General features: G+C 44.7%; 5 protein-coding genes across 9 annotated transcripts; 1 reads left to right on the plus strand and 4 right to left on the minus strand.

The window, feature by feature from the left end:
- Window positions 1-1,620: 1,620 nt before the first annotated feature.
- LOC120055006 (elongation factor 1-delta-like) lies at window positions 1,621-19,859 on the minus strand. 2 transcript variants are annotated; one of them, XM_039002833.1, is made up of 8 exons: window positions 19,739-19,859; window positions 10,754-10,874; window positions 10,555-10,629; window positions 3,177-3,261; window positions 2,972-3,081; window positions 2,458-2,661; window positions 2,071-2,265; window positions 1,621-1,866 (listed from the first exon to the last, which is right to left on the minus strand). In XM_039002833.1, exons 2-8 carry the CDS (start codon window positions 10,868-10,870, stop codon window positions 1,828-1,830), a joined length of 825 nt encoding a protein of 274 aa, XP_038858761.1. In that variant the 5' UTR covers window positions 10,871-10,874; window positions 19,739-19,859; the 3' UTR covers window positions 1,621-1,827. The 2 variants fall into 2 exon arrangements, with proteins under 2 accessions (XP_038858761.1, XP_038858762.1); XM_039002834.1 differs by lacking the exon at window positions 19,739-19,859 and adding an exon at window positions 14,726-16,539.
- A 90-nt stretch (window positions 19,860-19,949) lies between these two features.
- On the minus strand, window positions 19,950-28,672 carry pycr3 (pyrroline-5-carboxylate reductase 3). 4 transcript variants are annotated; one of them, XM_039002832.1, is made up of 7 exons: window positions 28,571-28,672; window positions 26,136-26,244; window positions 25,696-25,760; window positions 25,245-25,424; window positions 24,713-24,925; window positions 21,024-21,116; window positions 19,950-20,926 (listed from the first exon to the last, which is right to left on the minus strand). In XM_039002832.1, exons 2-7 carry the CDS (start codon window positions 26,212-26,214, stop codon window positions 20,714-20,716), a joined length of 843 nt encoding a protein of 280 aa, XP_038858760.1. In that variant the 5' UTR covers window positions 26,215-26,244; window positions 28,571-28,672; the 3' UTR covers window positions 19,950-20,713. The 4 variants fall into 4 exon arrangements, with proteins under 4 accessions (XP_038858760.1, XP_038858759.1, XP_038858757.1 ...); XM_039002831.1 differs by having other exon boundaries at window positions 25,696-25,775; XM_039002829.1 differs by lacking the exon at window positions 28,571-28,672 and adding an exon at window positions 26,764-27,308 and having other exon boundaries at window positions 25,696-25,775.
- Window positions 28,673-29,536: 864 nt separating this feature from the next.
- On the plus strand, window positions 29,537-39,733 carry bmb (brambleberry). The gene is made up of 12 exons (XM_039002008.1): window positions 29,537-29,783; window positions 30,170-30,298; window positions 30,730-30,915; window positions 31,074-31,296; window positions 32,028-32,144; window positions 34,555-34,734; window positions 34,943-35,149; window positions 35,306-35,441; window positions 35,668-35,729; window positions 35,840-35,967; window positions 37,407-37,504; window positions 38,247-39,733. Exons 1-12 carry the CDS (start codon window positions 29,547-29,549, stop codon window positions 38,374-38,376), a joined length of 1,833 nt encoding a protein of 610 aa, XP_038857936.1. The 5' UTR covers window positions 29,537-29,546; the 3' UTR covers window positions 38,377-39,733.
- A 3,442-nt stretch (window positions 39,734-43,175) lies between these two features.
- Window positions 43,176-51,711, minus strand: LOC120054561 (GDP-L-fucose synthase-like). Its single transcript, XM_039002009.1, has 10 exons — window positions 51,291-51,711; window positions 46,861-47,021; window positions 46,537-46,651; window positions 46,028-46,156; window positions 45,789-45,862; window positions 45,392-45,525; window positions 45,017-45,148; window positions 44,816-44,895; window positions 44,592-44,691; window positions 43,176-44,398 (listed from the first exon to the last, which is right to left on the minus strand). The coding sequence occupies exons 2-10, from the start codon at window positions 47,007-47,009 to the stop codon at window positions 44,343-44,345; spliced, it is 969 nt and encodes a 322-aa protein (XP_038857937.1). The 5' UTR covers window positions 47,010-47,021; window positions 51,291-51,711; the 3' UTR covers window positions 43,176-44,342.
- A 7,380-nt stretch (window positions 51,712-59,091) lies between these two features.
- Window positions 59,092-100,382, minus strand: LOC120054333 (rho GTPase-activating protein 39-like; the record flags this gene model as incomplete). Its single annotated transcript, XM_039001745.1, has 14 exons — window positions 59,092-59,371; window positions 59,513-59,682; window positions 61,032-61,123; window positions 61,886-62,085; window positions 80,587-80,660; window positions 82,590-82,730; window positions 82,957-83,029; window positions 83,621-83,806; window positions 84,032-84,196; window positions 87,090-87,854; window positions 88,021-88,287; window positions 88,538-88,907; window positions 97,216-97,640; window positions 100,374-100,382. Coding segments are annotated over 14 exons (3,132 nt in total), but the record flags the coding sequence as incomplete, so codon positions are not given.
- Window positions 100,383-144,179: the final 43,797 nt, after the last annotated feature.

Genomic DNA, 144,179 nt, shown 5'->3' on the forward strand with positions numbered 1-144,179 from the left:
GTCTCTCATCAGTGGGACATGATGGTAGTCACATTCTGTAACCAAGATTTGGTATTTATTCAGATCCACATTAGCCGCTGCAAAAGCATCAGCTACTCTTCCTGGGGTCCACATGAAACATGACATACTGCATAGTACAGAGCATTATTAGTCAAGGACTGAAATACATTTAAAATGTATCACACAGCCTACATATCAGTACATACACACAATATCTAGGTCTAATACAGGGTACTGTGCAAATTACAATACAAGATATATAAAATGGCTGTCTCTCCGCAGTCCACTTTTCTGCAGTAAGATGTTATTGTACACTGCATTCAGAAAGTATTCAGACCCCTTGACTTTTTCCACATTTTGTTATGCTACAGCCTTATTCTAAAATTGATTAAATTGTTTTATTCCCTCAATCTACACACAATACCCCATAATGACAAACAATTTGGGGGGCAAATGTATAAAACAGTACCTCAGACTGGGGTGAAGGTTTACCTTCCAACAGGAAGAGGAAAGAGGGCCTTCTACTGGCCCTCCAACACCACTTCCAGCAGCATCTGTTCTCCCATCTAAGGACTGACCAGGACCAACACTGCTTAGCTTCAAAAGCAAGCAGTGTTGCAGGAGTCCGAGAAATTCCAGTGATCTTACATTTTCCACATTCCTATAGCTATAATCTTTCTCCTAGCGCATGCCATTTGCTGTCAACTTCCAAAATAATTCACCAATAAAAACATTCTACAGGTCAATGAATCTATTGTGCTTGTTTTCATAAGCCAATACATCATGTAAAAATGGTGTATTGCATATCAATGGCTCTGATATACACAGAGTGTACAAAACATTAGGAACACCATCCTAATAAGGCGTTGCACCCTCTTTTGCTCTTAGAACAGCCTCAATTAATCAGGGCATGGACGACAAGGTCTTGAAAGCATTCCACAGGGATGCTGGGCCATGTTTACTCCAATGCTTCACACAGTTGTGTCAAGTTGGCTGGTTGTCCTTTGGGTAGTGGACCATTCTTGATACACACGGGAAACTGTTGAGCTTGAAAAACTTGGCAGCGTTGCAGTTCTTGACAATCAAACTGGTGCACCTGGCCAGCCTCATTATTGCAATAATTAAATCGATATTAAATAAAGATGATTGTTTGAAGCAATGACCAAATGTCTCTCAGTACTGAATTCCCACGACATACTACCATACCCCATTCAAAAGCACTTTAATCTTTTGTCTTGCCCATACAACCTCTGAATGGCACACACACACAATCCATCTCAATGGTCTTAAAAATCCTTCTTTAACCTGTCTCTTCCCCTTCATCTACACAGATTGCATTTGATTTTACCGGTGACATCAATAAATAAAGGGAGCATAGCTTTCATCTATATTCACCTGGTTAGTCTGTCATGACAGAGCAAGTGTTCCTAATGCTTTGTACACTCCAATGTATCTTGTAGGAGAATGCTGCTACCTCATCTAGGGATGGATTTGACCCTTTTATTAACACATGACAAACCAAACTTTGTCCATGAATTTCACAATAAATGGTAATTTACAGTGGTTCCTAACCCTTACATGTGTGAATACCCAGAGAGAGAGAAAAGAGAGGAGTTCAAGTGCACCAAAAGCTCTTTATTATTAACCATGTGACACAAACAGCAGCGATGAATGGACAGGGAACATGGCCAAGTCCCAAATGACACTATTCCCTATATAGTGCACTACTTTTGACCAGGGCCTATAGAGTTCTCATCAATAGTTATGCACAATATAGAGAATAGGGTGCCATGTGGGACGGGCCCAATGACGTGGAAGAGGGTTGAATCAAATCTTGTTGAAAGCTGCTACGTCGACACTCTGGACCTGTAGAACAAAAGAATAGAGAACATTCATCAAGATAAACTACATAACAGTTTCCAACCGTCTCTCATTTGGTTAAGATAACCGTACAAGGTCATACAGTATAGTATATTGTCAAAGAGAGGTGTGTGTGTGTGTGTGTGTGTGTGTGTGTGTGTGTGTGTGTGTGTGTGTGTGTGTGTGTCTGAGAATCATGCCTGCACTCACGTAGTCCTCAAACTTGGTGATCTCCTCCTCTAGCAGGTCTGTCCCCACCTTGTTGTCCTCAACAACACACTGGATCTGTAGCTTCCTGATACCATAACCCACTGGAACCAGCTTAGACTGACCCCACAGCAGACCGTCAGCAACAACAGACCTCACACACTCCTCCAGCTTAGCCATGTCTGTTTCATCATCCCACTGAGAGAGCAAAAGGGAGAGCAGAGAGAGGGGAAGGTGGAGAAAAAGGGGAATAACATAACCGGAAGACATGAAGAAAGATTTGAATGTCATGAAAACACACTGGAACAAATATACCATCATAAATATTTATAAAATACTGTCTACTGATGGAGAGAGCGTTAGGAAGAGTGGGTGGGGACTGTGACGTACAGGCTTGACGTCTAATAGGATAGAAGACTTTGCGATGAGGATAGGTTTCTTAGCCTTCTTCTCTGCGTACTCTTTCAGCCTCTGCTCTTTGATTCGCTCGGCCTCCGCATCCTCCTCCTCATCACTGCCAAACAGGTCCATATCATCATCATCATCCTCCTCCTCAACTGGAGCACTGGTCGTCTTCTGCTTGACAGATGTGGCCTGAGGAGGTGAGGAGCAGACCAATAATATGAGAAAAATATATGCCAGTTAACATTGTGTCCTGCCAGAAAGTACAACAACTCAGTCTGCACTAATAATAGTCCATAGCTACTCGTCTCCTTAAAATGATGCCATCTGTCGGAAGACAATGGCCACTAAGCATATGCTTCTATCCAAAGCAATTTACACAAAAATGTGTGATTGATTACATGCATGTGATCCTTGCGGAAAATGAACCCACAACCTTGTTTTTGCTAGCGCCATGCTCTTCCTAACTCAGCCACACAGGACCAGCGTGAGAGGGACTTACATTTGTACAGGGGGCTGCAGGGACTGGGGCTGGGGCTGGCGATGGGAATTTCTCCAGGACCGATACCCGACACTCCAACTTAGACAGAGCTGACCGCAGGTCCTCCACCACTGACAGAGACACACACGGGAAAGAGAGTCAGTAAGATCACATGGAAGGAAGCACACGCGTACCTTTGAGTAAGATACACAGATGCCACACACACCTTGGTGCAGACTGTGGTTCTCTAGCTCCAGGATCTTGATCTGTGTGACGAGTTCCCCTTGATCTCCTGTCCCATTAGCTGCACTCTGAACACAAAACACACACACACACACACACGAAAGTCAACATGTTACTGTAAGCAGATCACCAGCAACCTCTACTGGCCAAACTCAGGTAACATGATCAGTTAAATCGAAGACACAATAGGGTAAACAACAGATCTGTCACATGTTGTGTTCATAAATAAATACAGCTGTTGGCAGAGAGCGAATAGACAATGAATGACAGCTACAATTACAGCTAATGCAACGCTCCTCCCACTCAGGAAGAAAGAGTGTGGAAAGGATGGGCATTAGCAATTTTTTAACTATTCGAATAATATAAAACAACATTTGGATATCCAGATAGTCAACATTTAAAATTAAAATACTACTCGACCAATTAGAAAGACAGAAAATGCCACAAAAGCAGACAATGTGCTGTTTTCAGACTTCTCTTCAACTGTTGCCGTTAGCCTAGGATGATGTTCACCATCATGGAACTGATTCAGTTTTCACAAAAAGTTCTGGTGAGTGTTTTGCATTGATCTGTGTAAGGTCTTGTGGAAACTCCGTTGGTGCGTGCCTGTAGGGTAAATCACCAATTGAAGTGGGGAAAACAGCATACCATTGTCAGGGCTGACCGGGGGGCTAAAAGCACCATGATAGTAAAATGTATTTTCCTGTAAAACCCAACAAGATAGAAAATGAGCTTGAAAATACTTTTAGATAAAGCTTCTTCATTATTTTTAGCTTTTTCATAGGCCTAAAATTTTTGGGGACAAATGAATACGCTCACAAGTGTTAGAATACAAACGTCAGTTCGGATATCCGATTAACATTGCCCATCCCGAGTCTAAGGTCTTGGTGATGATCAGAGGAGCTTTCAGTAGTAAAGAAAGGCATTGATGTTTATGGTTAGGTACAGTCGTGCAACGATTGTGCTTTTTTTGCAAATGCGCTTTTGTTAAATCATCCCCCGTTTGGCGAAGTTGGTTCAGGCAGAGGTATACCCAGGACTGGTCTACAGGAGGGATCAGGCAGAGGTATACCCAGGACTGGTCTACAGGAGGGTTCAGGCAGAGGTATACCCAGGACTGGTCTACAGGAGGGATCAGGCAGAGGTATACCCAGGACTGGTCTACAGGAGGGATCAGGCAGAGGTATACCCAGGACTGGTCTACAGGAGGGATCAGGCAGAGGTATACCCAGGACTGGTCTACAGGAGGGTTCAGGCAGAGGTATACCCAGGACTGGTCTACAGGAGGGATCAGGCAGAGGTATACCCAGGACTGGTCTACAGGAGGGATCAGGCAGAGGTATACCCAGGACTGGTCTACAGGAGGGTTCAGGCAGAGGTATACCCAGGACTGGTCTACAGGAGGGATCAGGCAGAGGTATACCCAGGACTGGTCTACAGGAGGGATCAGGCAGAGGTATACCCAGGACTGGTCTACAGGAGGGATCAGGCAGAGGAATGAAGGGTTAAGTCAGTCACGCAAGAAATCATACAAACAGAAGTCTTGCCTCAGCAGGTTATACCTGCATAAACCCACACACACCCCTGAGGCTTAAACCAGCGTTACGAGCCACAACATGCTACTGAAACATGCAGGAATGGCTAGGGCTGAAATGAACCATAGACAAAAACACTTGATGGCTCGTGAAATCACACTTTTGGATTTCATGTTAGCTAAACCAGAGCATGAAAATCAAAAACACACCTGTTTGTTCTCTAAGTGCAAGTGATAGGCCTGGGTTGTATTCACTGGAAACAAAAAGGAAGAAAACCAACTGAAATGTGGCACGATTACCTTAACTTGTCCAATAAGAAACTTGTTTTCATTGCAAAACTATTTCCATTGCATGCACTAATGACTACAACCCAGGGTATTAAAGGTTCTTGTCAGCAGCTCAGGGTCAACATAAACACAACTAGCTGCAGTCAAAACAGAATGTTGCTGTGAAACAGTCTTAGCTGGGTGGATATGGCCAGTTCAGTAAAGATATATCTCCACACACACACACACACACACACACACACACACACACACACACACACACACACACACACACACACAACCAGTCAAAAGTTTGAACACACCTACTTGTTCAAGGATTTTTCTTTATTTTCTACATTGTGGAATGATAGTGAAAACATCAAAACTATGAAATAACACATATGCTTCAAGGTGGGAACCATATACACGGAGATCATCCGTTCACCTACTCTGCATCTCACAAAGACAGTGGTTGGAACCAAAAATCAGAAATTTAGACTCAGACCAAAAGGACAGATTTCCATTGCTCGTGTTTCTTGGCCCAAGCAAGTCTCTTCTTCCTATTGGTGTCCTTTAGTAGTGGTTTCTTTGCAGCAATTCGACCATGAAGGCCTGATTCACGCAGTCTCCTCTGAACAGTTGATGTTGAGATGTGTCTGTTACTTGAACTCTGTGAAGCATTTATTTGGGCTGAAATCTGAAGTGCAGTTAACTCTAATGAACTTATCCTCTGCAGCAGAGGTAACTCTGGGTCTTCCTTTCCTGTGGCGGTCCTCATGAGAGCCAGTTTCATCATAGCGCTGGATGGTTTTTGCGACTGCACTTGAAGAAACTTTCAAAGTTCTTGACATTTTCTGTATTGACTGACCTTCATGGTTTAAAGTAATGTTGAACTGTAATTTCTCTTTGCTTTTTTGAAGTGTTCTTGCCATAATATGGACTTGGTCTTTTACCAAATAGGGCTATCTTCTGTATACCACCCCTACCTTGTCACAACACAACTGATTGGCTCAAACGCATTAAGGAAAGAAATTCCACAAATGAACTTTTAACAAGGCACACCTGTTAATTGAAATGCATTCCAGGTGACTACCTCATGAAGCTGGTTGAGAGAATGAGTGTGCAAAGCTGTCAGTTTTTGGTTACTACAAGATTCCATATGTGTTATTACATAGTTTTGATGTCTTCACTAGTATTCTACAATGTAGAAAATAGTACAAATACAAACCCTTGAACGAGTAGGTGTACAAACCTTTGACTGGTTCTGTGTGTGTAATATATATATATATACACTGCTCAAAAAAATAAAGGGAACACTAAAATAACACATCCTAGATCTGAATGAATGAAATATTCTTATTAAATACTTTTTTCTTTACATAGTTGAATGTGCTGACAACAAAATCACACAAAAATTATCAATGGAAATCAAATTTATCAACCCATGGAGGTCTGGATTTGGAGTCACACTCAAAATTAAAGTGGAAAACCACACTACAGGCTGATCCAACTTTGATGTAATGTCCTTAAAACAAGTCAAAATGAGGCTCAGTAGTGTGTGTGGCCTCCACGTGCCTGTATGACCTCCCTACAACGCCTGGGCATGCTCCTGATGAGGTGGCGGATGGTCTCCTGAGGGATCTCCTCCCAGACCTGGACTAAAGCATCCGCCAACTCCTGGACAGTCTGTGGTGCAACGTGGCGTTGGTGGATGGAGCGAGACATGATGTCCCAGATGTGCTCAATTGGATTCAGGTCTGGGGAACGGGCGGGCCAGTCCATAGCATCAATGCCTTCCTCTTGCAGGAACTGCTGACACACTCCAGCCACATGAGGTCTAGCATTGTCTTGCATTAGGAGGAACCCAGGGCCAACCGCACCAGCATATGGTCTCACAAGGGGTCTGAGGATCTCATCTCGGTACCTAATGGCAGTCAGGCTACCTCTGGTGAGCACATGGAGGGCTGTGCGGCCCCCCAAAGAAATGCCACCCCACACCATGACTGACCCACCGCCAAACCGGTCATGCTGGAGGATGTTGCAGGCAGCAGAACGTTCTCCACGGCGTCTCCAGACTCTGTCACGTCTGTCACATGTGCTCAGTGTGAACCTGCTTTCATCTGTGAAGAGCACAGGGCGCCAGTGGCGAATTTGCCAATCTTGGTGTTCTCTGGCAAATGCCAAACGTCCTGCACGGTGTTGGGCTGTAAGCACAACCCCCACCTGTGGACGTCGGGCCCTCATACCACCCTCATGGAGTCTGTTTCTGACCGTTTGAGCAGACACATGCACATTTGTGGCCTGCTGGAGGTCCTTTTGCAGGGCTCTGGCAGTGCTCCTCCTGCTCCTCCTTGCACAAAGGCGGAGGTAGCGGTCCTGCTGCTGGGTTGTTGCCCTCCTACGGCCTCCTCCACGTCTCCTGATGTACTGGCCTGTCTCCTGGTAGCGCCTCCATGCTCTGGACACTACGCTGACAGACACAGCAAACCTTCTTGCCACAGCTCGCATTGATGTGCCATCCTGGATGAGCTGCACTACCTGAGCCACTTGTGTGGGTTGTAGACTCCGTCTCATGCTACCACTAGAGTGAAAGCACCGCCAGCATTCAAAAGTGACCAAAACATCAGCCAGGAAGCATAGGAACTGAGAAGTGGTCTGTCGTCACCACCTGCAGAACCACTCCTTTATTGGGGGTGTCTTGCTAATTGCCTATAATTTCCACCTGTTGTCTATTCCATTTGCACAACAGCATGTGAAATTTATTGTCAATCAGTGTTGCTTCCTAAGTGGACAGTTTGATTTCACAGAAGTGTGATTGACTTGGAGTTACATTGTGTTGTTTAAGTGTTCCCTTTATTTTTTTGAGCAGTGTATATATATATGGATATTTCAGCCAAACCCGTTGGGTGACAGGTGTATAAAATAGAGCACAGCCATGCAATCTCCATAGACAAATATTAGCAGTAGAATGGCCTTACTGAAGAGCTCAATGACTTTCAACGTGGCACCGTCATAGGATGCCAGCCACCCTTCAACAAGTCAGTTATTCACATTTCTGCCCTGCTAGAGCTGCCGCGGTTAAGTGTAAGTGCTTTTATTGTGAAGTGGAAATGTCTAGGAGCAACAAGCTCACTGAACAGGACCGCTTTAGAAAAATTGTCTGTCCTCGGTTGCAACACTCACTACAGAGTTTCAAACTACCTCTGGAAACAACTGTTCGTTGGGAGCTTCATGAAATGGGTTTCCATGGCCAAGCAGCAGCACACAAGCCAAAGATCACCATGTGCAATGCCAAGTGTCGGCTGAAGTGGGGTAAAACTCACTGCCATTGGACTCTGGAGCAGTGGAAACGCATTCTCTGGAGTGATGAATCACGCTTCATCTGGCAGTCTGATGGACGTATCTGGGTTTGGCAGATGCCAGGAGAACGCTACGTGCCCCAATGCATAGTGGCAACTTTGTTGGTTTTTATTTTACACTTCATTTAGTAAATATTTAATATTGAACTGCATTGTTGGTTAAGTGCTTATATGTAAGAATTTTACAGTAAAGTCTACACCTGTTGTATTCGGCGCATGTGGCAAATACAATTTGATTTGAACTGTAACGTTTGGTGGAGGAGGAATAATGGTCTGGGGTTGTTTTTCATGGTTCGGGCCCCTTAGTTCCAGTGAAGGGAAATCTTAATGCTACAGCATACAATGACATTCTAGATGATTCTGTGCTTCCAACTTTGTGGCAACAGTTTAGGGAAGGCACTTTCCTGTTTCAGCATTACAATGCCCCCATGCACAAAGCGAGATCCATGCAGAAATGGTTTGTTGAGATTGGGATGTAAGAACTTGACTGGCCTGCACAGAGTCCTGACCTCAAACCTATCAAACACCTTTGGGATGAATTGGAACGTTGACTGCGAGCCAGGTCTAATCGCCCAACATCAGTGCCCAACCTCACTAATGCTCTGGTGGTTGATTGGAAGCAAGTCCCAGCAGCAATGTTACAACATCTAGTGGAAAGCCTTCCCAGAAGAGTGGAGGCTGTTTTAGCAGCCAGCAAAGACGGGACCAACTCCATATTAATGCCCATGATTTTGGAATGAGATGTTAGACGAGCAGGTGTTCACATACATTTGAACATGTGTGTGGGTGGGGTCTTGGACCAGGTAACACACTACAAAATATGATCTACAGTACCATGCAAACGTTTTAGGCAGGAGTGAAAAAATGCTGTAAAGTAAGAATGCTTTCAAAAATAGACATTAATAGTTTATATTTATCAATTAACAAAATGCAAAGTGAATGAACAGAACAAAAATCTACATCAAACCAATATTTGGTGTGAGCACCGTTTGCCTTCAAAACAGCATAATTTCTTCTAGGTACACTTGCACACAGTTTTTGAAGGAACTCGGCAGGTAGGTTGGCCCAAACATCTTGGAGAACTAACCACAGTTCTTCTGTGGATTTAGACAGCCTCGGGTGCTCCTCTCTCTTCATGTAATCCCAGACAGACTCGATGATGTTGAGATCAGGGCTCTGTGGGAGCCGTACTATCACTTCCAGGACTCCTTTTACACTGAAGATAATTCTTAATGACTTTCGCTGTATGTTTGGGGTCGTTGTCATGCTGCAGAATAAATTTGGGGCCAATCAGATGCCTCCCTGATGGTATTGCATGACGGATAAGTATCTACCTGTAATTGAGGAGACCATTAATTCTGACCAAATCCCCAACTCCATTTGCAGAAATGAAGCCCCAAATTTGCAAAGAACCTCCACCATGCTTCACTGTTGCCTGCAGACACTCATTCGTGTACCTCTATCAGCCCTTCGGCGAACAAGCTACCTTCTGCTACAGCCAAATATTTCACATTTTGACATCAGTCCAGAGCACCTGCTGCCATACGGTCCTCAATGTTGCCTGTTTCTTTGTGCTTCTTCAAAAGAGCTTGGACAGCACATCTGGAAACCCCTGTCTGCCTTGAAATTTCTGCCTGGGAGAGACCTTGCTGATGCAATATAACTACCTTGTGTCTTGTTGCTGTGCTCTGTCTTGCGATGGTGTATGACTTTTGACAGTAAACTGTCTTCAGCAAACTCACCTTGTTAGCTGAGCTTGGCTGGTCCTCCCCCAGTTTTATTCCTCCAACACAGCTGTTTCTGTTAATGATTGTGTTTCAACCTACATATTGAATTGATTAGCACATGTTTGGTATAATTGTTCAATCTTACACCTATGCCTACAAATGACTTTGTGCAAGTGTACCTACAAGAATTGATGCTGTTTTGAAGGCAAAGGGTGGTCACACCAAATATGGATTTGATTGAGATGTTTCTTCTGTTCACTCACTTTGCATTTAGTTAATTGATACATATAATATATTAACATGTCTATTTTTGAAAGCATTCTTACTTTCCAACATTTTTACACACATGCCTAAAACTTTTGCACAGTACTGTATATTAAAAAGGTGATGATCTTACTTTCAGTGCAGCTTTAAAGCAGATAGTGGGAGAGATGGGGTGTGTGAAGGCTCAGATGTGTATTACATTACACTCACTCCTGCTAGAGACTTCTGGATGTTTTCCCTGGCCCGGGCTATGTCCTGCAGGATGCTGTTGGCTCCCACCAGCTCCTATAGGGTAAAGTACAGGGACCAGGTCAAACACTGATGTACACACACACCAGAGAGGTGGAGACACGTGTGAGGAAGAGGCGATTCTCTCTCACACACACAGAGAGAGAGAGAAACAACCTACTTGTGCTGGGTGTGAGGTGCCGTTCATGCGTTCGTAGAAATATCTCTCTGCCTCATCGTAGTGAGGTTTATCAAACCAGATCTTCTCCTGAGCTAGGTAGTCTAATGCTGCACTCATGGTGCTACAGAGAGGGAGAGGAAGCAGATATGAGAAGAGAGAGGGACAGAAGAGGGAGGAGAAAGGGATCTAATGTTTAGTAATTCAGTGAGTCCATTAGACTGTTTGTATCCCTCTGTTTTAACCATATGTGTCCCACTACAGACAATCCTTAGAAGTAAGATAAATTAGGGGCACGACTTTCACTGGGTACTGCATATTTGTCCCCCCAGTTTTATCATTGGATTGTGATACAAAAAGCAGCATCGTTGTGCTTTAGGACCATGCGGATGCCTCAGAGCGGTCAGGTAGGCTGTTTGGTGGTTTCAGACGGCTGGATTTAAGACTCTGCAGACACCACAGAGCATGCAAACAGAGGCAGCTGTTGTCTGTGTGTGCTGTGCTTTTTCTCTGGAGTGATAAAACCAAGCAGAGCAGAAATGTGCTACTCTTTATTTGATTGATGTAGCTGGCAAAGTAAGTGCTGTTTGACTTAACAAAAAATATGTTTTCCCAGTGCTGAGCTAGTAGTGTAACTGACATGTAATGTTAGCTAATGTTTCATTCCATCTTGACTTAAGATCTGTCTGGAGAGAATGAACTAACATAAGCTAGCTAGTAGCTACCACAGCCAGTTCAACACAAGCCATCTGTCAGGTACAATGGCTTGCGAAAGTATTCACCCCTCTGGCATTTTTTCTATTTTGTTGCCTTACAACCTGGAATTAAACTAGATTTTTTAGGGGTTTGTATCACTTGATTTACACAACATGCCTACCACTTTGAAAATGCTAAATATTTTTGGGGGTGAAACCAACAAGAAATAACAATTTTTTTATTTTAATTTTTTTTAAACAGCGGTGCATAACTATTCACCCCCCACCCAAAGTCAATACTTTGTAGAGACACCTTTTTGCAGCAATTACAGCTGCAAATCTCCTGGGGTATGTCTCTATAAGCTTGACACATCTAGCCACTGGGATTTTTGCCCATTCTTCAAGGCAAAACTGCTCCAGCTCCTTCAAGTTGGATGGGTTCCGCTGATGTACAGCAATCTTTAAGTCATACCACAGATTCTCAACTGGATTGAGGTCTGGGCTTTGACTAGGCCATTCCAAGATATTTAAACGTTTCCCCTTAAACCACTCGAGTGTTGCTTTAGCAGTATGCTTAGGGTCATTGTCCTGCTGGAAGGTGAACCTCCATCCCAGTCTCAAATCTCTGGAAGACAAACAGGTTTCCCTCAAGAATTTCCCTGTATTTAGCGCCATCCATCATTCCTTCAATTCTGACCAGTTTCCCAGTCCCTGCCGATGAAAAACATCCCCACAGCATGATGCTGCCACCACCATGCTTCACTGTGGGGATGGTGTTCTCAGCGTGATAGGTGTTGGGTTTGCGCCAGACACAGCATTTTCCTTGATGGCCAAAAAGCTACATTTTAGTCTCATCTGACCAGAGTACCTTCTTCCATATGTTTGGGGAGTCTCCCACATGCCTTTTGGCGAACACCAAATGTTTTTGCTTATTTTTTTAATTTAAGCAATGGCTTTTTTCTGGCCACTCTTCCGTAAAGCCCAGCTCTGTACGGCTAAAATTGGTCCTATGGACAGATTTCCACTGTGGAGCTTTGCAGCTCTTTGGTCTCTTTGTTGCCTCTCTGATGAATGCCCTCCTTGCCTGCTCCGTGAGATTTGGTGGGTGGCCCTCTCTTGGCAGGTTTGTTGTGATGCCATATTCTTTCAATTTTTTTATAATGGATTTAATGGTGCTCTGTGGGATGTTCAAAGTTTTGGATATTTTTTTATAACCCACCCCTAATCTGTACTTCTTCACAACTTTGACCCTGACCTGTTTGGAGAGCTCCTTGGTGCCACTTGCTTGGTGTTGTTGCAGACACTGGGGCCTTCCAGAACAGGTGTATATATATACACTGAGATCATGTGACACTTAAAGTCCACCTGTGTGCAATCTAACTAATTATGTGACTTCTGAAGGCAATTGGTTGCACCAGATCTTATTTAGGGGCTTCATAGCAAAGGGGGTGAATACATATGCAAGCACCACTTTTCCGTTTTTAATTTGTTGAAACAAGTTATTTTTTCCCTTTCACTTCACCAAGTTCGACTATTTTGTGTGTGTCCATTACATGAAATCCAAATAAAAATCCATTTAAATTACAGGTTGTAACGCAACAAAATAGGAAAAACGTCAAGGGGGATGAATACTTTTGCAAGGCACTGTAGTATCTAACAGCTGTTGTGTGTATGGAAATGTTTTGTAGCCTAAGTTTTGTCCTGTTTCAACAGAAGTAAATGAACTTGGCTTGTTTTCACCTGTTGATGTACCATTACAGCTAGTCAAAAGTTGGCTAACGTTAGATATTATTTTTGCTCCAATCACAGTCAGTACAGCAATAACATTATTCATCTGCCAGTTTCCCTAGCCAATTCCCTACTTTTCACACTGACACTGTATAATCAGCTCTACAGGCTTTACTGTCATGATGCAGTCAGTACACAACACTATGCTCATCATGTCTTAGCAGGATCAGATGGTGACAGGGGTCTCAGCAGAGTCAGGCAACCAGGGAAGACCAGTCTGACAGCGCTGAGGTGAACTTTTGCAGATGCAACACTTTGTTCTCTATGTGCAGCAAACACTGGACAAGCCTGAAGCTGCAAAGACAAACTATTTTAAGGCAGTCTGACAAACCTCTAAAGTTGATTTCCAAACTGTGTTAAGGGTTGATAGAGGCTTTTCCTGATGACACAAAACATGTTAAACAAAAATGTGAGGAAGACCTGGGAGACAGTACTGATGAATGGATACAGATATGTTAGAATGCCCAGTCATGTTCATATCATCTCAGACATAAATTATAGCCATTTAAGACCGTCCATAAAACATACTATATGCCAGTGTAACTGAATACCAGGCACTCAGAAATTTTATTCCTCTGCTGGAGGTGTAAAACACAAAAGGGGACATATTTCAATATATTATGCTCTTGAGATGGCTGGAAAAGAGTATGTTATTTTATCTCAGCATGTGTACAGATTCTCCCTGTTTTTGTTTGCTTGGAAATGTTGACACTGGAGACTTATCAGAAGAAACTGTGTAACCTAGCATTCATAGTGGCTAAGAAATGCATTGCCATTAATTGGAAGGTTGGGGAACCGTTTAGAAATTACAACACTTGTTGTGCATAGTTTCCCCCCCACATTTGGTCCCACATTCATAGAGTTCAATGACTATATCAAGCTTGTGACGCTACAAATTTGTTGGATGCATTTGCTGTTTGTTTTGGTTGTGTTTCAGATTTTGTGCCCAATAGAAATGAATGGTAAATAATGTATCGTGTCATTTGATTCACTTTTATTATAAATAAAAACAAACGCTTTCAAGCACTTCTACATTAATGTGGATGCTACCAAGATTACAGCCAACACTGAAAGAATTGTGAATAATGACATGTCAGAAAGTTACAGATGCACAAATATATCATGCTAACCATTACAATGACAGGGGAGGTTAGCATTTGTGTGGGGGGGTATGATATTCATGATTTATTCAGAATGATCCATAATCATGGTAGCATCCACATTAATGTAGAAGTGTTTAGAAACATTCTATTCTTATTTATGCCCCCCCCCACACCCACACTTATAAAACCAAAGTTGTGCCTTTGGGATAAATCTCTGAAGACCACCAACATTGAGTAAAAGAAATAATCATGCAAGTCAAAAAATGAAAAGGGTAAAGCAAAAAAAAAAGTGACAAATGAGCAAATAAAAACAGAAAACAATGAAAAGGATATCATCAAATGAAGCTGGTTTTGTTTGTGGAGGTCAAGACTCCTGGAATGGGTCATACTTGTCCCTCAGAGGGCCGTTGCATGCGACCGGTGATGCTGGCGATGACATTGCGGACGCCGCAGTATCTTCTTCCCCAAGAGCCCCCTCCTCTCTGTTGGTTACTGTTGACTCCACAGGTACATTCTGGTAATAACCGTAGAAACATCTCTCTGCGTCCTCGTAGCGTCCCCGGTCTAGCCACACCCTCTCACTGTCCGGATGAAGGAAGTAACAGACTCCTCCCACTGACATGGCCACACCTTCCTCATCTGTGACGTCAGCAGGCTCCTCCTCCTCCTGAATGGTGAGCAGAGAGTGATAGACTTCGGCCTTCCCCTGTGAGACCATGGCTGCTTCTTCTAACACTTCCTCCTCTTCCATAAGACTCTGTGGGTGGTCTCCAATACCCCTGGAGTTTGAGTGAGCGTTAGGGTTGGTACGTGAGGTGGAGGTTCCACCATCCAGGTTGTTGCAGGTATGAGAGCGGTTGTTGCCGTAGAGGTTCTGGTAGAAGGCGGCCTCGGCCCGGTCGTAAAGAGGCTTCTGCAGCCACACGTGCCTCAGCAGCTCCACGGGGAGACAGGGCAGACCGTTCATCAGCTGGCCAGGGGCCTGGGCCGAGGTCAATGGGGATGCCGCCTGGGGGGTCTGGGCCAGGGACAGGTACCCCTCGTCTGGTGTGGCGGCGCTGTTTGCGGGGAGGGCCAGGAAATCTGGGGCTGCTGGCTGCAGCAGGGGCTCTGCAAAAACACAATGCTCTTCAGATACTATGGTTGGAGGGATGATTGGGTGGTTCGGGCCAGGGGGTGAGGGTGAGGGTTGAGGCGAGGTGGGGTGGTTGTCAGCAACCAGGGCAGAGAGCGAGGGTGAGCTGCTTGGCCATGTCTTCGCACCGTTGGCAGAGCGTGCCAACCAGCACTGATACAGACTCTCAGCCTGCTCATACACACCGCGGTCAAACCACACAGATTCACACTCAGACCGCATGCCGAGCAGGACCATGCTGGGGGAGTCAAGGACAGGGGCGTGGCTACTGTCCCCCTGGCCAGGTGGTGAAGGCGGATGCATCTCCACGGCAATGGATGCTGGGTGGTTGTCGGGTTGAGCGGAGCGTTTCCGACGGCGACGGCTCTTCCCACTGCGTTTCCGGTTGCCATCTCCATTCATGCTGCTGCTCTCTGGGGAGGACAAAGAGACACCACCCCTGTTCCTCTGACCCCCCTCTGCCACCTCATTGGTACAGTCCACCTGGCAGTGGTTGGGAGGGAGATCAGGATCAGACTGATCCATTGCTGAACACGGGGGGTTCCACTGAGACAGCATCTTTGATCCGAAGCAGAGAAAGAGGGAGAAAGGGACAGGCTAGAGGGTTAGTTACACAGAGGAGAGAAGTTTAGAGAGACAGATAAATTGATCCATTGGACTCTGCCATTTTTGCTTTGTAATGGATCAATCCCAGAATGCATTGAGGCATGCAGGAAGAGAAAGGAAAAGAACAGACAAAGAGCCAGATCCAGCAGACCAAGGTCGGATGAATGATGAACTGAACGATGTTCACTTCACCGGTTGTGTTCGAAGAGCACAAACAGGAGAAAACATCTTCAAAGTGTTCACCAAGGAGTACAGGCTAGTGCCTCCGTTTCACAAGTTTTACTCCTATTTCATGCCTTCTGAACACAACCCCTCATGTCCAATGTTATATTCTGGAGTTCTTAGAATTCTCATACGTCGGAGGGTAGCCAATAGTAGATGTCTCTGGATAAACAGCCTCTATTCAGGTCCACTTATATTCTTTATATGGCAACCAATAGATGCCATCATGGCCAACTAAATAACTTGAATCACAAGCAAATGCCAATATACACTGCTCAAAAAAATAAAGGGAACTCCAAGTCAATCACACTTCTGTGAAATCAAACTGTCCACTTAGGAAGCAACACTGATTGACAATAAATTTCACATGCTGTTGTGCAAATGGAATAGACAACAGGTGGAAATTATAGGCAATTAGCAAGACACCCCCAATAAAGGAGTGGTTCTGCAGGTGGTGACCACAGACCACTTCTCAGTTCCTATGCTTCCTGGCTGATGTTTTGGTCACTTTTGAATGCTGGCGGTGCTTTCACTCTAGTGGTAGCATGAGACGGAGTCTACAACCCACACAAGTGGCTCAGGTAGTGCAGCTCATCCAGGATGGCACATCAATGCGAGCTGTGGCAAGAAGGTTTGCTGTGTCTGTCAGCGTAGTGTCCAGAGCATGGAGGCGCTACCAGGAGACAGGCCAGTACATCAGGAGACGTGGAGGAGGCCGTAGGAGGGCAACAACACAGCAGCAGGACCGCTACCTCCGCCTTTGTGCAAGAAGGAGCAGGAGGAGCACTGCCAGAGGCCTGCAAAATGACCTCCAGCAGGCCACAAATGTGCATGTGTCTGCTCAAACGGTCAGAAACAGACTCCATGAGGGTGGTATGAGGGCCCGACGTCCACAGGTGGGGGTTGTGCTTACAGCCCAACACCGTGCAGGACGTTTGGCATTTGCCAGAGAACACCAAGATTGGCAAATTCGCCACTGGCGCCCTGTGCTCTTCACAGATGAAAGCAGGTTCACACTGAGCACATGTGACAGACGTGACAGAGTCTGGAGACGCCGTGGAGAACATTCTGCTGCCTGCAACATCCTCCAGCATGACCAGTTTGGCGGTGGGTCAGTCATGGTGTGGGGTGGCATTTCTTTGGGGGGCCGCACAGCCCTCCATGTGCTCGCCAGAGGTAGCCTGACTGCCATTAGGTACCGAGATGAGATCCTCAGACCCCTTGTGAGACCATATGCTGGTGCGATTGGCCCTGGGTTCCTCCTAATGCAAGACAATGCTAGACCTCATGTGGCGTGTGGAGTGTGTCAGTAGTTCCTGCAAGAGGAAGGCATTGATGCTATGGACTGGCCCGCCCGTTCCCCAGACCTGAATCCAATTGAGCACATCTGGGACATCATGTCTCGCTCCATCCACCAACGCCACGTTGCACCACAGACTGTCCAGGAGTTGGCGGATGCTTTAGTCCAGGTCTGAGAGGAGATCCCTCAGGAGACCATCCGCCACCTCATCAGGAACATGCCCAGGCGTTGTAGGGAGGTCATACAGGCACGTGGAGGCCACACACACTACTGAGCCTCATTTTGACTTGTTTTAAGGACATTACATCAAAGTTGGATCAGCCTGTAGTGTGGTTTTCCACTTTAATTTTGAGTGTGACTCCAAATCCAGACCTCCATGGGTTGATAAATTTGATTTCCATTGATAATTTTTGTGTGATTTTGTTGTCAGCACATTCAACTATGTAAAGAAAAAAGTAGTTAATAAGAATAGTTCATTCATTCAGATCTAGGATGTGTTATTTTAGTGTTCCCTTTATTTTTTTGAGCAGTATATATATATATATATATCTCAAAATATGCATATTCTGCATGCAAACTGAAAAAGTTGCTCCATAACCTTAAAGGGCAGAAAATAAAATATGATCACTCAGCAAGTTTGCTGGGGGGGCGTTGTTGAATGAATGACGTGATAACAGGAACAGCACTGGAATGATAAATCAGATCTAATGCAGGTAGGACCAACCTCACAATGTTGAGCATCCCGAGTTGCACCCTATTCCCTTTATAGTGCATTAAGGCTCTGGTCAAAAGTAGTGTACTATAAAGGGAATAGGGTGCAATTTGGGACACATTCTGCATGTACTGTGTACACATCATATAATCCTAGATTCTATACAGTAGACTACACAACATAAACTGCCACAGCAAAGACTTGAGTTATTAGCAGTCCAGGATGAAGCTGTGGTTTTGATGGCGGGCAAATCATGCATAATTCATACCATAGTGAAAAAGGAAACACATTTCCTTATAGCCATCTAGATGTGTTTTTTTCCCCCAATCGTTTTTTAGTACTACTAATAGAAACAACTTGGCTGTAGTTGGCTGTAGTCCTATTAACAATATATATTAGAGATTATTTTGATTGTTAAAATTATTCACATCTTGATAGTTTGGCCGTTAAGAAAATGATTTCCTGCATGATATGCATGTAAAACACCTTATAGTTGGCCTATATATCAAATAAAATAAACGAATGTAACTCACCTTCCTTGGTGAGTGTGTGAGACCAAACAACTTTCGTGATTAGAATGCGCAACACGTTATTTTCATCCATTCCGCCGCGAGCCATGAACTAAGCAAACAAACATTATAATACTGCATACCGGCCTACCGGGAAATCAACACCTTGGGAATAGGCTACAGCATAGGCGTGTACAGAAGGCCTAAATATAAAAGTGTGACAGCCTCAAGAATTGGCTAAACGTGCCTTTGGTTCCTCGTGGCACATACGGATTGGGGCCGGGGGACTATTTTAAGACTGCGTGATTGCAAAGAAAAAAATATAAACGTTGTGTCACTCAATTAATAATCAATAACCTAAACCACATTTTACTAAACGTATGACAAAGAAAGACTAATGTAATAGGCTACTCACTTCTCCAATTCTTGAGAGCATATAACAAGGGGACAGAGACATAAGAGGTTGTTATTTGAGACAGTGTTAAAAAACACATTGAAACATTGTATCAACAGCGGTGTTATTCCTTTGATGGCCATGTTACAATGTAACAATTTAACGTCACCGGCTAACTGTCACTGATATAACATACGTCATGTCGACATCTTCCGTCGCTCTCAAGACATTGAGGCAGGTGGTGCCACTTCCAAATTGAAGCATTTGTAAACTAAAACGTCATAGCCACCCGTCTAGATTCATTAGCAATGAATTTCTGAAAAATTACGTATTTTCTGATGTCTGAATATCGCAGCTTCTGTTGATATTCATATTTAGCCGGTCGGGCCCGACTTGGACGCTCATGGCTGTCCCAACATTTATTTTCTTGACCGTTTACATTAGCTCTCCCTTACACCAAACAATTTGACTAGCGGCTACCATGTTCATTACCCGGTTGGAAAAGCGAGCTGTCAGTTACTTACTGTTCTGTATTTCGATAGTTAACGGGTCCGGTGTTCCTCGTGTGCTTGTTCAGTTAGGAGCCTAGAACAGAAAGGGAGAACAGAATAAGCGTCCACCGAAGGGGTGTGGGGACAAGGGGGAAGGGCCCTGTTTTTTAAACGCCCGGTTGATTCACATATATCCTACTGAAAATATTTTAGGATTATAATATTATTAAAGTCTGGAACAGTGTGTAGTCAATTTAGCTTTTATTAATTTGTTCAATCAGTTTCCCAGGATTGGTATACTCCCATTCAACACGCACTGCGCTTGCACATGACAGAATAAGGAACTGTTTAATAAAACGTAATTTCTTCCGCCAGCAGGGGTCACTTGATTTCAGAGACTGGGACCGCTCAAAATCATGTCACATTGATTTTTTTGTTTGTCTGGAATAAAAAAATGTTGGGATAGTTTTCAAAGTAAATAAATAACAAATGCAGAAAACCTAAGGAAGGTGAATTGTATGTAACATCTGTAACTTGATAGGCCACACTTTAGAAGAATGGAAATGTACTTTTAGTACATTAATGTACAGTACCACTCAAATACATTGTAAGTAATTTCCAATATCATACTATGTGCAGGCTCTATAAGGACCATCTGAATTAACAAAGTGTGAATGTACAGCACCTGTTCATAGCCATCCATTTGGACCAGATAGGTACAACATTCTTTTAATAACAAAAACTGAAAATACCAATGAATTCACTTTAATATTTCAAATGAACATTGATAAATTATGAAGATAACTGGATTAGCGCTGATTTGACGCATCTTGCTGTATTCTTCACAATCACTATGTGTCCTTGAACAACTCCTCCAGTCAGATTTGTAGTTAGATTAGGCTCCAACCGTAACAAAGTTGAAGACTGAAGTGGTTTCTGTGGGCGTTGGGCAGAGACCAACCAAAAATTCTACATTTCCTGAATCAGTTACTATGGGCCAAAACGACTTCACTTCCTATTTTCTGTGGCCGTAGGCGCCGACTTCCTGCCCAGCTCCCTGGCCCTCTCAGTTGCAGTCTCCACAGCGGTCATGGTGGCGGCCCTCACACCCCCCTGCTCCATGGCATGAAGCCCGAAGATAGTGGTGCCTCCTGGTGTACACACCTCCGAACGCAGTTGGGCTGGATGCTTCCCTGAGTCCCTCAACAACTGGCCTGCCCCCTAGAACAGAGAAGAACATTACACATGAACAGAGATACAGAAGTACCTATGCTAATATAATACAAATGAGGGCTGTTTTATGAAACCAAAAACTCACCAATACAGTCTGAGCTGCGATGCTATGGGCCAGAGCACTGGGCATGCCCATCTTCACCGCTCCCTCAGCCAGCGCCTCTGCAAACAGATACACCTGCAGGGCCAAGGACTCTCTGTTATAACCAGAACAACGTTACCCCTTCCAGTTTTGTCTTCTCCATCCCATCCCTCTCCCTCCCTCCATCTCTCCTTTCTTCACCTCCATCCCTCTATCCAACTACTTCTCTGATAGAGTTCAGTGTGTCAAATCGGAGGGCCTGTTGTCCGGACCTCTGGCAGTCTCTATGGGGGTTCCACAGGGTTCAATTCTCGGGCCGACTCTCTTCTCTGTATACATCAATGATGTCGCTCTTGCTGCTGGTGATTCTCTGATCCACCTCTACGCAGACGACACCATTCTGTATACATCTGGCCCTTCCTTGGACACTGTGTTAACTAACCTCCAGATGAGCTTCAATGCCATACAACTCTCCTTCCGTGGCCTCCAACTGCTCTTAAACACAAGTAAAACTAAATGCATGCTCTTCAACCGATCGCTGACCTCACCTTCCCACCCGTCCAGCATCACTACTCTGGACGGTTCTGACTTAGAATATGTGGACAACTACAAATACCTAGGTGTCTGGCTAGACTGGAAATTCTCCTTCCAGACTCACATTAAGCATCTCCAACCCAAAATTAAATTTAGAATTGGCTTCCTATTTCCCAACAAAGCATCCTTCACTCATGCTGCCAAACATACCATCGTAAAACTGACCATCCTACCGATCCTCGACTTCGGCAATGTCATTTACAAAATAGCCTCCAACACTCAGACTGCATCCAATTTGTTGAGTTATCACAGTGCCATCCATTTTGTCACCAAAGCCCAATATATTACCCACCACTGCGACCTGTACGCTCTCGTTGGCTGGCCCTTGCTTCATACTCGTCGCCAAACCCACTGGCTCCATGTCATCTACAAGTCTTTCCTAGGTAAAGCCCAGCCTCATCTTAGCTCACTGGTCACCATAGCAGCACCCACCTGTAGCACGCGCTCCAGCAGGTATATCTCACTGGTCACCCCCAAAGCCAATTCCTCCTTTGGGCGCCTTTGCTTCCAGTTCTCTGCTGCCAATGATTGGAATGAACTGCAAAAATCACTGAAGCTGGAGACTCATATCTCCCTCACTAACTTTAAGCACCAGCTGGCAGAGCAGCTCACAGATCACTGCACCTGTACATAACCCATCTGTAAATAGTCCAGTCAACTACCTCATCCTCATACTGTATTTATTTATCTTGTTCCTTTGCACCCCAGTATCTCTACTTGCACATTCATCTTCCGCACATCTATCACTCCAGTGTTTAATTGGTATATTGTAATTACTTCGCCACCATGGCCTATTTATTGCCTTACCTCCCTTATCTTACCTCATTTGCACACACTGTATATAGACTTGTTCTACTGTATGTTTGTTTATTCCATGTGTAACTCTGTGTTGTTGTATGTGTCGAACTGCTTTGCTTTATCTTGGCCAGGTCACAGTTGTAAATGAGAACTTGTTCTCAACTAGCCTACCTGGTTAAATAAAGTAAAATAAAAAAAATCCCTACCTTCCCTCCATCCTTCTCTTTCCTCCTTGATCCAATTCACATTTACATTTCAGTAGACACTCTTATCCATAGCGACTTACAATGAGTGAAAATTCAATAGATTAGGCTCTTCAAACTCAACTCTGGACCTTGAAGCCAGTTCCACTGCACTTTTTCAATTGTTGCCCTCCAGTCAGGGACTGACTTAGACCTAGAACTAGAGGTCGACCGATTATGATTTTTCAACGCAGATACCGATACCGATTATTGGAGGACCAAAAAGGCAGATACCGATTAATTGGACGATTTTTAAAATGTATTTGTAATAATGACAATTACAACAATACTGAATGAACACTTATTTTAACTTAATATAATACATCAATAAAATCAATTTAGCCTCAAATAAATCATGAAACATGTTCAATTTGGTTTAAATAATGCAAAAACAAAGTGTTGGAGAAGAAAGTAAAAGTGCAATATGTGCCATGTAAGAAAGCGAACGTTTAAGTTCCTTGCTCAGAACATAAGAACATATGAAAGCTGGTGGTTCCTTTTAACATGAGTCTTCAATATTCCCAGGTAAGAAGTTTTAGGTTGTAGTTATTATAGGAATTATAGGACTATTTCTCTCTATACGATTTGTATTTCATATACCTTTGACTATTGGATGTTCTTATAGGCACTTTAGTATTACCAGTGTAACAGTATAGCTTCCGTCCCTCTCCTCGCTCCTACCTGAGCTCGAACCAGGAACACATCGACAACAGCCACCCTCGAAGCAGCGTTACCCATGCAGAGCAAGGGGAACAACTACTCCAAGTCTCAGAGCGAGTGACGTTTGAAACGCTATTAGCGCTGACCCCGCTAACTAGCTAGCCATTTCACGTCGGTTACACCAGCCTAATCTCGGGAGTTGATAGGCTTGAAGTCATAAAGCATTGCGAAGAGCTGCTGGCAAAACGCACGAAAGTGCTGTTTGAATGAATGCTTACGAGCCTGTTGGTGCCTACCATCGCTCAGTCAGACTGCTCTATCAAATCATAGACTTAATTATAACATAATAACACACAGAAATACGAGCCTTAGGTCATTAATATGGTTGAATCCGGAAACTATCATTTCGAAAACAAAACGTTTATTCTTTCAGTGAAATACGGAACTGTTCCGTATTTTATCTAACGGATGGCATCCCTAAGTCTAAATATTGCTGTTACATTGCACAACCTTCAATGTTATGTCATAATTGCGTAGAATTCTGGCAAATTAGTTCGCAATGAGCCAGGCGGCCCAAACTGTTGCATATACCCTGACTCTGCGTGCAATAAACGCAAGAGAAGTGACACAATTTCACCTGGTTAATATTGCCTGCTAACCTGGATTTCTATTAGCTAAATATGCAGGTTTAAAAATATATACTTCTGTGTATTGATTTTAAGAAAGGCATTGATGTTTATGGTTAGGTACACGGAGCAACGACAGTACTTTTTCGCGGATGCGCACCGCATCGATTATATGCAACGCGGGACACGCTAGATAAACTAGTAATATCATCAACCATGTGTAGTTATAACTAGTGATTATGATTGATTGATTGATTGTTTTTATAAGATAAGTTTAATGCTAGCTAGCAACTTACCTTGGCTTCTTACTGCATTCGCGTAACAGGCAGGCTCCTCGTGAGGCAGGTGGTTAGAGCGTTGGACTAGTTAACCGTAAGGTTGCAAGATTGAATCCCTGAGCTGACAAGGTAAAAATCTGTCGTTCTGCCACTGAACAAGGCAGTTAACCCACCGTTCCTAGGCCGTCATTGAAAATAAGAATGTGTTCTTAACTGACTTGCCTAGTTAAATAAAGGTGTAAAAAAAAAATATATATATATATATAGTTTTTTTAAATCGGCAAAATCGGCGTCCAAAATTACCGATTTCCGATTGTTATGAAAACTTGAAATCGGCACTAATTAATCGACCATTCCAATTAATCGGTCGGCCTCTACCTAGGACACCAAGTGTGTGCAATTAATTATCAGGTAGAACAGAAAACCAGCAGGCTCTGGAACTCGTAGGGTAAGAGTTGAATATCCTTGGTTAGGCCATCCCTCCTCCCACTCACAAAGGCCACCCCGCTGCCACTGAGCCCAGTGTGGATGTCTATCCAGGCCTCGGGCCCCTCCTCCACCAGGCCACAGTGTTGAAGCAGCGAGCGGAGCAGATCCCCATCCTCCTGCCGCGCCCGCGTCCCCCGCGAGAACAATAGTGCCCCTTGCTGGACCAGACAGGGAAGGTTAGGCATCAGTCTCAAAACCACCGTGTCAAATGGCAGGAGCTGGAGGAGAGGGGGGAGGGAGATGAAAGAAGGAGGGCGAGAGGGGAGGGACATGAGAGAAGGAGGGCGAGAGGGACAGCGGTGTTCGGATGGATGGAGGAGGAAGAAGAAGAGAAGAAAGAGGGCATGTGACAGAGACCAAAAGACAAATGTATACAATTATGGTCTTTTGCTTTATTGCTAAAAATGTTCTTGTCTTTTTCTTGTCTGCAAAGAAAATCGCCAGGAATGTCTATCAGATATCTGATCAACCAATCAAGCAACTCATGTTACTCAGGTTACTAAGCAATAGTTTAAAAACTCTCTCATCTGGACTCACCCCCTGAAGCGTTGCCAAGGTTACACCTGCTGCCACGGAGACGATGATGTGTTTCGGGGTGACGTGGTCTGTAATCTCACTGAGAATGCTTGTGACGAGGTGTGGTTTGACCGCCACGAACACCAAGTCACAGCTACTGACCAGCTCTGCATTGGAGTGGGTGACAGCCACCCCCAACTCCTGAAATAAAATGAAAACAGAGGTGAATGGTAACTCTGCGCACTGTGCATAACACACACACACACACACACACACACACACACACACACACACACACACACACACACACACACACACACACACACACACACACACACACACACACACACACACACACACACACACACACGTAGAGCAATAGATTCATCAATGCAAATACAGTGATTGACATCAGCTGACGGGGGTGGAGAGAAAAGAAGTGTGTGTGGAAAAAAAGAGGAGATATGTGTACCTGAAAGCGACCAAAGTTCCTTGCGGAGGGTGCGCTCACTTTAACATTGGTGGGAGGGACATCTCCTGCAATTAAACATCCTGCAAGTTTTTGGGGGCAAGTAAAGAGTCACACACACACCAGGGTTGGGGTCAATTCGAATTGAAGGCAGTCAATTCTAATTGAAGGCAGTTAATTCAGGAAGTAAACTGAAATTCCAATTCAATATTTGAAAAAAGGGCATCTACTTTCAATGACTTCTCAATTAACTGAAAAGGAGAAGCTATTTATGTAAGAAGTTTTTACAGATTGGAATTTTATATTCAAATCACTTCCTGAATTGACCGACTTCAATTCTAATATACCCCAACCCTGACACACACACTAGATTACCTTGGCTATCCTATAGGCCATGTTACCCAGATGAAGACACACACACTATATTCTCCCTGTTGACCTACCAGACTGCAGGACTCCCTTGGCTATCCCGTAGGCCATGTTGCCTGCCCCGATGAAGCCGATTCTCAGGTTAGAGTCCATCTCAGGAGGCGTCTCTGGGTCTGTCTTGATCTGCATGGAGGGCAAAGATAAATCCCTAGTCATACCAATGAACCATAACAGGGGCATCAATGATTATAATGACATGGTCGCTTGCGTCTCAAATGGCACACTATAAAGTGTACTACTTTAGATATGGGCTCATAGTGGGGCGGCAGGTAGCCTAGTGGTTAAAGTGTTGGGACAGTAAGGTTGCTTGTTTGAATGCCTGAGCCGGCAAAGTGGAAAAATCTGCCATTCTGCCCTTGAGCAAGGCAGTTAACCCCCACAACAAATGCTCCCCGGGTGCTGATGACGTCGATTAAGGCAGCTCCCGCACCTCTCTGATTCAGAGGGGTTGGGTTAAATGCGGAAGACACATTTCGGGTTAAATGCATTCAGTTGTGCAGCTGACTAGGTATCCCCCTTTCCCTTAGGGTTCGGGTCAAAAGTAGTGCACTGTATAGGGAATACAGTGCCAGGGCACAGACAAAATAATCATGGGCTTGACATCTGGGAAATGGTAAGAAATCAAATTAGTCCATTGCCTACAATGACATCCACAGTAGAATGATCATGCAACGATTGAGCAGCAGTTGCTTCTTCTTCGGAATCTTCTGTCTCTTCGTCATGCACTATAAACTTATGCCTATTCCGAATACGAACAGGGCCGCTGTTGGTGCCATGCGAGCGGCTCCATGTTTCAGATTCATCCATGATTGATTGCATCGTGGTTGCATATTGTGGGAAACGGGTAAGTTTCACTGTTTGCTGGTTGTTATTCCAGCTATAATACGATGTCTTGAGAACTTTCCATCGGTGCCGTATCTGGTCAATTGATCTGTGATACCCGGCCTGTTTCATTCTCTTCTCTGCTACCTTGAACAACTTCAGGTTTCGAACCTTTCGACCGTCCAAGTGCTTCGCTATGTCCAGCTCCCTTAAAACTTTTAACATGTATTCAGTCTCCTCCGAGTCCCAGAAGTATTTTTTCATGGCAGCCATTTTTTACTCTGAGTTTTTTAGGCTGTGATATGTAGTGATCAAATTATAATATTGATCTGTCCGAATATTCCGAATGGATCTCGATCGGATGCTTTGCTGGTGTCGTCACTAGTTACCAAAGCCACAAAGTCATAAACCCCGCCTATTTCGAAAATGTATCTTCTTAAAATCTGATTTTAAACCTAACCCTAATCTTAAACACACTGCTAACCTTATGCCCAATCCTAACCTTAAATTAAGACCAAAAATTAAATTTTTGTTTAAATTAATATTAAAGATATAGGCTGTTGACTTTGTGGCTGTGGTAACTAGTGGAAACACTTTACTGCCGGAACAATAACAAATTAACTTCCGGTTTTAGCCTTCATAATAAAAGCCCTCATATAGGCCATAAACCATTATTTTATTAAACGTTTCAATAACACGTTAAGAAAACTGATTTGATAAATACCTATTGGTCAATATGTTACGATATTGGTATAATAAGAAAAATTGAACAATGTTAACACAAAAAAAAATGTATATATTTTTAGACATCCCTCATTCAGACCTCTTGGTGTAAGAGCTAATCTCCTGACAAATGTATGGCCACATTAGAGATACATATTTCCCACAGATCACACAGACCCACAAAGAATGTGAAAACAACTCAAGCATTGATAAACTCCCATATCTGTTAGGCGAAATACCGCAGTGTGAAATCACAGCAGCAAGATTTGTGGCCACGAAAAAGGGCAACCAGAGAAGCACAAACCAATATTTATCTTCCCCTACTATTCGTGCTACAACTATTTCCACATTGTAAAAACATGTACATAGCTGATAATACAACTCTTGAAATGTCTAAAACATTTACGAGTGCAATATTTAAGCAATAAGGCACGAGGGTGTGTGGTATATGGCCAAAAAATATACCATGGCTAAGGGCTGTTCTTAGGCAATACGCAATTCAGGGCTCGAACCACCCAGTTAATAATTACTGTTAAACTATAATAGTTTTTTGTTGTTGTTGCTGATTTGTGTTCTCACTTTTGTTTGTTTATTTCACTCGCTTTGGCAACGTAAACACGTTTCCCATGCCAATAAAGCCCCTTTGAATTCAATTGCTAACTAGGTGTTGGACTGACAGACACAGGGGCCGTGGTTTTGAGTCCCAGTCACTTCTGACAGTACTAACACAAATCGTCGGGCTCACACACGCGTGCTTTTACAACTAGAACCACAACCACATCAAGCTGATAGCTACTACAGCTCAACATTTTAACTAACTAGGTAGCTAGCTAGCCTATGATTCAAATTGACGTCACTTTATTTGAGATATATATGCATTATACAGTTGCCTAGTTATGGTTACCTTCAATCAAATCCAGGGATTTTGTAGAGGCTTTGAGCTCAGCTGACTCACGAGTTTTCCTGTCTGAGCACGTTGCTGCACATTATCTGATCTGTATATCATCTCAACCTCAGTCCTATGTACCATAAAGGACACATATGATGGAAAGATCTACGAATCTGCCAAACTCAAAGGGACAATTGGCCAATCATCAAACAAGAAGTCAACCTGTTCCTGGTTGTGTATCTCGCGAGATCCAGAAAGACGCTGATCCGATTGGCTGTTTCATGTACCATTTAAAACAGATGAATGTGGCTGTAAGAATTGAAAGGGTTCTCATTCAAATCAGCTGGGTTTGGCTCATCAGAATCAACGAAGGATTGTACCCGCGGAAATCCGACGAAAGAACAGAAGTACTAATACATTTTGAGGTAATTTAGCATAACTTTTGAATTTGGTAGTCTGTTATTACGATTTTGCTTTGCTTCAATGGTTGTTTTTAAGCAAATAGTTTATTTTCATTAACTTCTGACTTTTTAAAATGGAAAATAAAACATGCACACGGTAGTATCGCCTGTTTAGTTCAATGCAATGATTCCAAATAATATTTTACCCTTTGCAAGTCCGGCCACACCGCCTGTCACCTGTGCAGTGCAGGTTCAGAGAGGGCGTTGCATCTGACATTTACATTTGTTTGAGTCGAAGTCGGTCCATAGTGAATTGAATAACATATGCCCCTCATAATAAAAAGCAGTGGGCTTTAATTCCCGGTTGTCTACGCTAGTTTCTCGCTGAGCTAAAGCTCAGGCATTTTAATGGAGAGTTAATGCACGTCTTCAGCTGTTAGGTCAAGTCAACCAAGTCAATCAACCAAGCGTGTTTTACCCAACCACCATTGCTCAACTTGTCTGTCACTGACATTGCAAGTTTGAATGTACACATTCAAACTTCATGTGTACATATCCTCCCTGTGTAGCCTACTTTCTCCAGCACTCAGATGGCTCGGCTGATGATGGGCCTTATACTGCTGTTGGCCTCCCGGTGTGGTCCAGTGAGCGGTTTATTTGACTGGTTGAAGCAGACGCAGCCAGGGGCTCCAGCCCTCGCCCCTTCACTGGTCCCTGGACTACCTGAGGGAGATGCCCAACCGTTCGAGATGACGGTAGCCGATGAAAAGTTCCTAGCAGAGGCAAAAAATATGGAGCTCAGCCTGTTGGACAGCTGTCATTACCGGGTAATGTGATGGACAGTATTATTCTCTACACAACATTAATCAGGTCTTCTCGCTTAGATAACAGAATCTGTTTCAACCATTATGAATATGGTCTATGAACCCTTGGCTGAGCAGTAATGCATGATGATGCATCCTACTGTTATTCTTTCCCAAAGAGAGCTTGGGCTATATGTCCACCTAACAACTATTATTTATTTATTTATTTCACCAGGCAGTGACACTGAAGCATAATGGCTTTATAGGCATGTTCATGGGCATCACAGCACCTTGGAGAAGATGCAGGGCAGATCCACTCATCAGTTTAATGCATGTCTTTAAAACAAACTGACTTCATATTGATTATCTCCTATCATCAGCCAGTAGAAAGTCTGTCCCTCTCCCTCCAGGTGGTTGCCCAGCTGAAGTCGACCTGCGCTAGCCTATCAGAGGAGCAGCTGGCCAAACTGGGCGTTGTCCTGTTCAACTGCCAGGCAGAGGTGGAGGGGCGTAGGACGTACCCCTGCACTGAGGACATGGTACGCTCTGAGATGTATAATTTGTTCCAGCTAAAAGATATCTAGAAACTATTTTTTTTTTTTTAATCAAATGTTTTGGGAGGCAAGTTGTTTGAATATTAGAATGTTAATACAGTTCTGTCCTAATCACTGATGTTAGAGGACTTGATGGGTTGAAGGCAGAATTGTTAGTGAGTGACATATTTTCATATTGGAAGGCTCTGTCCTCTTCCCCAGTCTGAATCTGGGTCATTTGTATTAGGGCATACTGCAAAAAATAGTTTTTAAATTATTTGTAACGGGAAAAACAGTTTATTGGAGAACTTCAGGTAGTGTCTCCCGCTTCACTTGGTTCTGTTTCATTTTGTACCTGAGCTCGACCCAGTTTGCATGCACAGCACTGAAGCTGATTTCAGTGTCTCTACAGTATGTTCACCCTCTTCTCCTGCCAGTCCCTAAAGCAGTGCACAGCAGACATGGACTCGGACACGTGGAATGCTTACCACATAGTCAGCAACCGGGCACGCTCAGTGTGTTACGCCACCCGTCAGCAGCACTTCCGCCGCAGGGCCGAGCTCACCGTCAACGCGCTGATCTCTACAGCAACAAGCCAACTGGACGCCATGAAGGACCTGAAGGTAAGTTGTCTTTTTGTCAATCTCTCCCTTGTTCTGTCCCCCCCTTCTCGCTCTCACTCTTTTTTCCCCTTCTATTTCAAAGGGAGAGGTGTGTTTTTCTTTCTCTGTTTTCTGTCATAATATGGGGACTTGAATGGCTCTGCTGTGTTATACAACAGGAGGGTCAGCTGGAGCTGAAGGATCTGACTTCGGCCTCCCTGGAGAGGCTGCTGGAGGGTCACAGTGCCCTGGTGGCCCAGCAGGGGGCTCTGTGGGAGGGCCAGGAGCAGCTGGAGACCTCGCTCTCGTCTAACCTGGAGCGTCTGGGCCAGGAGAAGGCCCTCATTGCCTCAGGACAGGAACTGGTGGCCCAGCTCATCCAGGGAATCACACACAGGATGGGTAAGAGGAGATGCATGCACAAATACACACACTGTTTATTCTCTATTTCACAGCCTTAATCCACGATAATACCAATTATTTTTTATAACTAAACCAAGATAGACCACAGCCTGTCGTTTCCAGTGGAAACAAATGAGTCATAGTGGGCAGAACAAGCAGGTGAGCAGAGCCAAGCACGAGCTAGCGAGATCCTATTAGCGCATTCTAGCATGCATCTGCATATTTCCGTTAGGGAATGCCTACTCTGAAGTGCGTGTGTGCAATAACTAAATTTGTCTTTGCCCTCCTAAACAAGGTGATTTTAAAAGAAATAACTTTTGCAAAGGGTAAAGTCTACAAACCTTAGTCCACTCTGTTCATAACAGATTGTAGGTTTGCAAACAGAACTGTATTGAGAATGTTTAATCTATGAGAAAATGTGGAGAATGTCGGCCAAAATCCAGCTTGTTCCATCTTCTCCCGCTGCTAGCAAGCACTCACTACCATATTTGGTAGTGAGTGGAAAAGCCAAGCGGGTGCTTCATTTATACATCCAGTGAAATATCTGTCATTGTTCTATCTGTGATGATAACACTTGTTCACTCCTAGCACTTTCTCTCTCACATGCTCTTATGTGACGTTGCTCTCTTTCTCAACACTGTTTGGTCTCTTTTTGCTCTGTGCGCTCACTGACTCCTTACAAAAATGCTTGTGAGATCATGTTCACTTCATGTCCCCTATCTCCCTTCTAGAGAATGTTAGTGAGCAGCTAAAGGATCAAGGGTCAGAGGTGCAGGAGGGTCACAAGGCCATTCTGAATGACCTTGCTGAGGTCAGTGGGCACGCAAAGGACATCTATAGCAAAATAGGTAAGATGCGCATGCACACACCATGCAAAAGCAATGTGTATGTTCATCACACTAACTTGTAATTTGGGATAAATCTACTGATTCTAGATAAATGCAATGAATGATCTGTATTTGTTTGCAAATGCTACTTATTAATTTAATTACATGTGTTTGACAGCTTGAGATGCATCGCAAGATACATTATCTAAGTTTTGAGGTCTTTGGGACAATTTTATTAATTTGTTAAATACTTTAAACTGCATTCTAATGTTGACTGCTTAAAGAAAACATCAAGCGAAGTGCTTTATGCATGCTCTGTTTTTGGGTCTCGGGGGCTGCCTGAGTGGAAATTTGAAATGGAAGTTATGGAACTCCCTACGTGGTTCCTTTTATGGGGAAAAGTCCTCAATGAAACTGACATTAGGCTAAATGTGGAGAATTATACGTTTGCCTCTGTTGGCCATCAAGTAGTCTATTAATGTATATGCCATTGTAGGCTGCCATTTGATACAATAATTATGTTGAAATGACTATCACTGGAGTCATTGCAAATAAATTTGTGCCACTTGTGTAGCCTATCTGGAGCTGGCAAACAATTTAATAAATGGCCTAAAACTTCAGTTTATTGTTGTAGCCTTGTGGTGTTTTGAACGTATTAGATTGACAGTAAATCAGATTAGGCTACAGGTAAAATAAACACTGGCTGCTGTTGACATTCATATACATATTATTCATTTTTAATTGAGTGACTGTAATAATGACCACATCCTCAGTAGCCTATTCCAGCAGGCTATTGGGGAACACAAGCACTTCTTATTGTGAAATCGCCTTGTATTTCATGTTGAATAAATTAGTCTGGTCATTTGAACTAGGCATTCTGCTAAATCGTTCAGTTTACATCTTGTCTAGGCTACTGTAGACTAAAAAATGAGACGTAGGCCTATCGGGCTATAGGCTCCATGTCTTTATCTAAGCAAACTATGACAATGTAATTGCAGTCAAAAAAACAAATTTTAGTCTGTAGCCTGTCAATTGAAATAAGTCAATCTCGCAAATGGGCCACTTTTATAACGGATTGTAGTCTTAACATCTGGCACATAATAACGGCACAATTGCCAGATAATAGCCTAATATGAGTTGTATTTTATTTTATGTTCATCCAAGTGTTTCTTGCTGAGAGATTTCGAGATCCTCTATCCAACTTGCATCACTCAAACTCTCCAATCATATTTATCTATAGTTATGCACAAAGGGGATTTATTTACAACTATTAACCTGGTTCGAGCCCTGAATGCTGGTTGTCAGAAAGCCGTGGTATATCAGACCAAATACCACGGGTATGACAACATTACACCGTTCTAATTACGTTGGTAACCAGTTTTATAATAGCAATAAGGCACCCCGGGGGTTTATGATATATGGCCAATGTACCACGGCTAACGGCTGTATCCAGGCACATTGCATTTAACATTGGCCATATACCGTGCCTTATTGCTTAATCATGGCAAATGAGTTAAATCAACATCCATTGATAGAAAAATCTTTCGAGTTTAGTAAGACTGAATTATTTTCTCTTGCCACATTCAAATTCCTTTGTCATAGTTTGCTATTATTATTTTGAGGTAACCCGAATTTAGCTTTTAACGTCGTTACTATGATATTCCTTCATTTGCTTGATATTGTTATAGAAAAAGGGTTTATTGTATAGATATGGTAACTCAATTATTGTAAACGATAAAGTTAAGCCTTTTGGGCAGGATTTGAGTGGTTGTTGGGCTATACATTTTAGCTTGGCCTGGCAACCCTGGATCCCGTAGATTATATTAGTATTCTATGAGTGATCCACTGTTCAGTGTGGGAGTCTTGTGCTTCTTGATTTTTCTCCATGCACTGCTAGTCTGATTTTGATTGAATGGTGCTTCTTCCAACTTTCAAGTCACCTGCTTGTTGCGGTGAAATCAGGGTGTCCAAGTTCCTGGGCTAGTTGAGTGGCCATCTCCCTGAGCAGTGGAACGCTCACCGGTACCCCTGGATTCTTGGTTTGGTTGTACCACGGTAGCAGAGCCGCTTCCACATCCCCTGCTTTCTCTATTCTCATTGAGGTCAAGATGGAGAATGTGACTGAATATTTACTGCACTTAACCTAAATTGCCATTTTCTGTAGTCGCGTAAATAATGATTCTGGCGAGTGTCAACAGGAGCTGTCAAATTGTACTTTTGGTTTCAGGGTCTGCATTCAAAATACCAAGAAACGCTGTTGAAGTTATTTATGCAGGTTTAAATGACATGATACACTATTTGACAGTTTAATTGTTTATATTATAGCTAATTTGACATTGTTTATCATTGATGTAGTAAAATTCTGGTATTTTTAATTGTGTGGATCTGATAATTTGTTTTTCTCCTTGTCTCCATGGTAATGTAATCTCAGACCACAGTATGTCTGGGTTCCTGCAGTATCAGAAACTGACAGCTCAGTACTACATGGATCTCATGGGAAAACTGGAACGCATGAATGGAACCCTGGGAACCATGCTGTGTTACCTTGACAACATGCAGCGTTGTCTAGAAGAGAGGCTTCATATTATCCAGGGTTACCTGGGCTGGGCAGGTAGTGTGTGTGTAATATATATATATATATACGACTCCTTTTTTAGAATCAGACCAGGTACACACAACTTTAGACCACCAGATGCATTTTTATTGTTAAGGTCAACAGATATCATCTTTTGCAGTGAGAAGGAACATTTAATCTTAGTTCCTTCATCAGTTACACACATTTTTCAGTAAATTTCCCTCCCTGTGTTCCTGTCCAACAGGTCTAAGCCTGGCTGCGGTGTGGACGTGTGTGGTGCATGCTGGGTACTTCCTGCTGTGTGCGGTGGTACTGACGTTCCTGCGCTGTCCGTCCTTCTCCCGAGCCATGCTGCTCTTCACGGTCCCGCTCAACGCTGTGGCTGAGGTCAACCAACAGCCTGCCCTGGACCTGCCCAGTCTCAGCATGCTGCTGCTCACACTGTCACTCGGTACGGGCAGGGTTTTGTGTGTGTTGCTGCCCCTCTCACTGGAAACCACAAATGGGTGTGTTTTCTCACCCTGTCACTCATGACTGACTGGGATATTAATAATTAGCCCTATTATGGGTGATGTGGACTATTGTGATGTCATTACCCTCTCCTCAGGCTACTGGTTGGCAACGCAGGTGTTGTGGGCGTGTTCTCAGATGAGAGGAAAGAAGATCCCCAATCAGAAGACCCTGGAACCAGAAAGCCACCACTACCCCCACTCCTGCGGCCCATCCTCCTCCACCCCCCAGAGGTGAGTGACAGTAGGGTAGCTCCAGAATTGAATTACATTTGACTTCAGATTTGCTAATAAAACATGCATCACAAGATGTGCATTTACCAGAGGAAAGCGTAAATGAAAGTACTTATTTTCTAAGTGGCCCTCGACAGTAAAGGGTGGGTACTGCTAGTTATGTGAACTGACTAAGTTTGATATAATGTAGCTGATACTTCTCTCTCTCTCTCCTCCATACTCTCAGAGATGAGCTGGATGGTCTCATGGAGCCAGGAGACCTGCTGGACCAGGACAGCTTCATGACTGGTGTGTAACACACACTACAAATGGACCATGTTCTCTAAAGAATTCCTCTCAAAATGAATGGAAAACACTTTACTCTTGGCTCTGTTATTTATTTTTCTAATCTTTTCCAGGTGACCCCTGCATAGCAGCATTTTCTTCTTCCCATGCCCACTACATGGCTGAGGCCAGGTTTGTGCCTGTTATGGGCTCAATGAACCACTCTACTCCCAGGTTCAAGTGTCGGCCTAGTCTCTCTGCGGTGAGCATGAATATAGCAGATGAATGTCCTTAAGGGAGATGGAGGGTATTAGTGTCATACTCTGATGGACCTAGTTAGTTATAAACCAGTAGGTTTATGTAGATTACTTACTAAATGTAATTAGGTTACTAGTTACTTGGCCAAAAATCTAATCACTAACATTTGTATTACTCATTGATTACTTTCAGTTACTTTTAGGTGACTTTCCCCATAAGAGGCACAGGTTAGTAGCTGGCACAGCAACAGTCATAAAATCTTTCTTTTTTTTTTTACCTAACCTTAACCACACTGCTAACCCTAATAGTTAGGCATTAGGGTATATACACGTGTGGTTAGGGTTAGCTACACATCAGTGGCGGTCAGTGGCATTTAAAATAAATAAAAATCCCCCCCATGAGCATGGCCTTATTTCTATTACAGCATATTGGTTGACTTTCTTTCACCCAGTTCAATGTAACATCGGTAGGTTTAGGCTAGTACATGATACTCACATTTTCCCTATACCCATCATGAGGTTGCTACAACCTAGCCTATGAATGACAGTTTACAATGTAGGTGCACACAGGTTGAGATACATTTGAGGTAACATCATACTCCGCATGGCTAATAGAACTAGAGCGTTAGTAAACCCACTACAATCATGCAGTAACGTTAGTGTACAGTCAGTAAGCAGTTACACCGGTGGCAATAAATTAGTCAAACCAAAAGCTTACCTTGACTTGGAAGAGTTCCATTGTTGGAAAGTCATAGCCAGCTAGCTAACATAACATCCTTCTGTTTGAGCAGGGTGTTTCAGTAGGATAAACTAGCTATCTGCATTTACTAGCTAAGTAAGTGAAAAAGACACTTGCTACTTCATTTTGGTAGAAATTAATTTGTTATACTGTTCTACTGTCTTTCTCTCTTTGTCAACTACTCATCACATTTTTATGCTCTGCAGTGCTAGCTAGCTGTAGCTTATGCTTTCAGTACTAGATACATTTTTGGATCCTTTGATTGGGTGGCCAACATGTTAGTTCATGGTGCAAGAACTCTGATAGGTTGGAGGATGTCCTACGGAAGTTGTCATAATTACTGTGTAAGTCTATGGAAGGGGTGAGAACCATGAGCCTCCTAGGTTTTGTATTGAAGTCAATGTACCCAGAGGAGGACAGAAGCTAGCTGTCCTCCGGCTACACCATGGTGCTACCCTAGAGGGCTGTTGAGGCTACTGTAGACCTTTTCAAAATAGTGTTTTAATCAATTATTTGGTGATATGATTTATATTTAGTATAATCTAAAAAGGATAACTTTTTTTGTATATTTATGAAATTCACTGAGGATGGTCCTCTGAGGAGCCTCAACTGCTACACATACAGATTATTATTGGCTCTGTCATCATTGACATACTGTTTTTAGATTGGTAGGCTATTCTTGACATTTTGTGTTCTGATTGGCAGGCTGTCCTAGGTCTGCCCCAAAGGAACCTGGGAGTAATGATGGATGCAGTGAGCAAATCACGGAACGCCAGCCCCAACCAATCCCTGGCCAGCAACAGGTTAGCATTCTAACCAACCTGATACGTTTAGCAGGTTCAAGCATCAACTCTGTATGCAATGTTTGACCTTTATACAGTGTGTGCCTTAGTAAAAACCAACAATGATACGCCGTGTGACATTTTTGCTATGTCATACCTGTACTGTATGTGTATAGCTAGGTGCGTGTGCTCATAGTTTTTATAGGTGTGAGAAGTTGACCTTTTGTATCAATTATACTGCCTGGCTTATCTTGCTACAACTAAAGATGATTGTGTCATATCAGATCACATTATGCCACACCTATGTGATGTGTTTAGCGGGACCAGGGATTACTTGTGTGCATTGTGAGAATTACGTTCACTGCCTGATTTATTTTAGTACAACCAATGACATATATAATGACTTTATGCCACACCTCATACAATGTTTATAGAGGAAGAAATGATTACTACTGTGGCGTTAGTCTTGTACAGCCAGTAGATGGGTTTGATCAGAGGTATTTGATACAAGTTGGACTAGTTCTGTAGGTCAATCAACTCCATAGTTCTCACCATTGTGACCAGGACAGACGGTGTGTTTTCAGACTACATTGCAGTTGGGCTGTGCAGAATCCCTGATCTACAAATCACCTTGTATCTGAAATAACTATTAATTATGTGACCAGGATGAGTTCTGCACCTCGCCTTGCTCAAACTGATCCCCCTCAAAAGTGTAGATTTATTTTCCTCCCTTCCCCCTCTCTCTCCGCTGGTCCCCTGGCAGCTCTGTGTCTGGTCGTCAGCTGTGTAATGGCACTACCAGGATGGGACATCAATGTAAGAAGAGGGCGGTGCTGGGACAGGAGTACTGCCACGTCCATGAGGGTGGCTATACATCCTACAACTGCCTCTGAACAACACCCTGCCTGTGTTCCAAATGGTACCCTATTCCCAATATAGTGCACTACTTTTGACCAGGGCTATAGGGCTCTTCTCAAAAGTAGAGCATTATGTAGGGAATAGCCGGCCATTTGAATGCACACCCTGCTTCCCCCCTCTCTGCTACCCCCACCCCTTCCTACATCCACCAGGGGCAAGTTCAGTAGGAGAAAACGTTTTGAAATGAGAAATCGTACCAGTAAGAACAGATTTTTGTTGCAAAATGTTTTGCTAGTGTACCCAACTGAACACCCTCCCAGAATGACCAGGAAGTAATTGGGCTATTCTCCTTTTCTTTTCACGTTTGTTTAATCATGCGGTTACCATGGTTTCTCTTATCATCAGGGTATCTCTAGTGTCTAAAGCAATGACCAGTTGTCATGTGTGGTAATTTTTTTTTTAATGTCTGTGTGGATGAAAGTGCGTGCCTGTGATATCCTGTAGTAGGATACTCCCTGGCTGTAAATGTGAAAGTAATGTGATAAAGCTGATGTTACTGAATTCTACAAGGGTTTATGCAGGCAGGATTGTTTGCTTTTTATCATGATTTATGGACCCTGTGTGTACATGATACTGACCATTTTATTTAAAAAAATATATATATAAAAAAAAAAAAGGTGTAGATTTGTCATTTGCATCCGTGTTATGTAGAGGACAAAGGAGGCGAATTATAACTTTCACTTAAGATTAATTTTCCTTGTCATGTATTGATGTCATTGAGAGACTAAGTGAAATTTCATGTAAATGGAAGTTAAGATTCGCCCATAAAGCACTAAATTGCACTCATAAATTACTCCGATTTGACTAACGGTTGGGAATATTATTTGTGTTTTTCTGATCTTAAATGTTTTTTTTTTTTTAAGCTGCCTGTCAAAGGCAAATGTTTTTGTATGAAGGCCATATCTATTGTTGGGATTTTTAAAAATTAATAATAAAATATCAGTAATGCAAAGTTTGTAAACATTTCTGTGTGAAGGGCATATTTCAAATCAAAGTTAATTGGTCGCGCACACCGATACGCAGGTGCAGCGAAATGCTTATGTTACTAGCTCCAACAGTGAAGTAGAATGTCTCTAAAATAACCACATTTCTAAAAACGACAGATCAAGTCCAATTAACAATCTGTTATACGATTTTTATAAATAATGACTAAATGATGTATACATTTAACGTAGAACTAAAACTACCCTGTGATTGTATGAAATTTATTAGAATCATACATCTATAAATCTGTGTGTAGCTTTAGTCAGAATTAGGACAGACTTTTTGTTCCTTTTAGTATGTAAGCAGGGTGCAAGTGTGAGACAATGTATGAGATAAGAGGAGCTATCGACAGACAAGCTCTACTACTGTGTTCCTTTCAGGACATTCTGTCCCCACCCAGGGAGGGGAGAGACCTTGGGCTTGTAGTAGATTGTATAACAGGTGGCAGACAATGTATGAGAAGAAGACTTGTGAACTATATTGTCATTGTCATAAATGTCCCTCTCAGAAACAATGTGAGGTATAAAGACCAATGTACAGGAAATGATAGGGAGAACGTTCCCGTAAATAAACATTTGACGATTGTAGACTGGGCGTCTTTTTATTTCTATCAGTATCTTACAAATCCTGATATAGCAGACTGAGTAATTGAATTGGTTAAAGAACATGAACATAATTCTCCTAACACAATCCTGAGTAGATATATTTGAGTGAGCATGTCAGAATCCAGAATGTATTTTCCATTTATTCCATTATAGGCATCTAGATGAAGTATGGAAATAAAATGGGGACAATGGCAACTATGTAAAATTAGTACATTTTTTGTCTAAATGGAAATAAAGCGAAGAGGACAATTCAATGATCAGGAGAATAGGGTGGTCATTTCCTGGACACAGGTTAATCCTAATCCTGGACTAAAAAGCACTTTCAATGACGATTCTATGAGTGCTTTTTAGATTAAGCATAGCCCTGAACTGTCTGGGAGACCAGCCCTAGAATCCATTGTTTGGTGTTCTACACCAGCAAAGGAATGCGTGTTAGCCTGTGTACCAGTCTGTGTGAACATTCTATTCCTTGCACTCCTATACCCTGAGTGTCATATGCCAAACATTTGGCATGACATGGAGTGGACTGATGGCACAAACAGATCTAGTTCCAGGCTAAATATAAGTTGTTGCTCTTTATCTATCAAAAGAGTTGCTGGGCCAGGTAGACTGGCTTGTCAACTAAGTTAGTTTCTATGAGAACACCTAGTGGAACCAGCCTGATCCCTGTGTTCACCTTTTCTTTTTTTCCAAGTGAAATAGAAGAGTGAATGTAGCGTTCAGGCTGGATCCACCAGACTACCTTAAGCTGTGTGTTAGTCACAATATACTGTGGGCTCTCAATGCATTGTTAGATGATACATATTTATCAGAAGTGTATATTAATTGTAAATATGATGCGTCTCCATAACCTGGGGTGTTTTTCATTAGTGCACATAGTAGCAAACTGGTTTGCAACAAATGTTGGTTTTGCAAATGGACAAATTCAGGGGGGTATTCACTAGAAACCAAACGGAAGCAAATGAAACTGAGGGACCTACCTGAATTTGTCCATTAAACTTGTTTTCATTGCAAAAAGTCTTCAGTGAAATCTTTTGGTAGGTCACTCCCCATTTTGGTTCTGTTTGCTTCCTAGTGTTTTTATTTTGTTTGAAATTTGTGGACCGGGACAATGTACAAAAAAAACATGTCTGTCAGAGCACTGGGAAATTATTCTTTGCACCAAATTTAGCTAACAGCTAATAGTGGTGGAAGTGTCATTTGTTTCGTGTGGGCTTTCCCTGGTGTTTTGATAACGTGTAAATCTCTGACAAGGACTTTTTATCAATATATTTAGGCAGATGCAAATGCTAATTACCATCAAAGTAGACGTCATGCAAAACTACAAATCACTGCAAGCTCCTTCACGTCATCTCTAGTTAACCTTTGCTAACAGGTATTGTTAATTTAAACTTGCACATGACAGTTCACAGAATAGTCCATTTTTAAAGACTTGTAGCCTATTTATTCATTACTACATTTAGTTAATCCAGAGATTCTTCCCTTTCCCTCGATTCAGCAGTCTCATCCAGATTATCATGGCATTTGTAGTTCTTTGGTGGCCACATTAGCGTTTCATTTTTGGGGGGTAAATACAGGTGACTATTGATAAGTCACATTGTCCTACAGAGATTTATGCCAGGGTAAACCTATGCGAAACAAAGTGTTTAAAATCCCCTATGGGAAAAATGGTGGAAAACAGAACCATTTCCCTGTTTGATCTCTAGGTTTTATGACTCACTGTGGTACTCTAAAAAGTTGGACAGGGTTGGCAGGTCTGCATTCTATACCGTGTGGGAGGGTAAGGTATATGGAACACCTGTCTGGTTGATCAGGGGTGTATAGAAGTAAATAGTGTACCACAGTAAGACCCACACACACACACCAGATTTAGCTAATAGAGCTCCATGGTGGAAGTGTCGTAATACCCATAAAACCAAAGCGATCAAACAGGAAAATGTTTCCATTAGTTTTCCACCATTCATTTGTTTCGTGTGGGCTTTCCCTGCTGTTTTGATAACATGTAAAGCCCCCTCCCTCGTGCGCACGCTGTTTGTAAGTCTGATCGCTTTTTTTAGACACGGTTTCCTAGTCAACACTAAAAGCAAAATCATTTTGAAAACACAAAAACAAATGATGGCATCGACACAGACCTCAAACTGGCTACACAAAGCTTAAGTAGACTACCACAAAGGGAATCTGAACGCTGTTCGCTGGAAGAGTTCGCTGTTTCAGCCTATGTAAAGGTGCCTATTGAATTTATTTGCAGCGCATACATTTCAGATTTTCGAAATGGATAAAATCTAATTTAGTGAAGGCATTTCAGAAGCATTGCCTCTATAGCTAATAGCGGACACTTATTCATTCTTTATCGCGCAGTCTTGTAAACTCCCGACTCCATTTAATGCCAATATGTTTATATTTATTTTTTGTTATACTTGTGTAATGCTTTTTGTGACGTGGAACAGACTGTATTTATCAGGTTGCGTGATCCTCGTAATGTTACGTGGAAAATACAACTGAGATGCAGAATTAAATGTAAATCAACAAATGCGACCAGTTATTTTAAGTATTTGCAGTAAAATTCCTTCACTAGCATAGAGCCCACTGAATGTCCATTTTGTGTTAGCTTGAAACAGTTGGTGTTTATCTTGCCACAAACGGAGTCGAAAGGGGATTTGTCCATGTGTTTACGTATAGCTGAGTCGGCAAACTCAGCATCACGACAAACAGAAGGTGCAGACACGGGGTAGCTACGGCGAATAATTATGTATTAATCTTCATGTCCGTTGACACAAACTCCGTACATCTGTGTGTTGCAGCTCGAGAATCGGGATGTTAGATTCTCAGTGGATATTTTTTTTTTTAAATTAAAATGTAAAACAAAACAAAAAAATCAGGCCCTATTCATTTCTGCGTACTTTTAACTCGGATCTCGTACCTGCGTACATGGACAGAGAATTGCGTAGCTGGTACGCAAAATGCGTGCATTTTGGCAGGTCTGACTGAAGTTACCCCTAGACGCAGATCTGGTTGATTTTACCCACTAGTGGTTAGGGTAAGCTGATCCAGGTTCTGAACCTAGGGAAAACTTCACCCCAGAGCCACAAAACACTGTTCTGCACTAAAACAAGACTCAAAGTTGTGCTAAAATGACACCCAGACTCAGCAGTTAAAATAAACATTGATTTATTCTCTCAGCCCACCACTCATGTACATATTGCACCGTTGTATTTAGTAAAGAAAGATATAAAAGAACATATCCAAAACCACCTGGTATTCTATATGATACAGTAGACAAATTGAGTAGTGAACAACCCACTCAAAATGGCAGCACAACAGAATTCACCAAAGCCTTCCTATTGTGGTTTATTTGTGGAAAATTCTATTTTGTTGCCATATTGGGTGGACATTGAGGAAATCCTATGGACAAAGAACTAGTCTAAGTCCATTATACCCACTCTATTCCTATGGTGTAGACATGGTTATAGAGGAGATAGGAGTCCTGCTGATCACTCCAGAAAAGATAGGAAATAGGGTACCATTTGGGACACATCTTACATCAGGGGTGGGTAATTCCAGTCCCTGAGGGCCTGATTGGTGTCACAGTTTTGCCCCAGCCCCAGCTAACACACCTGACTCCAATAATCAACTAATCATGATCTTCAGTTGAGAATGTAATTAGTTTAATCAGCTGTGTTTGCTAGGGATGGGGAAAAAGTGTGTCACCAATCAGGCCCTTGAGGACTGTAGTTGCCCATCCCTGTCCTACATAGTGCCATAGAGCTCTGGTCAAAATTATTGTACTATATAGGGCAGCCATACTCAACAGGTGGACCGCAGGCTGGATCTAGACTCCGAATGAGGTCAATACAGTCAGGATTCAACTCCTGGTATATCAACAAATAAGACATGGAAAATGTGTATAGTTGCAGGAAATTAGCTTTAAAACATCTAATTTCTCTCTGCCAACAAAAGTGGTGTGAACAGTTTGGGGTCGAATGGGTTGAGGATTCATTACTACGCCGATAAATTACAATAGCCATCCAGACCTTTACCACCTTCTCAAATAGTTTGAGTACAACTGATATAGGAATAGGATGCTGTTTGAGTGTTAAAACAGAGCGATTAGCCCAGCCTACACTCTACACATTCTTCATGGAATCTCAGCAACATGATCAGGACCACATTACATCAGTCTAACAGGACTTAATTTAATGGCAGATAATGTTGTTCCTGTAAAAGTCCTGCGTTCTTTGTCAGTTCTAGAACCTTAAGCTCCACTCCTCCTGACCCCTCCATCACAGTCCCCTCTTCCTGCTCCTTCCTTCCTAGGACTGGTTTCCTAACAGCCAATCTGATTTGAGCAATCTTCACTTGCGGGCGGTGTCGTAATTGGCCACGAACCAATCGCATGTCTCCTTCAAGGCTGTGTGTGTGAATTGGGGGGTGGGGGGGATAGGAGACTCAGCATCAGAAACCAAACAGCAGACATCTTTATTTGATATGTCAGTGGTGAACATGCATAAAGATGGCAGAATACATATATGACATTGTGCATTTAACCAAAAACAATCTACTTTTGGGGGTTTTCAAATTGCTGGTGTTGGGGAGGTAGGTACCTTGTTTGAAGGGGGTAAAGGTGAAGTTGGGGCGGTACCGCAGCAGCTTGGCGTTGCTGGCTGTCTTCTTGAACTGACCGTCTGCTTTAGTTGTGTCATACTGAAGGTCAGGGGTTAGGGAATCAAACACTGACTGACAGTGTGTGAGAGCAAGTGAGTATGAAAGAGAGAGAGGGACTGTGTTTGAGCTGTATATCTGGACATGCACCTAAGTGAAAGGATACAGTCACTTGACCTTTGAACCCCAGTGCCTCGACAACGGCCTCTGCTGCCTCCTTGATGGACACCTCCTCCTCCTCACCAACTAAAATACAGAGAGGGAGAATGAACACTGACACCTGAAAATACTGTTGTTAAATGTGTGTGTGAGATCGAGAGTATGTGTGAGTATGACAGGGAGAAAGTCAGAGTGTGTGTATGCTCACCAGACAGTATGATGGGGTCCACCTCAGGGTACTCTCTCAGCACCCAGAGGAAGAGACGAGCCAGATCCAATGAGTAGATGAACTGCCTTCTGGGAGTTCCTGAGCCCCACACCACCAATGGACTACCCTCCTCTAACACACACACACACACACACACACACACACACACACACACACACACACACACACACACACACACACACACACACACACACACACACACACACACACACACACACACGTAAAGGCCTGTTAGAAGGAATGTGGCTATACAGATCCTTGTAGGGAGGTATACTGTATAGATTAAAACAGTTAGCTGAAGAACAAAGAATTAGAGAGTGATAGTTAACAGTAAGTGTTGTGTAGTCATCTTACTCTGAGCAATGTAGGCTTTGTGTATGAGGCCTGGAAGTACATGTCCATCCTCGATGTTGAAGTTATCATGAGGGCCAAACACATTGGTCGGTATCACTGCTGTGTAGCACCTACCACGCTGCTGGTGATACGCCCTGCAAGACAAACACACACCTCAACATAATCCACAAACATTGAACACACACACACACTATTATTGAATATACACAGATTATGTTGACTCCTTTCTAGAGGTCACTGAGCAGCTAAAGGGTCAAGGGTACAGGAAGCCCTCAAGACCATTCTGGATGGGCCCGCGGAGGACATCTATAGCAAAATAGGGAAGCTGTGCACACACACTTCCCTTGTAAAAGAAGACTTCCTGGTTAAATGAAGGTTCAATAAAACACCAACACACCTATTGTGGACATCGATCATTCTCTTAGCATAGGAGTAGCCAAAGTTAGACTCGTGAGGAGGGCCGTTGTGGATCTGCAAGATAATAAGTAAGAGATAGTCAACTACCATCATGTCTACAACACACACACACACACACACACACACACACACACACACACACACACACACACACACACACACACACACACACACACACACACACACACACACACACACACACACACACACACCCGTTACCATGGTCTCATTGATGGGATAGCTGGTCTTATCAGGGAAAATGCAGGTGGAGAGACAGGAGACCACCCTGACAGCATCCACCTCATGTGCTGCCTGCAGGACGTTGTCATTGATGTAGATGTTGTTCCTCTGGAGAACACACATGGATGGATACGTTGGTAAATAAACATGAACAAAATTACACACATGGACGGATAAGGTTGAACCAGGTTCCCAATTAGCACCCTATGAACTAGTTAGTAATGTACTACCTTTGACCAGGGCCCATAGTGAATAGAGTACCAATTGGGATGAAGCCTAAAAAAAACAAAATCGGTAAATAAACATTGAGTCCTTTTCCTCTAACATTTTCCAGAAGTGTGCACTTGCACACTTTCCTTATTAGATTTAAAAATAAAGGATTGGCTGGAGGCAGTTTCCACCATTTTCAAAATAAGGTGAGAAATTGAGCAAGTGCACACTTCTGGAGATGCAGCCTCTGTCATTACAACTCCTGAATCCCCTCTTACCCAGAAGTCTAGGTTGGCCCTCATGTTCTTGAAGAGCCCTCCCACCATGGCTGCCAGGTGGATGACATGGGTGGGCTGATGCTTCAGAAACACTGCCTGCGTCTCACCCATGTCCCTGAGTGAGCATACACAAACCCACACACACGTCAGCTTGACTTTTCAAAGACTCAGAGGCTGGGCTACAAAGCCACCCACAGTTAGCACTGAGGCAGGAGAGGGTCAGGTGTGTGTGTGTGTTGTCTGTGTATATACATGTGCGTGCATGTATACCATGTGTGTCTGTCTATGTGTGAGTGCGTATGTGTGTGCGCGTGTAGCTCTCACATGAGGTTTGCATCCTTAGAGGAGAGGAAGATCCACTCCTCTCCCTCCCGCGCTCCTCCCTCTTCTTTGACCACATGTTCTATGGCCCTGCCCACCAGACCAGTCCCCCCAGTCACCAACACCCGCATAGGACCGCTCTGATCCATCATGCTATCTCCAATCTGCACAGAGGGGGAGGAAAATAGGGGGGTAGTGAGGGTAAAGAAAGAGAAAGAGTAGGAGAGAGAAACACAGAAACAAAGAGTGAAAGGCTTACAATCTGCAGGTCATGTGCTCTGTAAGTAGACTAAAGTTTTACAAATGATTTCCCATGAAAAGACTGATGATTTCAATGATCAATTAAACAAGAGTTACTAACGGAGCTGAAGACTACCTCTTTACACAGAAAGTAGGCCTAGGTAATATAAACCTATTCTACAGTTTCTCAGAGGATTGGGGTGCATCACATTCTGTACACTAACCAGGACAAGTAGGGAAGAACAATGACTATCCCAGAGCTTTGTAATGACATATTTAATTCCAGTAACCAAGGAATCCAACTCAAGAGGTTGTGGACTGAACCAACAGACATTTCCTGATGTTGCTTTTTACTTGCCTGTGCCAGCCATGCAAACATCCCTGTTACCAACTGTCATGACAAATCTTTAGGTTGTCACGAACCAGGTTTCCATCCAACCATTTCATGCAGGTGAATTACCTGATGCATGAAAAAATCACGACTGGGTTCATGGAAACAGGAAATGAGAGTACAAGTGTAAAAAGTTTTTCTGTGCTTTTTGGTGTACTGTTTTATAAGGTAAGCTTGTATCTTGTGTTATTTGTTTAAAGTACAAGTTCAATGGGTTTCCATCACATTTTCAATTCTACTGGTTTTTGTTCTTGGCACGTGCGCACTAGCCAACTGCTCGCAGATACAGTGCGGGTAAACTACCTTCATGACGAGATTATTAAAAAAAGGTAGAGGTGTGGATCAGAAAACCAGTCATTATCTGGTGTGGCCACCATTTGCCACATGCAGCATGACACATCCCCTTCGCATTGAGTTGATCAGGCTGTTGATTGTGGCCTGTGGAATGTTGTCCCACAAATCTTCAATGGCTGTGCGAAGTTGCTGGATATTGGCGGGAACTGAAACACACTGTCGTACATGTCGATCCAGAGCATCCCAAACATGCTCAATGGGTCACATGTCTGGTGACTATGCAGGCCATGGAAGAACTGGGAAATGTTCAGCTTCCAGGAGTTGTGTACAAATCCTTGCGACACAGGAATGTGCATTATCATGCTGAAATCTGAGGTGATGGCGGCATATGAAAGGCACGACAATGGGCCTCAGGATCTCGTCACGGTATCTCTGTGGATTAAAATTGCCATCGATAAAATGCAATTGTGTTAGTTGTCCGTAGCTTATGCCTGCCCATTCCATAACCCCACCGCAACCATTGGGCACTCTGTTCACAACATTGACATCAGCAAACCGCTCACCCATACGTCTGCCATCTGCCCAGTACAGTTGAAACCGGGATTTATCCTTGAAGAGCACACTTCTCCAGCGTGCCAGTAGCCATCGAAGGTGAGCATTTGCCAACTGAAGTCAGTTACGATGCTGAACTGCAGTCAGGTCAATATCCGGATGAGGACAACGAGCATGCAGATGAGCTTCCCCGAGACAGTTTCTGACAGTTTGTGCAGAAATTATTTAGGTTGTGCAAACCCACAGTTTCATCAGCTGTCCGTGTGGCTGGTCTCAGACGATCCTGCAGGTGAAGAAGCCGGATGTGGAGGTCCTTGGCTGGTGTGGTTACTCGTGGTCTGCGGTTGTGAGGCTGGTTGGATGTACTGACAAATTCTCAAAAAACAATGTTGGAGGCTGCTTATCGTAGAGAAAGTAACAAATTATCTGGCAACAGCTCTGGTGGACATTCCTGCAGTCAGCATGCCAATTGCATACTCCCTCAAAACTAGAACATTTGTGGCATTGTGTTGTGTGATAAAACTGCACATTTTAGAGTGGCCTTTTGTCCCCAGCATAAGGTGCACCTGTGTAATGATCATGCTGTTTAATCAGCTTCTTGATATGTCACATCTTTCAGGTGGATGGATTATCTTGGCAATGGAGAAATGCTCACTAACTGGGATGTAAACAAATTTATACATAAAACGTGAGAAGCTATTTGTGCATATGGGACATCTCTGGGATATTTTATTTCAGCTCATGAAACATGGGACCAACACTTTACATGTTGCGTTTATATTTTTGTTCAGTATAAATCCTGAATAAATTAATTGTAATTCGGAAGATATCATACTCAACGGATGATGGACATCCACAAATTAATACATACCATACGAAACGTAACATATCATACTAATTGGAGTGTTCTGTATTTACATGTACTATGTTATGTCTACTCAAGTCCAGGTTGGTTGCAGCGGTCAGTGAAAAGCAGTTAATAGGTCTGCCTAGGCCTATCACAATATCTCAAAATTCAACCAATTCAATGGTTGCAACAAGGTCGGTTTTTACTGATCTGTTTGTCAGTGTCAGCAAAGTAGGCTATAATTTGTGTCATAGGAAAAAGCATGTTGCTTAACCTCTCCAGTCATAATAGAGTGTAGTAGAATTGCATGAAATGTGTTCAAAAAAGGCGACATTTTTCCCGTGCAACGAAAGGAGAAGAAACGTCGAATTATGTCTATATGTCACTACGTGCCGAGACCTGCATTACCCAGGGTCCGGTTTCCCGATAGTGATGGAATTCAGGCTTAAACTACGAGTGTTTTAAAGATGCATCTGTCCTACTACGGCTGAAGTTGCAATATGCCCCCCCCCCCCAAAAAAAAACACAGAGAGAACGTTCGATAGGTGCGTCGAGGCATAGTGTCGATTCTGAAAGGATTGAAAGAAAGGCAGCGCTGCTCTCGGATCAGATTTCTCCATTCAAATCTTACATTAACATTATAATTATTTCACAATACTGACGACGGATCAGCTCCTATAGAGATATGACCACCTATGGCTGAAAATATTGAGCCGGTTTATTCTAAATAAAATGCACTAAATTCCCGCATCATTAAATGTATGGAGAAAAATTACAGACAAAATAGAACACAATTGATTTAACATTAAATCTATTTCAATATGATTTAAATTATTATTATTTTATATAAACTAGAGCTTTATTACACGTTACACGTCATACAAAAAAAATAATCTAGGAGGATCTGGCAGTTATTGGGCGATGGTCTTCAACAGTTTTAGATGATAGGCAGTTTAGAAAGGTAGTAGGCTAGCTTGAGCATATAGCCTACTGTATTTATATTTGAATGCAGTCATCTCGGTTTTCATTTGAATCATGTTATATACATCGCTTGTTTGTATCAATTGCAAAGACATTGGCAACTTTTTATTTATTGTCAACTTTGTTCGGAAGTTATCGGCGGTTACGATGAATTTAGCCATAAAATGCTTTTGTGAAACCGGGCCCAAAACGGTATGTTTTGCTAATGTTGATTGTCATAATTTAAGCTAATAATATAACGCAATGAAATCTACTCATCACATTAGGAATAGTAGCCCATCTCTCATTAGTCTGCAAAGGCGATGGCTTGATGTTTGCAATCCTACAGGTGCAAATTTATGGTGAAAAAAATAACCTTTCGGTATTTGAAGTCGGCCTTGTTGGGACTTGATAGCGTGTTTTTATGCATGTATGTCATGTTTCACTGTATGCGCCGTTCCATAAGTAAATGAGTCAATTTATGACGAGTTTGAGTAGTGGTTATTGTATATGCCGTTCCATAGACCTTTAAACCTAATCTTGCGGTTATAGGCCTAATTAACGATTGGGGTCATTTGTTTGTTTTTGCTGTTCTCCAAATAGCATGTTTCTAAATCGTGTAGAAATGTAGTAAATAAGCTTCAACCCCCCCCCCCAAAAAAAAAATTATCCTCACCCCCACCTTGTTATACACTAGATTTAGCTGAACCGACACCACTGTCCTGGGATTTTAACCCACTGTCCTGGGATTTGAAACCACTATTCTGGCGTTGTAAACGCTATGCTCCGCTCGGGCGGCAGGTAACCTAGTGGTTGGAGCGTTGGACTAATAACCGAAAGTTTGCTAGATCGAAATCTCGAGCTGACGAGGTTAAAATCTGTCGTTCTCCCTATGAACAAGACAGTTAACACACTGTTCCTAGGCCGTCATTCAAAATATTAATTTGGTTTTAACTGACTTGCCTAGTTAAATAAAGGTAAAATAAATAAAAAAGTAGTTTCCAACGTTACCAAAAGAGGATGCTGTTCACATAGCAAGACTTGTAACAGTACAACTTCAATCAAATTTCTCTTTTAGATAGCACCCTTTATGGGATAAAAACTACGATTTTTAGTTAGCTACAGTTACATAAAAAAGGTTCTGCTTACCAGTTACTCCAGAGCTTGATTCTTCTTCTAGCTAGCTTATGAAGTCAGAAGCTTCCATGACCGGATTCTAGTCCCAATGAGGTGGTTAGGGCGATGACGAAACTATTTTGGGGAGTACCGCCTCCAGCTCCAGGACGTTACGCAAGTGAAGGCTGATTTTGGGTCAGTTTAGCATTTTCTCCACCAATGGTAAAGGATGACTGGGAGAGGAAGCTGATCCTAGATCTGTAAATACCCTTCATAGGGGAAATTCACCCCCGAGACAATCGAGTTCTCAGCACTCAGCAAAGGTGAACCGGTGCACAGGTTTAAAATATTGGCAGGTTGACATATGACTAACACATGACTGTTTCCTTGTTGAGATTCAATTTCCAATCTTTGGGCCCCTGTTGTTCAGCCTATATATTTTGTATGACCTTCCTTCTTCTGTGTGCCATGGAGTGGAGATCCAGATGTTTGCTGACAGGTGGTTATCTACATCCATGGAAAGAGTGCTGAGCAAGTGGCAGTTATGGAGAATGTTTCACAATGGCTCAACAAATCCTCTTTCTCCATCTAGGCTTCCAGAATGTTCTTACATGCTATGGGTTTCTCCCATTTCTTACTGTGTCACCAGCTGGTCACAAGCATGTGAGACATCCCTGAAACCTCTCAAATCACTCTATAAAGAAGTATTCATAATCTTGTACAACTTCAATCTGTTCTCAGAAATCTACCTGGTTTACAAGATAACTCACAATCTAGCACCTCCGTCTCCGAGTGTCTGTAAACCTCTGCTCCGAGCAAAATAGCAGTGTTCCAAGAACCTCCACCAGGGGGGACTGTAGCATCTCCAGACGGTCCACACCTTTGCACAATCGGCATTCTCATTCAATGGAATGACCTCTCTGCTCTGAAAACATATAGCAGCTTCCAAGCCTTCTCCACTGAGACAAAAAAGTACAATCAGCCATGCACTCATTGATTTTAACTTAAAAGGCCATACTGACTTTTAATGCAACAGAAGACACATTAGTACATACACAGGTGTAATTTCAATACGTGCAATAACTGGGCTATGCACAATATTTCTTATTTTTTATAGGTATATTACATTGAATCAAATAGCAATGTGTTTCTATGGACAATGTTTTGACTTCTGTGGTGAAACATGTCTCTATGTCCTGATCTCTGTTCTATTATATCTTTTTTTACTGTATGTCCATTGTTTTTGTATAATGTTTCCATCGCTAGAAGTTTACCTACAGTGCATTTGGAAAGTATTCAGACCCCTTGACTTTTTCCACATTTTGTGGATGATCAATGTAAACAATATGCACCTGAGCTCAATTTCGAGTCTCACAGCAAATGGTCTGAATACTTATGTAAATAAGGTATTTCAGTATTTTATTTTTAATAAATTTGCACACACACACAAAAAAACTGTTTTTGCATTGTCATTATGGGGTATTGTGTGTAGATTGATGAGGATTTTTTTGTTTTTGAAATTTTAGAATGAGGCTGTAAAGTCTGGAAAAAAAGTCAAGGGGTCTGAATACTTTCCGAATGCACTGTATGTCTAGATGCTTTAGGGACTAGATGGAAATTAGCTATTAACTAAATCTGGTGCAATACATGTTTTCTCAGTGCTCTGAGATTTGTTTTTGATGTACATTGTCCCAGCCAAATAAACGTAACAAATAAATAAAAATGACAAAAGAACTGTCCAGATTACCAAATTACAAGTGGATATTTACCACCATTACCACCTGGGCCACCAGTCTTATAATCCTCTATGATCCAGGCCAGTCTGCACTAGAGGACTTTACTCAGGATTAGGGTGGCAACATTTGGTTAAAGCCCCCATGCAGTCTTTGTAAAAAAAATCATCACTGATTTTAGTATGTGTAGTAATCATAATGTAGTAATCATGTAATAAATCAGTATGTGTTTATTTAATGAAAATAACTCCAACATATATTTGTTATCATTAATTTCCATGAGCTTCCTTTGGCCCTTGAAATGCTCAGTCTGATTGTGTGGGAGTTAGGGAACAAATTCGATTTTTTTTAACTGCACTGCCCCTTTAACTTTCCCCGAAATTCTCAGATTATCCAGAAATGCAGGTAGCAACATTCCCGGAATCAGAAGGGAACAAGCAGGACATCCGGAATCCCCCAACCAGGATTTCAGAAAAACCTAAGAAAGTAACCAGAATTTTGCAACCCTAGACAAAATTATACATGGTGCATTGGTATATTGACATGGTAGACAACAATGAAAATCGTGTTAGTTAATAAAAGTGTCACACAAACCAGGGATATTTCACATTTGAATAGTTTATTAAACAATGTCCATTTTACTTCCCAAGTCTTCTCTCCAACAGAGTGTGATTGACATACAGTTGACGTTAAAATAGAAAATAAAACGTTGAGGAGCAGGGAGGAGGAAGAGGAAGAAGAGGAGGTGAGGAGTACAGAGTACATAGCAGCTGACTCCCACCTTACTTATGTTCAATATCAGTCATTTTAATTACATTAATAATTATAATAACAGTATGGACACTGACTATAAGAAGAACATGTGTAGCAACAAATAAAAAATGAGAACCAACAGTAATCATTAAAAACAAAGGTATTTAAGAGATTTCAAATCATATCTCTTATAAGTGGAAACTTTTTTTAAGCTAAATATTGTAAATCCTTTCTGTAAGTATTTGATGTATATTTTTTCATGTTTTGTTTTACTAGTAACTTTATGTTTTTAAAAGAGTAGTGACCCAAAGTTCTGCATGCTGATTCGATCAATTTGCTGGGTCAATGCATGACATCACTGCATTCTATTCTATCTACTGTTCCTTCACACACACACACACACACACACACACACACACACACACACACACACACACACACACACACACACACACACACACACACACACACACACACACACACACACACACACACACACACACACACACACACACACACACACAAACGACTAGTTACACCATCATCCTGTCTATGGTATCTTATATTTCTATAGCATCTTTGCTTGGGAAACAACTTCCCAGAGCTAAATGTATCAGCGGCCAGAAGTGTTGCAGTTGTCTTGGTAAAGAAACATTTAGTGTACCTCCCAAATTGCACCCTGCTCCCTATATAATGTGCTACTTTTGACCAGAGCCCACCAGGTTTATGTTAAAAGTAGTGCAATATATAAGGAATATGGTGCCATTTGGGACGCACAATTGATCATAGTTAGAGTTGACGATGGCACAAATTTCTGTTGTTTAAATGTTCTTTAGAGAAACACGAAGAAGGCCAATTCACAGATGAAGAAAGAGACCTCTATCAAAAAACTTGACCATCATTGTCTGGCTCACACCCAGAACATAATAATACAAACAAAAAACAACAACACCCTGTTGTTACAATTATTTCCACAGCTGTTTCCATAGTTACGTACTGTACATGTGATGCTTTATTTACTTGTGTTGTTATGGCAATCTTGTTGTATTTTCCACATTGGTCTGTACAGTGGTCCAATGTACACGTTGGTCATGTTCTGTGTAGCGTGCGTGTGTGTGTGAGTGTGTATCAGGATGCAGTGGGGTAAGGTGACAGAGGAAACATAACTCTCTCTCTCCTTCACTGATCCACTTTATCTCTTTAGATTGAGATGTTTTTTATTGTCACATACACCCAGTTTAACATAGAAAAGATCATTCTACCACAAATACACACACGCAATAGTTGAGTGTGTGAGAGCGCCAAATACACACAAACACACAATATGTGATTGTGTGAAAGCTTCAAGTACACACACACACAATACCTGAGTGTATGAGAGATTCAAATACACACACATGCAATATGTGATTGTGTGAAAGCTTCAAGTACACACACACACAAACACACACACACACAATATGTTAGTGTATGAGGGCTTCAAACACACACACACACACACAATATGTTAGTGTATGAGGGCTTCAAATACACACACACACACAATATGTTAGTGTATGAGAGATTCCGTGAATACAAGAGCATGAGAGTCCTGCAAGAATGATAATTAGGCTAAGGATGGTGTGTGTGCGCGTGGTGGTTTCAAGGGATGGGAGGTTCACAAGCATCCATTCCTATAAACCTGTCACCAAAAAATGAAACACAAATGAACAGAACTAAAAAACACAGCAGGACTTAACTCTCAGACACACAGAGACACCTACTGTACATATCAGGGTCACATATCAACATGTATGTGCATATGAACATGTGATGTATATGTCCTGTTATATTGAAAACACACACAAGCACATACATGCCTGCATGTACACACACATTCATTCAAAGAAACATAAAGACAATGTGCATCCTATTCCCTATATAGTGCACTATTTTTGACAAAAAGAAGTGTATTATAAAGGGAATAGGGTGCCATTTGGGAGACAGACACAGACATTTTGAACCCTAAAGTATACTGTCTAAGAAGAAGGCATTAAGGAAATATTGCTGAAATAAATACAAATAAATTAAATTATATAAAACAGTGGGTTAAAAAACATTAAAACTCTGTTAAATAGAACAAATCATCAATTAATAAAACAAAAAACACATATCTTTAAAAATAATAATCCATACCAAGTCACATCTGCTAATAGAAAAAATACTTTTGTACGGGTCCAAAATCACAGACAGTACTCTGACTACCTGTAGATGGAGACAGACAGGTACATTTGTAAACAACAGACAGACAGACAGACAGACAGACAGACAGACAGACAGACAGACAGACAGACAGACAGACAGACAGACAGACAGAGGTGGACGGATCTCAATTTAGACATTCAAAAATCATGTCAGTATGAGGGTATGGAGGTGTATGTAGTCTTGAGGATGTGTTGGGGGGTAGGTGAAGAGGAATGAAGAGGGGTGAAGGGGATGAAGAGGGGTGAAGAGGAATGAAGAGGGGTGAAGAGGGGTGAAAAGGGGTGGAGAGGGTTGAAGAAGGGTGAAGAGGGATGAGGAGGGCTGAAGAGGGATGAAGAGGGATGAGGAGGGGTGAAGCGGGATGAGGAGGGCTGAAGAGGAATGAGGGGTGAAGGGGGATGAAGAGGGCTGAAGAGGAATGAGGGTTGAAGAGGGGTGAAGAGGAATGAGGGGTGAAGTGGGTTGACGGGGAATGAGGAGGGGTGAAGAGGGATGAGGGGGGGTGAAGAGGGATGAGGAGGGGTGAAGAGGGCTGAATAGGGCTGAAGAGGGGTGAAGCGGGGTGAGTGAGGAGGGGTGAAGAGGGGTGAGTGAGGAGGGCTGAAGAGGGGTGAAGAGGGTTGAGTGAGGAGGGGTGAAGAGGGGTGAGGTTGTGTGGTTGTCTGAGGGGTGAAGGGGGCAGAAGTGGCTATGGCCAAGGGGATGGGTGGTAGGGGGTGCAGGGGGTAAATCAGTATTTCTAAAGTCTTACAGGAAGTCCTGTGGCACGGTGTCTGACATCCCTTCCTGTTGCGACAGACACAGTTGATTGGCAGTGCTGCGGTGATCCCCTCTAAAACCTGCCCTGGATCAGCCACCGCCATCCAAAATAACAAAATAAATAACTTTATCGACATCAGTTGGTTGGTGACAACAGTTCAGACAGATAAACGGGGCTTCATGGCAGTTTGAATGTAGCTCTAGGCTTGGAGCTGATAGGTGGACTGACGCCCTCATTTGAGAACTCACAGGGAATCAGGAAGGGGGAAGCAGACATGATTGGTTTGTATTGGGAGAGAGGCGGCGACTGGGGAGTGGACAGCACCAAAACATGTCGGACAGTGATAGCCGTTTGGGTGGGTAGGGAGTCAAACAGCTGTGTGTGTGTGTGCGTGCGACATTGTGTGTATTTATGACAATGTAGGCTGGGTATATCTCAATAATGATATAGGTTGATCCCATCGATCTTGTACTGTGTTGGTCAGCCATTTGTCACTCTAAGCATTGTCATTGTGTATATGGATGTGTACTGTAGAAGTGAGAGTATGTGTGTGTGTGTGTCAGTAAATGTACATGTGAGAGTATGTCTAGGTGAGTGAGTGTGTAACCCTGTACATCAATGTGTGTGAGATGCAAGTCCCTGTGTGTAGAGTGGCGGTAGAGGGGTCAGGCTCAGACTGGGATGAGACTCAGTCTGGGAGATAGGGGTCATCCTGGTTTGGGGGGCAGTAGTTGAAGTTGGGAGGTTATAGCTGGGTTTAGTGGGCAGTAGTTGGAGTTGGGAGGTTATAGCTGGGTTTAGTGGGCAGTAGTTGAAGTTGGGAGGTTATAGCTGGGTTTAGTGGGCAGTAGTTGAAGTTGGGAGGTTATAGCTGGGTTTAGTGGGCAGTAGTTGAAGTTGGGAGGTTATAGCTGGGTTTAGTGGGCAGTAGTTGGAGTTGGGAGGTTATAGCTGGGTTTAGCGGGCAGTAGTTGAAGTTGGGAGGTTATAGCTGGGTTTAGTGGGCAGTAGTTGAAGTTGGGAGGTTATAGCTGGGTTTAGTGGGCAGTAGTTGAAGTTGGGAGGTTATAGCTGGGTTTAGTGGGCAGTAGTTGAAGTTGGGAGGTTATAGCTGGGTTTAGTGGGCAGTAGTTGGAGTTGGGAGGTTATAGCTGGGTTTAGTGGGCAGTAGTTGAAATTGGGAGGTTATAGCTGGGTTTAGTGGGCAGTAGTTGAAGTTGGGAGGTTATAGCTGGGTTTAGTGGGCAGTAGTTGAAGTTGGGAGGTTATAGCTGGGTTTAGTGGGCAGTAGTTGAAGTTGGGAGGTTATAGCTGGGTTTAGTGGGCAGTAGTTGAAGTTGGGAGGTTATAGCTGGGTTTAGTGGGCAGTAGTTGGAGTTGGGAGGTTATAGCTGGGTTTAGCGGGCAGTAGTTGAAGTTGGGAGGTTATAGCTGGGTTTAGTGGGCAGTAGTTGAAGTTGGGAGGTTATAGCTGGGTTTAGTGGGCAGTAGTTGAAGTTGGGAGGTTATAGCTGGGTTTAGCGGGCAGTAGTTGGAAGTTGGGAGGTTATAGCTGGGTTTAGTGGGCAGTAGTTGAAGTTGGGAGGTTATAGCTGGGTTTAGTGGGCAGTAGTTGAAGTTGGGAGGTTATAGCTGGGTTTAGCGGGCAGTAGTTGGAAGTTGGGAGGTTATAGCTGGGTTTAGCGGGCAGTAGTTGGAGTTGGGGGGTGTCCCAACTAGTTGGTCGGTGGTACAGTTATTGTTGGGGGGCTATAGCAGGGTCTGGGGGGCAGGTGGGGCCTTGGGAGATTTAGGGGTACAGTCGAAGTTGGGGGGCGTCCTGTGTGGTTGTTTCTGGTTGAGAAGTTAAAAGTGGGGGGCTATAGCAGGGAAGGGGGGTGGGGTCCGATGATGTTGGCCTGGGGTACAGGAGCAGGGTTTGGGGGGCTATAGCAGGGAGGTGGGGTCCTGTGTCATTGCCCTGGGGTACAGGAGCAGGGTTTGGGGGGGCTATAGCAGGGAGGGGGGGATACCATGTCATTGGCCTGGGTTGCAGAGGCAGGGTTTGGGGGGGCTATAGCAGGGAGGTTGGGGTCCTGTGTCGTTGGCCTGGGGTGATGGAGCAGGGTTTGGGGGGCTATAGCAGGGCGATGGGGGTCCTGTGTCGTTGGCCTGGGGTGATGGAGCAGGGTTTGGGGGGCTATAGCAGGGCGATGGGGGTCCTGTGTCGTTGGCCTGGGTGATGGAGCAGGGTTTGGGGGGCTATAGCAGGGCGATGGGGGTCCTGTGTCGTTGGCCTGGGGTGATGGAGCAGGGTTTGGGGGGCTATAGCAGGGCGATGGGGGTCCTGTGTCGTTGGCCTGGGGTGATGGAGCAGGGTTTGGGGGGCTATAGCAGGGCGATGGGGGTCCTGTGTCGTTGGCCTGGGTGATGGAGCAGGGTTTGGGGGGCTATAGCAGTCTGTCCATGAAGCTAGTGTCGAGGCGCTGGATGAGCACGCGGATGAAGGACATCTCTTTGCGTGTGTTCTCAAAGATGATGCGTGGGTCGTCTGACTGGCAACGCAGGCAGTTAGGGGCCATCACCATGGCCAGGTTGTTCACATCCATCTTAGTGATCACCACGTTGGCAGGCTGGCCAAACACCTGGAGGGAGAGAGAGATGATGATGGGTGTGTTTGATTGTGTGTGTGTTTGCTACCTATAGGAAGTGGGTGATGTTGAAGTTGATAGTGTGTATTTGGAACAGAGGATGAGTTTGGAGCAGATGATGTGTGTGTGTGTTACCTGTAGAAAGCGTATGAGGTAGCAGAGCACCAGCTTGTTGATGTGAGGAAGGCCCATCACTACGTTGACTGCAGCCTCAGGGTCATCATAGTGAGTGATACACTCCTCATAGAACTCATGAGGAATCAACGGCTCCTCCAATTCCCTGTACCACAACTTCAACAGAGAGGCTGGTTGGGTTGTGGGGGGTGGGGTGGGAATAAGGGGAGCAGAGAGGGGGGAGAGAGAAGGGGAAAAGGGGTAGAATTGGAAAAGGGAGACGGTGAGAAATAGTTATTTTTGGGCTCTAGCTATCTGTATGTACAGTGTAAGTAAATTTTTTACAAATTCATTGACAGTCCAATCAAGAGACAGAAACAGTTGACTGGTCAGACACACAGCATCCCTCTACGCACTGACACTAATGCCTTAATCACACACAGAACAGACCAGAAGAACACCATCACACTTCTCTATGTGTGAGTGTGTGCTCATCCATGTCTGTGTTGGTAATAGAGTTGTGACTGATGATGACCTCTGCCAACCTCCACACAGGATTGCTCCTTCTTTTCTGCTATGGAATCTATTTTATTGTTATTTATAAAAATTGCAGTAGTTTAGCAGTGTGTCAGTGCGTGGTGGGGGGAATGTGTGTGTGTGTGCGCTGAGGGTGGGTCATCCAATCATGTTGACCTGCTGCTGCAGCTCCTAACACGCTTTGGTGTTGGGGCTATTCATATTCAGAGAGAATTAGAGCACCGCAGAGGGCCTGGGGTTAGGGGAGGGTTGGAGAGAAGGGGGAGGGCCTGGGGCTAGGGGAGGGTTGGAGAGAAGGGGGAGGGCCTGGGGCTAGGGGAGGGTTGGAGAGAAGAGGGGGGGCCTGGGGCTAGGGGAGGGTGGGAGAGAAGGGGGAGGGCCTGGGGCTAGGGGAGGGTGGGAGAGAAGGGGGAGGGCCTGGGGCTAGGGGAGGGTTGGAGAGAAGGGGGAGGGCCTAGGGCTAGGGGAGGGTGGGAGAGAAGGGGGAGGGCCTGGGGCTAGGGGAGGGTTGGAGAGAAGGGGGAGGGCCTGGGGCTAGGGGAGGGTGGGAGAGAAGGGGGAGGGCCTGGGGCTAGGGGAGGGTGGGAGAGAAGGGGGAGGGCCTGGGGCTAGGGGAGGGTTGGAGAGAAGGGGGAGGGCCTGGGGCTAGGGGAGGGTGGCAGAGAAGGGGGAGGGCCTGGGGCTAGGGGAGGGTGGGAGAGAAGGGGGAGGGCCTGGGGCTAGGGGAGGGTTGGAGAGAAGGGGGAGGGCCTGGGGCTAGGGGAGGGTTGGAGGGAAGGGGGAGGGCCTGGGGCTAGGGGAGGGTGGGAGAGAAGGGGGGGGGGGGGGGGGGGGGGGGGGCTAGGGGAGGGTGGGAGAGAAGGGGGAGGGTCTAGGGCTAGGAGAGGGTGCATAGCCATTACTATGTACCCGTACTCCCCATTTAAAGTGCCACCAGCAATCACTGGTGTACAGTGTGTACGGTGTGTGTGTACGGTGTGTGTGTGTACGGTGTGTGTATTACCTGGGATGTGTGGGTCCTCCAGGTCCGTGGGGATCTTCCATTGGTCCACTTGCAGCTTGAGAGCGTTGACCTCATCTATGTCACCTGGAACCCTGTGAGGTCAGGGGTCAGAAACACATTAGACTCCTCCTTCCTTCCTCACAGCACCCTTTACCAATCCCTTTAGCTCATTCATGTATCTCTCTTCCTCCGTCTGGTCTCCATTAAGTACTAGGGCCCAGATTAACAAAATCTTCTTCAGACATTTCTTCTTAACTGACTTTTTTGCTTAACTATTTTATGTTCTTGTGCTATTTCTTCTGTTTCTCCTTAAGCAAAAAGTTAAGGAGAAATTAGATTCTTAAAAATAAAGTTGTTGGAAATGAATTCCAAGATAGCTAAACCATTGTCTTAAACTCAGGGCTCATGAAAGCAATTGAACCTGTTAATTCACACACAAACTTCATCTGAAAGTTTCAGTATTGATTATTTTAAACCCAAGAACATGATTTAGAACAGTAATATCAGTATGAAATATGCTAACATGATTGCCATTGCTAGCTAGATAGCTAGCTGAAACGGTTGCCTAACAACAAGAAGATATTTGAGAAGTTTGTAAGAAAATCATTACATCTTAAGATATTGTTGAGGAATTGCACTTACGAACTATCTTATGAACTTCTTTTTTTTTTCAGAAGAAGTTTCTTAAAGTTTTGCGTAAGAAGTGTTTTGTGAATCTGGGCCCAGGACCTTCACTGACAGACATGTCTAATACTACTAACTCCTCCCTCCTTCCCTTTACCCCAATTCCACTCCTCCCTCTCGCCCTCCCTACCTCTCTCCCTAGTGTTAGTGAGTGAGAGGTAGGTACTGACCTGAAGATGCCCTCTATTTGGTCTCCATTAAGACCCAGGACCTCCTCAGAGAGGCGTGTCTGGACCCAGGGCAGCTGACTGTCGGGGTAACGCTCCTTCTGCAGTGACATCACTTCCTCCAGGGAAGAGCCAAACATGGAGGGGCTGAAGATGGCGTTCCTGGCGTGTTTGATCTCCTCCAGACACGGCTTCTGCAACCCCTGGATTACAACACAGGCAGATACATCAATCAATATATCAATTAATCAATCAATCAAATGTATTTTATGAAGCCCTTTTTACTTCAGCAGTTGTCACAAAGTGCTTAAAGTTATCCGGCCTAAATGCCAAAGAGCATGCAATGCAGAGGCAAAAGCAGAGTGGCCTGGAAAAGTTCCCTAGAAGGAAGGAACCTAGAGAGGAACCAGGTTCAGAGATGTGGCCCATCATTTTCGGGTAGAGATTTAGAGTACATTTGTTTTTTTCTATAAACTAGGGTACCAGTGAGGATTTCCTACACTGGACATTAAGATACAAAAGGGGGAACATGGCTATATTCAATACAATTCACAAGTTGATTTAAAACCTATGTTTAACCCTTTATCATGGTTGGTTTTTCAGCGGCAGGGACTGGGAGACTAGTCAGGATCGAGGCAAAGATGAACGGAGCAAAGTACAGAGAGATCCTTGATGAAAACCTGCTCCAGAGCGCTCAAGACCTCAGACTGGGGAGAAGTTTCACCTTCCAACAGGACAACGACCCTAAACACACAGCCAAGACAATACAGGAGTTGCTTCAGGACAAGTCTCTGAATGTCCTTGAGTGGCCCAGCCAGTGCCCGGACTTGAACCCGATCTAACATCTCTGGAGACCTGAAAATAGCTTTGCAGCAACGGTCCCCATCCAACCTGAGAGAGCTTGAGAGGATCTGCAGAGAAGAATGGGAGAAACTCCCCAAATACAGGTGTGCCAAGCTTGTAGCATCATACCCAACAAGACTCAATGCTGTAATCGCTGCTAAAGGTGTTTCAACAAAGTACTGAGTAAAGGGTCTGAAAACTTATGTAAATGTGATATCACTTTTTTTATTTTTTATAAATTAACAAAAATGAACAGTTCTGCCATAATATAACACTACGGCTCTTGAGGCGAAGCCCAAAGTCACATATTACACACTATATTTAGCAACTGCGTGTTTACTGAAAAATAATGGTATGACCTTCATAAATGTATCTAAATTAATTATTGAGAAACTGAAAATAAGTATGAAAATATCTACAAGTTAATAAGAAATATGTTGGATTCAAGTCTCCATCTCAACCAAAAAGAAAAGTTAAAGAATATGATTAAATCAAATCAAACTGTATTAAAGTGCATTTAAAGTTTGATTTGATTTATTCCTATTCTTTAACTTGGTGAATCAAACATATCAATTATACATTTTAAGGGGAAAAGAGAGCATGGTTAAAGGATGGGGAAAAGGGAAGAGAGAGAGAGAGGGATAGAAAGTGAGAGCGTTCAGTGGGTTTGCTCTTCCTTCACAAGGGCATAATCAGTACTATTAATCCCCCCGGTAGAGGCTCTGCTCTGGGGTTAATACCAGTCAAACACTGTGCCTCAGGCTACATGCTGCATTCAGGGTGTGTATATGTGTGAGTCCACCAAGTGACAAACTGTCTCTATTACCACCCTGCAGAGATGCTGGCACATGCTACATGCCTCACACACGCTATGCCAACCACCAGTGCCCGCTATCACAGGCTGACATCGCCACGGGTGATAGGAGACAGGAGCACACACACACACACACACACACACACACACACACACACACACACACACACACACACACACACACACACACACACACACACACACACACACACACACACACACACACACACACACACACACACAAACATTTAATTACACTACCCACCACTATCAATCCATATTTTCACTCTTTCATTCCCTGTCTATTCGTCTTCCTCCCTCTCCATCCCAGTCAATTCCTCTCCACTGCTCCTTTGCTCTGATCCTCCCTCTATCCCTTGGTCTCACTCTCCATCTGTCTTTCCTCTGTCCCTCATCTGCCCTTTCCTTCAGTTCAGCCCACTGTCTGTTTCTGCCTCAAAAGATAGTGTAGACAGCAGATGACCGCTTCACTGGCCCCCTCCTGTGGTCAGAAAGAGAGAAGCACCATTCCATGACAGGAAGTAGAATTATTGCTCCATGGTCACATTGGGGCCTGTTTGAGAGGATGTCATGTTAGCAAACATTCAAATAAAAATGTATTGTGATGTATAACTGATATTATTGTCTGTCAGATAGAATAAAGAATCACGTCAACTCTATTCATTCTATTTCAATCTCCAATATTCAAAATATTTCACATGAACTGAGCTAGATGTAGCCCACTGGGCACAAACTGGTTAAATCAATGTTGTTTCACCTAATTTGTCAACGTATTGTGATGTGGAATCTACCCGGAAAATACATTGAATTAGAAAAAAGTAATTAGCGTAAACTATTGTTAAGAGGATAACATTTCAACCACAGGATTATGTCATCATGGTAACCAACTTTCAAAATAGACAAACCTTGCATAAAATATGTTGAATTTGTACCTTTGAAACAACGTAGGGCTGGGCGGTATACCGTATTTTACTATATACCGGCATTGATGAACGGACCGGTTTGGGTTTTTACTTTACCTTCTATAACAGTATTTGAATGTTTGGTTTGTTAAATGTGATACGCCGTGTGTAATGTCAATTTGTATAGTTTACTCCACTACTTGAGTCATCCCTCTCTGCTCTCTCAATTCAATTCAATTCAAGGGGCTTTATTGGCATGGGAAACATATGTTTACATTGCCAAAGCAAGTGGAGTAGATAATATACAAAAGTGAAATAAACAATAAAAATGAACAGTAAACATTACACTCACAGAAGTTCCAAAAGAATAAAGACATTACAAATGTAATTTTATGTATATATACAGTGTGGTAACGATGTACAAATGGTTAAAGTACAAAAGGGAAAATAAATAAGCATAAATATGGGTTGTATTTACAGTGGTGTTTGTTCTTCACTGGTTGACCTTTTCTTGTGGCAACAGGTCACAGGTCTCTCTCTCTCTCCATGCCGCTTTCCACACAGACCTAGTGTTGCTTGACCATGAGACACTTGCGTTCACAATGTTGATGATGTTGACGATGTTATTTCCACTTTGATCTTAATATAAATCCACAAGCGTTCTATAATTACAATATTAGTTTGTATTTCTTACATCTGCAAACAGCTAGTTTGTATTTTCTTAGCAAGTTAAGATAAATCGTGTTAGCCACTAATGCTAATCGCTAGTTAGCTGGCTAGGTAAAAAGCTAATAAAAGTTGTGAGTTAGAGCAAACGTAGCTAGCTAATACAGCCTGATACCAGTGCTGGTGGAGGCTTAAATCAGCATGTTGTTTGTGCAACAGTATCTTCTAAATCAAAGAGGGATAGGCAAAGCATGAATATGTTGGCTACATGAATAAAGATTTAATGTAGCCAAAGATTATAGGGTCCCCTAGGAAACACTGAACATCACTTTGGTTTCTACCCTGTCACAATAACTCGTCCATGGCATTTTCATTCGTTGTCATGTCAAACAACACTGTATTCAAAGTGCCCACTACTTTTTATATTCTAACTATAGAATTAGAATAAACTTTATATTTCCATGATTCCAAAAGTTCAACAAGTGTTTTGATCTAAATCGCAATTGCAACATTTGGTTAGAAATAAGGACTCGTTTTCAAATCAAATAAAATTGTATTTGTCACATACACATGGTTAGCAGATGTTAATGCGAGTGTAGCGAAATGCTTGTGCTTCTAGTTCCGACAATGCAGTAATAACCAACAAGTAATCTACCCTAACAATTCCACAACTACTACCTTATACACACAAGTGTAAAGGGATAAAGAATATGTACATAAAGATATATGAATGAGTGATGGTACAGAACGGCATAGGCAAGATGCAGTAGATGGTATAGTGTACAGTATATACATATACATATGAGATGAGTAATGTAGGGTATGTAAACATTATATTAAGTGGCATTGTTTAAAGTGGCTAGTGATACATTTTTACATAATTTCCATCAATTCCCATTATTAAAGTGGCTGGAGTTGAGTCAGTATGTTGGCAGCGGCCACTAAATGTTAGTGGTGGCTGTTTAACAGTCTGATGGCCTTGAGATAGAAGCTGTTTTTCAGTCTCTCGGTCCCTGCTTTGATGCACCTGTACTGACCTCGCCTTCTGGATGATAGCGGGGTGAACAGGCAGTGGCTCGGGTGGTTGTTGTCCTTGATGATCTTTATGGCCTTCCTGTGACATCGGGTGGTGTAGGTGTCCTGGAGGGCAGGTAGTTTGCCCCCGGTGATGCGTTGTGCAGACCTTACTACCCTCTGGAGAGCCTTACGGTTGTGGGCGGAGCAGTTGCCGTACCAGGCGGTGATACAGCCCGACAGGATGCTCTCGATTGTGCATCTGTAGAAGTTTGTGAGTGCTTTTGGTGACAAGCCGAATTTCTTCAGCATCCTGACGTTGAAGAGGCGCTGCTGGGCCTTCTTCACAACGCTGTCTGTGTGGGTGGACCAATTCAGTTTGTCCGTGATGTGTACACCGAGGAACTTAAAACTTTCCACCTTCTCCACTACTGTCCCGTCGATGTGGATAGGGGGGTGCTCCCTCTGCTGTTTCCTGAAGTCCACAATCATCTCCTTTGTTTTGTTGACGTTGAGTGTGAGGTTATTTTCCTGACACCACACTCCGAGGGCCCTCACCTCCTCCCTGTAGGCCGTCTCGTCGTTGTTGGTAATCAAGCCTACCACTGTAGTGTCGTCCGCAAACTTGATGATTGAGTTGGAGGTGTGCATGGCCACGCAGTCGTGGGTGAACAGGGAGTACAGGAGAGGGCTCAGAACGCACCCTTGTGGGGCCCCAGTGTTGAGGATCAGCGGGGTGGAGATGTTGTTACCTACCCTCACCACTTGGAGGCGGCCCGTCAGGAAGTCCAGGACCCAGTTGCACAGGGCGGGGTCGAGACCCAGGGTCTCGAGCTTGATGACGAGTTTGGAGGGTACTATGGTGTTAAATGCTGAGCTGTAGTCGATGAACAGCATTCTCACATAGGTATTCCCCTTGTCCAGATGGGTTAGGGCAGTGTGCAGTGTGGTTGCGATTGCGTCGTCTGTGGACCTATTGGGTCGGTAAGCAAATTGGAGTGGGTCTAGGGTGTCAGGTAGGGTGGAGGTGATATGGTCCTTGACTAGTCTCTCAAAGCACTTCATGATGACGGAAGTGAGTGCTACGGGGCGGTAGTCGTTTAGCTCAGTTACCTTAGCTTTCTTGGGAACAGGAACAATGGTGGCCCTCTTGAAGCATGTGGGAACAGCAGACTGGGCTAAGGATTGATTGAATATGTCCTTAAACACACCAGCCAGCTGGTCTGCGCATGCTCTGAGGACGCGGCTGGGAATGCCGTCTGGGCCTGCAGCCTTGCGAGGGTTAACACGTTTAAATGTTTTACTCACCTCGGCTGCAGTGAAGGAGAGCCCGCAGGTTTTGGTAGCGGGCCGTGTCAGTGGCACTGTATTGTCCTCAAAGCGAGCAAAAAAGTTATTTAGTCTGTCTGGGAGCAAGACATCCTGGTCCGCGACGGGGCTGGTTTTCTTTTTGTAATCCGTGATTGACTGTAGACCCTGCCACATACCTCTTGTGTCTGAGCTGTTGAATTGCGACTCTACTCTATACTGGGACTTAGCTTGTTTGATTGCCTTGCGGAGGGAATAGCTACACTGTTTGTATTCGGTCATGTTTCCGGTCACCTTGCCCTGGTTAAAAGCAGTGGTTCGCGCTTTCAGTTTCACGCGAATGCTGCCATCAATCCACGGTTTCTGGTTTGGGAATGTTTTAATCGTTGCTGTGGGTACGACATCGTCAATGTACTTTCTAATGAACTCGCTCACCGAATCAGCGTATTCGTCAATGTTGTTGTTGGACGCAATGCGGAACATATCCCAATCCACGTGATCGAAGCAGTCTTGAAGCGTGGAATCAGATTGGTCGGACCAGCGTTGAACAGACCTGAGCGCGGGAGCTTGCTGTTTTAGTTTCTGTTTGTAGGCTGGAAGCAACAAAATGGAGTCGTGGTCAGCTTTTCCGAAAGGAGGGCGGGGGAGGGCCTTATATGCGTCGCGGAAGTTAGTATAACAATGATCCAAGGTTTTACCAGCCCTGGTAGCACAATCGATATGCTGATAGAATTTAGGGAGTTTTGTTTTCAGATTAGCCTTGTTAAAATCCCCAGCTACAATGAATGCAGCCTCAGGGTGTGTGGTTTCCAGTTTACAAAGAGTCAGATAAAGTTCGTTCAGGGCCATCGATGTGTCTGCTTGGGGGGGAATATATACGGCTGTGATTATAATCTAAGAGAATTCCCTTGGTAGATAATGCGGTCGACATTTGATTGTGAGGAATTCTAAATCAGGTGAACAGAATGACTTGAGTTCCTGTATGTTGTTATGATCACACCACGTCTCGTTAATCATAAGGCATACACCCCCGCCCCTCTTCTTACCAGAAAGATGTTTGTTTCTGTCGGCGCGATGCGTGAAGAAACCAGCTGGCTGCACCGACTCCGTTAGCGTCTCTCGAGTGAACCATGTTTCCGTGAAGCAAAGAACGTTACAATCTCTGATGTCTCTCTGGAATGTTACCCTTGCTCGGATTTCATCAACCTTATTGTCAAGAGACTGGACATTGGCGAGTAGTATGCTAGGGAGTGGAGCGCGATGTGCCCGTCTCCGAAGCCTGACCAGGAGACCGCTTCGTTTGCCCCTTTTACGGCGTCGTTGTTTAGGGTCGCCGGCTGGGATCAGATCCATTGTATTGGGTGGAAGGCAAAACACAGGATCCGCTTCGGGAGAGTCATATTCCTGGTTGTAACGATGGTGAGTTGATGTTGCTCTTATATTCAGTAGTTCCTCCCGACTGTATGTAATGAAACCTAAGATTACCTGGGGTACCAATGTAAGGAATAACACATAAAAAAACAAAATACTGCATATTTTCCTAGGAACGCGAAGCGAGGCGGCCATCTCGGTCGGCGCCGGAAGTAGAAACGTTTTTTTGCCCATATCGTGGCAGTGTGGAAATGATCTCAAATGAGTGCAGGAAATGCAGAAATTTATGGAAATGCAGGAAATTATTTTAGGTTGAAGTTGAATTGAACAGTATAAAACAATCAGAAAGGAGAAAGACCCCTTGAAATAATTTAGAATGTATGTGTTGCCACCCTAGGATCACTCACTCATAAAGCACCCTAGGATCACTCACTACTCATAAAGCACCCTAGGATCACTCACTCATAAAGCACCCTAGGATCACTCACTACTCATAAAGCACCCTAGGATCACTCACTACTCATAAAGCACCCTAGGATCACTCACTACTCATAAAGCACCCTAGGATCACTCACTACTCATAAAGCAAATGTAGAACTTTTATTAATCAAAAATATAAAATACCGTCAAATACCGTCATACCGTCAAAGATTTGAAAAATACCATGATATGATATTTTGGCCATATCGCCCAGCCCTTAAACAACATCAGATCTTCAACGTAATATCCACTATAAGAACCGTACCCAATTCGCCACGTTGAAATGACGTGTTGTGCCCAGTGGGAGGCTAGTAGTCTGGTTTACACAGGGATATTAGATGGTCTAGACCAGGTGTACTCAAGTACTATTTGAGAAGGTCCGATCACACAAATTTCCTGGGTGGCAAACGTCCGGATGGATAATGTAATTTATCGGCGTAGTAACAAACCCCCACCTTACAACCCATGCGACCCCATGTATTCACACCCCTTGCAGGCGGATAAAAAATGTTGCAGTTTTAAAGCAAATTTCCTGCAATTCTACAAATTTTGCATGGGGCAGATTTATTTTGCTGTTTTAAAGCTAATCTCCTGCAATTTTACGCATTATTCCAAAAATATCTACAGTGCATTCGGAAAGTATTCAGACCCCTTGACTTTTTCCACATTTTGTTACGTTACAGCCTTATTCTAAAATGTATTACATTGTTTGTTTTCCTCACCAATCTACACACAATACCCCATAATGACAAAGCAAAAACAGGTTTTAGAATTTTTTGCAAATGTCTTAAAAATAAAAAACTGAAATATCACATTTACATAAGTATTCAGACCCTTTACTCAGTACTTTGTTGAAGCACCTTTGGCAGCGATTACAACCTCAAGTCTTCTTGGTTATGATACTGCAAGCTTGGCACACCTGTATTTGGGGAGTTTCTCACATTTTTCTTTGCCGATCCTCTCAAGCTCTCTCAGGTTGGATGGGGAGCGTTGCTGCACAGCTATTTCCAGGTCTCTCCAGAGATGTTTGATCAGGTTCAAGTCCGGGATCTGCCTAGGCCACTTAAGCACATTCAGAGACTTGTCCTGAAGCCACTCCTGCGTTTATCCTGGCTGTGTGCTTAGGGTCTTTGTCCTGTTGGTAGGTGAACTTTCACCCCAATCTGAGGTCCTGAGCGCTCTGGAGCAGGTTTCACCAAGGTTCTCTCTGTACTTCGCTCTGTTCATCTTTGGGCGGCAGGTAGCCTAGTTGTTAGAGCGTTGGACCAGCAGTAACAGAAAGGTTGCTGGATTGAATCCCCGTGCTGACAAGGTAAAAATCTGTCGTTCTGGCCCTGAACAAAGCAGTTAACCCACTGTTCCCCGGTAGGCCATCATTGTAAATAAGAATTTGTTCTTAACTGACTTGCCTAGTTAAATAAAGGTAAAATAATAATAATATTTCCCTTGATCCTGACTAGTCTCCCAGTCCCTGCTGCTGAAAAATATACCCACAGCATGATGCTGCCACCACCATTCTTCACGAAGCTTTCCTCCAGACGTGACGCTTGGCATTCAGGCCAAAGAGTTCAATCTTGGTTTCATCAGACCAGAGAATCTTGTTTCTCATGGTCTGAGAGTCTTTTAGGTGCTTTTGGCAAACTCCATGCAGGCTGTCATGTGCATTTTACTGAGGAGTGGCTTCCATCTGGCCACTCTACCATAAAGGTCTGATTGGTGGAGTGCTGCAGAGATGGTTGTTCTTCTGGAAGGTTGTCCAATCTCCACAGAGAAACTCTGGAGCTCTGTCAAAGTGACCATCGGGTTCTTGGTCACCTCCCTGACCAAGGCCCTTCTCCCCTGATTGCTCAGTTTGGCCAGGGCCAGCTCTAGGAAGAGTCTTGGTGATTCCAAACTTCTTCCATTTAAGAATGATGGAGGCCACTGTGTTCTTGGGGAGCTTCAATGCTGCAGACATTTCTGGTACTGTTCCCCAAATCCGTGCCTTGACACAATCCTGTCTCGGAGCTCTACCGACAATTCCTTCGACCTCATGGCTTGGTTTTTGCTCTGACATGCACTGTCAACTATGGGACATTATATAGACTGGTGTATGCCTTTCCAAATCATGTGAAATCAATTGAAATTACCACAAGTGGACTCCAATCAAGTTGTAGAAACATCTCAAGGATGATCAATGGAAACAGGATGCACCTGAGCTCAATTTTCGAGTTTCAAAGCAAAGGGTCTGAATAAGGTATTTATGTTTTTTATTTATAAGAAATTTGAAGAAATTTTTAAAACCTGTTTTCACTTTGTCATTATAGGGTATTGTGTGTAAATTGATGGGGAAAAACATTTATTTAATCCATTTTAGAATAAGGCTGGAAAAAGTCAAGGGGTCTGAATACTTTCCAAATGCATTGTATATAGTTTTTTCAATCTTTTTTTTTTTTGGGGGGGGGGGGGGGGGGGGGGGCCCTGGTCCGTATTGACCCCATTCTGGGTCCGGATCCGGCCCGCCAGTTGAGTAAGGGGGGTCTAGACTCTGATGTTGTAGCATCTCTGAGGCAACACACCCACGGTGTAGTGTTTGGTACACAGATAGGCATAGAGAGGTGGACATACAGAGAGTTACTAAGACATAGAGAGAGTTACTAGTAAATAGATAGAGTTACTAGGACGTAGATAGTGTTACTAGGACATAGATAGAGTTACTAGGACATAGATAGAGTTACTAGGACGTAGATAGAGTTACTAGGACATAGATAGAGTTACTAGGATATAGATAGAGTTACAAGGACGTAGAGAGAGCTACTAGGATGTATTTTTGTATTTGTATTTATTATGGATCCCCATTAGCTGCTGCCAAAGCAGCAGCTACTCTTCCTGGGGTCCAGCAAAAGTAAGGCAGTTTTTACCATTTTAAAACATTACAATACATTCACAGATTTCACAACACACTGTGTGCCCTCAGGCCCCTACTCCACCACTACCACATATCTACAGTACTAAATCCATGTGTATGTATAGTGCGTACGTTATCATATGTGTGTGTGTGTGTGTGTGTGTGTGTGTGTGTGTGTGTGTGTGTGTGTGTGTGTGTGTGTGTGTGTGTGTGTGTGTGTGTGTATGCATGTGTCTGTGCCAATGTTTGTGTTGCTTCACAGTCCCTCCTGTTCCAAAAAGGTGTTTTTTTAATCTGTTTTTGAAATCTAATTGTACTGCTTGCGTGCGTCAGTTACTTGATGTGGAATAGAGTTCCATGTAGTCATGGTTCTACGTAGTACTGTGTGCCTCGCATAGTCTGTTCTGGACTTGGAGACTGTGAAGAGACCTCTTGTGACATGTCTTGTGGGGTATGTATTGTGTCCGAGCTGTGTGCCAGTAGTTTAGACAGACAGCTCGGTGCATTCAACATGTCAATACTTCTCATAAATAAAAGTAGTGATGAAGTCTATCTCCCATCCACTTTCAGCCAGGAGAGATTGACATGCATATTATTAATATTAGCTCTCTGTGTACATCCAAGGGCCAGCCGTGCCGCCCTGTTCTGAGCCAATTGCAAGTCACTGTTTGTGGCACCTGACCACATGACTGAACAGTTGTCCAGGTGCAACAAAACTAGGGTCTGTAGGACCTGCCTTGTTGATAGTGTTGTTAAGATGGCAGAGCATCGCTTTATTATAGACAGACTTCTTCCCATCTTGGCTACTACTGCATCAATATGTTTTGACCATGACAGTTTACAATCTAGTGTTACTCCAAGCAGTTTACTCTTCTCAACTTGCTAAATTTTCACATACTTTATTACAAGACTTAGTTGAGGTTTAGGGTTTAGTGAGTGTTTTGTTCCAAATACAATGCTTTTAGTTTTAGAAATATTTAGGGCTAACTTATTCCTTGCCACCCACTCTGAAACTAACTGCAGCTCTTTGTTAAGTGTTGCAGTCATTTCAGTCGCTGTAGTAGACTTCATGGACCTTGTTTCTTAGGCTACATATGTTAAAATGGGCTATTTTTAGCACTTTTCTGGGTTGCTTGATTGTTTTTAATGCTTTACTGGGAAGCTTATTGGAGGTAGACTTACTCATGTTATTTACATTGGAGCTGATAGTGCAGGGTGAGCTGCATAAAGTAGTCTTCCTACTATTGCACACCGCCTCAGTGCTAACAGTGTAACTCTGGTTTATAGGCTCATGATTACTGCTTACAATAGCTGTAGGATAAACAGATGTATTTGGTGCAATTAGGGGTACATCAATTAAATTACTTACATTGTGTTTCCCAATGCCCCTGAGATCATGTACATTTGATGCAGCATTATGACGACTCATTGTCACAATGGTAGGGTCTTGGATCATTTACCAGTCATTGTTTCAACGCAGCCTTGAAATGCATGGACAGAGTCCAGGAGCCAAGATGATTTTGATGGACTCCGTCATTCCTGTAGAGTATCTTCTGTTTCCAGAAGGTGTCAAAGTTATCAATAAAAGTGACTCCAGCAGAGCTACAGTAGTCTTTTTTAAATATATTTTTTATATATAATTTTACCCCCTTTTTCGTGGTATACAATTGTTAGTAATTACTATCTTGTCTCATCGCTACAACTCCCGTACGGGCTCGGGAAAGATGAAGTTCGAAAGTCATGCGTCCTCCGAAACACAACCCAACCAAGCCGCACTGCTTCTTAACACCGCGCGCATCCAACCCGGAAGCCAGCCGCACCCATGTGTCGGAGGAAACACCGTGCACCTGGCAACCTTGGTTAGCGCACACTGTGCCCGGCCCGCCACAGGGGTCGCTGGTGCGCGATGGGACAAGGATATCCCTACCGGCCAAACCCCCCCCAAACTGGATGACGCTAGGCCAATTGTGCGTCGCCCCACACAGCGGCAGGATTCGGCTGCGACAGAGCCTGGGCGCGAACCCAGAATCTCTGGTGGCACAGCTAGCGCTGCGATGCAGTGCCCTAGACCACTGCGCCACCCGGGAGGCATAGCTACGGTAGTCTTTTAGCCAGATGTGTAATGCCAGCAGTCTGCTGAATCTTTCACATCCGCGGCCCATCGATGGTACTGGACCTGAAATTATTGGCCGTTTTTTGTAGTATTTTAATGCTAAAATCAGTTCTATAAAATCAATTTTCAAATGTTCCGAGCTTGCCCTCCTGATGTCGTTAGACCCCACATGGACTCCGACAGTGTCAGCTCCCGGCATCTGTGGTAGAACAGTCGGAAGCAGCCTTGCTATGTCCTGTACTCGTGCTCCTGGGTAACACAGGGTTTTTGCCTTGGGGACCGAGATGTTTCTCACCATAGAGCTATCTATGATGACAGCTGGTGATGTTGAATGGGCCAGTCTCTCAGGCAGCCTCACTGTCTGGTGGGGCTGGGAGCTCCGAGGATTTGTACCCAAGGTAGAAGGCACCGGAGAGGGAGACAGAGCCGAGGACGAAGGTACCTCCGGATCCGATCTTGATTGGGAAGCCACCACGGACGAAGGCGCCGGAACCTCTGGATCCAGGGAGGCAAAGCTGTTTCTGGTCTGTGTCAGTTCCAGGCTCAACATCTCCACGGAGACCCCCGTTGCCAGAGGACGGCTTCTTCGACTTCCACGGCGAGTGACGTACCTCCATGGCTGGTTGGGTCGAGATCATCTCCGTTCTTCAGGGAAGGGGAGACCCTTTCGGGGATGGAACCCTGCTGAGCACCGGCCAGTCGGCTGTGGAGAGCAAAACTTCCACCAGACTGGGGTGGAAGACAAAGAAAAAGTAGGTGGGCGTGGGTTCCCCAGTAGCTATGTAGGTTTGCTACTTGCTTGCTAAGAGTAGCTACTTCGCTCCTGTAGTCCTCCGCAAGCAAGCAGTTGCTACATTGAAAGTCAACACAGTCCACATTGCGGCCCCACAAAGAAATGCCACCCCACACCATGACTGACCCAACGCCAAACCGGTCATGCTGGTGGATGTTGCAGGCAGCAGAACGTTCTCCACGGCGTCTCCAGACTCTATCACGTCTGTCACATGTGCTCATGTGCTCAGTGTGAACCTGCTTTCATCTGTGAAGAGCACAGGGCGCCAGTGGCGAATTTGCCAATCTTGGTGTTCTCTGGCAAATGCCAAACGTCCTGCACGGTGTTGGGCTGTAAGCACAACCCCCACCTGTGGACGTTGGGCCCTCATACCACCCTCATGGAGTCTGTTTCTGACCGTTTGAGCAGACACATACACATTTGTGGCCTGCTGGAGGTAATTTTGCAGGGCTCTGGCAGTGCTCCTCCTTGCACAAAGGCGGAGGTAGCGGTCCTGCTGCTGGGTTGTTGCCCTCCTACGGCCTCCTCCACGTCTCCTGATGTACTGGCCTGTCTCCTGGTAGCGCCTCCATGCTCTGGACACTACGCTGACAGACACAGCAAACCTTCTTGCCACAGCTCGCATTGATGTGCCATCCTGGATGAGCTGCACTACCTGAGCCACTTGTGTGGGTTGTAGACTCCGTCTCATGCTACCACTAGAGTGAGAGCACCGCCAGCATTCAAAAGTGACCAAAACATCAGCCAGGAAGCATAGGAACTGAGAAGTGGTCTGTGGTCACCACCTGCAGAATCACTCCTTTATTGGGGGTGTCTTGCTAATTGCCTATAATTTCCACCTTTTGTCTATTCCATTTGCACAACAGCATGTGAAATTTATTGTCAATCAGTGTTGCTTCCTAAGTGGACAGTTTGATTTCACAGAAGTGTGATTGACTTGGAGTTACATTGTGTTGTTAAGTGTTCCCTTTATTTTTTTGAGCAGTGTATATCAAAACTAGACGATTGTCACGTTCCTGACCTGTTTTCCTTTGTCTTGTATTTATTTAGTTGGTCAGGGCGTGAGTTGGGTGGGTTTGTCTATGTGTGATTTTCTATGTTGGGATTTTTGTGTTCGGCCTGGTATGATTCTCAATCAGAGGCAGCTGTCAATCGTTGTCCCTGATTGAGAATCATACTTAGGCAGCCTGGGTTTCACGTGTGTTTTGTGGGTGTTTGTTTCCGTGTTTGTGTTTTCACCACACGGTACTGTATAGGTTTCTGCACTTCGTTTATTTGGTTTTTGTAATTCAGTGTTCAAGTTTCGTTATAATAAATCATCATGAACACTAACCACTCTGCGTATTGGTCCGATCCATGCTCCTCCTCATCTGAGGAGGAGAACGACTATGACAGCCGTTACAGAAACACCCACCACCAAAGGACCAAGCGGAGTGGAAACAGACAGCAGCAGCAGCAGAGACCGAAGACACAGGACTCATGGACTTGGGAGGAGATCCTGGACGGCAAGGGACCCTGGGCTCAGCCAGGGGAATATCGCCGTCCCAAGGCGGAGTTGGAGGCAGCGAAGGCAGAGAGGCGCTGGTATGAGGAGGCAGCGCGGCGACGCGGTTGGGAGCCTGAGAGTCAGACCCAAAAATTTATTGGGGGGGGCACACGCGGAGTGTGGCAAAGCCGGGTAGGAGACCTGAGCCAACTCCCCGTGCTTACCGTGGAGTGAGAGGGCGTCGTACTGGTCAGACACCGTGTTGTGCGGTGGTGAGCACGGTGTCCCCAGTACGCGTGCTTAGCCCAGTGCGGGCTATTCCACCTCGCCGCACTGGTAGGGCTAGGTTGGGCATCGAGCCGGGTGTCATGAAGCCGGCCCAACGCATCTGGCCTCCAGTGCGTCTCCTCGGGCCGGCGTACATGGCACCAGCCTTACAAATGGTGTCCCCGGTTCGCCAGCATAGCCCAGTGCGGGCTATTCCACCTCGCCGCACTAGCAGGGCTACGGGGACCATTCAACCTGGTAAGGTTGGGCGGGCTCGGTGCTCAAGAGCGCGTGTCCTCCTTCACGGTCCAGTAATTCCGGTGCCACCTCCACGTACCAGTCCTCCGGTGGCATCCCCCCGTACCAGGCTGTCTCTCCGGGTTCTCTCTCCAGTTGCTCTCATCTGCCCAGCGCTGTCTGAGCTGCCTGCCTGCCCAGCGCTGTCTGAGCTGTCTGCCTGCCCAGCGCTGTCTGAGCTGCCCGTCTGTCCCGAGCCGTCAGAGCTGCCCGTCTGTCCCGAGCCGTCAGAGCTGCCCGTCTGTCCCGAGCCGTCAGAGCTGCCCGTCTGTCCCAAGCCGTCAGAGCTGCCCGTCTGTCCCGAGCCGTCAGAGCTGCCCGTCTGTCCCGAGCCGTCAGAGCTGTCCGTCTGTCCCGAGCCGTCAGAGCTGTCCGTCTGTCCCGAGCCGTCAGAGCTGCCCGTCTGTCCCGAGCCGCTAGAGCCGTCCGCCAGACAGGAGCAGCCAGTGCCGTCCGCCAGACAGGAGCAGCCAGTGCCGTCCGCCAGACAGGAGCAGCCAGTGCCGTCCGCCAGACAGGAGCAGCCAGTGCCGTCAGCCAGCCAGGAGCAGCCAGTGCCGTCAGCCAGCCAGGATCCGCCAGTGCCGTCAGCCAGCCAGGATCCGCCAGTGCCGTCAGCCAGCCAGGATCCGCCAGTGCCGTCAGCCAGCCAGGATCCGCCAGTGCCGTCAGCCAGCCAGGATCCGCCAGTGCCGTCAGCCAACCAGGATCCGCCAGTGCCGTCAGCCAGCCAGGATCCGCCAGTGCCGTCAGCCAGCCAGGATCCGCCAGAGCCAGCCAGGATCCGCCAGAGCCAGCCAGCCAGGATCCGCCAGAGCCAGCCAGCCAGGATCCGCCAGAGCCAGCCAGCCAGGATCCACCAGAGCCAGCCAGCCAGGATCCGCCAGGGCCAGCCAGCCAGGATCCGCCAGAGCCTTCCGCCAGACAGGATCCGCCAGAGCCTTCCACCAGACAGGATCCGCCAGAGCCGTCCAGCCAGGACCAGCAAGAGCCGTCCAGCCAGGACCAGCCAGAGCCAGCCAGCCAGGAGCTGCCAGAGCCAGCCAGCCAGGATCCGCCAGAGCCAGCCAGCCAGGATCCGCCAGAGCCAGCCAGCCAGGATCCGCCAGAGCCAGCCAGCCAGGATCCGCCCCTCAGTCCGGTGCTGCCCCTCAGTCCGGTGCTGCCCCTCAGTCCGGTGCTGCCCCTCAGTCCGGTGCTGCCCCTCAGTCCGGAGCTGCCCCTCAGTCCGGAGCTGCCCCTTAGTCCGGTGCTGCCTTTTAATCCAATGGGGTTTATATGGAGGGTGGCCATTGGGAGGAGGCCACGGAAGCGGGGATTGACTATGGTGGGGTGGGGACCACGACCAGCGCCAGAGCCGCCACCGTGGACAGACGCCCACCCAGACCCTCCCCTAGAGTTTATGGTGGTGCGCCCGGAGTTCGCACCTTAAGGGGGGGGTTATGTCACGTTCCTGACCTGTTTTCCTTTGTCTTGTATTTATTTAGTTGGTCAGGGCGTGAGTTGGGTGGGTTTGTCTATGTGTGATTTTCTATGTTGGGATTTTTGTGTTCGGCCTGGTATGATTCTCAATCAGAGGCAGCTGTCAATCGTTGTCCCTGATTGAGAATCATACTTAGGCAGCCTGGGTTTCACGTGTGTTTTGTGGGTGTTTGTTTCCGTGTTTGTGTTTTCACCACACGGTACTGTATAGGTTTCTGCACTTCGTTTATTTGGTTTTTGTAATTCAGTGTTCAAGTTTCGTTATAATAAATCATCATGAACACTAACCACTCTGCGTATTGGTCCGATCCATGCTCCTCCTCGTCTGAGGAGGAGAACGACTATGACAGCCGTTACAACGATGAACTGAAGTCTGTGCCCAGTGGGCAGTAGAGAGAGGCCATTATATTACTGGTCTAAAACCGACAGCTAACTGGGCGTGTACTGATCGGAACTGGTTTAGTGAGTCAGTTAGTGTTTTTTAGGATAGATGAGGATAGATGAACAACGGAATGGAACGTCCCCTAGGAGATGGTTTCCATGACACCCAACCTTCCCTCCTCACCCTCCCAGCCTTACCCCCTTCTCTCTCGCACACACACGCACGCACGCACGCACGCACGCACGCACGCACGCACGCACGCACGCACGCACGCACGCACACACACACACACACACACACACACACACACACACACACACACACACACACACACACACACACACACACACACCCCTCTCTGTCTGGGAGCCTGGTAAACAGAGGCAGACTGTAGAGTTGTGATCTGGTATAAAAACACTCAGAAGATACATTTGCCTAAAGGGCCCCTGTAATTGGTGGACTAGTTAAGAAGCATGTGAGCATGTGTGTGTTTTATGTGTGCTTGTGCGAGCGTGTGTGTGCGAGCGTGTGGGCGGATACGTGTGTGTGTGTGCCGTGTTGTCCCAGCAGTCTCAGCAGGACTCCTGCTCCAGACATTTACATTAATAATACACTACATTTTGTACACCGCTTGCTTAAACAATAACTAAATTAAGACAAATACACACACTTAGCTTATCCTCTCATTCACCTATTATTATCTGACCCTGCTGGTCATCAATGAACGTTTGAACATCTTGAAGAACAATCTGGCCTTAATGGCCATGTAGTCTTATAATCTTCACCCGGCACAGCCAGAAGAGGACTGGCCACCCCTCAGAGCCTGGTTCCTCTCTAGGTTTCTTCCTAGGTTCCTGCCTTTCTAGGGAGTTTTCCTAGCCACAGTGCTTCTACATCTGCATTGCTTGTTGTTTGGGGTTTTAGGCTGGGTTTCTGTATAAGCACTTTGTGACATCTGCTGATGTAAAAAGGGCTTCAAAAATACATTTGATTGATCTACTTATTAATATTCAAAAAATAAGAGCCTAAAGCAATACAAGTCAACGGTGACATACCGTTGAATGTGTGTGTGTGTGTGTGTGTGTAGTGTGTGTGTGTGTGTGTGTGTGTTGTGTGTAAGTAGCATGTCATTGTGCCCCATATTCCCCTCCCATTCCCATCCCTGGGAGCATTCCGATATGGAATTCTTAATCAGATGGCGGTGGGGTACGCCGTGTTATCAGGGTGTGCACAGTGTGTCTCTTTGTGTGTGTGTGCGTATCCGTGAGTGTGTTTGTCTGTGTGTGTGTGTGGCGTGCATGAGGAGGGGTGTTAATTAAGTGGCGTGTGTTGTTGCCGTAGGGATGGCTAGTAGTTAACGACATAGATCTCGTTACTCCCCTTGGTTACTGTGCTCTCAGCCAATTAACAGCTAGCTAACTAACCCTGCGCTAACTGCGCTACGGCTAACAGGGGAGGAAGACAAGCAGACTTGCCCCCCAGACACAGCCCCGCCAGGTACAGAGACAACAGACAGACATCCCAGGAGAGGAAGATTAGAAAGAAGAGGAAAAAAACAGGGAATAACCGAGCACAGACCTTCTTAGCTCCGGTCAGAGCAGCCTTCTGCAGTTTACGGTAACAGTATTTGGCATAGCCGCTGATCGCCACTCCTGGAAAAATAACACACACACACAGAGATTAGTCGTTAGATCATACAGTAACGTGTTGTAATTACCGAAGAGAAGTGAACTCAAAACACTGGTACAGGAAGGAAACAGAGATAATACACACACACACACACACACACACACACACACACACACACACACACACACACACACACACACACACACACACACACACACACACACACACACACACACACACACACACACACACACACACACACACACACACACACACACACACACACACACACACAATAGTTCATTGCTGGAGGGTAACACTGGTCTAATTCTGGAAACACACCATACTGCTCCAGGCCACTGCCCTCCTGACCCTACAAGAACACACGCACACAAACACACATACACTGACACAATGTTCAACCATCAAGTTCCTATTCTCTACATAGTTACATACACACAACAGCAGGATTTCACTGAGGTAACAGTCCTAGCAGTTACCAGTTACCCTACACTAATGTAAAAAGACTGAACTGATGTCCAGGACTCTCCCCTTAGAGAGACTGCAGTGCAGATAGATGTAATATGGGTCAGAGAGGAGAGGTGGAGGGAGAACCTCCTTTCAATCAGACAACAAAATGATCTAGTAAAATGAATTAGTAGACACCCATATGAAAAGTATACTAGTATACTATGCTCTAAATACTGTAGTATTACTATATTTATAGTATACTTTTTACAGAAGTATACTGTAGTATTCACTGTAGTGTTTATGTGGACATCACATAAACAGTAAAGTTTATGTAGTAAAGTTTACTATAGTATAAACACTAATATTACTATAGTAAAAACTATATTATAAACTGGGTGGTTCGAGCCCTGAATGTTGATTAGCTGAAAGCAGTGGTATATTAGACCGTATACCATGGGTGTGACAAAACATTTATTTTTACTACTCTAATTACATTGGTAACCAGTTATAATAGCAATAAGGCAACCTGGGAGTGTGTGATATATGGCCAACATACCACGGCTAAGGGCTGTGTCCAGGCACTCCGCATCGCGTCGTGCATAAGAACAGCCCTTTGCCGTGATATATAGGCCATATACAACACCCCTTCGTGCCTTATTGCTTAAGTATACACTACCCTTGAAAAGTTTGGGGCACTTAGACATTTCCTTGTTTTTGAAAGAAAGCACATTTTTTGTCCATTAAAATAACATCAAGTTGATCAGAAATATAGTGTAGACATTGTTAATGTTGTAAATAACTATTGTAGCTGGAAACAGCTGATTTTTAATGGAATATCTACATAGGCTTACAGAGGCCCATTATCAGCAACCATCCCTCCTGTGTTCCAGTGGCACGTTGTGTTAGCTAATCCAAGTTTATCATTTTGAAAGGCTAATTGATCATTAGAAAACCCTTTCGCAATTATGTTAGCACAGCTGAAAACTGTTGTTCTGATTAAAGAAGCTATAAATCTGGCCTTCGTTAGACTAATTCAGTATCTGGAGCATCAGCATTTGTGGGTTCGATTACAGGCTCAAAATAGCCAGAAACAAAGAACTTTCTTCTGAAACTCATCAGTCTATTCTTGTTCTGAGAAATGAAGGCTATTCCATGTGAGAAATTGCCAAGAAACTGAAGATCTCGTACAACGCTGTGTACTACTCCCTTCAACAGAGAACAGAGCAAACCGTCTCTAACCAGAATATAAAGAGGAGTGGGAGGCCCCGGTGCACAAGTGAGCAACAGGACAAGTACATTAGACTATCTAGTTTGAGAAACAGACGCCTCACAAGCCCTCAACTGGCAGCTTCATTAAATAGTACCCACAAAACACCAGTCTCAACGTCTGTGTGCGCCATTAAAATGCATAGCCACAGCCAGCTAGCCACCACACACACATGCACGTAACCACACACTTCACACACTATCTCTCATCCCACCTTTAGTATCGTTGAGGGGGTCCATGTGTCTGTAGATGTATCCCTCCAGGTAGGAGTGGAAGCGAGGTGTAGGCGGGAAGAAGGCCAGACACACAGCCATGAGCTCCCAGCCCCTCTCCAGACTATCATAGCGGAAGTTCTCTGTGAGAAGTAGTGGATGAGGTTAGTGTTCATTTGACTTCAGGTTGACTGCGCATCAAGCCTGTGTCTAATGAATGAATAGATTTGTTAATTATGTGTCCAGTAGTTTACACACTGTTAGTGTTATACAGTGTGTGTGCACGTAGCTGTGTGTGTTCAGGGGTAAAGCTGGCCGTGTGTGTGTGTGTGTCTGTGTGTGTGAGCGTGTGTGTGTCTGTGTGTGTACCTGTAGTCTGACGACACAGCTGAATGTAGAGTTCATCACGAAGACCCTGGCTGCTCCAACCACGCACTGCCACCTGGGAAGAAAAGAGAGGGAGGGGTAGAAGAAAGAGAGAAAGGACAGAGAAGGGAGAGAAGGGAATTATTAAAAGTCACATATGTTTACATGATGTGCAGAATTAATAAACTGAAGGAAAATTGAAGCATAAATGCATAAAATAACAGAGTAAAAAAGTAGAGAAGTGAGAAGCAACACAGTGAAAGTAGATTCAAAGAGAGACATGAACAAGTAGATAGAAGCAGAGAACGGAGAGGGATAATAAAAGGGTCTGTGCAGACCTCTAGGGCGATGTTCAGGGGGCCAGTCTTGGCGCGAAAGAGAGAGAGAAAGACAGAGAGGAAATGAGGGGGGGTGGAATCATTAAGTCATGTTTATTTCCTTGATGCACAAAATCAGAAACTGAAGATAAATTGAAGCTTAAAGCACATAAAATGACACATGGCTGCAGAAGGGGAGACAATGGCTGAGTCCAAAATGGCACCCTTTCCCCTTTTAGTGCATTACTTTTGACCAGGGTCCATAAGGGCTCTGGTCAAAAGTAGTGCACTATATAGAGAATAGGGTGCCATTTGGGATATGACATAAGGATATCAGAGAGCCTGCAGACCTCCAGGGCGACAGTGAGCGGGTCAGTCTTGGCCCGGCGGTCTCCCATGTAGGTCTGGATGAGTTTAAAGATCTCCACCGCCTCTCTCTTCACCGCACGGTCTGACGTCACGATCATGGGCTTTTTGATTGGCTCACTGCTCCACGCCAGCATGTTGGCTATGGACACCTTACGCCGGAACAGACCCTGAGAGGGAGGAAGAGGAGGAGGGGGAGAGAAAGGAAGAGGAGGAAGGAGTGATAGGTGAATATTTCGCTTTAGTTATACTAGATATTATATAGATGTGTTTGTGTGAGACAGTGAGTACTGAGAGTGTGACTGTTCCTGTGTATTTTAAATTGTAAAGCGCCGTGTGTGTCTGTAATGTATCAGTGTCTGTTAAAGTGTAAAGTTAAGTGTGTGTGGGTGTACCTGTGTGTGTTTGTTAAAGTGTTTGGAGGCCCAGTTCTCGATGTCGGTCTCGGAGGACGGCTTCCTCAAGGTGAATTCTGGGAACACTCCACAGCTGGCGCTAGGCATCATGTTCCGAGCATTCCGACTCGCCTCGAACTGAGCACATGCTCCAAGATCCTCCGACTGAGGGAGAGAGGAAGAGAAGGAGAGACAGAGAGAGAGGGAGGGAGAGAGAAAACGAGAGTAAGGTTGAGAGGGAGAGAGAGGTTGAGAATGAGAGAGTGAGAGAGAGAGACATAGAGAGAAAGAGAGAGAAACAGTAGCAGTAGACAAACACATGATGTTAAAAGGGAATGCTGTGAGTAAAGAGAGAGTAGAGGACAGACTGACATCATTTTTCCCTTTAACGTCTCATTTTTTCTTTCTTTCTTTCTCTTTGCTCTGAGTTTGAGTAGCACTGTATTCCTTGGTAAGCACTTTCAGGCCTGCTATTTTCCACTAACCCCCGCATCTCTCCCTCTCCCTAACTGCCTATCTCCGCCTCTCTCTCTCTCTCTCACCCCCCACCAGTCTATCTCTCCCTTCCACCCTCTTTCTCTCTGATGGTTGAGATGGGGGCAGATTTCTCTTATGTGAGGGCTAAGTTAAGTGTGTATGTGTGTGTGTGGGTGTGTTTGTGCATTTCTTACAATGTGATGGTAGATATAATGAGAGAGAGAGAGAGAGAGAGAGAGAGAGAGAGAGAGAGAGAGAGAAAGAGCGAGAAAGAGATGGAGCGAGTTAGAGAAAGGATGGATAATTGTAGGGATGGAGTGATGGGAAAAAGAGGTACTGTAGGCAGGGTTGCACATATGAAGCAGAATAAATCTGGCTTGTAGTTCCCCCCACAGGCTCCCATCCTTCTCTGGCATAGCTCCCATCTCTCTTCACACCTTAAAGAAGACCTGCTGTCACTCTGTCTCACACATTCAGCAGCACCCAAAGAGAGGTGTGGGAGCATGTGACGTGTCTCTGTGTGCCTTTGTTTATGGCCTGGTGTGTCAATGCCTTTCTGTGCATGTGTTGGGATGTGTGTGTGTGTGTGCGCGTGTGCGCGCGCGCGCGTGTGTGTGTGTGTGTGTGTGTGTGTGTGTGTGTGTGTGTGTGTGTGTGTGTGTGTGTGTGTGTGTGTGTGTGTGTGTATGGGTGTGTGTACATGCTTGTGTCTAAGTGAGTGTAGGCCTGTCTGGTACAGTGAGTCTAGATCAGTCCTGTAGTCCGGTGATCTGTGCCTACATTCTAAGTGATGGTACGTGGCAGTGTGTTATGTGTGTTGGTTTTCTATCCTTGTGGGGACCTAAAATCAACAAAAGTCCCCACAAGGATAGCAAAACAAGGAAATACGTGGGGACAAAGGCTATTTTTAAACTTAGGGGTTAGGTTTAGGGTTAGGGTTACAATTAGGGTTAGGAGTTAGGTTTAGGATTTGGGTTAGTGTTAAGGTTATGGTAAGGATTAGGTTCAGGGTTAGGGGTTAGGAAAAATAGGATTTTGAATGGAAAAATGTTTTGGGTCCCCACGAGGATAGAAGAACATAACGTGTTTGTGTGTAGCCTATCTGGTACAGAGAGTCCAGGTAAGTCCCTGTCTAAGTGGCAGTAGGTAAGTGCAATAGCAGCAGTATGGATATTACACAGGGGTTGGAACCGGTTCAGGGAACAGAACAGAAAACTGTAAAAAATATAAATATTCACGGAACAGAATCAGAACCGGGAACGAAAGTGATCTATACTGTTCCGGAACAGAACCGTTATTTGAAAAGAATGGGAACCGGTTAATAATGTTATTTTACACTCTGGTCCCACAAAAAACACAACTAAGTGCCTATGCAAAGCCCTCCGTCTTTCAATCAGAAACTTCATCCAGTGTCTGGCTGCCTGCCTTCTGTCTGCCTGCCTGCTGTCTGCCAGCTGAAAATCTTTGCCAGAGTGTGTGCGTGTAGTCTAGCAGCCCCTCCCCCTCCAAAGCACAGCTGTAGCCTACTGACATTAAAAGCGTGATTCAGAAGATAGGGAGAGCAATTTTTAATTAGAGAAGAATGGATTAACTTTTTAAATGCCAGTTAGGTGTACTACAGTTATCACATTTTACATTGGATGTATTAACTACAAAAAGGTAAGAGGTGTTATAAATTCTGGTACCGCTCTGCACACACAAGCTTGTTAGCTAGATACCAAGCTTTGGTCCAATATTAAATCTCTGATGTTCAAAGACATTCAAAGTTCCTTCATAGAAGCCACTCTGGGCATAATTCTGTGGGCCTAATTCAGATAATGCATGTCAACACAAGATGCCCAGCGCTTCAAGCCAAGCGTCCTCCTCCACCCTCTCTCGCTTCCCACCCGCAAAATGTCAGTTGTATCTCGCCCCCTACACTTGTCTTTCCATCACTCAAACAACTCACTGAGCTTTAGCTTGCCCACTCCCTAGCAAGCTGCTCTATCCACACTGTATACTTGGTAAAGTAAATTAATGTCAAGCTAAATGTAAAAAAAATACAATTTCAGAGGTTTAAAAAGGAACAGAAGGAACAATATAAACCTGGACTTTTTTTTGGTTCAAACCAGTTCAGAACTTTATGTTACTGGTCAGAATAGTGGAACGGAACGAAAAAATTCATTACTCTGTTCAGAACAAAACGATTGGAAAATAATTTTGGTTCCAACAACTGGTATTACATAAACCAATCTCACCCCATTAAAATAATGATCTGATTCTGCACATGATAAAACATTAATGGACCTATGGCAGCTAGGGCGTGGCTCTGTGACAGAGAAGATGAGCTAGAGTTCGAAGTCACACACACACACACACACACACACACACACACACACACACACACACACACACACACACACACACACACACACACACACACACACACACACACACACACACACACACACACACACACATACATACACACGCACACACACACGGCGACATAGAATATAAGAGCTAGAGTCTGCTCTGCACTGACAGACTGTGTGTGTGTGTGTGTGTGTTTGTGTGTGTTTGTGTGTGTGTGTGTGGATACCTGTGAGGGGTGTAGGAAGGGTTCAGGCGAGGCCAGGTTGGTCTGTACAGACAGGCTCTTCTCCAGCAGTGCCTGAGGGAAGCCCAGTCTGTCGAAGGTGCTGCGTTTCCAGTGGTAATGCCCGTGGTGCCCGTCGCTCTGTGCTAACGCCTCGTCCTCGCTAAACGCCCTCACCACTGGGCCTGGCAGGGGCAGGGGCACCGCCCCATCGCTCTCGTACCCGTCTTTAGACCCTCCTCCCTGGTTAGAGCCCCTGGCCGAGCCCCCTTCCCCCGGGGCTGATTCCCAACTGCTCCTCTGTTTCATCACTTGCTGGGCCTCCCACGCCAGCCTGGCCTGGTTCAACACTGCCTCTGACAGGGTCCCCGACATCGGCCCCTCCTCCCAGTCCGCCCCAACACCACCACCCCCTCCACACCTCCCCAGCTCCTGGGGCAGGGAGGGTTTCCGGGTCTTGCGTTTGCGGTTCCCCCCGGGCGAGAAGCCCCCTCCACCTGTAGACCCAGAGAGGGAGAGGGAGTGGTGCTGACTGGAGCACCAGGACATAGAGTCCTCGTAGAGCAACCTCTGGCCTCCGCCCTCGCCCCCCTCCTCGCTCCCGTAGTCCAGCAGCAGCCGGGGGTCCCGTATCAGACTCTGGCTGTGTTGGAGGGTGTAGGAGCCTCCGTAGGAGCCCCCATACCCCCCCATGGAGGATGGGGTGGCCGTGGAGGTCCCGTAGTGAAGGAGCCGGTCGGCTGTCTTAGAACGTGGGCTGGAGGAGGACTGTTGGAGGAGGGGGAGGAGGAAGAAGATGACTTTATTGTATAATGTACACGAATGTCCAACTGGTGCCAGCAACCCTCCAGTTACCGTCCTACTGTCAGACATGGGATTCGAGCCGGCAACCCTCCGGTGGCTGGCCTATCTCTCTAACCTCTAGACTACCTACCTGTTCCACGTAGACCAGCTGTTTGACATACTCCTTCCCAGCAGGGCTGTACTCCAGACTCTGGGTCTTCTCTGGACACTTCTGTCTGGTCAGCACCAGCTGGCCGTAGGGGGAGTGGCTCTGTTTGGGAGAGTGATAGAGGGGCGTCGCCGAGGAGGGCTTTCCCCGGGCCGGGGACTTCCCTGTGCCATACAGCAAGGAGCAGTCAGAGCCCAGGTGGTGCATCACGTCCGTGGGCGGTTCCTCGTAGATGGGCGGGGGCTGGTACTAGAATCATAAAAAACAATAAGTGTCCCAAAAAAGTGTAGAAACTGCACATAGAAAAGACAGGCGACAATCAAATCCTAGTGCAATTAAAATCAATCATAACAAGACCGATCACACAGGGACACTGGGAAAGACACAAAGAGGCAAGTAAAACAGAGTCAATCACAGAGCATACCATAGACTAGCTGAAAGAGGTGTGTTTTTACATGTTTTATGAACGTGTTTCTGACACTATGTTGGAGTGTCGTACCTCCGAGGGGGGCTCCTCGTAGAGGGGTGGTTCGTAGGCGTAGCGGGGGGAGGGGGGCTGTGAGTCGGCCGAGGGGCGACGGTGTGTCCCGGTACCTCCGCCCCCTAGCTCCGCCCGTTTCGGGAAGGGCGACTGGCGACGGTCGACGTAGAGGATTGGAGAGCCGTCGGGGCCGGTGTCATGGGGGGTGGAGCCTCCAGAGGAACGGCGGGTACGGGAGGCGGTGCCGGTGCCAGGTGCGGGGGTGAGGGTAGGGGGGTCGCAGGGGGAGTAACCATTCCCCTGGTGAGAGAGGAAGCTGGGTTCTCTGTCTGTCACCTTGATCAGCATCCGCTCCTTGGTACCTGTGTTCCATCTGAATGGAGAGGTTCTGAGGGGGGAGGCAGAGAGAGGTAGAGTGAGAGAGAGAGTTAATTAATGTATTTGGCACAGAGGACAAAGGAGCTGTCAGGTGTGATTCTGTTCAGTTACTGGTGTGTGGTGTCCAAAGTAAATCCTGACAAAGTTTGAACACAGACACAGCATAGCATTTCAACTTTCCCATAGATGAGTTAGTGGTTGGAACAGAACAGAACAGTCAGAGACAGGAGTGAAACCCCTAGCCTGGTCCCCGATCTGCTTGTGCTCTCTTTCCAACTCCTGTGGCGTAACAATGACCATAGGAGTTGGCAAGTCAGCACAAAGAGATCTGGGACCAGGGTGTGAAGCCATTGTTCTACACAGCAGACAGGACAGCAATGTCCTGACCTGCTGCTCAGGAGACAGGTACAACTGGACCCTGGCAGGGAAGCTACACCTAAACCTAATCATGGTATTCTCATAAAATATTGTTGTATTCTTATGGATTGTTTTAATGCAATATATTAACTGTGTATCACAATACTGAGTGTTTTTCAGTGAACACCCAACAACAGAGAGAAACTGTGAGAGAAATACAAATGATGAGTTTTAGGAGAGAGGGGGAGAGAGATAGAGATGGAGTGAGGGAAGGAGAAAGGCAGAGAAAGAGAGAGAGAAGAAAGTGTGAAATCGATTGCAGCACTAGCCACCCTCGGCTTCAATAGTTCCACACTCTGAGTGTGTGTGTGTGTGTGTGTGTGTGTGTGTGTGTGTGTGTGTGTGTGTGTGTGTGTGTGTGTGTGTGTGTGTGTGTGTGTGTGTGTGTGTGTGTGTGTGTGTGTGTGTGTGTGTATTGAGGGGGTAGGATTAAGGATTACAGGGTTGTGTATGTTGGGTTAGACCACACTGTGCTAGGGAGCCATTAGATACAAAACCACCTCTACTCTTTTTTCCCCCTCACTCCCTCTCTCCACATCTCCTCTATCATCTCTTGTTCTCCCTCCTGGCCTCTCTGTCACTCCCTTGCCTGTCTTCTCTCCTTCCATCCAGCTCTTTAAATATCTCTCTCTTTCCCTCTCTCCCTAGAAAATCAGGATAAAGTGAACATTGTTCCTCCTTTCCCTAGCCATAAATGATTCCTATACATTTGACCTTCAAATCAATTTACACCCTGCATCTCACTGCTGACTTGCCTCTGAAGCTAAGCCTGGTTGGTCTCTGGATGGGAGACCAGATGCTGCTGGAAGTGGTGTTGGAGGGCCAGTAGGGGGCACTCTGGTCTAAGGCGATCCATATGCCCCAGAGCAGTGAAGGGGACATTGCCCTGCGTAGGGTTTCGTCTTTCGGATGGGACGTTAAACGGATGGCATGACTCTCTATGGTCATTAAAAATCCCATGACATTTATTGTAAGAGAAGGGGTGTTAACCCTGGTGTCCTGGCTAAGTTCCCAAATTGGCCCCATTCCATCATGGCCACCTAATCATCCCCCTCATTCCTAATTGGTGTATATCACTCCTCACCTCTGTAATGATGTGTTTTGAACATTCTGGCACAAAAATGGTTGCAGTGCATTATCCATGTAGGTGCCACACATTGGTGGTGGATGAGGTGAGTCTCCCCCTTACTGTGTAAAGCACTTTGAGTTCCTCAGTTGGTAGAAAAGTGCTATATAAATCCAATCAATGAATTATGTTCCTTTGAGTCTCTCCCTCCACACTGGGGGGTACCATGAGAGTTATTTAAGGTACTCTTCAAAGAGGTAGGGTTTCAGATGTTTTCGAAAGATGGGCAGGTACTCCGCTGTCCTGATTTTAGGGGGAAGCTTGTTCCACCATTGGGGTGCCAGGACAGAGAAGAGCTTTGACTGGGCTGAGCGGGAGCTGCCCTCCTGTAGGGGAGAGCCAAGAGATCGTGACGGAATGGAGTGTTCCGGTTGGGATGTAAGGTTTGAGCATAGCCTGAAGGTAAGGAGGGGCAGTTCCCCTTGCTGCTTCGTAGGCAAGCACCAGGGACTGAAGATGACGCAAGCTTCGACTGGAAGCCAGTGGAGTGTGCGGAGGAGTGGGGTGACATGGGAGAACTTAGGAAGGTTGAACACCAGGTGTATTGACTGGGCGTGGCTTTAGCCATTGCAATGATTTAATTAACTCAATCAATGTGATCAACCAACCTGTCACCAACCAACTCTTAAAATTACGTCAAATCAAAGGGGAATTTGGAGCACCTGCATCATTTGATGGACATCAGACACACGTACTGTATGAGCACAAACCCAGCAGGAGATGGAGAAGAGAGTGTGTGATGTGTATGTGTTCAGGTGAGGGCAGGCAGGTTGGGCTGACAGCTGCAGTCTGTCGCTTCTCTGCTTCTGAAGATCAACTCCAGATGGCTGTGAGATCTGGCTTTCTCCACATCCATTATGGATCTGACGCACGCACGCACGCACGCACGCACGCACGCACGCACGCACGCACGCACGCACACACACACACACACACACACACACACACACACACACACACACACACACAGGCTTAGTGTATACAATGCATTATGGATCTGTTCATCAATATGCTGGACCTTCAGGAAGACTGAACTCCACAGCACTGCAGAAAAACCTCCACTAACCGGTGCACCCGCACATTGACTCTGTACCCTGTATATAGCCTCCCTACTGTTATTTTACTGCTGCTCTTTAATTATTTGTTACTTTTATTTCTTATTTTTCTTTAGGTATTTTTCTTAAAACTGCATTGTTGGTTAAGGTCTTGTAAGTAAGCGTTTCACTTTTGTATTCGGCGCATGTGACAATTTGATTTGATTTGAAAACTCCTCTCTGCCACTCAGTTCTAAACCTCATCTGTCTGTCCCTATCTCCCTAATGATGATACTATAACAGTTTTTGCATAAACAGTGTTACAGACAAATGTATTAACATCCAGAAGACATTGTGTGATTTCTGTGAGGGGATGAACCACCCTTCTGTGTGGTTCAATAAAGAGAACGCTTTATATTTAGGATGATGGCAATGCATTGGCACACACACACACACGCACACACACACACACACACACACACACACACACACACACACACACACACACACACACACACACACACACACACACACACACACACACACACACACACACACACACACACACACACACACACACCAGGGTTTTTGTTAGGAAAATGTGGAGACGGACATTTGACCGGCAGCATTTTTATTTAACGGACATTTGAGACATTTACCAGACTAATGCATTGGGTGCGTAACCTGATTCAGGCGTCCACCACTGTGTTCAGAATGACAGAAATCCCATTTAGATGATGGTAATTCATCTTAACAGAACATGCAAGTTGAGGATGCAGCGATGTGCATCCTTCTTACTGAATTCCAATGTACACTGTGAAGATGTTGGAATAACTGTCCACATTTACTTTTCTTCAGACAACAAGACGAGTAACAAACAGCAACATCACTATCTTATGTCAATCTACTATCCCCCATAGTAGGACAAATTCACCTATTCTATTGGTCAGCTTGTCGTTCTGTGCGAGAAAGAAACAGCCTATTCCAAACAGACTCTGGGACAGTTGTGGGACGATAGATCCCCACAACCAGTAGGCCTAGGATACATAAACATTTAAATAAACGTTAAAAAACAATGAGGCTGATGCAACAGATCAGAACGTCTTGCTTAAAATGTTGATAACCTATTGCTTCTTCACATTATAAGTGCAGCACTGCACACAAGGCAGTAGGCTACACTCGCATGTTCCTTCCATAATGCAGTTAGCGGGAAAACATAGTTGTCAAAAGCACAACGCACATTCGAGCGGTTTCATGTGACCGAGATGAAAATATGCATTTGAGATTTTGAAAGAGGGGAGATCTAAAGATGCAACAACTACCATGGGTTACTAATATAACTAGGATTGTGCCTTTGACTACTGAACAATTAAATAAAGTTGATTTGAAAACCAATAGAACATGAGAGAAATAGGCTACTGGTTTCAATGGCATATTTTTTTTATTTTTTTTTTATTTTTTTTATTTCATCTTTATTTAACCAGGTAGGCAAATTGAGAACACGTTCTCATTTACAATTGCGACCTGGCCAAGATAAAGCAAAGCAGTTCGACACATACAACAACACATATGGAAGTCTTTATAAAATAATCGCCTCCCCGTTTCTATGATCGGATTTTACTTTGAAGCAAGGTAAGACATGCCTCATAATATGAAGTAAAACATTCAGGTTTCAAACAATTAAGTATATGTTTTAAGTTTTCAAAATGCAAACTGCCTCCAGCTCATTGCAAAGTGGTGTGTGACACGCCTGCCTACCGTTGCCTATATGTACTTGAATGGAGAATGGAAAGCACGCTTCAATTACCAGTTGAGAAATAAAAATAGTAGCTCTTTTTAATCATGGGTATCAAAACTATTTTTAACACGTGATTGCATTCAGAATTGTTACACAATGATTGGGCTTATAAAAGCACATGCTTCACTCCAGCAGCAACGAGAGCAGAGCTCTCGCGCTGTCTGCCAGACAGCTCTCACCTTGTCTGGCAGCGCTCTCGCGCTGTCTGGCATATTTTCCGCTCATAGACTCTGTATCTGTATACATACACACCAATTTAATTCCACAAAATTATGCTAATTAACCTATAGACCAATAAGCATGACTGGTCAAATGTATTTACATCTACTGGTATTTCCAGTAGATGTAAATACAGCCGGCTATTACCGGCTAAAGGAAATCCTGACACACACACACACACACTACTGGGCAGACAGTGACATAGTGGGAAATAGGATGGCTCAAAGACAATCTTCACTTCAGTAAATTCAGACCCTTCTTTTTGTCTTTCCTTCAAACGTCTTCTCATCTCTCTCTCTCTCTCTCTCTCTCTCTCTCTCGCTCTCTTTCTCCACGGTTACTAAATGGAATCCTTGTCTTTTTCTGTGGACCTCAAGGTCAATACCCACAATCCATCTTGGAGACAAACCACAGTTTTCCACTTCATAAATAAACTAGGCTTTTTTTCATATATTTAAAAAAAATATATATTTTTAACCTATATTTAACTAGGCAGGTCAGTTAAGAACAAATTCTTATTTAAAATGACGGCCTACACCGGCCAAACCCGGACGACGCTGGGCCAATTGTGCGCTGCCCTATGGGACTCCCAATCAGGTTCGGGTGTGATACAGCCTGGATTCGAATCAAGGTGTCTGTAGTGATGCCTCTAGCACTGAGATGCAGTGCCTTAAACCGCTGCGCCACTAGGGAGCCCAAAAAAAGCTTAAATTCGCAAGTCAGAAAAGTCTGTATAGCCTTCTCCCGCTAGAATTAACGATATGCATCTTCCGGTGATCTAGGACAGGCGCCTGCCAGTCACAAAGCGAGGGGTGACAGGGAAACTGCTGGTTTGTCAGTCTGCTGTCTGTCCCGCCTCTCGGTATCCGTTTTATTTTTGTATGCTAGGGTTGGCTGCAGTCGAATTTCCTTTCACAGAGGAGGGAGAGCATGATGCTTCTTCATCGTCTCCTGTGAGTGAATTTACACGTCCCATGTAATGTACGTGGTAACAATTAGTTGAAATCCACTTAATTATTGTTTTGTGGCACATTCATTTATTTTATTTTGTGTGTTTAATAGGCCACTGAGTTGGCCTATTAAATTATTTATTGTGCTTTGATTGACGACCGAACAGCAAGTGTTGACTAGTTTATAAAAGGTGTAGAACGTACTGAACAAAGTCAATCTCCTATATCCCATTGATATTCATGGGAGCCTGACTTTGTATAAAAGTGGGGGTGCACAATCTGGCGGGGGGTCTGGGGGCCCTCCCCATGAAAGTATTAGCATTTGTTTTTACTCCTGAAAAACAAACATCATTATGGCAATTCATATCTTGCAGTAAAACTGCAAATATTACTTTAATCTCAAGAGAAGACAGGTTCAACGTTAAAAAAGGTTATTTTACATAGAAAATAGTCCTGATCATATAGGCCTAGATGATATCCCAAACAACTAACAACACACTGAATTCATATATTTTTTTGTCATTTTAATTGACCAAATCTGGGAGGTAAAGTCATAAAATTATTTAATAATGTTGCTGTGTATTTTGGGTGGAATCAAATAAAATCAAATCAAATTTGTCACATGTGCCGAATACCGTGAAATGCTTACTTCCAAGCCCTGAACCAACAACGCAGTTTTAAGAAAATAGGATTAAGAGAAAATTGACTAAATAAACTAAAGTAAAAACAATATATATATAAAAAGTAACACAATAAAATAACAATAACGAGGCTGTATACAGGGGCTACCGGTACCGAGTCAATGTGCGGGGGTACAGGTTAGTCAAGGTCATTTGTAGATGTAGGTAGAGGTAAAGTGACTATGCATAGATAATAAACAGTGAGTAGCAGCAGTGTAAAAACAAAGGGGGGGGTCAATGTAAATAGTACGGGTGGCCATTAGATTAGAATGTACAGTGCAATCGGAAAGTATTCAGACCACTTCCCTTTTCCACATTTTGTTACATTACAGACTTTTCCTAAAATTGATTTAATAAATTGTTTTACTCATCAATATACACACAATATCCCATAATGACAAAGTGAAAACAGGTTGTTAGAAATAGAAATCCCTTATTTACATAAGTATTCAGACCCTTTGCTATGAGACTCAAAACTGAGCTCAAGTGCATCCTGTTTCCATTGATCATTCTTGAGATGTTTCTACAACTTGATTGGAGTCCACCTGTGGTAAATTCAATTGATTGGACATGATTTGGAAAGGCACACACCTGTCTATATAAGGTTCCACAGTTGACAGTGCATGTCAGAGCAAAAACCAAGCCATTAGGTCGAAGGAATTGTCCGTAAAGCTCAGAGACAGGATTGTATCAAGGCACAGATCTGGGGAAAGGGACCAAAAAATGTCTGCAGCATTGAAGGTCCCCAAGAACACAGTGGCCTCCATCATTCTTAAATGGAAGGAGATTGGAACCACCAGGACTCTTCCTAGAGCTGGCCGCCCGGCCAAACTGAGCAATCGGGGGAGAAGGGCCTTGTTCAGGGAGGTGACCAAGAACACGATGGTCACTCTTACAGAGCTCCAGAGTTCCTCTGTGGAGATGGGAGGAGTCTCTGAATGTCCTTGAGTGGTCCAGCCAGAGCCCGGACTTGAACCCAATCCAACATCTCTGGAGAGACCTGAAAATAGCTGTGCAGTGATGCTCCCCATCCAACCTGACAGAGCTTGAGAGGATCTGCAGAGAATAATGGGAGAAACTCCCCAAATACAGGTGTGCCAAGCTTGTAGCGTCATACCCAAGAAGACTTAGGGCTGTAATCGTTGCCAAAGGTGCTTCAACAAAGTACTGAGTAAAGGGTCTGAATACTTATGTTTTTATTTGTAATACATTTGCAAACTTTTCTAAAAACCAGTTTTTGCTTTGTCATTATGGGGTATTTATTGTGTGTAGATTGATGAGGAAAACAAACAATTTAAACAAATTTAGAATAAGGCTGTAACGTCACAAAATGTGGGAAAAAATCTATGGGTCTGAATACTTTCCGAATGCACTGTACCAGAGGCCACCAAAATAGAGCTCGTTCTATTGCCCCATTGAACCCCCCCAGCCAGGAACTCCCTGGCTGGCTACTTTTTCTAGGCTACTCCCATGGCTAATCCATGTCCTTAATGAAAACACTGCAAACCAGTCCCTTTCTTTAATGTCCTGGAATCACAAAAACCCTAGAGAACAACTAGTACTGGACCACACACTGCCCAACATCACTGACATTATTAATGAACTCTGAAAACCACACAAAACCACTGAACACTACCTCTCTTAAGGGGACATACTGACTGAAAATGTGTGTGTGCATGCGTGTGTGTGTGTGTGTGTGTGTGTGTGTGTGTGTGTGTGTGTGTGTGTGTGTGTGTGTGTGTGTGTGTGTATATGTGTGTGTGTGTGTGTGTGTGTGTGTGTGTGTGTGTGTGTGTGTGTGTGTGTGTGTGTGTGTGTGTGTGTGTGTGTGAGAGGATAGCTGGTTTGTCAGCTCTGGCAGAGACAAGAGCAGAGAACACATTTACAGGACAAAGAGGAGAGAGAGGGAGATAGAGATGGAGCGAGAGAGAGAGAGAGATGGGCAAATAGAATGTCAGAGAACCTACAGGATTTGTGGTTGTGGTCATGGTTCTGTATAAGACTTAGATACCCCTCTGCCTCCTCCCTGTGGTGGAGTTAGAGTTAAGATTGTGGTCGGGTCATGGTCAGGGGAAGTGTAGTGTATGTAGTTACCTGTCTGACTCCTCTCTGTTCCCCTGTTTCTCTGATGCGGTCAGTTCCTGGTCCAGTGAAGATGAGGTGCTCCCCTCTCTACTGACCGCACTGCTCTTTCCCGGGCTGTTATCAGCTGACGTCCTCCCCCCTCTTTCTCCCCCTGTCCCTCCCCCTACCGGGCAGGGAACATCCGTGTGCTGCTTCAGCGTCTGTAGCTTGGCGAGGGGGATGATGTCACAGGCCTGAGGGCGGTGCCAGACAGTGCGTTGCGTGGAAGCATTGTAGTAGTAGAAGCGGGAGGTGTTGGGGTCAAACAGCTCCCACCACTGGTTGTCCCCTGTCCTCTTAATACGTACCCCTTGAGGGGGGTCCCACACACACTCTCCGGTGAGGAGGTTGGCATACATGCGTTCCCGCGTGCGTGGCTCTATGATCTCCACCCACTCCAACCTGCAGAGGGGGACAGAGGAGAATAGACAAGAGATGAATACAACTGTACTATAGCATCATGTGATGATATAGGCCCAGGAAATTATTACTATTCTAATTCCTATTACTATTTTATTCTAATTCCTAATTCTATAGTGTAAAGCTTATATGAGCCTCTTCGCAAACATGACTTTGGCTTCGAGATTTGAGCTTCTCTACAGCTGTGAGTCTGCCTCTTCCTATCCTCTCCTGTGGAAGCCAGCTGCATGGGTCAGATGTGACAACAACCTGCATTATCCAGGCCACACCACATAACACACAGACAACCTCAAATCAAATCACATTTTATTTGTCACATGCTCCGAATACAGCAGCTGTAGACCTTACCGTGAAATGCTTACTTACAAGCCCTTGACCAACAATGCAGTTCAAGAAAAGAGTTAAGAAAATATTTACTGAATAAACAAAAGTAAAAATTGTAAAATTAAAATAAAAAGTAACACAATAAAAATAACGAGGCTATATCCACGGGGTACCGGTACGAGTCAATGTGCGGGGGTACAGGTTAGTCAAGTTATTTTGTACATGTAGGTAGGGGTAAAGTGACTATGCATAGATAATAAACAGAGAGTAGCAGCAGTGAAAAAACAAACGGAGGGAGGGCGTGTCAGTGTAAAAGTTCAGGTGGCCATTTGATTAATTGTTCAGCAGACTTATGGCTTGGGGGTAGAAGCTGTTAAGGAGCATTTTGGTCCTAGACTTGGCACTCCGGTACCGCTTACCGTGTGGTAGCAGAGAGAACAGTCTATGACTAGGGTGGCTGGAGTCTAAGTCTTTTTGGGCCTTCCTCTGACACTGCCTGGTATAGAGGTCCTGGATGTCAGGAAGCTTGGTCCCAGTGATGTACTGGGCCATACACACTACCCTCTGTAGTGCCACCCTTCCTGACACCCTAGACCCACTCCAATAGGTCCACAGACAATGCAATCACAATCACACTGCACACTGCCCTAACCCATTTGGACAAGAGGAATAGCTATGTAAGAATGCTGTTCATCAACTACAGCTCAGCATTTAACACCATAGTACCCTCCAATCTCGTCATTAAGCTCGAGACCCTGGGTCTTGACCCCGCCCTGTACAACTGGGTCCTGGACTTTCTGATGGGCCGCCCCCCAGGTGGTGAAGGTAGGAAACAACATCTCCACCCCGCTGATCCTCAACACTGGGGCCCCACAAGGGTGTGTTCTCAGCCCTCTCCTGTACTCCCTGTTCACCCATGACTACGTGGCCATGCACGCCTCCAAATCAATCATCAAGTTTGCAGACGGAACTACAGTGGTAGGCTTGATTACCAACAACGACGAGGCGGCCTACAGGGAGGAGATGAGGGCCCTCGGAGTGTGGTGTCAGGAAAATAACCTCACACTCAACATCAACATCAACATAACAAAGGATATGATCGTTGTAACGGCTTTCGTCTTCCTCCTCTGACGAGGAGTAGTAGGAAGGATCGGAAGACCAGTGCGCAGCGTGGTACGTATCTATATTTATTAGAATACTTTTCAAGAATGAACAAAAAACAATAAACTGACGAAAAACCAACGAAGCTACAGTCCCGAACTAGTGAACACAGAAAAAACAGGAACACACGAACAGGAACAATCATCCACAAAACACACTACAAAACAGGCTACCTAAATATGGTTCCCAACCAGAGACAATGACTAACACCTGCCTCTGATTGAGAACCATATCAGGCCAAACAAGAAACCCCACATAGAAACAGAAAACATAGACTGCCCACCCCAACTCACGCCCTGACCATACTAAAACAAAGAAAAACCAAAAGAACTATGGTCAGAACGTGACAGTACCCCCCCCCCCCCCCCCCAGGTGCGGACTCCGGCCGCAAAACCTGAACCTATAGGGGAGGGTCTGGGTGGGCATCTGTCCGTGGTGGCGGCTCTGGCGATGGACGTGGACCCCACTCCACCATTGTCTTTGTCCGCTTCAGTGACGTCCTTTGAGCGGCGACCCTCGCCGCCGACCTTGGCCTGGGAACCCTAATAAAGGGCCCCACTGGACTGAGGAGTGCCTCTGGACTGAGGGGCAGCTCCGGACTGAGGGGCAGCTCCGGACTGAGGGGTAGCTCAGGACTGAGGGGTAGCTCCGGACTGAGGGGTAGCTCCGGACTGAAAGGCAGCTCCGGACTGAAAGGCAGCTCCGGACTGAAAGGCAGCTCTCGCAGCTCCTGATTGGCGGGCGGCTCTGGCAGCTCCTGACTGGCGGACGGCTCTGGCAACTCCTGACTGGCGGGCGGCTCTGGCAGCTCCTGACTGCCGGGCGGCTCTGGCAGCTCCTGACTGACGGACGGCTCTAGCGGCTCCTGACTGACGGACGACTCTAGCGGCTCAGGACAGACGGGCGGCTCTGATGGCGCTGGACAGACGGGCAGCTCAGGCGGCGCTGGACAGACGGGCAGCTCAGGCGGCGCTGGACAGACGGGCAGCTCAGGCGGCGCTGGACAGACGGGCAGCTCAGGCGGCGCTGGACAGACGGAAGACTGGCCTGCTGAGGCGCACAGTAGGCCTGGTGCGTGGTGCCGGAACTGGTGGTACCGGGCTGGGGACACGCACCACTGGGCGAGTGCGGGGAGCAGGAACAGGGCATACTGGACCCTGGAGGCGCACAGTTGGCCTGGTGCGTGGTGCCGGAACTGGTGGTACCGGGCTGGGAACACGCACCTCAAGGCGAGTGTGGGGTGCTGGAACTGGAGGCCTGGTACGTGGTGCTGGCACCGGAGGACTGGTGCGAGGGACTGCCACAGGAGGGCTGGTACGTGGGGCTGCCACAGGAGGGCTGGTGCTTGTAGAAGGCACCGGATAGACCGGACCATGGAGACGCACTACAGGTCTCGAGCACCGAGCCTGCCCAACCCTACCTGGCTGGATGCTCACTGTAGCCATGCCAGTGCGGCGAGGTGGAGTAAGCCGCACTGGGCTATGTACACGTACAGGAGACACCGTGCGCTCTTCCGCATAACACGGTGTCTGCCCGTACTCTCGCTCTCCACGGTAGGCACGGGAAGTTGGCGCAGGTCTCCTACCTGACTTCGCCACACACCCCGTGTGCCCCCCCCAAGACATTTTTGGGGCTGCCTCTCTGGCTTCCAGCCGCGCTTTCGTGCAGCCTCTTCATACCACCGCCTCTCTGCTTTCGCTGCCTCCAGCCCAGCCTTTGGGCGGCGATATTCACCAGCCTGTGTCCAGGGTCCCTTTCCATCCAGAATTTCCTCCCAGGTCCAGGAATCCTGTGATTGCTGCTGCTGCTGCTGCCCGTTACCACGCTGCTTGGTCCGGGTGTGGTGGGTGATTCTGTAACGGCTGTCGTCGGTGGAAGAAGGAGAGGACCAATGCGCAGCGTGGTACGTATCCATATTTATTAGAATACTTTTCAAGAATGAACAAAAAACAATAAACTGACAAAAAACCAACGAAGCTACAGTCCCGAACTAGTGAACACAGAAAAAACAGGAACACACGAACAGGAACAATCACCCACAAAACACACTACAAAACAGGCTACCTAAATATGGTTCCCAATCAGAGACAATGACTAACACCTGCCTCTGATTGAGAACCATATCAGGCCAAACAAGAAACCCCACATAGAAACAGAAAACATAGACTGCCCACCCCAACTCACGCCCTGACCATACTAAAACGAAGAAAAACCAAAAGAACTATGGTCAGAACGTGACAATCGTGGACTTCAGGAAACAGCAGAGGGAGCAGCCCCCTATCCACGTCAAAGGGACAGTAGTGGAGAAGGTGGAAAGTTTTAAGTTCCTTGGTGTACACATCACAGACAAACTGAAATGGTCCACCCACACAGACAGCGTGGTGAAGAAGGTGCAACAGCGCCTCTTCAACCTCGGGAGGCTGGAGAAATTTGGCTTGTCCCCAAAAACACTCACAAACTTCTACAGATGCACAATCGAGAGCATCCTGTCGGGCTGTATCACCGCCTGGTACGGCAACTGCTCTGCCCACAACCGTAAGGCTCTCCAGAGGGTAGTGAGGTCTGCACAACGCATCACCGGGGGCAAACTACCTGCCCCCCAGGACACCTACACCACCCGATGACACAGGAAGGCCAAAAAGATCATCAAGGACAACAACCACCCGAGCAACTGCCTGTTCACCCCGCTATCATCCAGAAGGCGAGGTCAGTACAGGTGCATCAAAGCTGGGACCGAGAGACTGAAAAACAGCTTCTATCTGAAGGCCATCAGACTGTTAAACAGCCATCACTAACATTGAGTGGCTGCTGCCAACATACAGACTCAATCTCTAGCCACTTTAATAATTAATAATTGGATGTAATAAATGTATCACTAGTCACTTAAACAATACCACTTTATATAATGTTTACATACCCTACATTACTCATCTCATATGTATATACTGTACTCTATACCATCTACTGCATCTTGCCAATGCCGTTCGGCCATCGCTCAACCATTATTTATATGTACATATTCTTAATCATTCCTTTACTCTTGTGTGTATAAGGTAGTTGATGTGAAATTGTTAGATTACTTGTTAGATATTACTGCACGGTCGGAACTAGAAGCACAAGCATTTCGCTACACTCGCATTAACATCTGCTAACCATGTGTATGTGACCAACAAAATTTGATTTTGATTTTGAATTTTACGGTCAGATGGCGAGCAGTTGCCATACTAGGCAGTGATGCAACTGGTCAGGATGCTCTCGATGGTGCAGCTATAGACCTTTTTTGACGATCTGGGGACCCATGCCAAATCTTTCCAGTCTTCTGAGGGGGAAAAGGTGTTGTCGCGCCCTCTTCACAACTGTTTTTGGTGTGGTTGGATCATAAAAGTTTGTTGGTGATGTGGACACCAAGGAACTTGAAACTCTCAACCTGCTCCACTACAGCCCCGTCGATGTTAATGGGGGCCTGTTCAGCCCACCTTTTCCTGTAGTCCACGATCAGCTCCTTTGTCTTGCTCACATTCGGGGAGAGGTTGTTGTCCTGGCACCCCACTGCCAGGTCTCCCTATAGGCTGTCTAATCGTTGTCGGTGATCAGGCCTACCACGGTTGTGTCATCAGCAAACGTAATGATGGTGTTGGAGTTGTGTTTGGCCACGCAGCCGTGGGTGAACAGGGAGTACAGGAGGGGAATAAGCACGCACCCCTGGGGTCTCCCGTGTTGAGGATCAGCGTGGTAGATGTGTTGTTGCCTACTCTTACCACCTGGGGGGTGGCCCGTCAGGAAGTCCAGGGTCCAGTTGCAGAGGGAAGTGTTTGGTCCCAGAGTCCATAGTATAGTGATGAGCTTCGTGGGCACTATGGTGTTGAACGCTGAGCTGTAGTCAATGAACAGCATTCTCACATAGGTGTTCCTTTGGTCCAGGTGGGAAAGGGCAGTGTGGAGTGCAATTGAGATTGCGTCATCTGTGGATCTGTTGCGGCGGTTTGTGAATTGGAGTGGGTCCAGGGTTTCTGGGATAATGGTACTGATGTGACCTGGGCTACTACTGGACCTGGGCTGGGCGCTGCAAAGAGCTGCTCACCACGGTGTCTGGGTGTGTGTGTGTATTTCTCAAATACAAAAACACACACCTTCTCTCTCTCTCGCTCCCTCTCTTGTCCTTTCCCTCTCCCAGTCTAAGTCAGACATAGTACAATGTTATGAATGTGTAAAGCTATGAGAGGGCTGGCACTCCATCACTAGACTGCCTACTGCCTACCCAGGGTCCCATGCTGCTTTAGCTGTAGGAGTATAATGGATGATGGAGACATCACTCTGAGGCCTTCTACAGCCCTCCTCATCATTAATACCCCATCCATCACAGCTTAGTCTGTCTCCACACACACACACACACACACACACACACACACACACACACACACACACACACACACACACACACACACACACACACACACACACACACACACACACACACACACACACACACACACACACACACACACACACACAGCCACTCCCCATCCCGGCCACAGAGCCTCTGAGTACAGGTGTGTGTGTGACATCAGATGGCTGCTAGGCTGCTCCAGTATATCCAGCTCTCATCACAACAGCAGTACCACTCCTCTATGTTATGCTGTATGAGCCCAACACATCACAGCCTGTTGGACACATGCACTCAGCACAGTTACATACAATACAACCTTGGTTAGGAATTGGACATAGAGTAATATGTGCTAAATATACTATTCATACTATAGTCAACTCCTGATAAATGTTACTGTTTGGGTCAGTTGTGAGTATACTTATATCAGGAGGAGCAAGTAGAAAGAAAGTATTTGAAATGGGATTAGAGAACTGCTATTACTAAATAATATATTGCTGGTACAGGACAGGGCTCCAGGTTAGCAGGGTAGCATTATCCTCCTATTCCCAGCAGTGTAGTTCATTACAGCCTACTGAGCCTGGTCTGCAAAGGGCTGCAGGTTAGCATCATAGCCATTCCCAGCAGTAGGACCAGCATTTTTACTGCAGCTGTCACATTGACTCCCACAGGGAAGCCATTACTAAAAGGGAAAGCGCTGAGATTACTCACACACACATACTCATACCCACACATACACGCACGCACGCACGCACGCAAACACACACGCACACGCACACGCACACACACACACACACACACACACACACACACACACACACACACACACACACACACACACACACAGGCCTGATCCCTGACCGATGGAATGCAGCAGGAATACAGTAACAACATGACACACAGAGAGAGAGAGAGAGAGAGAGAGAGAGAGCAAGCAAGAAAGGAGGAGAGAGATAGAAAGAAAGAATAGGTTTGAGGTTTGTGGACGAAGAGGTTTGTGGACAAAGAGAGAGCAGAAAGACAGACAGACAGCTAAGTATAGGGCCTGTCATGACAAATAGTGTCCCCCTGCCAAAAAGTGTCCCCCCCTGCATCACAATGGGATTCGATGAGTTCTAGCTTCTGTTGCTAGGGCTGAACGTTAGCGCTTGCTCAGTCCGCACCGTATTATTATATTATTACCTCAGAATTGCTCTCCAAGGATGGTATTTTTGACGGGGACAACCTGCTGACTACCTGCTGCTTTAGAGGACCGAAAAGACTGAAAAGAGAACACTTTCTTTACCATATATTTGTCTTTATATAAGAAAAGATTGTTAAATAGGAATAAATCATTTAAGCTGTTTTTAGATTGACGTTGCTAGCAACTGTACTTATTTACCTCAGCCTGCCTAGTCAGCTACAGTAGCTGGCTAGCTAGCCAGGTAGCTAGCCAGTTTTATTTCGCTAATGTTAGCTAGCTAGCTATTGTAACTGTTATTGTAGCTTTCTGTTTGTATGTAGCTTGCACTTCAATGGCATCCCTCGAGGAGATTTTATTTTATCTTTCCAACCAGGCAAAGTACTATGAAGACACCACTGATCTCGATAAAAGGTGCAACATTCAGAGAAATTCACAATTCAGGGTAACGTTAAGCAGTTAACTTCTATTAGATAACTGGACGGATTTAGCTATGTACAAACATTTTTCAACAACTATTTTCCATCTAGCTAGTTGGTCATCTACATGTTGCTAGCTATACATATAGTTCAGTGGAGGCTGCTGAGGGGAGAATGGCTCATAATAATGGCTGGAATGGAGTAAATGGAATGGTATTAAACACCTGATTTCCATGAGGTTGATACTGTACCATTCCATTGACTCCATTCCAGCCATTATTATGAGCCAATATTTTCTATTTTATATAAAGGGGATGATGGACATCTTCAACCCACACTTCACCCATAATTGACTTAGTGTTTTTGTTTGTCTATTGCTATTTTTGTATAACACCTGATGTGGTGGAAGTTGTGGAACCAGATCAGAACGCCTTCGAGGACCACCTTCAGCCTTGGACTGAGAAGGATGTGGAGGTTTTTGACCAGCTAAAAATGTTTGTCCGCTGTTCATTTATTTTCGGGCCCTCCAACAGATATGTAAGAAATGTATTTGTAATATGAAATATAATTGCATTTATTCCTGTTTTCAATCAAGCTGAGACTGAACATGGACAAGGCGCAGGAGAAGGGGACCATGTGCTACGACATCCAGGCGAATTACTTGGTTTGGAAGAAGGATGAAAGGAAGGCAAGACCTGGGAAACCTTGCTACTCTTTCGCTCCTAGCTGGGGTCACCATCTGTTAAGGTGAATATAAAAAAATCTCATATAATAACTTTTTGCATTTGAACACAAAATAACCTGAAGCTAGTTTTAATTTCCCTACACTGATATTTTTCTCTGTCTTCCTAGGGTTACCTCGGTGGAAGCCAACAATCTTCTCCAGTTGGAGCAGTTGGACGATCGACCACTGAAAGCACAAAGCCCTACACTTCGGTGAAGCCCAATAAACAAAGTATGTTAAGCTTTGGTTGATATTTGAGAAAGAAAGAAATGGTAGTTATGCTGAGCTTGTAAAAATGTACATCTTCAATTTATCTCTCCAAATGAATTTAGGACCATCGACTGTCCAAGCCCCCCAGGAGGTATCCCATCCACCAGAACCAGTGAGTTTGGATCAGTCTGATTCTCTGTGCTCTGAGTCGGAGGGGGACCAGCTTGAGATAGGCTATACCTTCCAAAAGTGTTGAAAAGTACATATCTGTCACGTTCTGACCATAGTTCTTGTGTGTTTTGCTTGTTTTAGTGTTGGTCAGGACGTGAGCTGGGTGGGCATTCTATGTTGTGTGTCTTGTTTGTCCGTTTCTATGTTTGGCCTAATATGGTTCTCAATCAGAGGCAGATGTTTTGTGTTGTCTCTGATTGGGAATCATATATAGGTGGCTTGTTTTGTGTTGGGGATTGTGGGTGGTTGTTTCCTGTCTCTGCGTTTTCTCTGCACCAGATAGGGCTGTATCGGTTTGCCACATTTTGTTATTTTGTATTTTGTAAGTGTTCACTGTTTAATCGTCATTATTAAATATGTTGAGCACAAGCTACGCTGCGTCTTGGTCCGATCCCTGCTACACCTCCTCTTCAGACGAAGAGGAGGAAGGCTGCCGTTACAGAACCACCCACCAATCTCGGACCAAGCAGCGTAGCAACGGGCAGCAGCGACAGCAGCAGCAGCGGCCCACTACACAGGACTCCTGGACATGGGAGGAAATTCTGGAGGGTAAAGGACACTGGGCTAACATTGGAGAATATCGCCGCTCTCGTGTAGAGATGGAGGCACCTAAAGCCCAGGAGCGGTGGTATGAGGAGGCAGCACGGAAGCGTGGCTGGAAGCCCGAGAAGAAACCCCAAAAATTTCTTGGGGGGGGCCTAAAGAGGAGTGTGGCGAAGTCAGGTAGGAAACCTGCGCCCACTTCCTGTGCTTACCGTGGAGAGCGGGAGTACGGGCAGACACCGTGTTATGCGGAAAAGCGCACGGTGTCTCCTGTACGTGTGCTTAGCCCGGTGCAGTACATTCCAGCTCCACGTATCGGCCGGGCTAGAGTGGGCATCGAGCCAGGTGCCATGAAGCCGGCTCAACACATCTGGTCTCCAGTGCGTCTCCTCGGGCCGGTGTACATGGCACCAGCCTTACGTATGGTGTCCCCGGTTCGCCAACACAGCCCAGTGCGGGTTATTCCACCTCCCCGCATTGGTCGGGCTACGGGGAGCATTAAACCAGGTAAGGTTGGGCAGGCTCGGTGCTTAAGAGCTCCTGTACGCCTTCACGGTCCGGTCTATCCGGCGCCACCTCCCCGCCCCAGCCCAGTACCACCAGTGCCTACACCACGCACCAGGCTTCCAGTGCGTCTCCAGAGCACTGTTCCTCCTCCACGCACTCTCCCTGTGGTGCGTGTCTCCAGCCCAGTACCTCCAGTTCCGGCACCACGCACCAAGCCTACTGTGCGTATCCAGAGCCCTGTACGCACTGTTCCTTCTCCCCGCACTCGCCCTGAGGTGCGTGCCCTCAGCCCGGTACCACCAGTGCCGGTACCACGCACCAGGCCTATAGTGCGCCTCGAGAGTCCAGTGTGCCCTGTTCCTGCTCCCCGCACTAGCCTTGAGGTGCGTGTCTCCAGTCCGGTACCACCAGTTCCGGCACCACGCACCAGGCCTACTGTGCGCCTCAGCAGGTCAGAGTCGGCCGTCTGTCCAACGCCGCCTGCACTGCCTGCCTGCCCAGCGCCGTCTGAGCTGCCTGCCTGTCCAGCGCCATCTGAGCTGCCTGCCTGCCCAGCGCCGTCGGAGCTGCCTGCCTGCCCAGCGCCATCTGAGCTGCCTGCCTGCCCAGCGCCATCTGAGCCGCCCGTCTGTCCCGAGCCGTCAGAGCCGCCCGTCTGTCCCGAGCCATTAGAGCCGCACGTCTGTCACGAGCCGCTAGAGCCGTCCGTCAGTCAGGAGCCGCCAGAGCCGCCCGCCAGTCAGGAGCCGCCAGAGCCGCCCGCCAGTCAGGAGCCGCCAGAGCCGCCCGCCAGTCAGGAGCCGCCCGCCAGTCAGGACCCGCCAGAGCCGCCCGCCAGTCAGGAGCCGCCAGAGCCGCCCGCCAGTCAGGAGCCGCCAGAGCCGCCCGCCAGTCAGTAGCCGCCAGAGCCGCCCGCCAGTCAGTAGCCGCCAGAGCCGCCCGCCAGTCAGGAGCCGCCAGAGCCGCCCGCCAGTCATGAGCTGCCCTCCAGTCATGAGCTGCCTGCCAGTCATGAGCTGCCCTCCAGTCATGATCTGCCTTCCAGTCATGAGCTGCCCTCCAGTCATGAGCTGCCCTCCAGTCATGAGCTGCCCTCCAGTCATGAGCTTCCCTCCAGTCATGAGCTGCCCTCCAGTCATGAGCTGCCCTTCAGTCATGAGCTGCCCTTCAGTCATGAGCTGCCCCTCAGTCCGGAGCTGCCCTTCAGTCCAGAGCTGCCTCTCTGTCCGGAGCTGCCTCTCTGTCCGGAGCTGCCCTTCAGTCCGGAGCTGCCCCTCTGTCCTGAGCTACCTCTCTGTCCTGAGCTACCTCTCTGTCCTGAGCTACCTCTCTGTCCTGAGCTACCTCTCTGTCCTGAGCTACCTCTCTGTCCTGAGCTGTCTCCTCAATCTAGTGGGGACCTTGGTGAAGATTCCTAGGCCAAGGTCGGGGGCGAGGGTCGCCACTCAAAGGACGCTAAGGAGGGGGACAATGACAATGGTGGAGTGGTGGCCTCGTCCTGCGCCGGAGCCGCCACCGCGGACAGATGCCCACCCAGACCCTCCCCTTGAGTTTTAGGGGGTGCGTTCGGAGTCCGCACCTCAGGAGGGGGGTACTGTCACGTTCTGATCATAGTTCTTGTGTGTTTTGCTTGTTTTATGGAGGTAAATTAATATGGTGTAGCAGACTGCCAGACAGGATGAGTTTTAGTAAGGTTGGATTTCCTGCATTTATAGCCAGGGTGATTAACTGCACTGCACTGATGGAGTGGAAATCACAGAAGATATATGTGGTAGTTGCAACAGCAGAGAAATATTTGGGTGTGAGAGATCTTAGTGCAGAAGATATACAGGAAGTTTTGAGAGACGGGGCTCCATCCTCCCAGGCCGACGTCCTGGTGAAAGATCGTTTAGGGCCAAGTAGTGGGATGGGGTGGTTGGTTTTGGGGGATAGTATATAGGTGCAGGATTAGATGCTGGTGCAATTTAAGAAGATTCCTAAGAAGAAGACAAAGATAATTTGTTTACATAGCAGGTTAGGATATTTAACGTGGCAGGTTAGATGAATTAGCATGGCAGGTTAGGTGAATTAGTGTGGCAGGTTAGGAGACTGGGGTTAATGTTAGGAATAGAGTTAGGCTTAGCTATAATGCCAAAGATGTAAACAACTGTTGTCCGCGATGCGAAATAAATGGCCATGGGTGTAACTTGATATCAAGAAACGCTTATATCAGAAAACGACCCTAATCGCAGTCTGCAATTACACCCTTCTTTTAGGCGAATGGGTAAGTAGGTACTGAAGTACCCAAAGAGTTTTGTCATGTTATGTTGCTAGTAGATTATATAAAATGGACAGCTATCGAAGTGCACTGTGCCATATAAAATGAACTGGTCCACTCTGATCTAGCATGGTGTTTGGGGATGGAGTAAGCAAGCTACAACAACTCCATCAACCCTGCACGTTTTGTAGAAATGAATGGTCAAATACCAATCGGATTAATGGAATTGTTTATTACAAGGTATGTCTTCATTTTTGCTGAACTCCCTGATCTTTATTTAGATCATGGTAGCCAAAGTTTGTGAGTTATAGATCTGTCTTTGCAAGCAAGTCCAATAAGTGATAGATCTGTTCTATGTGCAATATTTCTATGCTTCACATTCTTAAGTTTAGTTTTTGAGTCTACCAGCTTCAAACAGCTGAATATACAATATTTTCGGATAAGGAAAATATATTTCACAGCGGTTTAGATGGTACAATGACTGTCTACACTATACATTGCTTGTTTTGTCACGTACACTGAAATTAGTTGAACTATTACAATTTTAGCAACCAGGAAATGGTGGAGGGATTTCTGCATAGTACACCTTTAATGTTCTCAGCATCACGTATTTTATAGGGCTCTAGATGTGTGTGAGTGTGTCTATGTGTGTGTGTGTGTTTGTGTGTGTGTATACCACTCAACTGTTTGTGTATTCCATCCATCAAGTCTAAGCACCGATAGTACGGGTGAAACAGTGGGTGAGGTTTTCCCAAACCCAGCTGATAGAATAAAGGGGAGCTGCTGTTATATCCCCTAATTAGCTGTTAATCCTGTATCCATTGCTAATCTAGTCTAATCTAATCAGATTATATAGAGGATGTCATCCATAACCACGGCTCTAATCCACTTTATGACACAGTGGGCCACGCCTAGCCAATCATAACCTGGATAGGCCACATCCAGCCAATCACAGACTAGACTGGCCACGACAAGCCAATCACAGCCTGGATAGGACTCGCTCAGAGTAACAGCCCAGCCAATCCCAGGCTGAATCGGTCTAGTCCCTCCTCTCCTCTGTCTCTAAAGGCCAAATAAGATTCTGTCTGATCTCATTCGTCATCATATCACACATCTGTTCTCACATCTGACAGACAGACACATAGCTGACTCAACTGGGGATGCCTGGCTGTGTGTGGCTGGGCGATATGGCCAAAATATCATATCACAGTATTTGTCAAATTCTGGACAGTATGAAGGTATTTCCTGCTATTTGATGTTTCTGAATAATGCAAGTTCTAACTGTGCTTTGTGGGTAGAGCATGGCACCACATTTATTCTAATGGTTTTAATTAGATTTTCTCCATTCTGATTGCTTTATACTGTTCAATCAAACTTCAACCAAAAATATTAGGACAAAACTGACAGTAAAGTAGTCAATTTTGTAGAACATTGCATAGGAATCAAAATTATATTTTGTAGCCTCAAACTCTGGTACTCAACCAATGGTTTCCATTTGCATAGTTATTTCCTCAATTCCTATATTCACTTCCAGCATTTTTGTACATTTCTTCATTTCCTGCACTAATTAGTTATCATTTACACAATGTGTCACGTTTCTTTTGTCTTAGTATGCCTCTATTTCGTCAACAACCGAGAGCTTCTGGTCAGCGGGGTGGTGGCACTGGGATCCTCATCTCTCCCAAGTGGACATTCTCTCTTTCTCCCCTGACCCATCTGTCTATCGCCTCCTTTGAATTCCATGCTGTCACAGTTACCAGCCCTTTCAAGCTTAACATCCTTATCATTTATCGCCCTCCAGGTTCCCTTGGAGAGTTCATCAATGAGCTTGACGCCTTGATAAGTTCCTTTCCTGAGGATGGCTCACCTCTCACAGTTCTGGGTGACTTTAACCTCCCCACGTCTACCTTTGACTCATTCCTCTCTGCCTCCTTCTTTCCACTCCTCTCCTCTTTTGACCTCACCCTCTCACCTTCCCCCCCTACTCACAAGGCAGGCAATACGCTTGACCTCATCTTTACTAGATGCTGTTCTTCCACTAATCTCATTGCAACTCCCCTCCAAGTCTCCGACCACTACCTTGTATCCTTTTCCCTCTCGCTCTCATCCAACACTTCCCACTCTGCCCCTACTCGGATGGTATCGCGCCGTCCCAACCTTCGCTCTCTCTCCCCCGCTACTCTCTCCTCTTCCATCCTATCATCTCTTCCCTCTGCTCAAACCTTCTCCAACCTATCTCCTGATTCTGCCTCCTCAACCCTCCTCTCCTCCCTTTCTGCATCCTTTGACTCTCTATGTCCCCTATCCTCCAGGCCGGCTCGGTCCTCCCCTCCTGCTCCGTGGCTCGACGACTCATTGCGAGCTCACAGAACAGGGCTCCGGGCAGCCGAGCGGAAATGGAGGAGAACTCGCCTCCCTGCGGACCTGGCATCCTTTCACTCCCTCCTCTCTACATTTTCCTCTTCTGTCTCTGCTGCTAAAGCCACTTTCTACCACTCTAAATTCCAAGCATCTGCCTCTAACCCTAGGAAGCTCTTTGCCACCTTCTCCTCCCTCCTGAATCCTCCTCCCCCTCCCCCCCCCCCTCCTCCCTCTCTGCGGATGACTTCGTCAACCATTTTGAAAAGAAGGTCGACGACATCCGATCCGCGTTTGCTAAGTCAAACGACACCGCTGGTTCTGCTCACACTGCCCTACCCTGTGCTTTGACCTCTTTCTCCCCTCTCTCTCCAGATGAAATCTCGCGTCTTGTGACGGCCGGCCGCCCAACAACCTGCCCGCTTGACCCTATACCCTCCTCTCTTCTCCAGACCATTTCCGGAGACCTTCTCCCTTACCTCACCTCGCTCATCAACTCATCCTTGACCGCTGGCTACGTCCCTTCCGTCTTCAAGAGAGCGAGAGTTGCACCCCTTCTGAAAAAACCTACACTCGATCCCTCCGATGTCAACAACTACAGACCAGTATCCCTTCTTTCTTTTCTCTCCAAAACTCTTGAACGTGCCGTCCTTGGCCAGCTCTCCTGCTATCTCTCTCAGAATGACCTTCTTGATCCAAATCAGTCAGGTTTCAAGACTAGTCATTCAACTGAGACTGCTCTTCTCTGTGTCACGGAGGCGCTCCGCACTGCTAAAGCTAACTCTCTCTCCTCTGCTCTCATCCTTCTAGACCTATCGGCTGCCTTTGATACTGTGAACCATCAGATCCTCCTCTCCACCCTCTCCGAGTTGGGCATCTCCGGCGCGGCCCACGCTTGGATTGCGTCCTACCTGACAGGTCGCTCCTACCAGGTGGCGTGGCGAGAATCTGTCTCCGCACCACGTGCTCTCACCACTGGTGTCCCCCAGGGCTCTGTTCTAGGCCCTCTCCTATTCTCGCTATACACCAAGTCACTTGGCTCTGTCACATCCTCACATGGTCTCTCCTATCATTGCTATGCAGACGACACACAATTAATCTTCTCCTTTCCCCCTTCTGATAACCAGGTGGCGAATCGCATCTCTGCATGTCTGGCAGACATATCAGTGTGGATGACGGATCACCACCTCAAGCTGAACCTCGGCAAGACGGAGCTGCTCTTCCTCCCGGGGAAGGACTGCCCGTTCCATGATCTCGCCATCACGGTTGACAACTCCATTGTGTCCTCCTCCCAGAGCGCTAAGAACCTTGGCGTGATCCTGGACAACACCCTGTCGTTCTCAACTAACATCAAGGCGGTGGCCCGTTCCTGTAGGTTCATGCTCTACAACATTCGCAGAGTACGACCCTGCCTCACACAGGAAGCGGCGCAGGTCCTAATCCAGGCACTTGTCATCTCCCGTCTGGATTACTGCAACTCGCTGTTGGCTGGGCTCCCTGCCTGTGCCATTAAACCCCTACAACTCATCCAGAACGCCGCAGCCCGTCTGGTGTTCAACCTTCCCAAGTTCTCTCACATCACCCCGCTCCTCCGCTCTCTCCACTGGCTTCCAGTTGAAGCTCGCATCCGCTACAAGACCATGGTGCTTGCCTACGGAGCTGTGAGGGGAACGGCACCTCCGTACCTTCAGGCTCTGATCAGGCCCTACACCCAAACAAGGGCACTGCGTTCATCCACCTCTGGCCTGCTCGCCTCCCTACCTCTGAGGAAGTACAGTTCCCGCTCAGCCCAGTCAAAACTGTTCGCTGCTCTGGCACCCCAATGGTGGAACAAACTCCCTCACGACGCCAGGTCAGCGGAGTCAATCACCACCTTCCGGAGACACCTGAAACCCCACCTCTTTAAGGAATACCTAGGATAGGACAAAGTAATCCTTCTAACCCCCCCCCCCCCCTTAAAAGATTTAGATGCACTATTGTAAAGTGGTTGTTCCACTGGATATCATAAGGTGAATGCACCAATTTGTAAGTCGCTCTGGATAAGAGCGTCTGCTAAATGACTTAAATGTAAATGTAAATGTAAACAACCCCAAAAATCTTCATGACAATAATTAGTAGTCGATCGATTTCAGAGGGTCTATTTGGCAAGCTTGCCCTCCCGAAGTTGTTGACTTGCTGTGCTAGAAAGTTAGCTAACAGTCCTCAGGTTTCATTTTTTTGTATATATATTTTTTTACTGGCCATAAAAACAGATTATTGACATCCTTTTTTCAAGTCATTACTGAACTATTTAATGTAACAAATATAACATTAAAATACTATTATAGAAGGTAAGGTAAAAATATAAACCAGTCCGTGAATGAACACCGGTACAGTTGACCCCACAGCCCCTCAAATCAAATCAAATTTTATTAGTCACATGCGCCGAATACAACAGGTGTAGACCTAACAGTGAAATGCTTACTTACGAGCCCCTAACCAACAATGCAGTTTATTTTTTATTTTTTTAAATACGAATAAGAACAAGAAATAAAAGTAACAAGTAATTAAAGAGAAGCAGTAAAATAAAAATAGCAAGACTATATTCAGGGGGGTACCGGTACAGAGTCAATGTGCAGGTAGTACCGGTTAGTTGAGGTAATATGTACATGTAGGTAGAGTTATTAAAGTGACTATGCATAGATGATAACAGACAGAGAGTAGCAGCGGTGTAAAAGAGGGGGGGGAAATGTAAATAGTCTGGGTAGCCATTTGATTATATGTTCAGGAGTCTTATGGCTTGGGGGTAGAAGCTGTTTAGAAGCCTCTTGGACCTAGACATGGCACTCCGGTACCGCTTGCCATACGGTAGCAGAGAGAACAGTCTATGACTTGGGTGACTGGAGTCTTTGACAATTTTTAGGGCATTCCTCTGACACTGCCTGGTGTAGAGGTCCTGGATGGCAGGAAGCTCGGCCCCAGTGATATACTGGGCCATAAGAACTAACCTCTGTAGTGCCTTGCGGTCAGAGGCCGAGCAGTTGCCATATCAGGCAGTGATGCAACCAGTCAGGATGCTCTCGATGGTACAGCTGTAGAACCTTTTGAGGATCTGAGGACCCATACCAAACCTTTCAGTCTCCAGAGGGGAAATAGGTTTTGTCGTGCCCTCTTCACAACTGTAATGGTGTGCTTGGACCATGTTGGTTTATTGGTGGTGGACACCAAGGAACTTGAAGCTCTCAACCTGCTCTACTGCAGCCCTGTCGATGAGAATGGGGGCGTGCTCGGTCCTCTTTTTCCTGTAGTCCACAATCATCTCCTTTGTCTTGGTCACGTTGAGGGAGAGGTTGTTCTCCTGGCACCACACGGCCAGGTCTCTGACCTCCTCCCTATAGACTGTCTCGTCGTTGTCGGTGATCAGGCCTACCACTGTTGCTGTCTGACAGACACATACAGAGGTGAGAGACTATGGATTATGGCTCTAGAGAATGTAAAGGAGATACTGAACACATGGCCAATCATGTTATACTGTTGCAGATTTAGCCTACCACGAATGAGCAGAGGATTCCTGCAGTGGTCTATATAAGTGTGTGTTCTGGTTCTCTTGTGAGCCCTCTAAACAGGATTTGAAGGAGTTGGGGTACAGATAGGGAGAACAGAGTCTGGAGGGGGGAATGAGGGACCTCAGGGGCCCCCTCCTCTCTCTGACCCCCTAATCAGATCAGATTCCGTTCAATATGCCATCAGATAATCACATCACACTCATACAGTTTGAAGGAAGAGAGGCACGAGAGAAGGAGAGATCTGCAGTCTCATTAACACTATTGCTGCTGATTTGCTTTTTCTTTCCCTCCCTCCCTCCCTCCCTCCCTCCCTCCCTGTAAAATGGTTTAAACACTTGAGATATTTGTATCTATGTAAATGTAGTTCTGTGAGGATCTGTGTGTGTGTGGTGATGCCTGGATGCATTTCTCTCCCAGTCAGACTGACTCATCTAACTCCTGACAGGTTAAGAGATTCAGACTGACTCATCTAACTCCTGACAGGTTAAGAGATTCAGACTGACTCATCTAACTCCTGACAGGTTAAGAGATTCAGACTGACTCATCTAACTCCTGACAGGTTAAGAGATTCAGACTGACTCATCTAACTCCTGACAGGTTAAGAGATTCAGACTGACTCATCTAACTCCTGACAGGTTAAGAGATTCAGACTGACTCATCTAACTCCTGACAGGTTAAGAGATATCTGCTGGCGAGAAAATAAACAGAATTTCAGTGCTTTTACAGTACCACACACACACACACACACACACACACACACACACACACACACACACACACACACACACACACACACACACACACACACACACACACACACACACACACACACACACACACACACACACACACACACACACACACACACAATCTCTGTCTCTCTCCCCCCTCTCATGTAACCTCCCACAGTCCTCTGCTCTCTGTCACACAGAGATGATCTAAGCGATGATGTCGTTATCTGTCAGCCTCCTCCCATTGCACATGACACATCCCATTATACATGACACACAGCAAATAGGCCTGTTTGTACACTTTTCAAGTGTGTGTGTGTGTGTGCACAGTGTGTGGTGTATCAAAGGCTGATGATCTTTGTGATGTGTGTTCTGAGTTGTTTTAGATCGCTGTCAGTCTCTCCAGATGCAGTGTGTGATGTTATACTGAGAGCTATATGAAAGACAGACTGATCTTCAGTTGAGAATGTAATTAGTTTAACTTCTTATGGCTGCATCCCGCTACCGGGATTGATATGACAGCAGCCAGTGAAAGTCCAGGGCGCCAAATTCAAACAACAGAAATTTCATAATTAAAATTCCTCAAACATACATGTGTCTTATATCATTTTAAAGGTAATCTTGTTGTTAATCCCACCAAAGTGTCCGATTTCAAATATGCTTTTCAGCGAAAGCACTACAAACGATTATGTTAGGTCACCACCACACCACAATAAGCACAGCCATTTTTCCAGCGAAAGATAGCTTTCACAAAAAGCACAAATAGAGATAAAAGTAATCACTAACCTTTGATTATCTTCATCAGATGACACTCATAGGACTTCATGTTACACAATACATGCATGTTTTGTTTGATAAAGTTCATATTTATAACAAAAAATCTGAGTTTACATTGGCGCGTTACATTCACTAGTTCCAAAAACATCAAGTGATTTTGCATAGCCACATCGTTTCAACAGAAATACTCATCATAAATGTAGATGATAGATTTTCAGATTTCAGAAAAACTTTACGGAAAAAGCAAATCATGCAATAATCTGAGACGGAGCTCAGAACAATAGTCAAATTAGCCGCCATGTTGGGGTCAACAGAAACCAGAAAATACATGATAAATGTTTCCTTACCTTTGATGAACTTCATCAGAATGCAGTCCTAGGAATCCCAGGTCCACAATAAATGTTTGATTTGTTCGATAATGTCCGTTATTTATGTCCAATTAGCTACTTTGGTTAGCGCGTTAGCGGTAAACAATTCCAAAGTCACAAAGCGCATCCACTATAACGTGACAAAATGTCCAAAAGTTCCGTAACAGTCAGTAGAAACATGTCAAACGATGTACTGAATCAATCTTTAGAATGTTGTTAACATACATCTTGAATAACGTTCTAACCGGAGAATTAGATTGACTTCAGATGAGCGGTGGAACGGAGGTCCTCCTCATGTGAAGGCGCGTGTTCAATGCATGGTCACCTCATGGCAGTGATGACTAATTCCTGTCTCCTTCGGCCCCCCTTCACATTAGAGTCATCAGACAAAGTTCTATTGACTGTTGACATCTAGTGGAAGCCGTAGGAAGTGAAAACTCATCAATATCTCGCTGTAATTTCAATGAGAGCTTGGTTGAAAATCTGCCACCTCAGAAACAATTCAAACAGGAAGTGGAACTTCTCAGGTTTTTGCCTGCCATATGAGTTCTGTTATACTCACAGACATAATTCAAACAGTTTTAGAAACTTCAGAGTGTTTTCTATCCAATACGAATAATAATATGCATATATTAGCAACTGGGACTGAGGAGCAGGCTACTCAATACTGCCCCTGCAGCCATAAGAAGTTAATCAGCTGTGTTTGCTAGGTATGGGGAAACGAGTGACTCCACTCTGGACCCGGAGGACTGGAGTTGCCCATCCCTGGTCTAGGGACACTCACACAAACACACTAGATAACTTTCTAGCACAACAACTTCGGGAGGGCAAGCTTGCCAAATAGATCCTCTGAAATCAACCAACTACCCCTAGTGGCAAAAGTAAGAACTGCAACTGAAGCCAAAAATACACAGTGGAGGCACGAAATAGAGGCATGCTAAGACAAAATAAATGTGGCACAGCGTGTAAATGATAAGAAATTAGTGCAGGAAATGTTTTACTTTTTTATGCTGGAAGTGAACAAGTAACTATTCAAATTGCAACCATTGGTCAAGTACAAGAGTAAGCGGCAACAAAGGAGGATTTTAATTCCTATGCAATGTTCTTCAAATATAACTACTTCACTGTCAGTTTTGTCCGAATATTATTTTTGGTTAAAGTTTGGTTGAACAGTATAAAGCAATCAGAATGGAAAAATGCCCATTAAAACCACTTTTCGCTATATCGCCCAACCCTCACAGTCACACACATGTAATTGTTGAGCTCCATCTGGTGAAAGGGGAACTCGTCAATGATTCCGTATTGGCTCGCAATAGTGTGTGTATGTGTGTGTGTAGTATACTGTGTGTGCGTGGTCCCTTGCTACCTGTCAGAGACAGAGAGTGATCACCAAGGGATCAATTGACCTCAGGATCAGCCAATGCCCCACTAGATTACTGTTACTGTACCATAGAGATCACACTCTGGGAAGGTGGGTAGGAGGTCTGTTGTAATGAGGGTTACAGACCTCTCCTCATCAATATTTGATTGACAGCCCTCCTGTGTGTGTGTGTGTGTGTGTGTGTGTGTGGCTGTGGAGGGTCTCGTGTCCCCCAGAAGGACACTTTAGAACAGGCAGGGAGGGGACCACTCTAGTGGCCCCCAATGAAACAGCAAGGTACACACACACACACACCCGCACGCACACACACACACACACACACACACTTTTAGAACACTCATGCATATCCAGTCATGCATAGACAGATAGACTCAGTCCTACTAACACAGTCTGTCTGGTTGAATGAATGAAGCTGGCATTCACAGGCTAATGAGGCCCACAGTGAGTGAAGAAGCCATTATTAGAAAACACCTACTGGTAGACTTCCTACAGTAGATCCCCTCCCTATTGTGTCTATAGGGCGGTGTTTGTGTTTTGGGCTTGTGTTTAGGGCTTGTGTTTAGGGCTTGTGTTTAGAGCTTGTGTTTAGAGCTTGTGTTTAGGGCTTGTGATTAGGGCTTGTGTTTAGAGCTTGTGTTTAGAGCTTGAGTTTAGGGCTTGTGTTTAGGGCTTGTGTTTAGGGCTTGTGTTTAGGGCTTGTGTTTAGGGCTTGAGTTTAGCGCTTGTGTTTAGGGCTTGTGTTTAGAGCTTGTGTTTAGAGCTTGTGTTTAGGGCTTGTGTTTAGGGCTTGTGTTTAGGGCTTGTTTTTAGAGCTTGTGTTTAGGGCTTGTGTTTAGGGCTTGTGTTTAGAGCTTGTGTTTAGAGCTTGTGTTTAGGGCTTGTGTTTAGGGCTTGTGTTTAGGGCTTGTGTTTAGAGCTTGTGTTTAGGGCTTGTGTTTAGAGCTTGTGTTTAGGGCTTGTGTTTAGGGCTTGTGTTTAGGGCTTGTGTTTAGAGCTTGTGTTTAGGGCTTGAGTTTAGAGCTTGTGTTTAGGGCTTGTGTTTAGAGCTTGTGTTTAGAGCTTGTGTTTAGGGCTTGTGTTTAGGGCTTGTGTTTAGAGCTTGTGTTTAGAGCTTGTGTTTAGGGCTTGTGTTTAGGGCTTGTGTTTAGGGCTTGCACAACTACTGTATTACCTTGTAACCGACGATGATGGATGAAGACTGTCATAAAAATAAAATAACCGCCATAACCGCTTTAAACCGGTTTTAAAACATTTTTTTACTGGAACAAAGCTGACTGAAGAAGAGATGGCCCGGGCATGAAGTGGCGTTGAGTCCGTTTCCACAGTAACATGGACACTTTACATTAAGGTGACCAGATTTCTGAAATGAAAACCGGGGACATTTCCAGTTCAGCAGGTCAATATATAATTAAAATATCCAATGTTATATCTATGAAATATAAAGAAGGACAGTTCCGGTTTCATGTATTTAGTCTAACAGGCACACTGCGATAGACAGAGAAAACAACTATATTACAGAAACACTACAGACAAGACAGAACTGTCCGATCTGAACAGCCATTCAGTGATCCTGGTAGAATAAGAGCAGAAGAGAACATGAGCAAAATTGAAAAAACAGACAATAGTATATGTGAAATAGTTAACAACATAATAAAGAAATAAGATGCTGATGAGATTGGTAACTACATAATATACTTATACCAACCTAATCTGTATATTTCTCAGAAGAATGTTTCTTCAGGATTGCTCTGTCTTTGGCCAGATTCTCCATGAACTCCTGGCAGGGGAGGTTGAAGTTGGTCTTCACAATAAGCATGGCCTTGATGGTAGGAACAGTGAACCTATTTCTTACTGCTGTCCATAGATCATTCATTTGGGAGAACACTCTCTCGACTGGTGCATTACTTCCAGGTAAGCACATGACAAAAGACACTAATCTAGCCAGGTTAGTGTGTGGGATGTCATTCTCTTTGAAGTGGGTAACCACCGTGCTCCATCTCTGACTAAGCGGTGTCTCCGATGTTTTCCATTCTTCAAGCGATCCCCCCTTTAGGAACTCTTGCAGGCCAGTAACCTCGTCACACAATGCATCCTCATTGATGGTCACATTGGGGCATTTTTCCTGCAGCGTGGCTGCTGCCTTCTGGATCTCTTCACGCAGAGGTTGCCTTTTTAAAAGGAGACAATGTAAATCTTTTAGATTATCTGTGTGCTTTCCCCATGCTTGCAAGTAGTTCACAGCCATAGTGAAGAATGATTGGGATGTTTTGAGAAAGCTATCTTTAGACATGGCTCCATTTTCCTCAAGCTCTCTCAGAAGTCCTCTGACCAAAACTGGAATGAAGTTGTCATCACATCTTGCAGTCAATTTTGCCTCAACGTTTCTCAGAATTGCAGCGGACTCCACAGCACAGTGGTCCTGGCCTCCAAGCATCTTGATCGTGTCACTGAATACGGTCAAGTTTCCATGGACAAAGGCCAGCCAAAGTTCAGTCAGTGGATCTTCAAACATTGTTCACAGGACAACAGAGCATTGGTCTTCAGAAATAAAAAAGGATTTCAATGGCACATACCTTTTTAGCACTCTTTCTAGAGCAGGGAGCATGGACATCCAGCGAACATTGCTGTGTCCTAAAATGTTATGGTTCTCCTGGCCAACAAACTCACAAAAGCCCTTCAGTCTTTCTACTCTGACGGTGAAAATATGAACATATCCAAATATCTTTGTGAGCAGGTACTCAACATCATATCCAAAGCTGTTCTGGCCGTGTTATGAATGATGTGGGCAGGACAACCTAAGCCAATCACCTCCCGCTGCAGAGCATTTTTAACTTTGGTATGGACATTGACCCTCCCCAGCCTATTCAGTCCTCCAAAGTTGGTATTTGTTGTCGGCAGAGAATGTTTTCCAGGTTACATTTTTGGATGACCACCAGGACCTCAGCTGCAATTTCCTCTGGTGTTTCTCCATTCAATTCAACAAAATCAAACAGTTTTGTTTCCACAGATGTGCTGCTATCATATATCTTACATATCTGACTACTATTGGCAGCAGCTTTACATGTCCATGATTGGACGCATCAATGGACAGGGACACAAATTCAACCTGGTCTAGGTCCTGTGTTACCAAAGTAGTTGCCCATGGTGCTAACACGTTACTCACTGTGGCTTCACATTTTGTCCTAGCACATGTAAACTTTGGCTCATAAAGCTTCCGTGTCAGTTGTGCTGTGCAGTCCATAGATCTGTAACTATGATTGTGTCACATAGTGTGGTATGCAAAGACACCCTCCTGCACAGCTAAACCATATTCTTCTTGGGAAGGCTCTACCTTCTTGAAGAATGTGGTGACAGAGGGCATACCAACACGGGCAAACAGAGAGGCTTTATGCTTTTTCATCTGCTGATGTTCTACCACTGCCGTTCTTCTCCGGCTGCCAATTGAAAGAGAGGAATTACAAAGGGTGCAGTGAACAATTCTATCGTCAAGACCTGAGCGTATAAATGGAAATTTTCTCATCATGTTTTTCATAAAAAGTGCATTTCCGTTTCTTGGAAAGCGTCATTGTATCTCCTCTGTCTCTTCTTCTTCACTCTCCTTGTGTCACTGTCACGCCCTGACCTTAGAGAGCCTTTTTATTTCTCTATTTGGTTAGGTCAGGGTGTGATTTGGGTGGGCATTCTAGTTTTTCTATTTCTTTGTTGGCCGGGTAATGTTCGCAATCAGAGGCAGCTGTCTATCGTTGTCTCTGATTGGGGATCATACTTAGGCAGCCTTTTTTTCCACCTTTAGTTTGTGGGATGTTGTTTTTGTGTGGCTGCCTGTGAGCAGCCCAGAACGTCACGTATCGTTTGTGCTTGTTTGTTTTGTTTGGTGAGTTTCGATTTATTAAAATATGTGGAGCTACGCACGCTGCGCCTTGGTCCATTCATTTCGACAAGCATGACAGTCACTCTTCTTACACTCTTAACTTTTTCTTCTCCTCCAATCTTTCTCCTCCTCTTTTCGTCACCCGTCTTCCTTTCCTTCTCTTCACCTTTCCACCTCACTCTTCTACACTCTCCTTGCTTCACTCTTTTTACTCCCTTAATTTTCCCTTCTCCTTCCTCTCCAATCTGTATTAATAAATAGCATACTCTTAGATCAATTACTTTGGTTAACAGATTCCGATTGCTTGCCTCATTTTTGTATTTTATCTCAAAAACATTGTTTGGAATAATAAATTGGCAGTCTCTGTAACCATATCTTTACATTTCCTTTTCTGTCTCCTTCACTCTTCTTCCTATCCAGTCTTCCTCATCTCCTTCCTCTCCACTGCTAATGTTATCCATGAACACTTCTAAATATATTTTCACACTACTTATCATAATGCCAAACCATTAAAATTGTAATCTACACAAATATTCTCCGAATTAATTGTGCATTCATTTAATATAATCATATTTTCAAAATAGCCCGCCCACTGCATGTTTACATGTGAACATTTTTTAACCTACCATAACAGTAGCTAGCTAACTTAGTCTACATAGCTAACGTTAGCTAGCATAACCTATTTAAAACCTTATAGAGCAGATCATCTATCTATATAATAAATTGTGACAGTATAACACCACTAGTATCTCAAACGATTGTAACTTACCTGGCTTGAAAATACGTTTGTGGTGATGTTGTGGATTCACTTGATACTTGCTAGCTTCTGGACGAGTTTTCCACAGCAGTTTTCTCTAAAATTATCGCGAGCAAGTAGTTAGTAGAAGAAGAGTGAATGAAGCTGCTATAGCGAGCAGCCCCTTCTGTTGTCCTAAACAAGCACAACGTGATTGAGACGTCAACCGGTAGGCTCTGCTGCCCGGTTTTTCTTGCCAAGTAAAATATTTCACTTTGCGGTCTGTTTTTAACACACAGTTAAAAACGGGGACATTTCCTGGGACAGCTCCAGCCGGGGACAAGCCACCAAAAACGGGGACTGTCCCCGGTAAACGGGGACGTCTGGTCACCCTACTTTACATTGTGATGAAACTTTGTTGATCCTTGCTGAAACAAGCAAGGTGTTGTAGCAAAGAAGTCTTTGGTTGCCTAGGCAACACCTCCCTCCCTGCAGCAACAGCATATGCAGTCAGGAGCAGAGGAGAGGAGAAATGTGCGTACATTTTTTTACGATTATAACGGAGACCGCAGTCATTTGATTGACCAATAACCGCCATTCAAAATTCCATGACCGTCACAGCCCTAAGTAATGTTAGATTGTGATTCCCTTTAATGGGCCTGGCTGCTGTTCTCCCTCTCTCTGCTGACAGACAAAAAGCTGTTGGGGAAAAATGGGACTTTTAAATCCTGCTATACTCAGCTTAACTTCTCTAGGATAGGGGGCAGCATTTTCACTTTGGATGAATAGCGTGCCCAAAGTGAACTGCCTCCTACTCTGTCCCAGATGCTAATATATGCATAGTATTATTACTATTGGATAGAAAACACTCTGAAGTTTCTAAAACTGTTTGAATGATGTCTGTGAGTATAACAGAACTCATATGGCAGGCAAAAACCTGAGAAAAAAATCCAAACAGGAAGTGAGAATTCTGAGGCTGGTCGATTTTCAACTCATCGCCTATTCAAATCCCAGTAAGATATGGGTCTTGCACTTCCTACGCCTTCCACTAGATGTCAACAGTCTGTAGAACGTTGAATGAAGCCTCTACTGTGATGTGGGGCCGGATGGGAGGTGTTTCAGTCAGTGGTCTGGCAGAGAGCCAGTTCCTGGTCACGCGCATTCCACATGATATCGCCTTGCATTCCATTACTTCTGTAGACACAAAGGAATTCTCCGGTTGGAACGTTATTGAATATTTATGATAACAACATCCTGAAGATTGATTCTCTACTTAGTTTGACAAGTTTATTCGACCTGTATTCGACCTGTAATATAAGTTTTCGCCTGGACCTGCGCGAGCGTTTGGACATGTGTACTAAACGTGCTTGCAAAAGTAGCTACTTGGACATAATTAATGGACATTATCGAACAAAACAACAATTTATTGTGGAACTAGGATTCCTGGGAGTGCATTCTGATGAAGATCATCAAAGGTAAGGGAATATTTATGATGTAATTTCGTATTTCTGTTGACTCCAACATGGCGGAGAAATGTTGGTTATATCTGAGCGCCGTCTCAGATTATTGCATGGTTTGCTTTTTCCGTAAAGTTTTTTTGAAATCTGACACAGCGGTTGCATTAAGAACAAGTGTATCTTTAATTCTATGTAAAACATGTATCTTTCATCAAAGTTTATGATGAGTATTTCTGTTATTTGACTTGGCTCTCTGCAATTTCTGCGGATATTTTGGAGGCATTTTTGAACATGGCGCCAATGTAAACCGAGATTTGTGGATATGAATATGCACATTATCGAACAAAACATACATCTATTGTGTAACATGATGTCCTATGAGTGTCATCTGATGAAAATCATCAAAGGTTAGTGATTAATTTTATCTCTATTTCTGCTTTTTGTGACTCCTATCTTTGGCTGGGAAAATGGCTGTGTTTTTCTGTGGCTATGTACTGACCTAACATAATCGTTTGGTGTGCTTTCGCCGAAAAGCCTATTTGAAATCAGACATGTTGGCTGGATTCACAACATGTGTAGCTTTAATTTGGTATCTTTCATGTGTGATTTAATGAAAGTTAGATTTGTTATAGTATTTTATTTGAATTTGGCGCGCTGCATTTTCTCTGGCTTTTGGCCAAGTGAGACAGTAGCGTCCCACCTAAACTCAGATTTGTGGAAATAAATATGAACTTTACCGAACAAAACATACATGTATTGTGTAACATGAAGTCCTATGAGTGTCATCTGATGAAGATCATCAAAGGTTAGTGATTAATTTTAACTCTATTTCTGCTTTTTGTTACTCCTCTCTTTGACTGGAAAAATTGCTGTGTTTTTCTGTGGCTATGTACTGAGCTAACATAATCGCAAGGTGTGCTTTCGCCATAAATCCTTTTTGAAATCAGACACTTTGGCTGGATTAACGAGAAGTTTATCTTTAAAATGGTGTATAATACTTGTATGTTTGAGGAATTTTAATTATGAGATTTCTGTTGTTTTGAATTTGGCGCCCTGCAATTTCACTGGCTGTTGGTTAGGTGGGACGCTACCGTCCCACATATACCAGAGAAGTTAACAACCTAGCCACCTCCAAATGAACCTCTCTCTTTTCTCTATCCCGTATTTTCTGTCTATCTAAATATCTCCTATTTTCTTTATCTCTATCTCTCCTTGTCTTTTTATTTTACCTCTCTTGCCATCCATATACCCATCCTCTCTCTAAATACCTCCTCTGTTGCATCCCTCCTTTCCTCCCTCCTCCTCTTCCTCCATCTCTCTCCTTCATTGCATATATAAGAGCCACCGTCCTCTGTTGTCTTGGTTGGCTGGAAAGGCACACCACACACACACACACACACACACACACACACACACACACACACACACACACACACACACACACACACACACACACACACACACACACACACACACACACACACACACAGGATAAGCAGACAGAGAACCAGAAGCACCAGGCTGCAGGAGTCACCTTTGACCTCTAAGCCCCAGCCTCATCAGTCCACAGGAAGGAGACTGGCTATAGCTTTCTCTGGGACTACCGCTAGTGTTTGTATCAGCTTTAGGGATACAGAGCATGGCTGTTTGTGTGTGTGTCATTGCTTCATCCATTAGATGGACCAGCACCGTGTTTAATGGAGTGTGTGTGTGTGTATGTGTGTGTGTCTGTTTGAAGCAAAGATAATATTTAATAGGCGAGTAATTGGTCGATTAGGCAGTGTTACAAACGACCCAGATTTCAGAGTTACTCTTCACTCCTCTTACACACACAGGACAGACGGACAAATTGCTTCTGGAGCCAACCAGATGCAGGGTGAATCCTCTCTCCTTGTTTCCTTCTCAATAAGTCAGAGGGAGAGGAGAGCATTGAGAGCTGCCTGCTGAAGACTTACTTTCATAAAAATGCTTTTAATGTGGGGCGACAAGCAGCATAGCAGGCAATAGCGTTGAGCCAGTAACCAAAATGACGTTGGTTCAAATCCCCGAGCCGACTAAGTGAAAATGCTGCCAATGTGCTCTGAGCAAGGCACTTAACCCTAATTGCTCCTGTAAGTCGATCTGGATATGAGCGTCTACTAAATGTCTACAATGATTTTAATTAGCTATCTTCTTTCATTCTTCTTTCTCCTGTCTTTGTTAGTACTTTTTTAGCATTATTTTACGATGAAGCACTTTGTTACCTGTATTAAAAAGAGCTTATCAAGTTATTATTAATATTGGGAGAGGAGATCAAGACCATTAGGAACCAAGGAAATACTTTTGAGATTCAACTTCATGCTCATAAAACTGTGAGTTCCCATAGAGAGAACAAGACGATACAGTAGGATAAATACAGTCTCTCCTGATTCCTGAACATTCAGCCTAAATGATGTATAGCACTTGCATGTTGACTCTGAGATCTCAACGCAAGGTTAGGACGCTACTAACCTCTTGTCGTCTGTTCAGAGTGTTGGATTTGGATTTGGAGAGTACGTCGTGACTTGGATGATAATGTTACTGTTGGAGGACCCATGACTCAATATCAGTTTCCACAACAAGTACCACTGATAGACTGTCCAGTCCATGGAGGCATTTGACAAACACACATAAATGGCAGTCTGACATTCTCCAAACAGCAGATAATATAAATAGACATATTTCCATATAAATATAAGTGATTTGAATAACCATATTCTGATTGGATGTCGTGACAATCATCCTCTCTCTCTCCTTTCCTCTTCTCTCTGTCTTCTCTCTCTCCTCTCCTCTCTCTCCGAGTCATTTCCATTTAAATGGAATGTCTGCAGCATTGAAGGTCCCCAAGAACACAGTGGCCTCCAGCATTTTTAATGGAAGAAGTTTGGAACCACCAAGACTCTTCCTAGAGAAATACAGAAATAAAGTAGTTCTCTCCCATGGATTGCCCAAAACACACCAACTAGGCCCTAATGACAGTTTCATTTGGCAGTTCCCGTTGTCTTGTGCAAAGTGGTAGACACAGCTGTCTGCAGCAGCAGCATGGGGTGGGGCATTTCTGTGGTAACTAGCCACAGAGCAGATCCAGCCACTGCCACACACATATAACCTTTAGCCAACTTCCCCTTTAACCACGAAGGGATAGTATCATCCCTCCTTGAGAATGTGATAGAACCCAACACATCCCTGCAGGCCCTCCAGAGCTCTTGCCAAATCTGGTCTTCTTTTGGGCCATCCTTCCTTACACACAACGCTTGAGGACAGAGGAAGAGAGAGAGATAGAGAGTCCTCTTAGCATATCCTCCTCTACAAAATCAGTTTCCCTCTCTCCTCCTATCCCTACCCTCTTTCCTCCCATCTCCTCTTTCCCCTCTCTGCCACATGCTTTATTCCCCCCACCAGTCCCCTATTTCTTCTCCCATCCCTTCTTCCCTGCAGGTTGGCATTTATTGTCATGAATCTTGCCCTGTAGGCAGCTGTATAGAGTGGTCACTAGCTGGCACAGCCACAAAGTCATAAAATCCGATTTTAAACCTAACCTTACCCACACTGCTAATCCTAAAGCCTAACCCTAACCTTAAATACATTTTGTTTTCATGGATTTTTACGATGTAGCCAATTTTGCAGCTGGCCCATCTAGTGGAATTCGCTCCAGCGCAAGATTCATGACAATAAAACGTCAACCTGCTTCTCCCCTCCCTCCTCCCATCCTCATGGCTGATGCAGGCTGCATCAACCCCATCTCTTATCCTCTCTCTGATCTGTTCAATCAGCCAGCTGGGGTCATAGGATCAGCCTCATCACATAAACCCTCAGCATCAAGCTGCCTGCTACAGCCACAGCCAGTCACTGCTACACACACAGGATCAGTGGCTTGCTTGGTGCTTGGTTAGCCACATTAGCTAAACAAGGAGCTGTACCCTAAACCACATTCATTGGTTAAACTAGCAGAAATAGTGGGGTACCTGACACTATTCATTTCAGAGTGACTACAGTACAGCACATTTAAAGCGAACCCCACCGACCCCACAGAGAGGAGATGACGACAGAATGAATAATGAGCAGAATCCCTCCCTCTTGTTCTCTATCTCTCATCCCCCTCTTTCTTCCTCTCTGCTAGTCCATTAACACAGCATGCGGTACTACCGTGGTAAAGCAGAGAGAAGAGGCAGAGAGAGAGAGTTAGTATGCAGATCTATGCAGATGTAACACTGCAGTTACTCCAAGCTTGTAGGGAATACTGATAAACCTACCTAGAGAGAGAGAGAGAGAGAGAGCGATAGAAGAGAGGATGGTAAAACTGAGTATATATGGTGCTGCATCAGAGCATCACAGAGACACACCCTTTTGTTAGTTGTGGAAGCAGCCTTTACTAGAATGCATTACAGAGGGTAGCCTAAAGGAGGTTCAAGTATTGAAGACACCAATGACATTCAGTCACTAGGCCTGTGCCTCCTCTCCCATCCGACAGTACAGGTCTCCCTCTGTCATCAGTAGCCCTCTCAGGTATCAGAGCAGTAGCAATAATCTGGGGCAGAGAGCAATACTCTACTTACATGTATACAGCCTACGGCTCTGGGCCTGTATTTAAAAAGCGTCTCAGAGTAGGAGTGCTGATCTATGGCACTAGTCTAGGTCAGAGAGCATATATACACTATATCATCTATATTAAGATGCTATATCATGGTTGTGGTTTTAACCCTGGGCGGAAGCCACACCAGTAACCCTTCACCCACATCAAACGGGCCTGAGTGCATCCCAAATGGGGACCTATTACTTATACAGTGCAATAGAAAAGTAGTGCAAGAAATAGGGAATAGGGTGCCATTTGGAACGCAGGCTATGACTCCGAGAAGCTACAGTAGAAAGATTAAATGCTCTCCTCTGACATAATGGAATTTATTCATGGAAACAACACAACGAGTCAGCTTAGACTTCATAAATCTATTATGAACACATACAACCAATGGCCTGCATACAGTTGAAGTCGGAAGTTTACATACATCTTAGCCAAATACATTTAAACTCAGTATTTCACAATTCCTGAAAAATTCCCTGTCTTAGGTCAGTTAGGATCACCACTTTATTTTAAGAATGTGAAATGTCAGAATAATAGTAGAGAGAATTATTTATTTAAGCTTTTATTTCTTTCATCACATTCCCAGTGGGTCAGAAGTTTACATACACTCAATTAGTATTTGGTAGCATTGCCTTTAACTTGGGTCAAACATTTTGAGTAGCCTTCCACAAGCTTCCCACAATAAGTTGGGTGAATTTGGCCCATTCCTCCTGACAGAGCTGGTGTAACTGAGACAGGTTTGTAGGCCTCCTTGCTCGCACACGCTTTTTCAGTCCTGCCCACGAATTGTCACTGGGATTGAGGTCAGGGCATTGTGATGGCCACTCCAATACCTTGACTTCATTGTCCTTAAGCCATTTTGCCACAACATTTTGCTTGGGGTCATTGTCCATTTGGAAGACCCTTTTGCAACCAAGCTTAAACTTCCTGACTGATGTCTTGAGATGTTGCTTCAATAATTGTCCTTCCTCATGATGCCATCTGTTTTGTGAAGTGCAGAAGTCCCTCCTGCAGCAAAGCACCCCCACAACATGATGCTGCCACCCCCGTTCTTCACAGTTGCTTCAATAATTGTCCTTCTTCATGATGCCATCTGTTTTGTGAAGTGCAGAAGTCCCTCCTGCAGCAAAGCACCCCCACAACATGATGCTGCCACCCCTGTGCTTCACGGTTGGGATGGTGCTCTTCGGTTTGCAAGCCTCCCCCTGTTTCCTCCAAACATAACGGTGGTCATTATGGCCAAACAGTTCTATTTTTGTTTCATCAGACCAGAGGACATTTCTCCAAAAAGTACGATCTTTGTCCCCATGAGCAGTTGCAAACCGTAGTCTGGCTTTTTTATGGCGGTTTTGGAGCAGTGGCTTCTTCCTTGCTGAGCGGCCATTCAGGTTACGTTGATATAGGACTCATTTTACTGTGGATATAGATAGTTTTGTACCTGTTTCCTCCAGCATCTTCACAAGGTCCTTTGCTGTTGTTCTGGGATTGATTTGCACTTTTTACACCAAAATACATTCATCTCTAGGAGACAGAAGGCGTCTCCTTCCTGTGCGGTATGACGGCTGCATGGTCCCATGGTGTTTATACTTGCATACCATTGTTTGTACAGATGAACGTGATCCCTTTAGGATTTTAGAATTTGCTCCCAAGGATGAACCAGACTTGTGGAGGTCTCCAATTTTTTCTGAAGTCTTGGCTGATTTCTTTTGATTTTCCCATGATGTCAAGCAAAGACGCACTGAGTTTGAAGGTAGGCCTTGAAATACATCCACAGGTACACCTCCAATTGACTCAAATGATGTCAATTAGCCTATCAGAAGATTCTAAAGCCATGACATAATTTTCTGGAATTGTCCAAGCTGTTTAAAGGCACAGTCAACTTAGTGTATGTTAACTTCTAACCCACTGGAATTGTGATAAAGTGAATTATGAGTGAAATAATCTGTCTGTAAACAATTGTTGGAAAAATTACTTGTGTCATGCACAAAGTAGATGTCCTAACCGACTTGCCAAAACTATAGTTTGTTAACAAGAAATGTGTGGAGTGGTTGAAAAATGAGTTTTAATGACCCCAACCTAAGTGTATGTAAACTTCCGACTTCAACTGTATATATTGAATTGAAACAGAAAACCCAGCATTGCTCTGACTGTAAACTTGTGGGGGGAGAAGAGGGTTTTTGCTAGATGTTCAAAACGGTTATCCAGAGGGGTTACAGTTATACCCATGGATTTACCATAGTACTCAACAATACACGCAGGTACACACACACAATATTCTTCACTATTCACTGTATCAGTGTCACGTTACAGATGTGTTATCTTAATTTGAACAGTTTCTCACAGCAAGAAAATAATCCCGCAGAAACAGGAAATGTGAATTATTACGTTAATGATAATTAATGGACATTTTTATAGGGGTTGATACATTTCATGTTAGGGAAAATCAAGTCTGACATTTTTAAGTGGAAATTACAAACTTTAGAAGCCTTTTTAAACCATGAATACACTACAAGTTTGCTTTTTCTTGCTGTGCAGGAACATTCTCTGCGAGTGATCAAATTAAGATAGCACATCTGCATATCCTTTGTGTAATATCACTCCCTTAACCTCCTTTACCTGGTGTTGTGTTATACTAAACAATGCACCTATTATGATGGGGAAGATGAAGCTATCATAATGCTATGATGATAATGCCAGAGTAGGGGAGATACTGTTGTAGAGGTGATAATAGAATACAATACAACAGAATAATAGAAATGCTACTAGCATAGCCTAACTGTGGTTGTGACGATAAGCTAGTTGTGATCCAGCCCCATTGTTTGCTTGTAGCTTGTAGCAGCACTAATCACTTTGCTGTTCAACCATAGTGTTCTACACTGTAACACAACACACACTCTAATTTAGATTCCAGATAAACAACAGAGAATACATTAATAATACATCACTATTATCGTGAATAAATTCATAATTAGCTATGAAAGACTCTCCCTGCTCAGCTGAGATGAGAAAATAATATTGAATGCACCTGAGAGAGATGGAGAGAGAGTGAATGAGAGAGAGTGAGTAGAGAGAGAAAGAGAATGAGAGAGAGACAGAGAGCATATGGAGGAGAGAGAAGAGAGAGAGAGAATGAGAGAGAGTGAGTAGAGAGAGAGAGAGAGAATGAGAGAGAGAGCATATGGAGGAGAGAGAGGGAGAGAGAGAGAATGGAGGAGGTGAGAGAGAGAGCGTATGGAGGAGATGAGAGAGAGAGAGTATGGAGGAGATGAGAGAGAGAGAGAGAGTATGGAGGAGAGTAGAGAGAGAGAGCATATGGAGGAGAGATGAGAGAGAGAGAGAGCATATGGAGGAGGAGAGATGAGAGTTAGAAAGAGAGAGAGAGCGTATGGAGGAGGAGAGATGAGAGAGTTAGAGAGAGAGAGAGAGAGAGAGAGAGAGAGAGAGAGAGAGAGAGAGAGAGAGAGAGAGAGTATGGAGGAGGAGACACAGGATTCTATTACCCATCCCAGTAGACAGAGAATGTAATGGATGGTGTGTGTGCTTAGTGTGTGTATGTGTGTGTGTGAGTGTGTGTGTGTCTGGCCCGGTCTCTGCAACCCAGACTAAGGCGTGGTCCCTCCTCTCTGTGCACTGCATGTAGCTTTACCTTCCGTGTAGTAGCCTGATACACCTGGATCGTGTTCATTCGGGCACAGCGTAGAAAATACTTTTAGCTTTAGCAATAACCAGATCATTGCAAGTACCTCTGCATTTCACTCCATTTTAGGATAGATTTCTTCTGTTTCATGTCAACTGAACAGAACCCAGGTTACACAGCATGTAATAACACAGAATGTAATGGAACTCTAATGATCTGTCCCAATGGCCATTCAACAGAGGATCAATACTGTATTCCAGGGATCGTCAAGATCAGCCACAGGACAATTTTTTTCTTGAGTGGATGGTCAGAGGGCCTGAACAAAATTACAAATCATTTGTAGACTGCAAATTGTCCGCAAGAAAACCAAACAGATATCATTTTTGACTAAAACATAATAACTTCAAACCTTGCTTACATTTGAATACGATCACATACAGTTGAAGTCGGGAGTTAACATACACTTAGATTGGAGTCATTAAAACTCGTTTTTCAACCACTCCACAAATGTCTTGTTAACTTATTATGGCTGCAGGGGCAGTATTGAGTAGCTTGGATGAAAGGTGCCCAGAGTAAACGGCCTGCTCCTCAGTCCCAGTTACTAATATATGCATATTATTATTAGTATTGGATAGAAAACACTCTGAAGTTTCTAAAACTGTTTGAATTATGTCTGTGAGTATAACAGAACTCATATGGCAGGCAAAAACCTGAGAAAAAATCCAAACAGGAAGTGAGAATTCTGAGGCTGGTCGAGTTTCAACCAAGATCCCATTGAAATCACAGCGAGATATGAATGAGTATTCACATCCTACGGCTTCCACTAGATGTCAACAGTCTGTAGAACTTTGTCTGATGACTCTAATGTGAAGGGGGGCTGAATGAGAGGAGAACTAGTCACCACTGCCATGAGGTGACCATTCTTTGACCACGCGCGCTCACATGAGAGGCAGCTCCGTTCCATCGCTCATCTGAAGTCAATGTAATTCTCCGGTTGGAACGTCATTCAAGATTTATTTTAACAACATTCTAAAGATTGATTCAATACATCGTTTGACATGTTTCTACTGACTGTTACGGAACTTTTGGACATTTCGTCAGGTTTTAGTGAACGCGCTTTGTGACTTTGGAATTGTTTACCAAACGCGCTAACCAAAGTAGCTAATTGGACATAAATAACAAATCAAGCATTTATTGTGGACCTGGGATTCCTGGGAGTGCATTCTGATGAAGATCATCAAAGGTAAGGGAATATTTATCATGTAATTTCTGGTTTCTGTTGACTCCAACATGGCGGCTAATTTGACTATTGTTCTGAGCTCCGTCTCAGATTATTGCATGGTTTGCTTTTTCCGTAAAGTTTTTTTGAAATCTGACACAGCGGTTGCATTAAGGATAGGTATATCTATAATTCCGTGTGTATAACTTGTATTATCATCTACATTTATGATGAGTATTTCTGTTGAAACGATGTGGCTATGCACTATCACTGGATGTTTTTGGAACTAGTGAATGTAACGCGCCAATGTAAACTCAGATTTTTTTTATATAAATATGAACTTTATCAAACAAAACATACATGTATTGTGTAACATGAAGTCCTATGAGTGTCATCTGATGAAGATCATCAAAGGTTAGTGATTAAACCTTTTCTCAATAGGGGGTGCTGTTTGCACTTTGTAATAATTTCGTTCCCAAATTAAACTGCCTCGTACTCAATTCTTGCTCGTACAATATGCATATTATTATTACTATTGGATAGAAAACACTCTCTAGTTTCTAAAACCGTTTGAATTATATCTGTGAGTAAAACAGAACTCGAGTTGGAGCAATTTTCCTATGAGGATGTGAGAATGCTGAAATCTGCAGGCTGTTCTGAGGTCGGTTTATTAATTTGCCTGTCTTCTATTGGTTGAGATGCACTGCATACGCCTTCCCCTGGATGTCAGCGAATAGTGAGAATTGAAATGGAGTTGCTAGGCAGATCTGAGGCCTTATAAATGGGCTGGCAACGTGGGGTTCTCCCTTTCTTCTCTTCGCCATGACGCAAAAAGGACCTCAGGATGGCCTTCTAGAAAGCTCCCGTTATAGCCCTTAGATATATCCGGCTCTGATTTTATTCGATATAGGTGTTAAAGACATCATAATGTTGTTATTTTAAACCGAGTTATATCAGTTTATATCAGTATATTGCGATTTTCGGGTATTTATTTGTGCTGCGTTCTAGGGACTTGGGCACGTCTGGCCCACATGGCTAATGTTTACTGCTAATTCCAACGTTGAAGGCGACAATCTACAACCGAGCAACGATTCTTTTGGAAAAAGGACAACTTGCCCAAGATTCTGATGGGAGCTCATCAAAAAGTAAGAACTATTTATGATGTTAATTCGTTGTTCTGTTGAAAAATGTAAAACTCATATTCCGCCATTAATTTCGGTGCGGTCTCGCTTTAACGCACGCTGTATGTCGTAGTAACGTTAATTTTAAAAATCTAACACAGCGATTGCATTAAGAACTAATGTATCTTTCATTTGCTGTCCAAACTGTATTTTTTAGTCAAGTTTAGGATTAGTTACTGATTAGATTAGGTGCCTCTCCCAAGATTTCTCCTGACATATTGTTGGCAGCTTGGCTACTATTCTCATTGTATAACCACGATTTGTGCCGCTAAATATGCACATTTTCGAACAACTCTATATGTATTGTGTAATATGATGTTATAGGACTGTCATCTGAAGAAGTTTGAGAAGGTTAGTGAAAAAATTCATATCTTTTGCTGGTTTATTCGTTATCGCTATTGTTGGCCTGAATCAATGCTGTTGTATGGTTGGCTATTGTAGTAAGCTAATATAATGCTATATTGTGTTTTCGCTGTAAAACACTTAAAAAATCTGAAATATTGGCTGGATTCACAAGATCTTTGTCTTTCATTTGCTGTACGCGGTGTATTTTTCAGAAATGTTTTATGATGAGTATTTAGGTAATTCACGTTGGTCTCTGTAGTTATTCTAGTTGCTTTGGTGAGAGTTGTGATGGTGGCTGCAATGGTAAACTATGATTTATACCTGAAATATGCACATTTTTCTAACAAAACATATGCTATACAATAAATATGTTATCAGACTGTCATCTGATGAAGTTGTTTCTTGGTTAGTGGCTATTTATATCTTTATTTGGTCGAAATTGTGATAGCTACCTATGCAGGAAAAAAATGGTGGGAAAAAAAAGTTGTGTCTTTTGCTATCGTGGTTAGCTAATAGATTTACATATTGTGTCTTCCCTGTAAAACATTTTAAAAATCAGAAATGATGGCTGGATTCACAAGATGTGTATCTTTCATCTGGTGTCGTGGACTTGTGATTTAATGATATTTAGATGCTAGTATTTACTTGTGACGCTATGCTAGGCTATGCTAGTCAGCTTTTTTACTGATGGGGGTGCTCCCGGATCCGGGATTGTGTGCAAGTAGAAGTTAATGTTATCTCTATTTGTGCTTTTTGTGAAAGCTATCTTTCGCTGGGAAAATGGCTGTGCTTATTGTGGTTTGGTGTGACCTAACATAATCGTTTGTAGTGCTTTCGCTGAAAAGCATATTTGAAATCGGACACTTTGGTGGGATTAACAACAAGATTACCTTTAAAATGGTATAAGACTCATGTATGTCTGAGGAATTTTAATTATGAGATTTCTGTTGTTTTGAATTTGGCGCCCTGCACCTTCACTGGCTGTTGTCATATCATCCCGTTACCGGGATTGCAGCCATAAGAAGTGTTAACAAACTATAGTTTTGGCAAGTCAGTTATGACACAAGTCATTTTTCCAACAATTGTTTACAGACAGATTATTTCACTCATAATTCACTGTATCACAATTCCAGTGGGTCATAAGGTTACATACACTAAGTTGACTGTGCCTTTAAACAGCTTGGAAAATTCCAGAAAAGTATGTCTTGCCTTTAGAAGCTTCTGATAGGCTAATTGACATCATGGGAAAATCAAAAGAAATCAGCCAAGACCTCAGAAAAAAAATTGGAGACCTCCACAAATCTGGTTCACCCTTCGGAGCAATTTCCAAACACCTGAAGGTACCACGTTCATCTGTACAAACAATAGTATGGAAGTATAAACACCATGGGACCACGCAGCCGTCATACCGCTCAGGAAGGAGACGCGTTCTGTCTCCTAGAGAAGAACTTTCACACTTTGGTGCGAATTGTGCAAATCAATCCCAGAACAGCAGCAAAGGACCTTGTGAGGATGATGGAGGAAACAGGTACAAAACTATCTATATCCACAGTAAATCGAGTCCTATATCGACATAACCTGAAAGGCCGCTCAGCAAGGAAGAAGCCACTGCTCCAAAACCGCCATAAAAAAGCCAGACTACAGTTTGCAACTGCACATGGGGACAAAGATCGTACTTTTTGGAGAAATGTCCTCTGGTCTGATGAAACAAAAATAGAACTGTTTGGCCATAATGACCATCGTTATGTTTGGAGGAAAAAGGTGGAGGCTTGCAAACCGAAGAGCACAATCCCAACCGTGAAGCACAGGGGTGGCAGCATCATGTTGTGGGGGTGCTTTGCTGCAGGAGGGACTGCTGCACTTCACAAAACAGATGGCATCATGAGGGAGGACAATTATGTGAATATATTGAAGCAACATCTCAAGACATCAGTCAGGAAGTTAAAGCTTGGTTGCAAATGGGTCTTCCAAATGGACAATGACCCCAAGCATACTTCCAAAGTTGTGGCAAAATGGCTTAAGGACAACAAAGTCAAGGTATTGGAGTGGCCATCACAAAGCCCTGACCTCAATCCTATAGAACATTTGTGGGCAGGACTGAAAAAGCGTGTGCGAGCAAGGAGGCCTACAAACCTGACTCAGTTACACCAGCTCTGTCAGGAGGAATGATCCGAAATTCACCCAACTTATTGTGGGAAGCTTGTGGAAGCCTACCTGAAACATTTGACTCAAGTTAAACAATTTAAAGGCAATGCTACCAAATACTAATTGAGTGTATGTAAACTTCTGACCCAAATGTATTTGGCTATGGTGTATGTAAACCCGACTTCAACTGTATATCTCTACTATGTGTAGTAATACTTTGTTACAGATTTCCTCAATTTAAATCAATTGGAGCTTATTTGCTGGTGTTTTTACAGTCTTTTGTGTCCAACAAGTATTTTCTTTATTTTTGCTGAGAAAAATTTGGGGGCCAAATAAAATCATCCGCGGGCCACCAGTTGGGGAACGCTGCTGCATTCAACACTGTAATGGTGATCTAACAGCCCAGACACATATACAATGTTAAGACAATTACGGTCCTGAGATCTACAGAATAGTTACACAGACATACACTACATGGCAAAAATGTGGACACCACTTCAAATTAGTGGATTTGGATATTTCTGCCACACCTGTTGCTGACAGGTGTATAAAATCGAGTACACAGCCATGCAATCTCCATTGACAAACATTGGCAGTAGAATGGCCCGTACTGAAGAGCTCAGAGACTTTCGATATGGCACCGTCACAGGATGCCACCCTTCCAGCATCTCAGTTCGTCAAATTTCTGCCCTGCTTGAGCTGCCCTGGTCAACTATAAGTGCTGTTATTGTGAAGTGGAAATGTCTAGGAGCAACAACAGCTCAGCCACGAAGTGGAAGGCCACACAAGCTAACAAAACGAGACCGCTGAGGGCTGAAGCGCGTTAAAATTGTCTGTCTTCGGTATGCGTATGGAGCAGCACTACACTACAGAGTTCCAAACTGCCTCTGGCAGCAACGTCACAAGAACTGTTCATAGAGAGCTTCATAAAATTGGTTTCCATGGCCGAGCAGCCGCACACAAGCCTAAGATCACCATGTACAATGCCAAGCGCTGGCTGGAGTGGTGTAAAGCTTGACACCATTGGTCTCTGCAGCAGTGGAAAAGCGTTCTCTGGAGTGATGAATCACGCTTCACCATTTTGCAGTCCAACGGACTAATCTGGGTTTGGCGGATGCCAGGACAACGCTACCTGCCCGAATGCATAGCGCCAACTGTAAAGTTTGGTGGAGGAGGAATAATGGTCTGGGGCTGTTTATCATGATTCGGGCCCCTTCGTTCCAGTAGATGGAAATCTTAATGCCACAGCATACAATTACATTCTACAATGATGATTCTGTGCTTCCAACTTTGTGGCAACAGTTTGGGGAAGGCCCTTTCCTGTTCCAGCATGACAATGCCCCCTTGCACAAAGCAAGGTCCGTACATAAATGGTCGAGATCGGTGTGGAAGAACTTGACTGGCCTGCACAGAGCCCTGACCTCAAACCCACCTGACCTCAAACCCATCAAACACCTTTGGGATGAATTGGAACACCGACTGTGAGCCAGGCCTAATCGCCCAACATCAGTGCCCGACCTCACTAATGCTCTTGTGGCTGAATGGAAGCAAGTCCGCACAGCAATGTTCCAACATCTAGTGGAAAGCCTTCCCAGAAGAGTGGAGGCTGTTATAGCAGCAAAGGGGGGACCAACTTCATATTAATGCACATGATTTTGGAATGAGATGTTCGACGTACTTTTGGCTAAGTAGTGGGCACACGTCACTTAAACAACCACACTGGGTCTAGCCTATAATCCTGGCCACCACCATCATGGCCCATCATAACTAGCATTAGGCAACTGTACTGCAGAAGCGATACAGATATTTGACTCACGCACACGCTATGTGTTACACACACACACTATTAAATTTAATTTAATAGGAAATGTCCATCATGTATAGTAATCCTTCCTTATTCCTCTTATCCCATCCAATTATAACCCAGTGCGCAGCCATCTCCCCCCAGGACACTCAGAGCTACATCTCCACCATGATAAACTCACAAAACCTCACCATAGAACAGACCAACGACAGATGTTGAAGTGAATTGGGGTTGAAGACTGTGTACTATTCCTTTATTATCATCCAGCCCCAGCCAGCTCCCCGTCTCTCCCTGTTGTCTGTCTGTCTCTGTCTATTCATCTCGCTCTCACACTTCTTATCTCACCCCCTCTCTCTGTCCCCATCACTCTCTCCCCCTCGCTATCATCTTTTTCTTACCTCTATCCTTCACCCTCCCCACTCTCTCTCTCATACACGCACACACACACACACACACACACACACACACACACACACACACACACACACACACACACACACACACACACACACACACACACACACACACACACACACACACACACACACACACACACACACACACAGTGTTTTCCACAAGTACATAGAGTAGCCAGCCAAATAGAAAAAGTAGCCAGCCAGGCACTCCCAGGCCTTGCTGGGTGCCGAAGGAGCTCTATTTTGGTGGCCTCTGGTACATTCTAATGCAGGGATCATCAACCAGATTCAGGATCTGGACGATTTGTTTCCTGAGCGAATGGTTGGGGGGCCAGAACACAATTACAAATCATTTTTATACTGCAAATTGACCGCAAGAATCCCAAAAAGATATATTATTTGACTAAAACAAACCTTGCTTACATTTGTATAGCATATGATCACATGTCTCTCTATTATGCGTGGGAATACTTGGGAACAGATTCCCCAAATTAAAATCACTTGGAGCTGATTTCCTGGTGTTTTTAAATTTTTTCATGTCCTACAATGAACGCAAATATATATACAGTACCAGTCAAAAGTTTGGACACACCTACTCATTCCAGGGTTTTCTTTATTTTGAGTGTTTCCTACATTGTAGAATAATAGTGAAGACATCAACACTATGAAATAACACACATGGAATCATCTAGAAACCAAAAAAGTGTTAAACAAATCAAAATATATTTTATATTTGAGATTCTTCAAAGCAGCCACCCTTTGCCTTGATGACAGCTTTGCACACTCTTGGCATTCTCTCAACCAGCTTCATGAGGTAGTCACCTGGAACTCATTTCAATTAACAGGTGTGCCTTGTTAAAAGTTCATTTGTGGCATTTCTTTCCTTCTTAATGCGTTTCAGCCAATCAGTTGTGTTCTGACAAGGTAGGGGTGGTATACAGAAGATAGCCCTATTTGGTAAAAGACCAAGTCCATATTATGGCAAGAACAGCTCAAATAAACAAAGAAAAACGACAGTCCATCATTACTTTAAGATATGAAGGTCTTATATTATTAATTATTTATTTTACCTTTATTTAACGAGGCAAGTCAGTTAAGAACAAATTGTTATTTACATTGACGGCCTACAACGGCCAAACCCTAACCAGGACGACGCTGGGACAATTGTGCGCCGCCCTATGGGACAGTGTCACCAGGTCAGTCAATCCGGAAAATGTCAAGAACTTTGAAAGTGTCTTCAAGTGCAGTCGCAAAAACCATCAAGCACTATGATGAAACTGGCTCTCATGAGTACCGCCACAGGAAATGAAGACCCAGAGTTATCTCTGCTGCGGAGGTTAAGTTTATTAGAGGTACCATCCTCAAAAAACAGCAATTAACTGCACCTCAGATTGCAGCCCAAATAAATGCTTCACAGAGTTTAAGTAACAGACACATCTCAACATCAACAGGTCAGAGGAGACTGTGTAAATCAGGCCTTCATGGTCGAATTGCTGCAAAGAAACAACTACTAAAGGACACCAATAATAAGAAGAGACTTGTTTGGGCCAAGAAACACGAGCAATGGACATTAGACCAGTGGAAATCTGAATATGGTCTGATGAGACCAAATTTGAGATTTTTGGTTCCAACAGCCCTGTCTTTGTGAGACCCAGAGTAGGTCAACGGATGATCTCTGCATGTGTGGTTCCCACTGTAAAGCATGGAGGAGGAGGTGTGATGGTGTGGGGGTGCTTTGCTGGTGACACTGTCTGTGATTTATTTAGAATTCAAGGCACACTTAACCAGCATGGCTACCACAGCATTCTGCAGCAATTCACCATCCCATCTGGTTTGCGCTTAGTGGGATTATCATTTGTTTTTCAACAGGACAATGACCCAAAACACACCTCCAGGCTGTGTAAGGGCTATTTGGCCAAGAAGGAGAGTGATGGAGTGCTGCATCAGATTACCTGACCTCCTCAATCACCTGACCTCAACCCAATTGAGATGGTTTGGGATGAGTTGGACCGCAGAGTGAAGGAAAAGTAGCCAACAAGTGCTCAGCATGTGTGAATGCCGTCAAGACTGTTGGAAAAGCTTTCCAGGTGACTATCTCCTGAAGCTGGTTGAGAGAATGCCATGTTTAACACTTTTTTGGTTACTACATGATTCCATATGCATTATTTCATAGTTTTGATGTCTTCACTATTATTTTACAATGTAGAAAATAGTAAAAAATTAAGAAAAAACCTGGAATGAGTAGGTGTGTCCAAAATTTTGACTGGTACTGTATATATATTTTTTCCTATAATTTTTTAGCTTAGAAAACTTGGGGGGGGGCAAATAAAACCACCCGTGGGCCAAATTTGGCCTGTGGTCCGCCAGTTGGGGAGCCCTGTTCTCATGCCTTGATGCAATCTTTAATACACATAGAAATGATTGAATAGTTTATTGAGTTTACCTCCCAGATTGGAAATATTGGTTGTGTTATTGTGTACAAAATGTCCAATGTAAATTTCTGAAAATGTATGAATTCAGTGTAGTGTTAGTTAGTTTAGTTTTGGTTTTGGATATTGTCTAGATCTAGGCCTATATGATCAGGACTATTTTCTAAGAGAACATTAAACCTTTTTTAATCATTTAATCTGTCTTCTCTTGAGATGATAGTCTTATTTACAGTTTTATGCCACAATGTTTGTTCTTCAAATTATGTATTTTATTGAAACAGAAAAATGAAGTAATAGCCCACATTACATGAAAAATGTATTAATGATTTAGTTTTTCCAGGTTTCTGTTATTCCCCCTTTTTTTCCCGCTTTTTTTCCGCTTTCTAAATTATAGGAAATCGACTTACATTATAGGAAATTGACTTTATTCAGTCAGTTGGACACCTTTTTATAAACTAGTCAACACTTGCTGTTTAGTTGTTAATCAAAGCACAGTTAACAGCCTTCTATGTGAAACACGCAAAAGAAAATAGGCCTAAATGAATGTGTCAGAAAACTAAAACTAGGCTAAGACTTGCCTAGCGACAACAACAAAAAGTTGTGGATTTCGATTTATCGTTACCACTTACAATACATGAGACGTGCAAATTCACGAGCATCATGCTCTCTCCCCCTCCGTGTAAAACAATTACACTGCAATAGTGATGGGTCATTCGCGAACGAATGTCTCTTTTCGTTCTCTCTTGTAGGTGAACGTTGGGAACCAGCTCATATCAGAAGAGCCGAATCTATTTATACTAACAGCCTCACCTGTTGTTCCTGTCAATCAGACACGCAGTGTCAACCAATGAATCAAAGATGCGTGAGGGAGGGCCGAGCCAACTCACTCACAGTCACACACTTAGCAGCCGAGGAGAGAGGAAGGACAGCTGTGAAAACAACAGCTGGAAAATGAGTTGGAAGCACAGTAGCATTTAGATGCATTTTAATAATGGAGACAATGTTAGAGCACAGTGTAGAATTTGCCAAAACAAAATCTCATATAAAGCAGGTTCTACGCACAACCTACACCGGCATATGTGAACTGTGCACCCAACTGTGAAGCTAGCTGTAGCGGAGCTTCGAGAAACTAGCGGGCCTGCTAGTGATAGTGGTGGAGCCAGCACCTCCACACGTGGAGATGTATCCACTCAGTCAAGTAGGCCTACTCTGTACCCACAGCAACGCAGTCTTCTATGGACCAGTTTATGCAAAAGTCTATGTCTGTAGCAAAACAAGGCCAAATTGATATTGCATTGGCTAAAATGTTTGCCACTGATTTCCAGCCATTTTCGATCATGGAGCACATATGTTTTAGAAATTATATAAATAGTCTAAATCCAATGTACACAATTCTAAGCAGGAAAACCCTTTCAAAATCACTTATTCCACAAATGTACGAGAGCACACAGGCTTCAGTGCGGGAAAGAGTCCAAAAAGCTACTGCAGTTTGCTTTACCACTGACTGCTGGACATCAAGGGTAACCACTTCTTACATGTCGGTTACATGTCACTACATTAAAGATTCTTCAATGTCT

Source organism: Salvelinus namaycush, chromosome 10, assembly GCF_016432855.1.
Source record: "Salvelinus namaycush isolate Seneca chromosome 10, SaNama_1.0, whole genome shotgun sequence".
Classification (NCBI taxonomy): domain Eukaryota; kingdom Metazoa; phylum Chordata; class Actinopteri; order Salmoniformes; family Salmonidae; genus Salvelinus; species Salvelinus namaycush.

Coding starts and splice junctions, on each gene's coding strand:
- bmb (XM_039002008.1), top strand. CDS start 29,547: ATGGCTCGGCTGATGATGGGCCTTATACTGCTGTTGGCCTCCCGGTGT. Junction 30,299..30,729: donor ACCCCTGCACTGAGGACATG/GTACGCTCTGAG, acceptor TTCTCCTGCCAG/TCCCTAAAGCAGTGCACAGC. Junction 35,730..35,839: donor CCAGGACAGCTTCATGACTG/GTGTGTAACACA, acceptor AATCTTTTCCAG/GTGACCCCTGCATAGCAGCA.
- LOC120054561 (XM_039002009.1), bottom strand. CDS start 47,009: ATGATGGATCAGAGCGGTCCTATGCGGGTGTTGGTGACTGGGGGGACT. Junction 46,157..46,536: donor GGGCCAACCTAGACTTCTGG/GTAAGAGGGGAT, acceptor TGTGTTCTCCAG/AGGAACAACATCTACATCAA. Junction 44,399..44,591: donor CTTTACCCCCTTCAAACAAG/GTACCTACCTCC, acceptor TCACACACACAG/CCTTGAAGGAGACATGCGAT.
- LOC120055006 (XM_039002834.1), bottom strand. CDS start 16,029: ATGCTGTCTCAGTGGAACCCCCCGTGTTCAGCAATGGATCAGTCTGAT. Junction 2,266..2,457: donor TCCTATTAGACGTCAAGCCT/GTACGTCACAGT, acceptor TTGCTCTCTCAG/TGGGATGATGAAACAGACAT. Junction 1,867..2,070: donor TCACCAAGTTTGAGGACTAC/GTGAGTGCAGGC, acceptor TTTGTTCTACAG/GTCCAGAGTGTCGACGTAGC.
- pycr3 (XM_039002829.1), bottom strand. CDS start 27,216: ATGGCTGCCATGAAAAAATACTTCTGGGACTCGGAGGAGACTGAATAC. Junction 25,425..25,695: donor GGAACTTTGGTCGCTTTCAG/GTACACATATCT, acceptor ATTTTATTTCAG/GAGTTGGGGGTGGCTGTCAC. Junction 24,926..25,244: donor CCTTGGCAACGCTTCAGGGG/GTGAGTCCAGAT, acceptor CCTCTCCTCCAG/CTCCTGCCATTTGACACGGT.